Source organism: Megalops cyprinoides, chromosome 19 (assembly GCF_013368585.1).
Source record: "Megalops cyprinoides isolate fMegCyp1 chromosome 19, fMegCyp1.pri, whole genome shotgun sequence".
Classification (NCBI taxonomy): domain Eukaryota; kingdom Metazoa; phylum Chordata; class Actinopteri; order Elopiformes; family Megalopidae; genus Megalops; species Megalops cyprinoides.
In genome coordinates, this window is record NC_050601.1 from 17279931 (window position 1) to 17422301 (window position 142371).

The following is a 142371-nucleotide window of genomic DNA, read 5'->3' on the forward strand; positions in this document are numbered from 1 at the left end:
ACCTCGTCACCTCTAGACCCAACACCAGCCTGCATTGATGGAACTCGTGACAGAACTGTTTTTTAACTGCCGCCTCAGGTCGGCATAATTCATGCAAACCGCTCTGAAAAACACTCTGTGGAAACTAAATTAGCGGTCACGGTGGCCAAATACCCAGAGCAGAGTGCGCCTGAGAAAGGACCCGTCTAATATGCAGTGTTCTTGAAATACTGCGGTAATGTCAGGGCAGATGGTTTGTGCAGAACATCGCCACTTTCACCGAACAGCTCTGAAAAGCTGGGCCAGCCTCCAGCCTCCACACACACTCCCAGCTGTCACTTTTCACAATGAATCATGCAGTATCGCTATCTTAAAAAAAAACACTGGTTTAAATAGCCTGACTTTAAAAAGAGAATCGTAAACTTGTGGAATGACTCGCAACGCTGATTATGAACGTGTTCCTTCCCTTTCTCTGATTGTGCCTCCTTTCCTTCAAGCGGCAGTGACCATTGGTTGAAGCGTCTGCTTGTTTCTTTCCCTGCCGTTGACATTGGTTACTTGGTAGCCTGGTCATGTTTTTGAATGGTAGCTCTCGCTCAAGTGGCTCCCAGAGCCCAAACCGCCTTGGTTCCGTGGTCTCACGGCCTGACACTCGCCATCTCCCTGGAGATTCAGTCACCGATGTCAGTCAGCCAGCCCTGGATGTCTACGCTGTCCACCAAGGACAGGAGAGGAACAAGTGTGAAAGAAAGCTGTAAGAGACACTAAGGTTACAATTACACCAGCCCTGTAGGTAAAGTCAGGGTGTCTGAGCAGTGTGCTTTGAAGAGTACAGTAAGGTAGAACTCAGAGTCTTGTCTTTAGTGATGTCATAGCTGGTACATAAGCTGTATTTGCTGTGTGCTCTGTTTAACTCAGGACTTTAACCGTGCTTTACTGTGGTAGTTATACTGTGCCATTTAAATGTTTTTGTTTCACTTGCCTGTCACTATTGTTCTGCTTTGCTGATGGGGCACACAGGGCACACCATAAGTATCCTGCGTTTCAGGGATTCTCTGGCAAAGTTTGTGGGTATACATGCCTGTATACTTGTGTGTGGTTGTGGCGGGGTCAGGGGATGTGGGGAGCTGTTAGGCTTCTCTGTCTTTGCGTTGAGTGTGAACAGCGATGCCATGCTGGACTTGGAACCCCCTCCTCCCTCATGCAACGCCCTTCCTACTGCCATCACCTCGTTTAAACGTCACATGTCCGTTTTCCCTGCAGACATAAGAAACGGAGTGGCTGTTGTCAGTTTGAGGTACTCAGGAGCAGCTGACAGTAACAAAGCCCTCTTCCCAAACAGCTACTACTGCTAAATGTATATAGAGTGTTGGCAGTTACAGGGCAGTAGTTTGCCCAGGAGGAATCAATAACAAGAGGAGGGAAGCCACTGATAGTGGGGCATGTGTGAAGATGACAGATTGTGTATCTTTCAAAGTGAGTGAAATACTATCCCCTGACCCCTGCTCCCATCACAACCCCTCACTACAGACAGTGCATGGGACGGCGGGGTCAAAGGGTGATGACCCCAGCCCTGCGTCCAACCCCAGCCTCACGCCCCTGGCCCGGCAATAGGGAACAGGGTAACTCAGCCCCCCAAGCCCTCCCCACCACACTTCCAGTAAGCATTCCCATCTGTGCTCTGTTCCTGCCCTCACTCATGACCCCTCTCCCTCTCTCTCCCTCTCTCTCCCTCTCTCTCTCTCTCCCTCTCTCTCTCTCTCCCTCTCTCTCCCTCTCTCCCCCTCTCTCCTTTTCTGTCCCTGTCTCCCGTGCTGTCTCTCTCCTGTTCTGTCTGTCTTTCTCTCTCTCTCTCTCTCGTTTGTCTCTGTCTGTGTATATGTGCGTTCTCTGCTCCCAGCCCCCCTGCGGAAAGCAAAGTTTGTGGAGGGCCCTCGCATTCCAGACTCGGAGCTTGGCTCCCCCACACACACCTCTTCCCCTGCCAAGAACCCCAACCTGGATACGTTCTGTCCTGGTAAGCTTTCCCTCTTCATGTGTTAGGATTTGTAGCCCCCCAAATTTGTATTTGAGCATTGTTTGTCTGGCGTCCGGGTGCATGTTGTGTGTGTGTGTGTGTTTGTGTGTGTGTTTGTGTGTGTGTGTGTGTGTGTGTGTGTGTGTGTGTGTGTGTGTGTGTGTAGTGTTCTGCTTTCTGCAGCATCATTTTCAAAGCCATGAGTAGTGCTGAAGTCACTACACCCCCCCCCTTTTTTCCCCCCTGTCCTGCTCCCTCCCACTGTGGTACTTGGACTCAAACTCTCCTCGACTTCTTTTGGTTTTCTGCTGCGATCGCAGCCAGCGGTGCATCTGAAATCCTGCGGAACAACCAACCCCCTCTCCCTCCGCTCCGCTTCCCCCCCCCCCTCCGTGACCACAGAGGGACGGCGATTCTGGATAGAACAGCAAGCCCAGTTTCGGGGGGGGGGGGCTGCGGCTGATCGCCGGCACTGGCTGGTCACGTTTCTCCTTTTTTCTCTGGGACGTCCTTTTTTCTCGCGGCCGCCCCCTTTGCTAGCTCTCCCCGATCCCGTCACGGGGGGAGGGCGCCTCGAAAAGCGGAGCCGTGTTTTCCGTGGGCAGACCGCGGCGATCGTGGATGTGAGGAAGGTCTCCGCAACGACTTGAGGAAGGGCTAGGAGGAGGAAGAGAAGGAGGAGGAGGAGGAGGAGGAGGAGGAAAGCCGCGTGGTCCGGAGGGCAGCGGCGGGGGGAAAGGCGCTATGACAGCCAGCGTCCCTCGCCCGCGTTCCTTCCTCAAACGGCTGGCGGGTCTGTGCTGCTCCGCGTGCGTCCCGGGCGCGTCGCCGAGCGCATCGCCGAGGGCGACCGGCTGCGCGAACGAGGTAGGGGAGAGAGCCGGAGGAGGCGGAGGTGAGCACACGGGGACGCGCGCGCACTCTCTCTATAAACCCCCCGCCTGTCTGTCGGCTGGCGTATTTATAACCTGCGTTCTTAGCACCTCGCTCTCATTATCCCCGTGCGCCTGACTGTGCCTCCCGCGTGTCGAGAGGCCTGTCATTCACAGGGACGGGATTGAGGTTCGCCGAGGTGCGATTTGTCACGATTAAGGGAGACGTGCCGGAGACGAGGGAGGTCAAAACGCAGGAAGCAGGCTGGTCCTGATGCAGGCAGGGGAGACGGTGTTCTCCGGCTGATTAAAAGGAGGCTGTTTAATCAGGGGGCCGCAGTCTGTCCATACGTGCGCACGTCGTCTCTTTGCGTCGCAGATGTTTCTGACGAGCATTCTGTGTGTTGCTCCCCATTGCCTGTTAGCGCGGCCGGGGTTTTACCAGGCCGTGTAAGAGGCCTGGGTCAAGGGAGGCACGGCGCCATCCCTACAGACCCGGGACCCCAACAAGCCGAGGGGGCCCGTAGCGGCCATACCCCCCTCTGCCCTTCAGATGTCTTTGGTCTGCACTCTGCTGTTTAACCGCATCCTTTGCTTAGGGGGATTACTCTTAATCCATGTATCTAAAAATATGTGTACGGATACGTGTGTAGCAGGGCAGGGGAGTGTGTGTTTGTAGGGGTGGATGCCACTGTTAGGACTGTGCAGCAGTGTATATAACTCCTTGGAAGATGTGCTGGACGTGTTTGGGGGGGGTTTGGAAACCTGCTTCTCACAGGGCGTCTGCTCTGTGTTTCATTGTCGCCTTTTACCACGCAGACGCTTTTTCCACACTCGCCTCGGAAACTCGGCTTTTATTGTCAGGCAGGGCAGGACGTTTGTCTGCGCAGTTTTCCAGTTGAGTGACAACTCGCAAGCCTCATAACTCAGCCCGTCTGAAGCTTTTTAGTGTGTCTTCCCAGGGCGAGGAGGCGCACTCTTGGCTATACACAGCACTGTATGCCTGATCTCTAGAGCAGACTGCCATCGAATTTTACAGTACTGTATGGGCTGCTGTTAGCAGGTCTCTATATAAAGTGCATTTTCAGTCCTTGATGTTTAAGTCATTTCATATTAAGTCATTTCTTATATCTTTTGTTGATGAAAGAAAGGGGGAAAAAAAATTGAAATAGCCTTGTGGAGCATTTTGAGTATTAAGGTTCGGGGCCTCTGAATTCAATAAGAATTCTGCTCACAAGCCACTGGAAACTCTGTGTTAGTTTCACTGGAATGATGACTGCATTATTAGATTAAGTGGTCTATGCTGTTTTTCTTGAGCTTGCTGGTGTTATATTTAATATTCCGGGCTGGTTTCTGTTATTTCGCGTTTGGTTTCAGAGGGCGGTCGTCACTTGCCGTCAAGAAGCAGAGCGTTTGGCTGTAGGAGGTTGCACAAAGGTACTGTATCGGCACAGCCAGCAGGTGAATTGGAGCGGCTGGCGGGTTGACTTGCTGCCAGTCAGACTTGGCCAACTGGCATCGTGCTCGCTAGCGTCTTGGACCTTCAGCGAAGGACAGGGCATGCAGAAGGCACAATTGAGAGTTCTCACTTACTCCACTCTTTCACAAAGCCATTACTGAGGTTTGAGAACAACCACACTGCAGTCAGAATCCAGAAAGCAGCCAAATTTCAATGGTTTACTCCACACAGGAGGTTTGGGGAAAACGTTCAAGAATGCATTCTTCTATCCTTCATATATGTTTTTATATTTTTTTTTGTCTGAACAGGTCTGCATTTGTCTGTTACCATGTATTAATGAAGGTTTTCACAGAGCAGAAATAACTGTCGTCGTGTCATGCTCGGTGGTGTGTTTTGGGTAGTCTGTGGCATTCAGTTTGGTATCCCTTGTTTTAAACTTAATTAATTCCAAGTTTTAAGATGTGGTATGTGACAGAACGCAACACTTTTTACAGCTGTGCCCTGCAGAAAAAAAAAAAACCTCAACTGGACTGGGTTGTGACATTCTCAGACACACACACACACACACACACACACACACACACACACAGGAAACACGCTTAATGAGAGTCGGTTTGGGGAGTGTCAGCCCCCCTGCCCATTTCTTTCTGAACCCTGGTTCGTGTGGAATTTTGTGAGGGCCCCCGTGGGGTAAGTATCCACGGGTGGTATGAGTTTAGCATATGATCCGTGGAGAGGCCACAGAGCTCGGGCAGCCCTGGGTTGTTTGGTTTGGGTGGTTTTGCGAGGAAGAGGGTGTCATGACGGGCCATTACAGCATAGCTGAAACACCACCGTGGCCCTTGTCCAAACACCAAGTGACCCGACTCCATCAGACTCATCCTCGCCTGGCTTCTGGCTGTGCGAGTAAGGCTGGTTTATGGAATTAACCATCCCGCCGTCTCTATCCATGCGGCACTGTGGTTACAGAAACGGGTCACGGTTTCAGATTCTGGGTGTTTTTTCCTGTACCCTGAGGAATGTCCGACATGTGATTTGCTTCAATAAATATCGTCTGTGTAAAACGGATAAAATGAAACCTACGAAACCTGCTTGGAATGAAGGCATCCACTAATGACAAAAGTAATGAGAAGGAATTTGGTGCCTCCATTACACTGTCTCAGTGGCCCGCTTGTAGTTGCTTTTACAGCGACATGATCAGCTCGGGGCTTGGTTCCTTGCCGCTGTAGCCTTATGTGTTTTTCAGGGCAGCTCAGTCAGAAAGGGGTCAGTGGGAGAGTTCAAACATTTACACTGACATGGTCAGCTATTAATCAATCAGTTCTCCATGCCACCAACCCCCCCCCCCCCCCCCCCCCCAAAATTCCCTCATCAGCCACTCCCCAAGCCCCGGTCTCCGGCCCCCTGCAGGGAGTCTGACCTGTTTACGGGCCTGTCTCTGGCTCCTGTCTCTTTCCTGAAGGGATTTATAGCCCACTGCAGACAGGCGTGTAGTGTAGTGTGTATGTGGAGTGTGTGTGTGGACAGCACCTGTGTGAGGTGGAATACAGCCCCGCCTGTGTGAGGGAGTGACACTGTTGTGCATACGGTACCTGTTTGTTGTCCTCGAATGTTCAAAGGTGCAGCACACTGTTACCCCCCTGTAATGTTTACCGACCTGCCAAGTTTATGATTTATTGATGTCGACGGAACTGGCAGGAACAAAAGCCGTTTGCAAGCAGTCTGAATTTTCAGAATAGTGAACAAACCCAGACAGAATAATAAACAGAAGAGTGTCCACTCCTAACGCGCCCGTCGCCCCGAGCGCGCCGCGCTTTCCCCTGTTCGCACAGGTGCATCCGCTTAATTAATTAGTTAGGAATGAATTATTAATGACGCTGCCCCTCTCATGTGTATCCATGGCGACCACCATGCCAGAACCCCCCAACTCTCCCGAGCGCAAGGCGGGTTCATGCCAGGTGCAGGTGGGCTGGCCAATCCTCGAGCGGCCAAGGACGGAAAAAAAAACACAACGCACCAAGCAGGAACGCATTCCTTAGCCCACTGATAGTTGCCATGACAACCATCTGTCTCCCTGTTTCGCAGTGCACGAGTCTGTGGAGGGTGGGAGGGGGGAATCAAGAAAGTCCCTCTGTGTGCCCGTCTTTGATATTCATGCTCACATACTCGCCCCACAGGGAAGGCACCGTAGGTTATGTTTCATTGTACCGATTGATTACGGTGGTAACAGTAGCTATTATCCTTTGTATTTTGTTTGCTGCACGGGGAGATTGCCTGATGGGTGATGCGGAGAGAAATGAACTGAGTCACACTTTCCTCTTAATGGTTTATTGATTGAAGTGTGATTCCAAGGCCAGTGGTGAACACATGTACAGTAAAAAGTAAGAAGTTAAGTGTGAGAACTGTGGAGTGATTTCTGTTCGTGCACACAAAGGCACTCGAGCGTGAGACACCACAGACTTTTGTGTCCATAGGCAGCCGTTATACAGCTGACATGGCCACCAGCTCTAATATTGGAGTTCCTTGTGTAGTTACCATGCTGACCACTGCCATACCTGGCCTTAGCTTTGGACAGTTTGGGCAGTACCATTGCATAATCAGAGAGCTGGATGTCAGTACATAGCGGCTCTGTTTGTGTACCAGAAATGTACCATCAGGGTCTTGATGTGGGAGGAAACAAGGTTAGGAAGCCATGCGACCCAGCCATTTACATAGTAAAATTAAAATGTTTAGTTGTTAGTACAGTTGGTAACAAGGTGCAGTCTACACACGGCAACAAAAATTAGTACTAGGAGGTCTATCAAAATATTGTGTTCAGTCAACTTGTGGTAAGTGCTAAAAGTGCTATGGAGGGAAATGTAACAGCAAACATCTCAGCCAAAGCTTTCGTCATTGCCATTTAATCAGCCAAAGCTTTCGTCATGGCAGTTACAAATTAGTTTTGTGCGTGCCATCATTAGCTAAGTTTTTTGGCAAACCTGCTCACACATCAGTCAGTAACTTGTAGCATTAATCTTAAGTAAGCTTTCTTATGTCATTTGACATAGTCTGATTGATCTTCAAATTAACATAACTAGCTGTAATTAGGTAGTTAATGCTGACCAGTTACAAATGATGACATGTTAACCAGTTACGTGTGATTGCTAGTGAGTGTTACTAACCAGTTACTGTTAGCCAGCCTTATTTAATGTTAGTTTTACTACTGTGGTGCTCTTACATAGCATTAGACTACAGTTGCTAAGTATCACTCACATAGAATATTATTTTTATCCTTTTGAATAGCTGACATTGACTGCATGACTAAGTTAGATATATTCTGGACTGCATACCTTAAACAGAAAAAATGAAGTGCGTATATGTTATAGTCAGTTTCAAAAAAACAAAATGTTTTATTCTAGTCCAATATAGCTGTTCTGCCTCGTCTGTTCATAATATGACAGCCATCAGGGAATGCCTGCAATATATGGCAAAGTGCTGCATTTGCATAATCATTCTCCCTGGCATTCTAAGCAGACACCCACACACATTAGACATAGTTTGTCTTGTATGTACACACACATCAGCTTACCATCTCATCTCATCTCACACGCACACACACACACACACACACACACACATACACCCACACACACACACACACACACACACACATACACACGTGTTCACACACCATCTCTCAGACACACCCTTGCCTCCCCCGCTGAGTGACAGTACAAACGGCTGGCAGCTAACAAGAAGCGTGTCCGTTCCAGCGCCGATGCCGTCACCACGTCCCCCAGGAGCTGCTGACTAATCAGTAATAATGTATTCACCACTTTCCACTCAGTCGGCCTGCGGGAGGAAGCCATTACCGTGACAACGATATCCATTTGTCAGTTTGCACTATACAGTAATTTGGCGTGTGCAAAACGAGGAGAATGTAGATAATCAATGCTGTTGCATGTGCTCAGAATCATTAAACAGAGGGGAAAGTCTGACACACGTACCTGTACCGACATTGCTGGTGTTAATGTGGGCACCTTCCCATTACATTATTGTCATTTACATTATAATGTATGTAATGTAATGTCTTCTCAAACCAACTGTGCAATGTTTTGTGTGTGTGTGTGTGTGTGTGTGTGTGTGTGTGTGTGTGTGTGTGTGTGTGTGTGTGTGTGTGTGTGTATGTGTGTATGTTGGCTGCCACGGTTGGGTTCACTGCTCATTGGTCTGGCTGGTTTCGACAAAAGGATGCCAGGCTGCCAAGGGAGTTCTCCCAGTCCCAGCTCACTGGGCCATGTGATGCTTCATCCGGCTTGTTATCTTTATGGGTGCTCAACCACTCCACCTGGTTGGCTGTCATTGGTGGAGCCGCAGGGGCCTGGCACTGCTCTCTGTCTCAGTTCGCTCTCTATGGTCTTTTTTTCATCGGTAAAGAAGGTTCACAGAAGGGACAAAAATAACAAGCTTACATTGGGTAGTGGCTTGCAACTCAAAGGACAATTTTGAAAGTGTACATGTTCAGTAATTCAGTGCAATGAAAATATGTTCATCTGTTGACACCCCAAAGACTAGTCCCTAAGAATACCCCGGCAAGTCCATGTAATCCTTCCCATAAAATCTGCAAAACATCTTCACATATTTAATAAACGCTTCATACTTTTTATAAAATTGGGTCATATATAGGTTATACATTCTATTGTCTGTCCTTTAAGAAAAAGCATAAAGCTTCAATTGGTATGAATTCCATCACACTACTAATCCACTCTGATAGAGCTAGGGGCCTTCTCCATTGCCATAAAATAAATCACCTAGTGGCAATAACAGAAGGCAGTTTTACTTTTTGACCATAGGTGAAGGTGTGTAGATCCAAAGAATGCGTGCCATTGCTCTTGCATGAGACTCACCCCACTACCCTACAGCTGGCCCACTCTGTTGCTTTTCAGCAGCGATAATACTATATGGGTTTTGGAAGACAGTAAATTTTTATAGATCCGGTGCTTTGTTGAGCAGGGGTCAGAGGGTGCTGGGGGTGGGGTCAGAGGGTGTTGGGGTGTGGATGTGAGGTGGCAGATGGTGTTCTGTATTACTGCCTGTTTTTTTTTCCCAGCAATCTGTCCTCAGGGCAGGAAGTAACAAGTCTGATTCTGGTGTCTGGTTTTTGCTCTATTTAGGGACATTTGAGGCCGGTCTTCCAGACGTTTAACATTTATAAAAATAAAATGGCAAAGTACGGGTAGCATTTTACAGCTCTGAAACCACTTTGTCTCAGTTAAACTTACAAATGTAGCTGTTCACATTTAATCTGACCTTCAGATATAGAAATCCTACTCCTCAAGAGAACCTGTGAGTGGAGAACAGTGTGCCCAGATGTTTTTTTTTCAGTTACAGAAAGGGAATGAACATAAAGTAGTTTTGTTCAATGTAGACTGCAGAAAGTTAATGAGAGTGTGAGAAGTACTTTTTTGCAGCTGACATGCCTTAAAGTACTAAGATGTAGCCTAAAGTATGTCAATAATCAATGATAAAATTATGGTAAAGTGCATTGTGTGACTACTGAGAATGTTGGATTTAAGTAATAAATTGCCATTTAACACTGTAGTAGTAATACAGTATGGCAAAAACATGTTCAAAAAACAATTTTATTATTTCTTTATTTACCTGTACAGCAAACGAGTGAGGGTGGTTGAAGTACTGTTTTTTGGTCCATTATGTGATGGCACTGTGTGTTGGTATTGGAACCCTGTGAAAGTCATACCCTATTTAATAATTTGAGGGAATATTATGTATCTTGCAATGTGTGTCACATGAAACTGTGCCATGCCAGACATTGTGAGGGATATTGTTTAAAATGACTAAAAAGCTCCCATAATACTAATACAATACAGCTCTGCTGGATTAAGTGAATAATCATCATTATCTTTACAATGTGGAGTTGTCATCAGTATTACCTCCCGCACAGTTTTCCTGCAGGTTGTTCCTGGGTTGTGTGTTTATCTGGCATGTCTGAGATGTCTTCTGTCCTCTCATTGGCAAATTCAGACAGTAGAAGCATGGCCTCATTCTCACTGGCCACATTCAGGTATAGATTGACCATACCCTGTGGGCGCATACCTTTCAAAACAGTGGTTTAGAATTTAGAATTTCTGCAGGTATACCTGCACTATCTACCCTATTCCAGCAACACTAGCGATCAGTTGCCCCTCAGTCTACCCCTACATTTCAGCTGCTAATACAGTGTCACAAAGTAATGCTACAGGATTGCATAGTGTGTGTGTACTGTTTTATTTTTTGTTGTTCATGTGGAAGCTAGATTGCAAACTAATGAAACATGGGATAAAATAATTGTCTTTTGTCTGGCTTTGTCATTTCTATGTTTACTCCTACCATGCCCAAATTATATTTAACTGCATTTGTTTTTCTGTTAACTTCAGCTAGTGCCATTTGACAATAGGTTCATTTGAAAGGTGTTGAAATCTGCACAGTTGCTGAATGTCGTTTCTCTACCTTTCCCTCCATTTTGTAGCATTTCCTGTGGTAGCAGCATGCAAGAAAAGCCAAGGGCCTTTCCTTGCTGCACTGTTTAAACATGGGAGAAGCCACACCCAGCCTTAGGCGGTGTATATCTGGAGGCAGTTTAAACATGACAGAAACCCAGACCATGCTGAGATGTAGCTGAGTCTGGGATGCAGTAAATGCTCCGTATGAGAGCAGCCCTGAGCACCACCATGTCTCACGGCCCACAGTGAAGGCTGTGGCTTCTCTCAAGGGCCTGTGACAGATTGGGAGCAGTGCGATTAGAATCAGGAGGTACTGTTAATACAGGAGCTGAAGGTTTTTGAGGACTGCGCACCACAGTAATGCATAATCCATTTTGATATTTTACGCCTTGTACATCCACTGAGGTTTCTCACACGAAACTTGTCAGCATACACAAATGCCACTCTAATGCTATCAGACGCTGGTGGGAGAAGGTGTGACCTGCATCACACACCTTGTCTTCAGCTTACTGTGTGGAATGAGTGTTTCCGGAAAGCAGGGCCTCAACACCTCATTTCTCAATTCTGGACAATCTCTGCATCTGTGGCACTTCACAGATCTCTGGATAAACACACAGACACAAACACGCACACACACACACACACACACACACACACACACGTACAGTCATTTTTCTTCTCTTTTCTATTTAACTCTCGGCTCGCACTATGAAAAAGTAAGGTTGAGCTGGCCCAGAATGAGTTTACAGTTGTCAGGGTGATTCATAGGGTAATCAAGCCTACAGAATGGGTAGTTTATTGCATTATATAGTGCGTGTCAGCAGTAATTTTTTCGGCTTGCTCTGTTTGTGACGGACCACACCATCTCTCTTGTCCCAGGGGAGCCCAACCAGGAGCTGGGCCCCCCTCCGTCGGTGGACGAGGCGGCCAACACCCTGATGACGCGGCTGGGCTTCCTGCTGGGCGAGAAAGTGAGCGAGGGGCCGCCTGGAGCACAGTACAGCATGGAGGAGCAGGACGACAGCCAGGTGCGTCCCACAGAAAGGCGTCTCTCTCTCTCTCTCTCTCTCTCTCTAAACATCGGCTCAAGTGCGAACTACCACAGACACATAGCCCTTCATGATTGTATGTGCTTCCTTTTCTCTGATGGTAAGTCATTCTCTGATGGTAAGTCATCCACGTCATGAACAACTCTGTTTACGGGGCTTACCATTGCTGAAGGGTGGAATCGCAGTGCCCCAAAAATGAGATTCAAACCCGCGATCTCCAGTCACGAGGTTAAGGCCTGCAGAAGACCGGTTGTCCGATCGCCGCTTCGTGCTGCTGTCTGTCTCTCCCAGACGTTTGAATGGCACCCTCTAAAAGCATCTCCAGTGGAGTGGTTTATTATTGCAGTGCCAGTCCCAGCGCCCTGTGGGAGTGTGTGATAAAAGGGCTGCAGAGTGGAATTCCCTCTATGGGTTTGACCCATTAGAGCAGAGGCAGGGCTTTGAGCTGAGAGACCGAGAGCCGCCCTGGAGAATGTCAGGGAAAGCTCTCTCTTCCACCCTCAGCGATAAGCAGACACGTGTTTCCCGTTAGCCCAAGTGGGAGCGCGGAGCCCCGCGACCCGCCCTGAGAAATGCAGCGCCAGTCCCCCCCCCCTTCTTTTTGAGGTGAGATCTGAGGCCAGATAAGCCCCACCTGGAACAAATCAGATCAGAACGTCTGTTGAGCATTACAGGGACGTGGAGAGTTGGGGAAACAACTTCACTGTAACTTAGAGGCCTTGACCTACACCACAAGCAGCAGTGTTAGGCTGAGGCTGTTGTGTTTAGGCATGTGTCTCCTTCCTACATTAGACCATGAAACGTCTGCTGACGGATGTCTCCATCTCTTTCACCACGACAACCACTGAGAAACTGGCTTAAGTTCAAGCATTAAGGAAGAAAGGCCCTGCAATTTGAGTGATCTGCTCTGTCCGGGCCTGCTGTGATACTTGCGATGAACTTGAACAGGGCGTAGCAATGCTTTTGTGCTATAAAACAGAAAAACCAAAATGACATATATCACCTACAAGGATGACCAATCTTGGTTCTGGGAGAGATGCTTTCCAAGAGATTTTTAACCAGCTCATTATGCTAATAATGGTCTTGAACTGAACCCGTTGAACTATGCTTCCCATCTGAGTGTTAGCATTTCTTATCAGTGTTAGCAGAACTGAAATGTGTGGTGGATCGTGGCTCTGCTGAACTTGGACCATGCTGACTCGCTGCTGGAGGCCTTAGCATATCACTGAAACCTCGGGCTTGAGTAGGAAAGTCACCTCAAGCTCTAAGGACTGCCGGGGGCTTCAGTTAAGGAAGGGGTCCCTCATCTTCACCTACTGCTTGTGAGGGATATCACTGACTCTCAGTCATCTGGTTCAAGTTTGGAGTCACTAAGCTCCCATCTCCACATACAGCACTGAGTGGAAGCAATTCTCGGTCCAGTAAAGAGTTGCTGCAGGGATGCATGACCCCAGGCACAATCACAAAGCCGTTTAGTTATGCATATATATATGCTTTTTACTGACTATTTGTCTATGCATGCCCCCCCCCCATTGCCAGTGCAGATCTTATCCCTGTGATATGAAGGAGACCACAGGGCACCACAGAACTTCTGGTTTCCATGTAAATGGTTAGTATGGTGTTCTGCAATACTGTACTATCTCACTGTGCTATATAAAGGCCATCTGCTGTACCCAGTTCTGTGGATGGAAGACAGAGGAGACAGCAGCAGTGTAAAGGGAGAAAAACGCTGTTTCTTTTCCTCGCTAAGAGTGGGAAGAGTGGGCTTGGAGTGATTAGGCTTATGCAGCATTGTGTGTGGGTGCTGCGGAGATGGTGACAGGGTGTAAGGTGTGAAAAGAAGGTGTGCTTTTACACGGTGACTCACCCATAACCCCGTGCCGTGTCTGTTGTCCAATGGGAGCAGGCTGTGAAAAGACATGGAAAACTGGGCTTTCTTATGCAGCAGGAGGGAGAGGGGGGTCTAGTGGAGTCTTTTTGTCTTCACAATGGCATTACCGAATTAGCTGGAAGTCATGTACTGGAGTCGTTTGTAATTGAAACTCCGTATTGAGAACTTAGCTGCAGGTTAGAGTGAGCGCTTTCTGAAGCGGGGCTGAATTTCTGCCCTTGTCTGTAGGTGAGCAGAATGAAAGAATGAGGTCGTCACTGACACCCCAGAATCTCCCGTCGCCGCAGAAACGGCGCACTCCCAGCGATGTTCTCCACGAGCCACTGCTGTTTAACGCATCAGCAACAGCGTGCCAATTCCCCCGCTTCGCCAGGAGTCGTGAACCGCGTATGTTCGGGCGGTCACACGGGAGAGGAAGTTAACCAACCGTCACGCCAGCAGATGGATCATGTGACCGCGCGTTTGAAGAAGGTGACCCCTGTCCTCGACCGTGAAGGGCTGCAGCGTAGTGCATTGGCCCGTACGGGGATCGGGGGCGGGGGACAGCAGGGTACGGTGCCTTGTTACATTTGTAGTTCACGTGATCACTCCACGCACCCAGGCCTTTTGCTGCAGCCAGTCAAGAAAGAGGTGTTATACATTTGTTTGTTGTCGGATCAGCTCGAATTGCAAATGGGACGTGTTCCCGAGCAACCCCCAAGCCAGGCTCTCTCACAGTGCGCTACAGCTGGCGGTGGCAAGGGGTTGTGGCCACTTCCTGAAGGGTCTAGTCTCTGCATGGGACCCCTGGAACTGTAAGTGTGTGGCCTGGCAGTCAGAGCATTTGCCAGTCTCTATCACACTTTTCAGAATCAACACTGGCCAAGGCCAGGGGAGCTGAAATGGGGCTGTCAAGGGCACAACTAAATATCTACCCTGTGATTGAGATCATGCATCTCTGACCGATGTCCTTACCAGTGGGCTCAGATGTTCTGCTCCTCAGTGCTGCATTTGGAAATGGGAGTTCGGTCTCTCCCCAGATGGGTTTTGTTCAGAGGAGGCCCTACAGATGCAAGGGCACAGGAGAATGAGCCATGGTCAGTGCATTCCAGGTAGGATTTTGCTTTTGAGCGCCAGGTTTAAACAAAAGAATAAATGACAAAGAATGCTCAAAACCTATTAAATTCAATCACTTGCCTAGAAGTCATCTTCCACTGGTAATGGATATGTAGATGACTGGAGGTTACAGTATGATATATTAGATGGTCATTGAGTATACAGTTTATTCCTCCAGTGGTTGGAGAAGATGAAGAAACAGGCCCTGAAGAAACTTGTTACCAGGTGTTTCAGGGGTAAATCAGTATGTGACTAAACCCGGCAAGGGCTGTAGCCTCCAAAGCCTGCAGCATCATACTCCTGGTCCATGTCCTCTACTAAATGACTGAATATGAGTTTAATAACTAACCCCTGTGTGAGGCAGCAGTAAGAATTCCCACATTTCAGGTTCCCTGTCCCTGCTGCGTCTGGTACAGTGATTCAGAGCGCATACGAATAGCTACACAGCAGAGGGACAGAACCATTCTTCATTCAAATGATCCGAGGCCAACCAGCCCCCCCCCCCCGAGTCACTGCGCGGCGGCTCACTGGGGAGGCGGCGGCATTAGCGGTCCATTGGCCGACAATGAAACGACGCCCCCCCCCCCGGGGTGGGGTCACCATCCTCGCCTTGCCAAGGCTCCCGATGAAGATGGATTCTCCAGCAGCAAGCCAGGACTGTAGTACTGATATTAGTCTGCGCCAGGTCAGCAGCTTTCCACTCTGTTCCCAGGAGCCACACTGAATTACACAGGCCTTCAGGCATCAGTCACTGTGAAAAGACGTGTAGAGGGAGTCATCTATCAGTCATGTTGGTTTGTAAAGTCTGCGCTACAGGCTAACAGAGTAAGGAATAACATGGTATAACCTATACACAATGGATTCAACCAACGGGGAATCGTAGACTGAGATGAATGTAAAGAACATGCTGTGTAATGTGCAGAGATGAAAGTCATGCATTGTGCTACTGTAATGCAGGGTGTAACATGTTATTGGTGTAATAGTTCTATTGCTATAACATTATTTAACAGTGGCCTTGCTGTAGCACATTGTCATGTAATAGTTCTTTAGTATCACTTTATGCTGTGGTGTTCTCGCCGTGGTGCGTGTGTAACTGCAACGTTCTAACCCATTTTAGTGTAACAGCGCTCTTCTGTCAGACGTTACATTCCATTCATACAGTACAGACGATACATTGCCCCTCTTGTGTAACAGTGCTCTTGATAGAAACAATTGTTGAGTGACAGTGTTATTATGCTTGCGGTGCTGTGTTCTCTGTGTGACAGGGTCTGTCGGTGACCCAGAGGATCAGCCCCTGCTCCACTCTGACCAGCAGCACCGCCTCCCCCCCAGCCGGCAGTCCCTGCTCCACCCTGCCCCCCGCCCCCCCAGGGAACTCTGGGAACCGGGACTGCACCTACGGCTCCGTCACCAGCCCCACCTCCACGCTGGAGAGCAGGGACAGCGGCATCATCGGTGAGACCCCGACACGCAGAGCTTCATAGAGGGGGACAGCCAGGCACACTCAGAGATAGCAGCAGCGTGTATAGGAAACCTATACACAAGGCACACAGACACTCCCAACCAGCAGTCGTGCAGGCGTGGGTAGTTCATTCACTACCCACGCCTGTAATGTAGACATTCACATTACATTACATTATTGGCATTTAGTAGACGCGCTTATCCAGAGTGACTTACATAGGTTACAGTTTTTACATGTTATCCATTTATATAGCTGGATATTTACTGAGGCAAATCTGGGTTAAGTACCTTGTCCAAGGGTGCAGCAGCAGTGCCCCAGCAGGGAATTGCACCAGCAACTTGTTCGGTTTCTAGTCCTGTTCCTTACCACTATGCTACACTGCCACCCATTGCTGTTTTCAGACGGACAGAGAATTTTGTAAATGAATACCAAAATGCTTAGTAGCCTAAAAATGTAAAAATACATACTTGCTCCTGAACAAATTAGTGTGTTAGTGATGTACATACTTCTAGAAGACTGGTACATTCATTTGTTTTTTTAAGAGAGTAGCAATAACAACTGTACTAAGTGTACTGTACTACAAGTAACAACTTGAGTATTGTCTGCCTGCGCTAACAATGCTAACAATGCTGCCCTTCTCTCGCAGCCACGCTTACCAGCTACTCGGAGAACGTGGAGCGGGGGGGAAAGTACGGTGAGGGCTCGCGGGGGAACCTGAAGCTCTGGCAGTCCCAGAAGTCGGGCATGGACTCCTACCTGTACCGCGTAGACGAGAACATGACTGCCTCCACCTACAGCCTCAACAAGATCCCCGAGAGGAACCTGGAGACTATCTCCTCCCACTCCGTCCACTCCATCCCCCTCTACCTCATGCCCCGCCCCAACTCTGTGGCAGGTGAGCCCCCCTGTGATGTCTCTGTGCAGTCCTCCAGCTTGACTATGTGACATGAGAGAGGTAGAGACCGTAGTATCCCTACAGGGAAAGGTACCATCACTGCTATACCAACCCCACCCATCCATCTGGCTTTGCGATTCATCCGTCACAATGATTCTTTAAAAATGGAATTCTGTCCCTAATTACAAGGGGCTGCTTCTTTCTCCCATTGTAGTGAACTGTCACTCTGCAGAAAGGACCCTCATCCTGACAGCCCGAATGACATGGGCAGAATAGTCTCCTCTTTAAATCTACATTGTTTAAAAAATGCCATGCGGCATAATCGTTTCTAAGCCAGTGATTAAAAGAGTTGGTGGGTTTTTAATAATACGGGGGAGTAGTAGCAACAATTGCCACCTGTCTCGAAAACTGCCTGTGCATTTTACCACTGATAATAGCTGCGCTGATAAACGCAGATAAATATCAATCATTTAACCCACATTACCTGTCATTGTGCACATGATTGGGCCATTGTTCAGTGAGTCAGAGCCGCTGTGCACTTGACGTGCGCTTGGGTACAGATGAGTTGGGAAAGCGATCGGTAGCTGTCCTCAGGTGAACGCGCCAATCCCCCTTACAATCCCCATACATCCACACGCAGAATTTTTTCAGCAGAATTTCAAGCTTAGTACTCAAGCATCAGCAAACAAACAGTAAAGGTGAAAGGACTCGTGTTTCAGTAATGTCACACACAAGCAGGGATATGTTCAGATGTCTGTTGTAATAGTAAACGTAAACTGAATGTAATACCTGTAAAAAATAGAGGTAGTGTGACTTAATGGGGTCTGGGATTTAGCATCACATTGCTCCATTCCCACCTCTAGTGATTCCCAGGACAGCAGGTGCTAGTACCTCACATTCCCTCTAGGGGGCAGCATAAGTAGTGGCTTCAGTGTATGCATCATCATACTGGGTGAAAAAGTCAGCATCACTGATGTAGCTCTAGATAGTGTAGACTTTGGGTATATATGCATAATTGTACTGAGCCTTAAATATCAAAATTTCCTCCTGTGGTAGGCCTTAAATGCATACAAATGTTGCTCTCTGGAAGCCCCTGATTCCCATTGATCTCACATATGAGGATCAGTCCGTGCCTGAGACAGCCCCCATGTATTGTAACTCATTTTAACTAGCTCTTATGTATAACAGTGTGGTTAGGAGAACAAACATGGTGAAGTTAGAGTTGGTTTGGTGTACAGGAGACTTTCCTACTGTTTTCTGTGTGTACCAGCAGTTTATTTTAACTTGGCCAGAGCTGTAGAGCCGCAGTGCGCAGAACAGTGAGTCTCCATGCCATAGTATTGTGATCAAAGGCATTGCATTTGACTCTGGCTTCACCCTGTATCTGTTAGTATCATTCCGGTGCCATGCATGATAGGTGCCAATGATAGCCTCTGCCACTGATAGGAATAGATGAAATTCCTGGAGCTTGAAGTAAGCAGTTCATTGCCTTTCTGAGTACATACACGTGTTTCTAATATACATCGAGGCAAAAAAATGACATACCGTTGACACACGAATTGATAAATATAACTGATGTTTTAGTTCTCTGCCTAGGACTTCACCCGTTTGACCTCGCTGTCAGTTGCCCTAAAAGGGAACTGTGAAATCAGGGATCAGGGGGCCCTGTTTCTGTAGGATTTGGCCTCCCGTACAAAGCCAGAGCACCTATATATTTCCCTCTCATTTAGACGTGCAGGGCCTCTCCGAAGAAACAGAATCGGTTAAAGAGGGCGATACAGAGAGGACTTTGAGTACCTGATCCCCTCTGGAAGAGCAGGAGGAGAGTGGAGAAAGAGAGAGAGGGAGGCTGATGCACTGGGGAAGGAGGAACGGGAGGGTGAAACCAGGCGCGGAGTCCCTGGGCATGAACAGGGGAGAACATCAAAGCCCAGGGCTTTAACCGTTTCAATCCCCCCGAGTGACAGCAAACTGGCTTTGAAGTGCAGGGCATGAGGCTGAATGAAGAGAGGGATAAAGAGTGAAGGTACGAAAGAGGAGAGGAGGAGGGGGGCCTTCCTAATGAGGGCTGTGTGTCGAGAGAGAGAGAGAGGGAGCAAAAGAAAACCGAGAGAATTCAGAGAAACTGCAGGCTTTGGAAGAGTCTTGTTTATGCGCCAGTGAAATTATACCTATAATTCTTTGCCCGGTGAACTCCTCAGAGCGCCATCACGTTCGAAAGCAGTGCACTTTGTGAGCCAAATGCTCCTTTCCTCTCTCCTTCTTCCTTTTCTACATCTGAACAGAATAAACGCGTGTTTGTTGGGAGGGTTGTATTGTCTGTGAAGAAATGGGAATGGAACATCTTTTTCATCTCAGGTTGGTGTAAATAACCTGGTGAGGCAGCCTGTCAGCACCCTTCCAGCACATCAGGAACTTTCCACAGTGGTGTAGCAGCGGAGGGGGACGAGGTGGCTGCCCCCGGAGGGCAGCACTGTGTCACGTCATCGACACACCACCACGGTCTCTCCCTCTGTCTCACTCCTCACGGCTCTTTCACATCTCTCTCTCAGTATCACTGTCTCTGTGTCTGTTTTTCTCTCTCGTCACCATTTCAGGTTAAATAAGTACCCCGTTTCCAGGTTTGCAGTGCGTTAGAGCACGCACAGCGACAGCACCGCTTCACCCTGTCACTGTGCCAGGCACGTGTAAACCAGTCACGCAGGTACCCACCCACACATGTACTAGTGCGTACATTCGAGCACGCAGCTTAGATGGCTACAGAGGCGGCAGCACAAGTGTGCGGTCTGACAGACGCCGCAGACCCGGCTCGGATGCGGCGTTTTGTGGGATGAAACGTCCTCCTCCTCCTCCTCCTTGAGTCGGCAGCGAAACGCAGGGAGGCTTGGCTCCCTGCAGAGATGCGGCTGGACTCCGGCCATCCCCGCGCTGTAAAAACGCGAGTTCTCTGATTAAGCTCGCCGGCGCTTCTCAGGCAGCGAGGTCTCCGCGCCGCCATTAAATACCGGGAGTCATTTTATGGCACGTTTTCTCGCCACCAAGCGCGCTGGGTTAGCGCTTTGGCGGGGGGTGGGGGGACACGCCGAGTCTCGACACAGCACCCGGAACATGAGACGCAAGGCTTGGTGCAGTGCAGATGGAGCTTGAAGGAGCAGAACTGTGTGGAAGATGGAAGGAGTTCAGGAGAAAGGAGGCTGTTCATATACTGACTGCAGTCAGTAGTCCCTCTTTTGGCTTAGCATGTTCCACAAGTACTAAACGCATAGCAAACTTTGAGAGTCCTCTGTCCTCCAGCGCCCCTGCCCTGGACCCAGGCACAGACAGACGGTGCTGTCCGCTGTCCAGGGGGTAGTGCAGTCCGGATCCACAGTGTGGATGGCCCTCTGCCCACCTAGTACGCGCCCACTCTCTCCTCCCACTCCTCTCCCTTCAGCCTGCTATATGCACTGCTGATCTCCCCAAAGTTTGGAAACCTAATTGATGCTGCTGTAAGACACACACACAAACACACACACACACACACACACACACACACATACTGCTCTCCGTCTCTCTAAGCTCAGCTAAAGCTGGCTTGCCAGTACTTGGATCTGAGTTTGGGCAGATGCAGCTGTAGGAGCAGGATATTTTAAAGTAGTTTTGTAAGTCTTTAAAGTCTTTTTCACATCAGTTATTCAGAAAGCCTGTGTGGTTACCTTCTGGCAAGCTGAAAACAGATAGAGGATAATAGGTAACAGATAGAGGATAATATACTGATTAGCTGTGCTAGGAGTTTTATCTGGTATGTATTCGTAGTCATCTCACAAAGTAGTAACCATTACTGCAATGAAATTCAAGTCTGGAACTGTCCAGTGTCGTACCCATGCTGCTTTTCACTGTTGGTGCTGGTCTACTGGTCTTTGTAACTTTACCTGCCTGCCCACCATCCATCTCACTGTCTGACTTCAACACTCCTTCCCTTTCTTCCCCCCGATTCCACCTTCTCACTCCTCACTGATTCCCCTCGTTTCATTACATTACATTACATCATTGCTATTTAGCAGGCGCTCTTTTTTAGAGTGACTTACATCAGCTACAGTTTCTCCGCAATGTTACCCATTTATACAGCTGGATATTTACTGAGGCAATTGTGGGTTAAGTACCTTGCCCAAGGGTACAGCAGCAGTGCCCCAGCGTGGAATCAAACCGGCAACGTGTTCGGTTGCAAGTTGGGTTCCGTTACGAGTCCTGCTCTTTAACCACTATGCTACACGGTCACCCTGTCTGTTCCTTCCACCCCTCACGCCGCCTTCTCACCGTCTCTCTCCCTCTCTCTCCCCCCGCCTCGCAGCCACCAGCTCGGCTCACCTGGAGGACCTGGCCTACCTGGATGAGCAGAGGCACACCCCGCTGCGCACCTCCCTGCGGATGCCCCGGCAGGCCATGGGGGCCGGGCGCTCCGGGCAGGACCTGAGAGGTGAGGCTCCTCCCTCAGAGACAGAAAGGGACTCCGCCTTTTCAGAATGAGAAAGGCCCCTCCCACGCCTGTTATGTTTGTGTGTTTGTTTTGCTGTGAGGGGCTGTGATTTGTATTTGGTGAGTGTGTGTGGCATGGTACATAGGCAGCCTATTCCCAAACTAGCACTGCTAGAGGCCTGCTGTCCTTGCCGGCAAGGATCTACATGTTCATGCCAGTGGGTCGGAGCATGTTCCTTATCCCAGAATGGTTGTGGTTCTTCTCCTTTCTCTCAGGTGCTCGTGTCGTTATTTGCCTGATTGTCCTGTGCAGGTAACAGGCCTGAAAGGGTGAAAATGGGCTTGTACATTGCACCCCCCACCCTTTCAGAAAGCAGGGCAGTGTGTTTCTGTGTGCATTTCCAAGCTGCATCCCAGGGTTTGGGAAAGGTGTGTCTGCACAGGTATCACTTCAATTTTCTACCAGCCTGCAGCAACACCTGCAGTATATCAGCTCAGGCCAATGCAGACTTCGACCTTTAGCCAGCGCAGCCGAGACTCCCTGCTGCTCTCCTGTTTCTTCCTACACACTCACCATAACCCGCGCTGTGGCAGTGTGTACCTGACGCCCACGGAATGGAGCCGGGGAGGGTGCAGAGGGGCCCCGCTGCCCTGCTGAAAGGGCTTCGTCTGCAGGCTCCGCCAGGCTGCCTCAGCCTGCCGGTCCCCACCGGCTTCAAGGCCACCTGCCAGGAAGTCATTCTCACCTGATAAATAATGAACGCGCCCGACTGTCACAGCGGCTCTGCGGACTGACAGGCGGCAGACGACACCCAGCTTTTCAGCTGTGCCCTTTCCCACAGGGCTCCTCACCCTCTGTACACATTACATTACATTACGTTATTGGCATTTAGCAGACGCTCTTTTCCAGAGCAGCTTACATAGGTTATAATTTTTTACATGTTACCTACCCGTTTATACAGCTGGATATTTACTGAGGCGATTCGGGGTTAAATACCTTGCCCAAGGGTGCAACAGCAGTGCCCCAGCAGGGAATCGAACTGGCAACCTTTTGTTTACGAATCCTTGCCACTGTGCCGCACCGCCGCACCATGCGAGCTGTGTTCTGCAGTTCGCCCGGACGCTGCAAGCGTGACACAGCAAGCAGGGCCTTACCCACAGCGGTTTAAACCCCTCCCCTCGGCCGCCTTTGGGGGTTGAGTTTTTGAGGCTGGGGTACCGGGTGTGTGCGCGCGTGTGCAAGACAATACAGGTCTACAGGAACTGCTCTGTGACCACCTTTATTAAAAAGTGCGGTATGCAGCTCCTCTTACCAAGGTGTTGATCCGTCTCAATCCCGGATCCACCTACCTAATATTACCCGCAGCTCATCGATCACTGTAGTGCACAATCTCCAGCGGAGGCACAGGGGTTTTTATCATGCCCTCAGTAGCAGTTTTATTACCGGATGGGAGGCTTGCTTGCCACAGCACTTTCCCCCACACTGGATATGAAATGCACGCAGCTATGGCGCGTTACCTCTTTTTCCTCCTCAGCAAATCAGAGTTCCCTCTGCAGAAGGCGCCCAGGGAATAACGTGAGTGTGTACATGTATGTAATCCCACGGGCACACGTACATGCGCAGCACTTCATGCATTGTAATGGCTCAAAGTGGATCTGTAAGTGAGTTAGACTGTATACTAAGCCGCAGATGCAGAGAGGTGGTTTGATGAACTACTGTTATGCATTGCGGTTGGTAAGGGAGTTTGCTAAGTTGTTCGAAGTAGGTGTGATTAGATGAGCCAATTGCATTGCAGTTCAGCTCAAATCCACCACTGGACAGGACCACCGAGGGAATAGGGACAAAGTTGCCCTTTAACCTTTAGCTAGAACGAGCTGGGGCGTGCTGGTTTATGCCACGGCTGGTCTTTGACCTACGCCGATCAGTCTTATCCAGCGGAGCAGAGGATGAGGGCCGTGTCTGTCCTGCGGTTAACTGAACCGTAGAAAAGGCGTTTGATTCCGGCGACGAGGATGTGAGGCGGAGGGCGGGTGTGAAAGAACCTTCCTCCATGTCGCTGTGCCTGCCCGCGATGACACGCCACCGCCGCCACGCCGCACTGTCCCGCTCTGCTCTTTCCCTGTTTTCACGCTGTCTCTCTCCCTCTCGCCTGTGTATTCCGTCTGTCTCAGCTTCCGCTAACATCCATGCCTGGCAGTCCCAGTCAAGTAAGTTTCTTTACTTGTATTCCATTCCTAAAAAAATCCCTTCTCCATAATGCTGCTCTCCCTAACCTGGCAATCGTGGCTGTTCACCCAGAATATGACAGTAGATTTTCAGACATTTGAAATATTTTCATTTATATTTAGCACACCAGTAAAGCATTTTCTATATCTTGCGCTTCATCTATAAGCTAATAAAGAGCATGTGCAAATATATGTCATACGTCAATACCACTAGAGGAGTGTCCCATGGTTCACACTGCAGTTCAGTCTTAGAGATGCCAAGTGGTTGTCTGGTTTGTTCTTTTGAAAAACTGCTCCCCCTGCTGGCAAAGGAGAGATTTGAATCTCACCAGCTCAGACAAGTTGAGCTTAAAATACCCGGTGCCACAACAGTTTCCGGAACACCACCATGTAAGAAGATTTACTACATGCTGATACCATTCACGCTGGTGTAGCTCAGAGCAGAGAAAAACAGAATTATTGCAAAGCACTATGTTTACTGGACATGCATGCTAGAGGTTCTCATATCTTAAAACGCAGTACATGTCTCGCTTAGGGAACAGGGCTAGATTTATTTATTCCGCTATGTATCATTCTACTCAGCACAATATTATTGCTTGCTCTGCCACGATAAATATAGATAGCTGCTGTTGTCCCAATGATAATAACAGGAAAAAATTGAAAAATTGAAAATGTTTCTTTAAACAGTAAGGAGTAAAGGTAACGAGGTAATGATTTATGTTACACACGTTTTGAATCAACAGCACACGTTTCACATCATTGCTGATATGTGGTCAGCGATGGGGGGGGGTGGTGATTTGGTTGGACAGGGACAGCATTTTCTGATGGTTCTGCTTTTAACCCTCGATGTAAAATTGGAAGGATCTTGCTGCAGATGATCATGTAAGAGCACTGGATTGTAGTTTGTGATGAGTAGATTGTAATGGGGTTGCTGATACTGGTCCGCCCTCCACAGTGTTAAAAAGCAGTGAGAAAGTGTATCCATTCAGCTTGAGTGGATGCACTTATGTTCTGTTGTGCTGGAACTTGCTCTGGATAAAAGAGCGTCTGCTAAATGAATGTGATGTAACGCATGGTTTGGTGACCCTCTTCCCCGTCTGCGTGTCCCAGTGCGCTTCGCCCCTTACCGGCCCCCGGACATCTCCCTCAAGCCCCTGCTCTTCGAGGTGCCCAGCATCACCATGGACTCGGTCTTCACCGGCCGCGACTGGCTCTTCCAGGAGATCGACGCCCAGCTGCACAGCTCCAACCCCAGCACCAACCGGGGCGTGGTGGTGGTGGGCAACATCGGCTACGGCAAGACGGCCATCGTCTCACGCCTGGTGGCGCTCAGCTGCCACGGCACCCGCATGCGGCAGATCGCCTCCGACAGCCCCCACGCCTCGCCCAAACGTAAATATGACCCCTCCACAGGTCAAAACATCAAAACTACTAAATAACACAAATGGAATCATGCAGTGACCAAAAAAGTGTTACAAGTAAATCAGAACTGTCTTCTATTTTAGATTCTTCAAAATAGCCAAAAATATTTTTTTAAATTAACATTTTTTTTTTGGAAAGAAATTCATACATATACGTCACCTTCACGATTTGTATTTGTCTGAGGAACAAATTTCAAGCAGTCTTGAGATCAAAATGCCTACCGCGAATGCATGTTTCCCATCATCTTAGGTGTGTCCAAACTTTTGACTGGTCCTGTAGAGTACAGCACAGAATGAATTATTGTGCTTCAGTAATGTTGTCCACTGAATCAGATACCATAGGTGTACATTGAAAAGTGATCAAAGCCTGTTGCAGCCTGTGTTCAGTTTGTGCATATCTCGCTTGTCCGCGTTGTGTATATGTGTGATGCCGGGCCTGTCTGTCCTTCTCTCAGACGCGGAGGGCTTGCCCCTCAGCCAGCCCCAGCCCTCCCACGGCACCCTGGGCGGGGGCAGCTGTCCCGGGACGCCCGAGATGCGGCGGCGGCAGGAGGAAGCCATGAGAAGGCTGGCGTCTCAGGTACAGCTCTCCCCCGCCTCTCCGCCTACGCACCCAGAGAGCTATCTATACTACTCTGTCTGAAATACAGTTCCTCTTACACACCCAGTGTGTTATCTGTACTAATGAGCCTCAGATACAGCTCCCCTCCCCTAAGTGTGCTATCTGTACTAATGAGTCTCAGATACAGCTCCACTTACACCCCCAGTGTGTTATCTTTCAAAACTGCATCTCTCATACAGTTACTCTTACGCCCCCAGTGTGTTATCTGTACTACTGCATCTCAGATAAAGATCCCCTTACACCCCCAGTGTGCTATCCTTCAAAACTGCATCTCTCACACAGTTCCTCTTACGCCCCTAGTGTGTTATCTGTACTACTGCATCTCAGATAAAGATCCCCTTACACCCCCAGTGTGCTATCCTTCAAAACTGCATCTCTCATACAGTTCCTCTTACTCCCCAAGTGTGTTATCTTTACTACTGCATCTCAGATAAAGATCCCCTTACACCCCCAGTGTGCTATCCTTCAAAACTGCATCTCTCACACAGTTCCTCTTACTCCCCAAGTGTGTTATCTTTACTACTGCGTCTCAGATACAGCTCCACTTACACCCCCAGTGTGTTATCTGTACTACTGCATCTCAGATACAGCTCCACTTACACCCCCAATGTGCTATCTTTCAAAACTGCATCTCTCATACAGTTCCTCTTACGCCCTCAGTGTGTTATCTTTACTACTGCGTCTCTGATAGTCCACCCTGTGCAGTCTTTCCCTCACTCTGTAGCCTGTTCACATACATCCCTGCTCCTCCCTCACTGCCTCATTATGCAGATGCATCAGCGAGAGAGAGAGAAAAAGAAAAACAACTTTGCTGGGAAGCCTCAATGAAATATTTATAACTGCAGATAGCAATTTTCAGCCAGGCTATTAGATCTTGTTAACACAATGCATAAATAATGTTTTTTTTTTTCCCCTCTCCCTTTGTTTAAGCTCTCTGCCCAGTGGCACTGGAAATGAAGATGCTATTCCGATTTGGTTTTTGTCCTCTGAAATCGACCTTTTTCTGCACTCTCTGTCTGGCATTTAAATATTGTCACCCGTAGTGACCCCGCTCACACTTACTCCTCTGTTTGCTCTGATACATCGGCTCAGTATTCTCTCATTATCCGTGTCGCTAATTCCGCTCCCAGCAGTCGTCCCCACAACAGTTCATTCAGAGTACCTGATTATTCTGTTACTCCACATCTAGCACGACAGGGTTCCATCCTTGGAGCTTGTGATCTTGTTTATATACAGCATTGCGGGTCTAAATTACAACTCAGTTTAGCAATTATCGTCTCTATTAAGATGAATTACAAATGTCAATATTCCTTTTTCACTTCAGGTGAAAAACGTTTTAGCTGTGCATGAGGGATGATGTCATATATGAGACTCTGTATTTATACCCTTAAACCCTTCCCCTTTGTTTTTTTTTAATTTATTTATTCTCTTTTCCCCCACAAACGTCCTCCCTCCTCCGGGCCCGTCTCTCGCCGCCTCTCTGCCGCCCCCAGGTGGTGGCCTACCACTACTGCCAGGCGGACAACGCCTACACCTGCCTGGTGCCGGAGTTTGTGCACAACGTGGCGGCGCTGCTGTGCCGCTCGCCGCAGCTCGTGGCGTACCGCGAGCAGCTGCTGCGGGAGCCGCACCTGCAGAGCGTGCTCAGCCTGCGCTCCTGCGTGCAGGACCCCCTGGCCTCCTTCCGGAGGGGCGTGCTGGAGCCCCTGGACACGCTCTACAAAGGTCAGAGCTCCCCTCCCCTTCCCACCTGTCCCTCCCTCCGCTTAGCCCCTCACAGCTGCTGTTTTAAAGGAATGAAAAATAGCGGCCCACTCACTTATCACGTTGCTGACACCTTGCTAGGCCTTTTAAAGTAGTGGCAGCAGTCAATAATGCAAGGTGCCTTAATATGAGTTTTAGAATTAGGAATGATGTCTGTTTTGATTATAGTCTTATTTTAGAGACGTGCTTATTTCCTGTTGGTAATTATGAATACTGTCCCCATGCTATATTGTCTGTCAGGGGTTGCTCACTCTCTCTGCGCATATGACTGAACTCTCTGTGTGTTGCAGAGAGGAAGATCACCACCGACGAGGACCTCATCATCCTCATCGACGGGCTGAACGAGGCGGAGTTCCACAAGCCCGACTACGGAGACACCATCGTCTCCTTCCTGAACAAAACCGTCGGCAGGTTCCCGGCCTGGCTGAAGCTGGTGGTGACAGTGAGGAGCTCTCTGCAGGTGGGTCGGAGGAAAGACCTCGTAGCCGTGAGCGTGCGCAGGCGCCTCCACCCCCCACTAAGCCAGTAATGAACACTCATCTTCCACTTGTGTCATCCACAATAGTGGGCTGACAGCTAACTCCTGTGTAACCATTCCTGTGTGCTTTCTTGATTACCTATATCTGCTGGAGTCAATGTGGTATCTGTGATATCAGAAGTGTCCTGGCTGTCTGTCTGTATTTGGCAGTCATTTAGCATAGCAGTAATGATATCTTTATCTTACTGTCTCCTTCTATCTACTCTGTCATGCCTCCATCTTCTCCCTCTATGCTCCCATCCTTCCTCCCTCTTCTCTCTCCTGTCTCCTCCCCCTATACTCCTCTCTCTCCTTCCCTACTTTCTCCTGTCTCCTCCCCCTACCCTCCTCTCTCTCCTTCCCTACTTTCTCCTGTCTCCTCCTCCTACCCTCCTCTCTCTCCTTCCCTACTTTCTCTTGTCTCCTCCCACTACCCTCCCTTGTCTTGTCCCTCTGCTCTCCCCTCCTCTTCTCCCTCTGCCCTTTTGCCCCCCCTTGCATTTTGTCCTGTGTAGGAGATCACCAAGCTCCTCCCGTTCCACCACATCTCCCTGGACCGGCTGGAGGAGAACGAGTCCATCGACCAGGATCTGCAGGGCTACATCCTGCACCGTATCCACAGCAGCCCCGAGATCCAGAACAACATCTCGCTCAACGGCAAGATGGACAACACGTCCTTCGGCAAGCTGAGCACCCACCTGAAGGCCCTCAGCCAGGGCTCCTACCTGTACCTCAAGCTGACCTTCGACCTCATCGAGAAGGGCTACCTGGTGCTGAAGAGCTCCAGCTACAAGGTGGTGCCGGTCAACCTGGCGGAGGTCTACCTGCTGCAGTGCAACATGCGCTTCCCGACGCAGTCGTCCTTCGAGCGGGCCCTGCCGCTGCTCAACGTGGCCGTGGCCTCGCTGCACCCGCTGACGGACGAGCAGATCTACCAGGCCATCAACGCCGGCTCCGTGCAGGGCACGCTGGAGTGGGACGACTTCCAGCAGCGCGTGGAGAACCTGTCCATGTTCCTGGTGAAGCGGCGCGACGGCACACGCATGTTCGTGCACCCCTCCTTCCGGGAGTGGCTCATCTGGAGAGAGGAGGGCGAGAAGACCAAGTTCCTCTGTGACCCCAGGTGAGGCGAAGTGGGGAGGGGCGTGGTTTCAGGGCCAAGGGGGAGTGGCCCTTTAGGAGTGGGTGGGGCAAAGGCAGGCAGTTCATAGACACTGTCTTCTTGTTACGCAGAGGTCTGATTGACTTGTGTACCGATATAGCCTCTGGATCTGATTCCTGTTTGCCTGGCATTTTGAAGCTCATGGCGCTCTTGTCTTCCCCCTCTCTCTCTCGACTCTTCTCTCCTGCCACAGGAGTGGCCACACGCTCCTGGCCTTCTGGTTCTCCCGGCAGGACGGCAAGCTGAACCGGCAGCAGACCATCGAGCTGGGCCACCACATCCTCAAAGCACACATCTTCAAGGTAGAGCAGACCCCGCCCTCTCAGTCACACCCGCTATGGCTGGATTACATCACGGTTTATAGAAAGATGAATCCAGAGTGGTGTCACTTGAGGGTCTTCCATATGTTTATGTTCTGTATGTTTTAACTAATGAGACTGTTAATGCTGTATCTGGCACTCAGTCCTTTCCGCCTTCCCCGTTTCAGGGCCTGAGCAAGAAGGTTGGGGTTTCCTCGTCCGTCCTGCAGGGGCTGTGGGTGTCATACAGCACAGAGGGACTCTCCACCGCGCTGGCGTCCCTGAGGAACCTCTACACACCCAACATCAAGGTACCGCCCTGCTAGTTGGGAACCCCACCAGAAACTATTGAAAGCACGACTGTTAGTGGATCATGGTCTTCTATTAATATAATTTAGCATGTTAAGTCAAAGTGAAACGTAACTTTATCTGTGGGTTTTCTTGCACCCGAGATCATCAACCCTCAAAGAGGCAGTTAAAACGTCGCTGATACCCAGCTCAGGCCTTTATTTGCTGGTATTTGCTCTACCCGGGACAGGGCCTGACTGTTTCTCTGCATTTGCAGGTGAGCAGGCTGCTGATCCTGGGCGGGGCCAACGTGAACTACCGCACGGAGGTGCTGAACAATGCTCCCATCCTGTGCGTCCACGCCCACCTGGGCTACATGGAGACGGTGGCCCTCCTGCTGGAGTTCGGGGCCTCCGTGGACACGGCCTCTGAGACCGGCCTCACCCCGCTGGGCTACGCGGCCGCCTCGGGCCATCTGTCCATCGTCACCACGCTGTGCCATAAGAGGGCAAAGGTGATCCGTCTGTCACATCGCCCAGTAGGGACAGGATATGTTTTACCACACATGCAATGTCTGAATTTACCCAGAACTAATGAACTGTGCATGTGTGTTTGCTTTGTGTGTGTGTGTGTGTGTGTGTGTGTGTGGCTGTGGCTGTGGCTGTGTTTCTGTCTTTCTCTCTGTGTGCACGTGTGTGTTTGTATGGCTGTGTCTGTGTGTCTGTCTTTCTCTGTGTGTGTGTGTGGCTGTGTCTGTCTTTCTCTCTGTGTGCATGTGTGTGTGTGTGTGGCTGTGTCTGTCTTTCTCTCTGTGTGCATGTGTGTGTATGGGTGTGTCTATCTTTCTCTCTGTTTGCATGTGTGTGTGTGTCTGTGTGTGCACACCCGCGTGTACCTGTACCTGATCAGGTGGATCATCTGGATAAGAACGGCCAGTGCGCCCTGGTGCACGCGGCCCTGCGGGGCCACCTGGAGGTGGTGAAGTTCCTCATCCAGTGTGACTGGACCATGGGCGGCCAGCAGCAGGGCGTCTTCAGCAAGAGCCACGCTGTCCAGCAGGCCCTCATCGCCGCCGCCAGCATGGGCTACACTGAGGTAGGGCCTCTCACTCACTTCTCTCATTGGACTGGAGGTGGCTCTTCTCTGGTCTGTACTGATTTAGTAGCATCCATGCCAGCAGTGTAAAGAATTGTCACCCTGCTTGGCCTGCTCACTGCTGTCTTAAGGGCACAGCAGTATGGTGTCTCTGCCCCAGATGCTTTACGTAATATGTTTTCCCTACCCACTGCGGGTGTGTGTGCTCCCTCGGTGGCATTCTGCTTCCCATTTTGTGAAGCCCAGAGCTGTGATCTTTGCGTGTGCGCGTGTGTGGTCGTCTCCCCCTGCAGATTGTCTCGTACCTGCTGGACCTCCCCGAGAAGGACGAGGAGGAGGTGGAGCGCGCCCAGATCAACAGCTTCGACACGCTGTGGGGGGAGACAGGTAAGAGACACGGGGGTCCCGGTGACAGTCTTAACCCGGCACAGGCCTTCACAGTCGGTAACCCAGCCGTCTGCTTCAGCTAGACGCGCGTCTCCTCGGTGTCAGATGAAGATGCCTTTTGCCGCGCGCTCGGTGATGCTTCTTTTCTCCGCCGACGGCGTCTTGCGGATTTAATGATGGAGTGGGCGAAGCAGTGGGCTTGCTTCCCTCATTACCGTGCCTCTCTCTTTGCCACAAGACAAATGGTCCCGCTTTCGAATTTAATTGCTCAGTATTTAATGGCCGGAACCTCTGAATCTGTCATTTAGCGAGGTGTGAAGAAAAGAGAAGGTAGACCATCAGTGCCAGCTGTTCATCATCCACATTTGTGTCGTTCCATCATGTTCCCTAGTAGATTTTCCTCACAGCAGTAATCTTTCAGCAGTTATGGCGTCCCCTTAGGATATTCTGAACAGTATTTTTCATGTGTATTCAAACTCACACCATTTCTAAGTTAATAGAAGGAGAATCCAGTTATCCTAAATTCATATGTATCATTGACTGACCGCCACATTCTTAAGATACAGTAGAGACTGGACACAAAGTGATTTGCTGTAATTTCTGTGCTCGAGAGCAGCTCTGTCACAGTGTCTGTGGAAAGACAGAGGGAGGTATTTCTCATCTGACATCCAGCAGAGCGGGAGAACGGGAGAGCGGCGATGTAACTAGAGCAGATTGAGGTTTTAAATTTTTCCATTCACACATGCAGAATGGCAAATTAAACATTGTTAAAGCACAAACTACTGTTTAGTTGGCAAAAAAATCTGGGTCTAATACCAGATAAAATCGGGTTTAATACCATGTGTTTTTTTTTTTAGTCTTGTGGTCTCACAAACCCCTTTGCACTGACAAGCATTATTCAGAATAATGGCATTTGGTACCAAGACCTTTTGTCAGTCAATAGGTGGCCTGTAGGCTCTGGAATGGTTGAAAGTGTGTTTCTGTAAGCCTGAGCTAGTGACAGTTAATCCAGTTTTAAAAATATTGTCACCACATACCCCCTTTCTGGCAATATGAACACAGGGGTGATTCTAATTAGTTTGAGCCTCAAAAGCTGGCCCCAGTGTTTTCTGTGGCAATGTATGTTCACATCTGCTGTAGTTTGAAAACACAGAAGACTCATTTGGCCCAGTGACACAAGTACCACAGGTCTTGTGATTCTGAAAAGCAGTCTTTCATACAGCAAAATTCAGTACCCATTGTGGCTGAGTTTCCCCATTTCAGAGTGTTACAGTGGTTAAATTGGATTCTGTTAGAATGAGTTTAATTCAGAAAGATACATCTGGTGCACAACTTTACCTTGCCTGCTGTAAACCAAGGACCAAGGACGTAATCTCTTTGTCGCTGTAATCTCAATCTCATCAGTGTCTGATCTGATTTCTGCTTTGTCCTAGATGACTAGAATCACTTAGAAAGTGCCAGGAACATGGCCAACCCTGTCACTGTCAGTTAGGGGCTCGTGATCAGTCCTCCTACATCTGACCCGCGTGGAAGTCCCTGTGTAATAGGGCCTGGTGTCTGTTAGCCTGTGGAGCGGGACTGTCACCCCTTGCTCACACCAGCGTCACCTTGTCCCCTCCCTCCTCAGCACTGACGGCGGCGGCAGGGCGGGGGAAGCTGGACGTGTGCAGGCTGCTGCTGGAGCAGGGGGCGGCCGTGGCCCAGCCCAACCGGCGCGGCATCGTGCCCCTCTTCAGTGCCGTGCGGCAGGGGCACTGGCAGGTGGGCGGCCCCGCCGCGGTCCTCACAGAGCAGCCTTCATATTCCACATTTATCATTTCAAACAAACGCTTCTTATTGAGCATAATGACGTGTCATTTGGATGGAAGAATCGCTACAGCTGTAGCACTCGCTCTCTCTCTCTCTCTCCTTCTTTTTCTCTCTTACGCCCCCTCCTTTCCCTCCCTCCCTCTCTCTCTTTCTCACCTCTTTCTCCGTCCCTTTCAAATTCAAATGCAAGCAAGCTTTATTGGCATTACCTCGGAGATTGCCAGAGTAATTTTCACATGGATATAAAAAAAATCATACAAAAAAAGGAAGGAAAGGATTGATTACTGAAACAGGAAAAAGGGTGGATAAAAATAAGTCAAATAAAGTGTTGGAAATATAAAAATATAAACATAGAAAAATATAAATTATATACATATATGTGTATATGTCTGTCTCCCTGTCTCCACCTGCAGATTGTGGACCTGCTACTGACTCACGGGGCAGACGTCAACATGGCAGACAAGCAGGGCCGCACCCCACTGATGATGGCAGCGTCTGAGGGGCACCTTGGCACAGTGGAGTTCCTGCTGGCACAAGGTGAGAGCCACGCCCCAGCACTGAGGACGAGCATGCTGCACCACTATGGGTCTGGAGTCAGAATGAGCCAGTGAATGGCAGAAAAGAAAGGTTGGAGCGGAGGTTTCAGTTCATTTGATAGACTCCCATCAGAAAGTCGCCCCAGAGTTTTTAACGCATATGCACCAGGCTTGATCATCAGACATCTGTACGTAGGTTAGTAATATTATGACTATGCATCAGGAGTGGTTTTATAGTTGAAAAGAGATTAATTACAGTATTTATAGCCATTTTTTTTCTGTTATTGTAAGAGGCACCAGAATTTCCCCCTGAGAGATTGGAAATAGAGCAACAATATGGGTAAACACTGCTTCAGCTTCACATGTCTGCAACATTGAACCTGTGACCTCTGACCCTCGGTGCCGTGCCACCCCTTTCCTAGGTGCATCTCTGGCTCTGATGGACAAGGAGGGGTTGACGGCGCTCAGCTGGGCGTGTCTGAAAGGCCACCTGCCGGTGGTGCGGTCCCTGGTGGAGAGGGGCGCGGCCACCGACCATGCCGACAAGAACGGCCGCACGCCTCTGGACCTGGCCGCTTTCTACGGGGACGCAGAGGTGGTGAGTGGCCAAACAAGCAGATCATGCTTTGTAGATAAATCCTCACTCAGATCCACACAGATGCCTGGATATTTCTTGCTTTGCTCTCTCCACGCTCTCTCCCACAATTCCTCATTTTGTTTACTTTGTTTACTTTCACGTATTTTACATTACATTATATTACAGGCATTTAGCAGACGCTCTTATCCAGAGCGACTTACGTCAGTTACAGTTTTTTTTTTACAATGTACAGCTGGATATTTACTGAAGCAATTGTGGGTTAAGTACCTTGCCCAAGGGTACAACAGCAGTGCCCCAGCGTGGAATCAAACCGGCAACCTCTTCGGTTATAAGTCCTACTCCTTAACCACTATACTACACTGCCACCCTACACTTCTTCTTTTCTTACTGCATTTTCCTCTCTCCCCTTCGTACACTAGGTCCAGTTCCTGGTGGACCACGGGGCGATGATCGAGCATGTGGACTACAGTGGCATGCGGCCACTGGACCGGGCGGTGGGCTGCCGCAACACCTCGGTGGTGGTGGCCCTGCTGAAGAAAGGAGCCAAGATAGGTAGGAAACCGGAGAGACTGCCACACCTGAGACCTAAGCACTCTCTGTGTAGTCAAAACCGTTACGCACTCGGTGTCGAAACACACACTCTCCGCCATCTCCAGCCAACCCATTCCTGAGTCACGAGCAAGGGAGCAAAGCCAAGATCTACAGCCCCGGGATTCATAGTGCACACCAGGAGAGAAGAAGAGGCCTTTGGCTATCTTAGCGAAATAAAACAACGTGGCCCCTGTAGGGCGTGGCCAGTGAAGGAAATTGAATTGATTTAATTGCCCTTGTGTTATTCTTCGTATCTGTTAGGAAGCAACCCGTGTTGAACTTGGTGTACAAACAATAGCGCTTAGGCTATTGTCTAATAATAACACTATAGGCCCAGGAAGTAAAATGCAGCCATCATTACAGATACTGAATACTGCTCTGGAATCCTGTATTTCACACATAACATAGATTGTATCCTAGCTATGAGCCAAGTGGCTGACAGACCTGTACACAAGAATCTTACATTATTTATAAATAATGGCTTCTGTAATTATTGGCACAGTAGAAAATATGGGGAAAAAATGCTTTAACTTTATTATGTCAAGTTCCAGCATTGGATTCCGAGAGGCACTGAGGGAAGGGGTTTGTGCAGATAAAAGGTTACAGAGATGGGTTTTCCTCTGTGGAGTGCTCTGCAGCTCCGGGACTTCAATGGCCTGCTCATGGCCTGGGGGAACCTAGATGCATTCCAACTACTGTCAGCCACTGAACAGGAGGCACAATTGACAATCCCTGCGCATGACACAGGTGTAGCAAAGCCCATGCCAAAATGAGCGCGATGCCCATCCTCCACTCTCTGGGCCCCAGGCAGTACCCGCTACCCACCATGCACTGTCCTCCTGCTGTGTGCTTTTTCTCTCAGCTTCTTGCGCCTGTTGTGTCCTGTCTTACTGCTGTTACTACTACGCTAATCTCCGACGGTGGTCTTTGGAAACAGGTGGTTGTCAGTTCTGTCTTTTTTTTTTATTATTATTGTTTGCTTTGCTGAGGTGCTTTGCCCCGCTTCTCACGGCTGCTTTTTTGTTCTTTTTTTTTCATTCCACTTCTTTCTCCCTCTAACTCACGCTCTCCTTCTCACACATATCTATTCTGTTTAACCTGGCTGTTCTTGCCATGTTGCTCCAATGCAACCCCCCCCCCTCCCACTCACCCCTCCCACTCACACTCCCTGGCCCCGCCCGCCTCTCTGGTACCAGGATGTCAGACCCTGCCCAGTCGGCCCCGAGGTAAAACCAAGGCTGTCAGTGTCTCTCCCCGCGTGGCATTTTGACATCTCTCTCTGTCCTTCTGTGCGTTGTGTGGATTCATGAAGGCAGGCAGGTCAGCAAGGCCTAGCCTAGCCAGGCTGTCACTCCCAGTATACAAGCATGGGGAGTCTCTGACTGAGTCAGTGATTCCAGCCCACCGTCTTCATCAGCCCACAGCCCAGCCCTGCATGTCCCTGGATGAATGCGTTATGTATGCATGCTGAATGTGATTCACCCAGGCCCTTGCCAATACCTGTGGGTAATAGCAGGGTTTTCTTGCATACGTGCAAAGCCTAGACACACCAGGATGCTGCCTCACCTTCATCATCCCCTGTACCCTGCCTGCCACCCCTCTACACCCTTCCTACAGCAAGAACCACTCCCATCCTCTCTCCACTCTCAGGCCTTGTTCACACAGTGACACAGTATGGGTGTTGCTTCTCCTTAATATGGTCAGGTTTATCAAAGCGCGATTACAAGAAGGAGTGACTACTGCAGTTGTTGGTTCACTTGCAAGTAGCTCTCAAAGCCTTTTAATAGTGCGAATTAGCATGCTAATGAGTATTAACTTGCATCTGTGGCAAGGAAGAATTGTTGACTTCTGGTCTTTGCTGGTATTTCTTACTTCTTTGTGAGGTGAACAAGCATCACAATTCCTGTCTTTGAGAAGTACATCCACTGTCAGTGTGAGCAAAAAAAGCAAGCTTGTAGGCAACATCTCTATTGCCAGTATTGTTTACGCTCCACTTGAGCATTAGCACAGCTGTAGCTTTGCATTCATGTAACTCACAGCTGTCTGGAACGAGAGTCAGTTCTGTTCTTTGCACAGGCAGGGATTACAGGCACTCAAGTAATGCACAAGCTTGGGAACAAATATACAACAGCACTGAGTGCAGCTTGTTCCTATGGCTGTCAGTCGAAAAGCAGCCTGTGAACGAGGTGCGAGTCTGATGTGGGCGGTGTGCAGAACGGTCCGGTCCGTGGCATATGCACTACTGTCCCACACCACCTGGGGCTTCATTCCATGCTAGCTGGTAGTGGCATGTGGTCCGGAGATCCAATAACCAACAGCTGCCCTTTTCGAGAACAGCATTGTATACCTCTCTCCAAAATACAAAAGGCTCAGTTCAGCTGTTTAAGGAGCAAAATCCAAAGTAAGTTTACTGCTTTGCCTCAGGAGAGTTCTAATTGATTAGAGCTGGATTTCTGCTGACATTACCTAAATAGGCCAAATTACATCACATGAGTTTTTTCCCTCCTCTCTGCAATTTTTGTAATGAGGTTACGTGATTTGTCACAGAGAATCCAGACAGAGCCCCAAATTATGTACAGTGTGTGCTCCAGGAATTGATTTTTTTTTAATGCTGCGTGAGCCCCCACCTTCCCCCAGACCTCATTACTTAATTATTGCCCTGTGAAATTGAATGTGTGGATAACATACTCATTGGTGCAGGGCCTTTTTGTGGCATCAAGTTACGTGAATGATTTTCACATTAGCATGCGTGGACTTTAATGACTGTGGCTGGGGTTGCAGCTGTTTTTCCATCGCCTAACTTGGCCGCAGACTGTAAATGCGTTGAACACCCCTCCATTCTGTCTCCTCTGCTGACTTGAACCGTTCCAGACTCAGAGTCTTGATTTCCTATGACCTGCACTGTTTGAATTGGAAGTCATGAATCGAATCATCTGTTCTGCATGCAGGTCGCTCTCGACGTTAAGTCGTTGCGAAAGGCATTAAAATATTGGCCTTCGCTTCGCGATCATTTGCTACGGACGTGCGCATCATACTGAAGCGATTTACCATTGCCGCTCAGAGAAAGGTCTCAAATTATGTGCAAATTGTCTGTGCAATTTAGTCAAAAGGGCACATTTCCATGTGGATCAAAGGCGTTAGTCATCCGCTTGGAGTGCTGGAGTGCAACCAGCATTTAAACCCGGGCAGGGGAGAGCAATATGCATCAGCTGAGTTGCACTGATGCTGCAGCACATTCAGTTCTTAGGTGTTGCAAGGGTTTAAAGAAAAGTGCACTCTTCTGCTACTGTATCAAGATAAGCTGTGCAAACACTCTTAAATATGTGCTAAAATCTCCTTAGCATAAAACTGAATATTAAACTTGGAAGTCATTACAGTACAGAATAGCTTTTTTTAGTGCCCCCTTAGCTTGTTATAGAATATGATGCACTTAAATGCAACTTTTAGCGCATAGGCTGTTTATCCATAACTCTTGGAAGTCTGGGGATGTGGTTGCATGTAGATCTTTTGGACTGATTTCACAGGGTCTGGCAGAGAGCAGAGAGCCGTCTCCATGAGATGAGAGGAAGTAGGAGAGCACTGTTCTCTGCGGCAGACGCCCGCCACACTGCCGTCCCACTTTCCTTTGACGTCGTTGTCCTTTTGGAACTACTTTTTGGTGCTTTTTTTTTTTTTTTTTTTTTTTACATTTCTTCAGTTTCCTTCCTCATTCTTGGACAACTGCCACTCTCTTCTCTCTTTCTCATGCGCTGTTTTTTCACCCGTCATGCATTTGTACGCTGCAGGTCCGGCAACGTGGGCGATGGCCACCTCCAAACCAGACATCATGATTATCCTCCTGAGCAAGCTGATCGAGGAAGGGGACAGCTTCTATAAGGTTGGCTCCGCCCCCTGAGTGCTCAGGGCCCCCACGCACTCCCAGCAGAGGGCTATATCACATCCCAGTGGGCGGAGTGAAGTGCAAGTGCATAGTCATGTCACAATGGGTCGATTCTCATACACTCAATGTTCTTCATTACAGTCTAATTCACATGTGGTTAAGTTCTTTCATTCAACAGTGAGAGGATATTCAATCAAATGTAATTACAAAATAACCTATAGCTGTTGTAGTGGATGACTAATCTTGCTCTGCCACAACATTCTGTCCCACAAGAGTGCCTTGTAACACATTTCCTGTTGTGCTCTCGCCCTCTTGCTGGCTGGTGTAGGTAAATGCCATGCAAAGTGGCCTCTTGATCAATCATTAAGATGGCAAGCACAAAGGCTGGCATGCAGCCAATGACTGACTGATGTTACCATATGCAGCAGTACGCTTTTGTACTACACCCTCCAGTCTTTACTGATTTCCACTAACAAAAACTGCGCTTTATTTTATTTAATCCATGACATTACTGATTTTCACCAACTTTCTCACTCTCTCTGCAGAAAAGCAATTACGATTTCAATAAGAGTTTCACCTTAGTTGTACCTCTAGAGGTTAAAGAATGTCACTAGCTAGCTGCTGCGCTGTAAATTATAGCATAATGTAAAATTCAGAATTTGATTGGTTTACATTCCTTAAGGGTATGGTCCCCTTGATCTGTTGGCTTAGATTTGCGCCATTGATTCTCAGCTCTGGGGGTTAAATTGAGTTTAATAAAGAAAAAACAAAAGAGGAATTTGAATCAGGCAAAATTGGATGAAAGCGCAAATCATGCCTGGAGACATTCAAGACAAATGGCAGGAGAGATAGCAACACAGATGTATTGGCATGCAAGTTCTGCAGAAGTTTGTGGTGACAATGGTGGAGTTCATGCAGTAAGAGCAAAAACCACTAGAAAATAAGAGGAATTTGAGCTTTAACACAACTGAACCTTAGCTATGGCTTTTACCAGAGCATTGCAGGAGGCAGGAATATGGAGAAGATGGTATTGCTTTGCTGAACAACCACTATACGTCACGAGGGGCCAACTGGGAATTTTGTGAGGCACCACTTCCCTGCAGCTTGAAAGCTCAGTACCGCTCAGTAACACCAGTACTGTGGAAGGAAAAGGGAGCTGGCTAAATTCTATGTTTTGGACTACAAAGTGCATTTTCTGAGAGGAAGCGCACTTTCTGTGCGCAAATGGGAAAGAAATAAGAGGCGAGCTGTTGCTTTTGTTAGTGTATGACTTGTGCTAGATCTGTGATGGTTAACAGAATGAACTGCTACAATTCCAAGACATTGAATTTAGAAAAGCTTTTAACCAAAGTTACACGGTGTATGTAAAAGTGTCTCTCGCTGCGGAATGTATAAACTAGTTAGGTTTTCTTTGTTTCTTTTATTTACCTGATTATTGTCCGGATTAAATGTGTGAAGCATAAACCCTGATTTATAAAAAGGATGAAGTAAAAACCAGAAACAGAGAATGCAGAACACTGAAAATACTGCCGGTGTTTGTATAATAACTGTGATCCAGAGCTTGCGTATGCTCTCTTCCATACTCTGTCAGACCCTTAGACATTCTACCGAATATCCTGATGTGACTCTACAAATGGAAAATGAACCTTTTAAAAAATTTGTACAGAACTAAATTACGTTTTAAGCATTTCCCATCAAAACAAAAGAACTGCCCAAAACACTACTGTTCAAAGTACAAACCACTGCACCCAAACCTTTGTTAAGTGTAGCTGAATGGCCCATTACTGCACAGCGTATGTAGTAGTAGAAAAATGTATTTGGGAAATTGGTTTGATATAGAACTGAAAATGTCGACAATACGTATTTTAACAACTGACTAATGGATAATTAATAATGAATAATGATGGTATTTTGACAGTCAAAACAGGTCACCAGTTAGAATGATGATGAGGCTACAATAGAAGTCAAACCTCCAAATGACAGAATCCACAAGTTAGTAGAACATTAGTAGCCTCGTATTTCATGATTAAAAATTAGTGGCTATCATTCAGAAAAGGAATGACAATGGGAACAGACTTGCACTTGTTACTTTTGCTTATGGGAGACTGATGCCCTCTCCAGGCAGAATGGCTAAACTGAGCATCTGCTGAGTGTGAAAGGCTGTGAGGCTTGGCAGCGCTAACCCCGTGCTGTGTGTGTCTGGCAGAAGGGGAAGGTGAAGGAAGCCGCCCAGCGCTACCAGTACGCCCTAAAGAAGTTCCCGCGGGAGGGCTTCAGCGAGGACCTCAAGACCTTCCGTGAGCTCAAGGTCTCCCTGCTGCTCAACCTGTCCCGCTGCCGGAGGAAAATGAACGTGAGTGAGACTCGAGCACAGCGACACCCCCCCCCCCCCCACCAAAACCCTGCTCCACTAACCAGCTCACAGAGGGAGGGCCTTGCACATGAGGTCACTCCATAGCGACTAATGTCACGCACCAGACTGGTCCTGGAGAGTCTGTAGTCTCATCCCTCTCAAAGCACCTAATGACAGTGTCATTAGCAGAATGGACCATTTAGAGTAGTCTTGATCCTAGAGGGCCAGAGTCTAGTCCTTAATTCAACCATCATTGCTTTTATCCAGTTTTACCAATCCTTGTACTTTTCAACTTACTAGCTGTTTAAAGAGAGCAGGAAACCTGCAGGACTGTGGCTCTCTTGGACCGACATTGAGCACCTTTGTTTTTTGTGCATTTCAGACTCCGCATGCAGTTATAGACAGGCCCTTACTGAGGAGCCGTTGCTGGCCTCCTATAGCCAGTAGAGAAATCCACAGTCACAGGCCGTCGGGTTGTGACATCAGTCGCTGTGTGATTACCTCCGTGGAGTTCAGGACTCCCCCTTTTTTAGATGATTAGAGATGATTAAGAGGTAGAAGTGGCCTAGGAGCAGGAGTGGGATGGAGTCAGACATTTGTGCATGCAAGAAGACTCCATAGCCAAGATTAAAGTTACCAAAACAGTCCGTGTTGGATTCAGGAATTAGGACTACACATGTTAGAGTCACACAGCTCTTGATAGAAAGTTGAAACAGATCAGGATGACATAGGCTTTCCAACCAGCCTTTTCCTAGCCAGAGCAGTAAATGCGGTGTTTTTTGTAGCTCTAAAAACTCCTCTGATTTGTGTCTTAACACATTGAAAGTGTTAGTACCTTAATTTCCTATGATCTCATACCCTTCGTAATACACTGCACACTTGTCTTAAAAAGACGAGGACCTTGGCTGTGGAAAATTTGACAGTGTATTAGTACACGTAACTTTAAGGAGGAAATTTGTTTGACTTAAATTACAGTCTTTTTGTGTTTACATTCGGAAAATGAGAACATTCTGGATAGCCCCAGATGAACCATACATATCGAACTCTGGGTTAACTCATCTGTAGGTAATGAGCAAGCAAAGCATTCTGAAGTGTGTCTCTGCGTTTTCCATGACTGTGTGTATCCATGCAGTTTTGCCTGTTGTACTGTTGTCGCTTGTGCCTTGACGAGAAGGAACGCTCAGTAATACAGACTGCAGCAGAGGCTTGAACAGTGCACCCCCCCCCCCCCCCCCCCCCACCCCTGCATCTCATCCCTGTCCCTGTTTGGTTCGGTTCTTTCCTTTGTGTTCATGATTCCTGTGTGTGATGGCAAGAGGAGGGGGGTCAGCGTAGGAGATGTGAGGGTCACAGGTCGGGGGTCAGGGGTCACACAAGCATCCAGGCAGGGGCAGGCAGTGTTCAGACAGACACGGGCTGCGGCGGGTCCCCCAGACGACTGAAGAGCAACATTATTACTCAGAGCTACAGGGAATGCTAAACACTTTAAATATTCATGTGTACATACAAATTAGCACTAGGGTACTCACTATCTACAGACACCATTGACTTGACAGTAATGTAGAGAGCCAAGGGATAGATGGCATACAGTCGTGAGCGTGTTTGTCTGTATGTGAGTGTGTTTGTGTGTTCAGTATGTATGTGTGTGTGTGTGTATGTGTGCGTTTGTCTGTCTGTATGTATGTACCTGGCGCATGGGGGAGCTGACGTGTTTGGGGAGTGTGCTGGACCTCTTGTTGCCTCAGTGAATGACCGTCGGCCCTGTTGTTGCTTGCAGGACTTTGGAATGGCTGAGGAGTTTGCCACCAAGGCTCTAGAGTTGAAACCAAAATCATACGAGGCCTATTACGCCAGAGCCCGCGCCAAGCGCAGCAGCAGGTAACCTCAGAGGGAGGGACAGAGAGACAGGCAGCGGGGACCTAGCGCAGGCACGCCCCCTGGCCCCGCCCCCTGGCCCCGCCCCCGTAGCGACAGCACATTTACACAGCACCGCCACCCTCAGGCTCCGGGAAGCACATGCCGTTGCTGAAAACGGCGCTCCCGCACCACCTTTTCAAAGCATTCGGCACTCCCACCTCGCAGTCCCAGAAGCCTCCGTGGCCATGTTAAACACTCAGAAAACACCAACATTGGGGGCAGTGTTCACCGGGCCCCACAGCCCCCAAAAATTTCGCCATTTCCGTGGCGCTGTTTCAGCTGCAGTGAGGAATGTGCTTATCTGTCACATTTTCATTTTCAGCTTTCCTTATATTCTTCTGTTAATTCATACATTGTGTATTTTTATTTGACATTTTTTAAGTTCCCTGCCTCTCATTCTCAGTATTAAGGCAGTAGAATCTCACTCTCATTTTGGTGATTTTCTCTTTTAAGACTCTTTTAATGCCCTATAAATTGATGTGTGAACATATTAGATGGAGTATTTATAGTGCTCCCTGGGAAGCACGTTATCTTTCTGTGTAATGTCAAGGAAATTGAAATTACCACAAAATTACATTACACTGTATCTCTTATAATCTGTTCTACAGTGCATCTCCCAGCTCTAGCTGTCATGGCTGCTAACTGCTTGTTGTATGTGTTAAGGTCCAATCTCTCCCTTCTTCTCTCACTTCTGTTTTTCTGTCTCTTCTCTGTCTCTCTTTCTGTGTTTCTCCTCACCGTTGTGTCTTTCTTTTCATATGTTCTTTTACATCATGTGATTGCCCATGACTGTGTCTCTCTTCACCCTCTGTCCCCTGTCACCCGTATCCTCTGTGAACCCCTCTACCCTTATCCTCTGTCTGTGCTTCATATCCCTCTCCTCCACTCTCACTGTGGTTCCTACCTCCCTCATTGGCTCCCCCTGTGGTCCATTCCGCTCTCCTAAACTCTGTGGTCCCTACCTCCCTCACTGGCTCCCTCTGTGGTCCATTCCACTCTCCTAAACTCTGTGGTCCCTACCTCCCTCACTGGCTCCCTCTGTGGTCCCTCCTCGCTCCTTGTTCCGTGTTCCCCGTCCCTGCAGGCAGTTCCCCGCAGCCCTGGAGGACCTGAATGAAGCCATCAAGCAGTGCCCCAACAATCGGGAGATCCAGCGCCTGCTGCTGAGGGTGGAGGAGGAGTGTCGGCAGGTCAGCCAGCAGCAGCAGGAGCTGGAGCCTCCCCCTCCTCCCCCCGAGGAGGAGGAGCTGCCCCCTCCCGAGCCCCGCCTGGACGACATGGAGCCCGTGCAGGACCTGTTCGAGGACGAGGACTACCTGGAGCAGGACATGGAGGGCATGTCCATCGGCCTCCCTCCCGAGGCCCTCCCCAACCCTGCCAGCCTGCCCATCATCCAGAGCCCGCCCCCCTCTCCGGGCCACCACGACCCGGCGTACCTCTCCGGAGGCTCGCCGCTGGGCCAGGCCTTCGACTTCCGCCCCAGCCCGCCCTCCATGTCTTCGCCCACCAGGCAGAGCTACCAGTCCACCTCGCCCTCGCTCTCCCCCACACACCAGAACTCCCACTTCCGGCCCAGCCCGCCACACACCTCCCCCGCCCACCAGGTGTCCTCCTACCGCTTCAGCCCGCCGCCTCTGGGCACGGATTACCAGAGCCCCCCGCCCTCCCCGCTGCGCAGGGCGCCTCAGTACAGGGCCAGCCCCCCCACCGAGAGCGTGGGCCTGTACCGGTCCCAGTCGGGCTCCCCGGGCCGCTACCAGCAGGAGCCGCTCCCGGCCCGGCCCAAGTCCCCCCTGTCCAAAATGAGCAGCCAGCGCTCCTTCCAACTGACCTCCCAGCCCTCCCAGTCCTCCCAGCTGGTGCCCCAGCAGGGCCTCCGGCTGCAACCCTCCAAGGCCCACATCGTCCGCACCAACCAGCCCGGCGCCGTCCTGGGCAGCAGCGCCTACGGCCAGATCTCCCAGTCCATGAGCGGCCGCTACCCGGGCGCGGCGGTGGAGATGGAGGGCAGCCGGCTGGTGTACCAGCCCTCCCTGGACGGCCGGCCCATGGCGCAGGTGCAGGCCAGCCTGAGCTCGGGGGCGCTGTACCAGCACGGGGGCCGGGGCGGGTGCGTGGAGCCGGGCCTGGTGAAGGACGAGCTCCCGCAGCGGCCGTCCTCGGCGTACCGGCCCGGCGGCGGGGCGGGCCGCTACGGCCAGACGCCCCAGATCAGCCGCAGCCAGTCGGCCGCCTACTACCCCGTCTCCAAGCACGAGCTGGAGCACGCCGCCGCCGGCCTGCCCCAGTGCCACATGGGCTCCCCGGAGAACCCGCACATGGCGCGCCGGCCCATCAGCGCCAACACGCCCGAGATCAAGCAGCACCCGCCCACCCCGCGGCCCCTCATCCACTCCCAGAGCGTGGGCCTGCGCTTCTCCCCATCCAGCAACAGCCTGTCGGTGGGCTCCGCCTGCAACCTGGCCCCGGGCTTCCGGCCCTCCGCCTCCGTCCAGCAGATGGAGATCCCCCTGAAGCCGTCCTACGAGAGCTACTGCGACGACCTCTCGCCCGTGTCCCCGTCTCAGGGGGCCGGCGGTGGCGGGGCGTACCCGGGCGAGGCCACCCGCTCCCGGACCACGCCCTTCATGGGCATCATCGACAAGACGGCGCGGACTCAGCAGTACCTACAGCAGCCGGTGCGGCCCTGGGCCGTGTCCTCCCTGGACATGGTGGTGACCAGCCCCACCTCCCCGGGGAACCTGGCTCAGCAGGGCGGCAGCGCCTCCTATAGCCCGCCCGCCTCCATGACCAACATCGCCTACTACAACAAGACCAACAACGCCCAGAACGGGCACCTGCTGGAGGACGACTACTACCTGCAGGCAGGTGACATCCTGGAGCGGGTGAGCCAGGCGCCCACATACCCCGACGTCAAGGTGGCGCGGACGCTGCCGGTGGCGCAGGTCTACCAGGACAGCGTGTACCGGCAGCTGTCCCGCGACTCCCGCCAGGGGCCCACCTCGCCCATCAAACCAAAGAGACCCTTCGTGGAGTCGAATGTGTGAGAGGACTCAGGGCAGAGGGGTGAGATGGGGGGAGAGGGGGGGGAAGAGAGGGAGGCTCCCGATCAAAGAGGGGGAAACTGAGTGTACCCAGAGGAGGCCAGCTGATCACTATCGAGTACTGCTGCAGTGGTAGTTTCCTCACCGATAGGCATACACACATGCAAAATACTCACACAGGCAGAGCCCTCGCATACAGCACAGTCTTGCTTTGCCCAAATCCTCTCTGTTTCTGGTTAACATCCCCATTCATTAAGGGATTCTGTGGAAATGTACAGTATACGAACACCCCCTGAATGAGGAATGAGCTAGACTTTAAAGTGTACTTCTTAGAGATTGGGGGCCGGGGGGGGGGTTTATTTTAGTGTTCAGGACAAAAGCATTTTTTTTAACATTGCTCTGTGCTGCTGTTAACGACAGGAAGCACTGCGTTACACATCATTCAATCTCTGCACACAAAATAGCTGGCGATGCCCGGGGGGTTTCTATAGCAACCGCAAGAGCAACAATAAGCGTGGTGCCGAGAGCCTGCGCTGATGCCGCTGATCCGGTGTTCCAGAAGCCTCCGTACCCCCCCTGGGGGCTGCGAGCCCTCATCCGCTCCCCTCCCCTCCCCCCGCGAGCCTGTGCTGGGGGTCTCCAGAGTGCGGCCAGAGCCCCTGCACTTACCTGTGTACGGAAGACGAACTCAACCTGCTTTTCGGTCCTTAAAAAAAAAAAACAGAATCATGTGTTCTAAACTGAGATTGCTATGTTCTGTACTGTAAGAGATTGCTATGTTCTATACTGTAAATGTAACAATAAAGATTACTCGACAAGCCTGTATTTAGAAAAGAAAAAATAATTATCATTTAAGTTATGTATAAATATATATATAAATATATATACATATTTGTTTGACTGTATTTTGAGTTTTTGATTGTTTTGTTTTGGTTTTTCTTTAGTTATTTTGTCAGAAAACACTTGCAGTTGGTTTTGAAAAGTTTCAGTTGGGGGGGCATTTACAGATTTCAAATTACTTGAATGCTTTCATATTTTATGGTTCAGCATAGTATGTTATTCTTTTAAGTTGCTTTTTTAAAAAAAAAATATTACCTAGGGTTTTTAAAACTGAATGCCTGGAGTGTTCCAAAAGAATACTGTATAACAAATAGCCATAGTTCTGTTAGGGTCTGGTAGCATCTTTTACTCAAAATTGATTAAATTATCAAAATTGCAAATGCTCCCCATACAGTTTCAAATGCCACTGAAGGTCATGGAACATGAAAATTCCTTTCTGTGCCCTCATTCTGCCAATCAAACTGTGAAAGAGGGAATGAGAGACCTTACGTCGCTAAGGTGTGCAGTCCTGTCATTTATACCTGCAGAGTGGTCCTGTTGTTTTCCAGGAGCATACTGTGGATCCCTGTGGAACTAAACTCCATTAAGGCTCAAAGATGGAAGATTTTATGTTCATGATGTGCACCCGTGCAGTGGAAAGTGTGAAGACCCTTTCCGTCTCTCAGACTCTGCCAGTGTGACCAAATGCCATGACGATGTGGTAACCCCACAGTTCCTTGAGCCTATTCGGGCCCACTCAATTGAAACATGACCGCAGTGGCATTTCGCTAACTTCAGATTCCCGTGCTTCGTGTTTAGCGCCGTGCTTCAGTTCTGGTGACTGCCAATGCTCAAGATGTCTCAAGTACCAAAGTTGGAGATGTCCCCCCTCTAAGCACTTAAAGGAAGTGAAGAAGATAAGAGAAATGTGAAGACAGTTCCTAAAAGCCGTCTCTAACAGGAACACCTTTACAGAGGAAAGACCTTATTTTTGTTCTTATAGTCATTCTCTTATTTTAATACTCATGGTTGCTGCACTAAAAGCCAGTGAAGTTCTTATTATAAGGGTGTGTGTTATGGTCCTCCCTTTTTTTTTTTTTAAACATGAGTATTGTTATTGTTTTTGGGGGGTCTTCTGTGACTAACAATGATACTGGATAAATTGTGAGTAGTTTTCCTTGTGAATAGAAAAGAGCAGTTCATGTCTTTGGTGAAGCTTTTATATTCCAAGTAAATACATCAATAATTTAAACAAGCAAAATGTTTTAAAAATATGAAGGTATGTCGCCTTTCAAGCACAAACTATCTGCTGTACATACTGATCAACGGTAACCCCCAGCTCCTAGCTCCTCCCCCAGTTTCCCACTGTGCCACTTCCCTCACCGAAAAGTCACCCAAATCTCTATATCCAAGCCAGCATAGATTCAGATTGGGGATTTTAGTTCTGCATACGCTGTTCTTTTTGAACTGCAGCTCCCAGTGTCCTTCACTCATCGACTGGCCAATAAAATGTGCCCTTTAACCGTTCAGGTGTTCAAGCCTTCCAGGTAATTGGATATAAACATAAATGAGCTGAGGAGTTTGGTGGCCACTTGTTGATAAACAGGAGGATCCCCCCCACCCTACACCCCACCCCTTTGTATGTTACCATCCTTTTCAGCTGCGAGTTAGGGCTGTATTTACCATTGACATTATTTTTTCATTGGTTAGCAGTTGCACAAAAGCACATGATGCTTTTCAGAGAATGTGTATGACTCCGGTAGGACTGAATGTGCGTGCCTGGTCTAGGCATCTCACAGCCCTCACAGGCTGGTGGAGCTTCTTCTGTTTGACCGAAACCCAAATTGTCCCCCGTGGTGACGATCCTGCCGAGCCCCCGGCTGCTGTAGGTGTGGTGCGGCTCGTCAGCCGAATGAGGAAGAGGCTGCTGACCTTTTGACCCCATCGTAGGGTTAGAAGAGTCTGGGGCTCCACTATTTATATATTCCTCTCTGTCAGGTGGCTGAGCTCCCTTAAAACAGCTTCTCAGATCTGTGCTTGTGACACAGAGGCGCTCCCTGTGACAGAACCTCTTAGGTGGACCCAGGTACAAGCCCAGCTGAACATAGACTCTCTGGAGCTCGGGGCAGATGTGTCCCTCAAAGGGATACGCTGACTATGTGGGACAGTGATAAGGCTGCTGTTTCCTCCCTCCCACACATCTGTGGGCTGTTACCCTGTAGCTGGCGGTGGGTCTGATTTGGTTCTTGCAGGTGCCTAGAGGTAACATCGGGGACCAGTGCAAACTTACAGCGGTTTCTGTCCTCACGTCAGCTGCTTGGTAGCTAACAGTTACGTACAGCATAGCTCTGTGGGGAGTGGCTATGAGCAGTGAAGGACAATTTAGGCTTCGCGTGTTAATCAATGGGTGAAGCTATCGTGTAATTATTGACTCACTTTTGCTATGGAGAGCAGTGTTTTTTGATGCTTTGACAGCATATGGCATCCACACCCATTTGAGAGTTCTTGAAGCTTTGCTTGCTCATTAGTTTTTGGGGTCCTGGCATTGCTGCCGCATTGGTGGGTTATAAAATGTTATTTCAGACGGTTGCCGAGCAGGGAAGTGCAATACACAGTGTGGTAGTGTCAGGCCCTCTGCCACTAGAGGTCGCCCTGGACACCCGTAACCATAACGAATACTGGAAGGAGGTTTGCTCAATGGGTACATCTTTGTAACGGAGGCTTCGGACCCCAGTTAAACCCGCCTGGAGGGAGTGGTGCCTATACCTGTCCTCTTCAGAATTGTAATACTGTATAGTCAAATATGAATAATGATAATAGTAATAACATAATGATAGTATTTTCAACGAGATTTTTTAAAAAAATAATTTCAAATGTAAATGACTTGGCTGTACATAATCTGATGCATGCTTCGTTTCTTCTTTAGTTTCTCCTGCCACGCGCACAGACAGATACACACACACGCACACCCACACACACGCACCTCCATCCACTTGATGCTGGTTTATCAATGCTAATGTTGTACTGGAGCGGGGCAGCCCGGAGGGTCGCTGGTGCAGGCCGCAACCCCTGTCCCTCCCTCTCCAGCCCCTTCACCACACAAACCGAGAGCGCCGAGGCTTTCCTTTTATGTTATCTCATTTTATTTCCAGCGTGTTTGCTTGCTGAGCAGAAGTTCTCTTGTCTGTACATGTGAGCTGTTGGATTGCTGTGATAAAAAGTTTAACGAAAATGACAAGAAAATGAGAATGGGTTTTTAATGCTATGGAAGGATTGTAACCTGGTACAATCAACTGTATGTATGAAAGAACAATGTACTTATTTATAAATGGTTGCCACTTCAAACAAAACGATCGAGCACCACGCGCGTCTTTGCTGTTTTGACTCTTTCTTGAGCATGCTGCATGGGTTGCAGGCCTGTCTAACCAGACGTTGCCAGGATTGCCCAACAGAACGGAGAAGAGATGAGAGATACTCTTATGTCAGTCATGAACACACACAACAACAGAATTACACTGAATTATTCATCAAAAGTAACCAGTTTCAACTTATTAAGAAAGTCTTCTGTACGACCTGTAAAAATAATCTGTCTGCAGTGCCGAGGGGGTGACACTATAGTCTGAAATAGGTTGAAGGTACAATGTCTTATCACAAAAGGAAGTTTAGTTTTCCTTCTCCCACACTGCATTGCACATTGGTGAGAGTACTCATGTATCTCATGTCTTACATTTGAAAGACAATACGGCAGTTATTGTTTGGCCACAAAATGGCACCATTTCTTTTTTTTATTATTTTACTCACAGAATTGATCTCTCTTTAACATGTGTGCAGTTCTGGTACTGTTAACCCATCTCCACTCGTTTAACTTTAATTGATGGCACTGTGATTAATGATGTACAGTAACGATCAAGCGAAATGTTAATTACTCAAAAGAATATGAATTAAGAAGAATTCATTAAACGTTAAATAAGTACATTCTTGAATTTCAAAAATATATAATACCTGTTGCACAGAGTCATATTAATCTCAGGAAAAGGTTTCTGCAAGTACTAAACACAATATAATGCTCTGAATGTTATTCTGACAATAAACATGCAAATATAGTAATGTACAAATGATACAGGCATGATGGGATACAACTGCACATAGCTATAACTTGGTGAATGGCACATTCCATTGCCATCCCAGTGTAACCGTTCTACTCATATACAGTACATCTTTCAGATTGTGTGCCTTTAGTGGAGCAAAGTGGCCATTATATACATCTCCTGTCCCAGCATCTAATACCGGAACAAAGAGACCAGGAAACCTGTGAAGAGCGGATCTGGAGAAGGTGATTTAAAGAGCAACATCCTTGTATGATTAAGACTTTCATTTAGAAAAGCCCAATTGTCGTAAATCCTACTTTTCAGTGGGAATTTGTACAGCAGCAGTGAGTCCCCATGGTGCATACACCGTATTGGATTATATCAGGTACTGGGAACCCACAGTGGCAGAACAAATTGCCTTTTTTCTGCCAGGGTATGGGGTAGGCATGCCAGTGTATATCAGAGGATTGCATTCGCTCTGCCCGGCAGGAGTGCAGAGGTTTCCACGCTGAGACAAGCCTAGTGTGCAGCTGGTGATTATAAAATTTTGGGTGGAAAATAAGGGAAGAAAAATACACAAAAAAAATGCTAATATAGAAATCAGAATGCCATGATGGTAAGACAGTAGTCTAGGATGTGTCAACAATGCCAATTCTCCTGTCTCTAGTCTGAGGCTATGCCCCAGGGGACCGTATGATTACCATATCATGCATTGTGGTAGATGTACTTCTGTTTGGAACAGAGGATGATGGGAAGGGACGCCCTGAAGTACTGAAGCCAACAGCTTCTGTCAGCATGTGGAAGCGCAGGGGTCTGAAGATCTCCTGTGTCACCATATATGTCTCCAACACCCCAAAACTCACAGGGATCCCAGCACATCGCTCTCGACCTCTGCAGGGGAAAACTTGATACGCGTACCTAAAAACCAACAGGGGCACCTTCCACCTGCATTTTCAGTTTTCATCAGTGACAGCTCCCTGGCACCTGTTCCTTCATTCCAGCTGTATTTTTCTTTTTCTTGGCGTGTGCCCTTGGGCAGCAGTCTCCCCTCACACTTATGGCTGCCAAGGCGTATCTCTAAAACACAAAAAAGGCAGCTGAGGCATGGAGTTGAATAATGCCTGAATAATGCAACAGTTGGCAATCCCGAGCTAGTGTGCGGAGAGTGAGCCAGACGTACTTAATGAGCAGGCCAGTGCAGAGTCCAGGCTGAAATCACTACACTGGAGCAGCAGTGGGGCATAGTGGCCCCTGACCACCGTTTTCTGGAGGACTCGGGTATGGTCCCTCGGTGCGCACCCGAGTCCGAAAACAGCTTTTACACCAACAAAATGAACCAAACTAACGGCTCAAGCGGACTCGGGTCCGCACCAAAAGCTCTAGTGTGAAAGCACTATGAGTCACCACGGCATGGACCCCTGTCTCCTGCATGTCTGTCTGCTGCAGTGCTGGCCCACCAGAGGAGCTCCATTAGTACGCTCAGCCACTCTGTGAGAAGTTCATCCCATTCTGAATCATGTTCCAGTGCACCGTAGGTGTGTTCGTATATTCCTGCTTCAAACACATTCACACTGGATCCACCAGGGGTATAAACTGCAGGTCCGTTCTGTCAGGTCTGTGTGATGAGAAAAGCAGACATGCACACTACAACATCACAGAACCTATGTCAACGATCTAGTAAAGAGACATTCGAGTCTGGTCAAACTATTCTCTTTCACATAGATTCATTTCAAAAGCAATGGGAGCAGTAAGTTCTGCACTTTGACTGTCTGCCGGTAATACAGTACAACTGTCAGGAAATTCAGTTATACAGAACCCCATGCTATAAGAGGTCCATCCATTAATCCCCTTTAAATGCATTGATATCAGCAAATTCAGCACTTCCCACTCCCAATCATGTGCTGGTTTGCCTGCATTGACCGGAATATTTGTCCATGGAATAGACTTTATGTCAATCTTTACATTTGGAGATGGGACTCGGTTAAGAGTCTTAATGAAAGTATGATGGTGTTTAGGTGCTGTAGGAATATGAGAATGGGTGCTGGTGAGCACTGCGACGGGGGATGAAGTACAAGGTGTAGACATTGACGCTTTGATGTTTCTGGCAGACTGCCTTCATACAGGAAGCCTGGGTACAGGACCATATAGACTATAGAGGCACATTGTGTTCATGGAGGCGGCTGTTCTAGGGTGAAGCCACCCTTGCAGTGTTCCACCCACGTCCTGGTGATGACAATGTAAGCCATGTCCAGGCCCTGAGGATACCCCCCCCCCCCCCCCCCCCCACATACTGAAGGAGCACACCAAGACCCTGTGACCCCAGCTTCCTGTCTGCCATGGAGCCAGCGTAGCACTGCTGTGAGTATAGACAGGGAGTGGAGGTTTTTGGACCCTGTGGTGCCAAAAGAAATTGAACCAAAGAGAAGTGAGTTTGGGGGCGGTTGGGGCATTGAACACGTCTGAAGAGGTAGCACTCCCAAGAGAGGGGGGTGCCTCCCAAACCTCACTGCGTATGACCACGAATCACTTCCATGCTCTCCACAAAATGTTTGGAAGTAGGCTCATTGGATGGTAGAAGAAAGAGGCCCCACCCAGGTTTTGGAGGCAGGCACGGTTGTGAATAATGTTATCACTGGCACGCTTCCATTCTGCTAAGCAGAGAACGACTTTGATTAATTCACAAGTTAGTAGTTATGGCTGCAGGGATTTAAGAATATTATTTCCTTACTTACTATGAAAACAGTTAGTTCTATGCAGCCTGCCATTAGCTTAGTTTACCTATTGCTTTGCCAGTGGCTAGTCTAACAAGCCTTTGGAGATGGTTCCATTATCTCCTAATAAAGACTAACAACATCTCAATGAAATGAATTATTATTAAGTTCTAATTAACAGACTGCATTCATTTCCTCCACAGTATGCATTTGAGCAATAATGATAAATTAAATTGCTTTCTTATGTATTGATTATATAATGGTATTTTACACTACAGTAAGTGATATTACACAAACCGTATTGATGTAAAGGTGGTTAGAGTGGATTTAAAATGAATTTTTAATTTTAAATGTGTTTAATTTTAAATTAAACACATCTTTTAAATGAATGGATATATTGCACGGGGTTAAAGCCTCAGATGCTATGCACACAAGCAACAGCCCAGCACCGTCTCCCCAGCTACATCCTTTAAGATTTCCAAAAGCGAGTGTGTACCTTTACCCAGACGTCACTGCAGCACCGTAAATACAGCACTCATCAAACCGCAACACATCAATTTATTTTTGTAAATATGTTTTACAATGAGCTCATTGCGTATCAACTCACCTATGTTGATGAACATACAGAAATCCAGTTTCACTCGATGTGTTTTATACAATGGCCACTAGAGGGAGCCAAAGCACAAAACTTTTAACATCGAGCATATAATGGCTAAGATCATTCAGTGTGTGGACGGAATGGTAGGGTCCAACACGCAATGTTGTTCCCCTGGTTTAAGCACTCACTGAGGCTTTTAGATGCAGATGTAGAGGAATAGGTGCATTGAGCTGTCTTTCCTCTCATTGCCTCTCAACTATCCATGTGGATGAGAGATGGGAGACAAAAATGTCATGAGAGTCAAGTTTGATTGAATTTTTATTACCATTTGCCCATCATTAACCTTTGAAGTTCCCATGGACATGTTACCATGGTTAGTAGCAAAATGTAACAAAAAAATGAAACACAAGTATGTGGATTCAGTTAAAATGTTGTAGTTCTATTTACCTTCAAATTCCAAAAAGAATGCAACACACAAAATATAGGAATAAATGTTTTTAGAAACAGAGTAATACAAATTGAACATTTCATTCCAGATTGTTCCAATGAGTCTACATGCAAACATACCTCTTCAATAAATTGTAGAATTTTAACCTTTATTTTTTCAGCAGTAACCTCATTTCTTTCCCAGCTTATAACATATCACTTAAGTAATACACGTAGAAGACCAACCCTTTTTGCTGTAACAGATTGATGATGTTTGTTTTACTCCTGTTAAAGGCTGCATGAGTCACTGTTGGCTTGACTGCAAAGCCTTCAACAAACAGGCTTTATGTCAAAAACAGTGTGTGAGAAGGAATTTAAACATATTTACACAACAGGGCATATTTAGATCAGAGAACATTGAAATATCATATCATATCACAGAGCACCATTGTATCGTGGGAACCAGTTGGAGGATAGATAGATGCCTCTCCGCTAACATCATCTTAGCAGCTCACATGTGCCTGGTGAATTGCTGACAAGTGCCTGAGAGTGGTGAGACAAGGAAACCCTAACTGACTTTGCCAAATTTGTTCCGCTGTTGTCGGCTTCGCAGTCATTGTTCGGCAGATAACACAGCCGGTTTTGACCCCGTGCCACAGGGCTCAGCCTGTGCACAAGACTAGTGCTCCCCTACTGAGCCACCCAGGGGCCCTCCTCCAAAGCACCTTATATTTTCTCAGACTACAGTCTGAACACCACTGTAGTCACCAGTCTGATTCTGAGCAGGTCTGCCATTCTCAGTAACAGAGTCTTCCTTAATGGGACCCTGAGTTCTGTCATTCTAAAAAAATGATAATGCAGAATCTCCTTTTACAGTCACCAAATTGTTCTCTACGTGTGGTCAGAAAACCGCTGCAATCACAGCTCAAAAGTGAGACTTGAGACAGTGCTTTTACAGCACCGAAACTACAGCCTAGACACCAGAAGGGACACTGGGATGATTTTCTGAGCAGGCCTGATGTGCATTAAAATCACCACAGCCATAATCTAAAAGTCACCCTCCACTACCCTTAGTTTGGCCATAGCCTAATATTAGTCTAATTATTATTCTAAATCTAAATTTTTCATCCAAGGCACTGAAGTAATAGGTGAAGGTCATCATGGAAGTCATCACCAGCAAAAGACTTTGAGGAGGGGGTATACAGTTAAACCACCATACCTCTAGAATATTCTACCCCCTGGTTTAACCTTAGAAGCTTAGCTATTGGTCGCCCTCTGTGGCTCCATGTGTATGCTGGGACGATTTGATTGGTTTTTGTCTGCAGAGACTCTGCAGAGGTGACAGCACAGCTTTGTCAGAAGAGAACAGATCTCGCACTGTGCTGCCTTGCCATGAGGACATGTCAGTTTCTTTAGACAGTTTCTTTAGAGACACCGTAACCGGCTGTGATCAGTTTTACACAACATCTTCAGAATAATATTTCAAAAAGAATCTCTCATGCTGACAGAAACAGTAGAGAATTTGACTGCCAGAGTCTGGCTTTTTAATTGTGCGTGCTTTCCCTGGAATTTTAATGCATGTTGAAAAACATTGTGGGACTGAGGATGATGCAGTACTGGAGAATATTTACAGGGGGCTATCTCACTGAGACTTTGGAACATTGTATGGTGGCAGTGAGTCATAGTGGTTAGAGATCCAGACTTGTAAAGTGGGATTCAGGATTGACACTGGTGTGACACTGCTATCTTTAGCTGGTTCAGTAATTGTCCAGTTGTACATATTGATTAATATGAGTAATAGTTAAATTGTCTTTAAAAGAATAATTGTCTGAAGTATGTGCTCATGAATAACTATCTGGTTCCAATTCCGACAAAGGTGACTTTAATCTTTACTTAAGAGGGACTCAGTAGTACTACTTACTGGTTTGACCTTCCCAACAAGATTAAATTCAATCAACTCAGACAGCACAGCAATGACACCGATGCCTTGGAACTGAAGACAAATAAAAACCTACACATTAGCTGGTTATAGCAAATTCAGATCTGTATGAGCCCGGCCCATTGAGTTTTACCCAGCAGAAGCCAGCTCCCTCCACATGCTGGCTGTGTGAAACAAGTAAACGCCACCAGCTGCTCACAAATGGCCCCGTCCGCAGACTGGTGGACATCCTGTCACACAAACGTGTTTTTAATTGCGTCTAGGTCTCATGAAGAGGGAAGCTAAACATTACAGCGAAACATTAGAGCCACCCCTTTTCATCAAAAATGTATTCATCTGCTATTAGCTGCTATGATTTTGGGGCATGTGTTCATGTGGTATTGTGCTCAAGACAAATGCTGAGCCAGAATCCCTGCTTTATGTGGAACAGACTTCACACTGAGCCACTGCAAACTTTATAAGCAAAACAAAATGAAACAACCCCTGATCCAAACAAAAGTATTAAATGTTTTAAGACAAAGTCAGCCTGAATGAAAATTATCACAAGGATATTCCTTGTTGTTAGATTTTCACACACTCCACACTAACACTAAATATTGCACATAGTATTCAGTGCCACTCAACCTCAGTTGACCTTGCTTCTTGCCTTCTAGAATGAGTGGTGTCATGCGTTAGACAGCAGACCAGAGGAAAGGCAACAGAGAGTCATATGCATTTTCAAATCTGTGTTTCTTCCCTAGTGGTCTCCTACTCCTTAGTGCCATTTGAAGTTGTCAATTCCCCATTTTCCCTAGGAAAGTATTTTGTCTGCAGTACATGTGAGGCAAGATGACAGCTTTAGGCAACATGACAGCATTATCTGTTCCCAGCGCTAACCCTGGCATAAAAAGTGCTGTGTTGCCATGGAAACATGCTTTTTCATCTCATAGCCGCACTAAAGCGACTGCACACCAGCTAACACTAAGGGAGTTAGTCATAGAAAAACAGCATCTGTAGGTTTAAATAAGGGAACACTAGGAGTGGCAATCTCTGCCTCTGTCGATGTTTGGAATAGGCAGACCGAAATATTGAGTTCCTTTGGTATAGAGCCGTGTATCATGACAGGATATTATTGATGTATTTCAGAAACTGAAGCCGAAAATTATAGCTATTTTCTTACTGCAATAACAGTCCGCCATACGCCGATCTCTAGCTTGATCTGCAACCTTGGGAGTGCATTTCAACTGCACTTTGCGTCAAAAACATTGTTGACGTTGTTTGAAACATTTTATGGGATCTTCACTAGGGTGTGTACCAGCTTCATTGCAGTTAAACCAAAAGAAAAGACTGCATCTAGCCGAATATCTGCTGGTTTCATTCTGCACCTGTTTCGGGCAGACACTCTTCATTTAGGTATCGGTGAACACCACAAATCCTCTGCTCTATAAGAGCAAGACCCTGGACTGTCCATTTCAGTAAAGATTTTTACTTGAACGTTTAAGTAACTTGTATATAACTTGTAATTTGCTACTTCACATTATTACAGACTTCAGTTCTTTGAAATCATTAGTATAAAATAGGCTAAATGTAGGCTACTAAAATATTGAGACAACGTGTAGGCCTATTGCCTACAGTTTGGAAAGTGGTGCCTATTCCGATGCTTTTTTTTTCGGGGTAGCCAACAGAGATTAGTGAACATGGAGTGTATTTAAATAGTAAACCATCACAAAGTAGGATAACATAAAAAGCAACAACCTAAATATCCTATGCCGCACAGCGCAGTGCACTGCTTCAGACGTTAATTAATATAACGAATATGCACTCCTGTGTACAATGTGATTGGATTGATTCTTCATGTAAAATAAATTAAGCTTTTCCATAGTAAACGTCGGTTCAACATCAGTGTATTTCTAGCCGACGTGGACTGGTGTGTAGCAACTGTAGTACTGAAAGGTGAAGTCAGGCCAATTTCCTGATGAATATGTCGCTTACGTAGTTAGCCAAATTAGCTACCCGCCCGGTCATTATTTTGCTTAAAATCTAATGAAGGGACCCCAACCTCAACACTCAAAGCGCTTGCTTTTAACAGCCATCCCATGCAGCTGGCGTTGGTATATGTGGCTTAGGTATCTGGCGAGCTCTGACAAAGCTTCTCGGCGGAACGGGAAACGAGCCGACCACGCGTAGAATGCTAGGTCTACCACCACAGCAAGGGGTGTATATCTGTCCCGCTGTATATTACTTAGCGGTTGTATGGGTGTATTTTTAGCACACAGACAGGAACACGTGACGAAGAAGTGACGTCTTTAATGTTGTTGTTGGTGGAGGAGCTGCAAATATGGAGGAGAAAGAGTTGTGACGGGAAACTGACACATTTCGTGAAATAATAATTAGCGATCCGGCTTAGTTGAGAGACATCTGTGGCAGACCCGAGACCCGCGCCTCAAGAAGCGAAGGAGATAGCCTTGGTTACCAGGTAAGCGAGCATATGGTGTTTGGTAGCTAGTCAGCTGCAGTTGCTATTTAGCGAGGACGTTAGCTAGCTAGCTAGCTAATGCTTTGTTTTTCCATCCTGATTTTTTCAATCGCTGTCACAGTAGCTCTGATTATGTGTGGAAAAGATAGGCGTTACTGTAAAATGAATGTAGCTACTGACATAACATACTGCATGCAGTTGGGTTAGTAGGTAGCTAGTTAAGTTAACTGTTTCCAGTCTCTCTGCGTGTCTGCACGAAAAGCAAAGTAAATATAAGGATATCTGCATCGGTAGCTAGCTTGTTAGATCAAACTATTTATCTCTCAGCTATCTAGAGAAGAGAGCGCAAATATTTCCTAAAACATTTGAACAGAATGTTCTCTATGTCAGTTTATGCGGTCACCTTCTCATTTCTTTGAATTCGGTAAAGCAGTGAAATGGATCTCTCTCAATAACTGCTGAAGAGAATGTTATTTGGAAAAGATGCTGAAATTTCCAAGAGCTTCTCGCATATCACACCGCGCTGAGAGGCAGGTAACGTTACGCTAAGTATATTTTGCTGGCTCGTTAGCGAGCTAACGTCAGCTATATTTTCTGCGGTTTGTGCTGTAATCATTGTGAGTTAGGTAGGTGGTTAGTAAACATGTTACAACTCAGCGAAAAGTTGTTACGATTTGCTGGTGAATGTTTTTTGTAACAATTTGTATTATCTGTAACAAGATGCGTTCTCTGCGACGAATCTACGGAGCGCTTTGCAGCGGATGTTCCTTCTGTGCATGTGAAGGTTAACCGTAAAAACGTGGCTCAGTTCACATCCTAATTTGGGGTCTGTAACCAGGTTAGTCACGGACTAATAAATTAGTCCTGCTAGCATGTCAATCCGTGTATTCATGTATTGTAAAATGTTCAATATATGTGACATTGACTACAAATATGAGAAGACTGCAGGCCAAAAATGGAAAATGCTATATATCTAATAATGTGTGTGCTTTGTTGTTGATGTTTAACATGTCTTAAACGCGGAAATGCTTGCAATAATTTAACTTGCTCACCTAAGTGAGCACAAACATTTTTGCTGCTATTTATGATTGTATATGTATTGGAACTAAGTAATCTATGTAAGCTAACTAACTAATTTAACTTACTGAGTGTTAATATTTGGGCTTATCAAGAGCCTCGTGTGTTTTCTGGTACTATCATGTCCACCCACCCGCGGTATGTATCATGCATTTGAATGTTTGCATGTTGTTACCACATCAGGACACGCGTGCATGCGTGAACAGCTCTGAGATTGCTTGACAGTCAGCGCCATACTCTCTTTCTCCTTGAAGATGATTCTGTTTTCCTTACTTTGTCTTTTGTAACTTGCAATCCCTGACCCCATGTTTGGGATGTGGGCTTCAGTCATAAATTGTTCTTGTGACTGAGATGACGACCATAAACATTTTCTGCTTCTTGAGCTGTGAATTCAGTGGTAAAGGCAATAGAATTTTTCAGATCTTTATCTGAAAGAGGCCCCGTGCCCTCCAGAGTAGACTTCTCAAAAACATGATTTAAACCTTGGAGACTAATTATTGCTTGGCAGCCTTCCCTCTGGTGACTATGGCTATCTCCTTGATTCAGCGAGGAATTTAAAAGCACAAATATAGCACTATTTGCTCTAAAAGCTGAAGTCTGAGTAGTCTAATCTGACTGTTTTATTGTTGTGTCATTTTGAGTCACAACAGAGCTGGAATAAGACTTGAAGGCCAGTTGGAGCCATTTTTCCTCAGTGATTCTTTCTGCAAGTCTCTTCATAAAACTGAAATAGACGCTGAAGGACTGAAGGATCCATGCTTCTACTTTTTGTGACTTTATCTGCTAGAAAATGGTTTAGAACAACTAGTAGATGCCTTCGAAATGTGGGCTTCACTTCCCTCAGAAATAACAGTACTGTGCGCATCCAGAACGGTATTCCTGTCACTGGAGGTTGCATCAACAGGTCATACTGTAATTTTTGTATTTACAGTGCTGTCCCTTTTCCAGGCTCAGTCTTATCCGGAAAAAAAAACAGTGGCTTGGAGATTTCCTCGCTTTCTGCAAATGACACTGGTATGAACGCAGCTTCTTGAATGTGCGAAGACAGGAGATCTCTATCTCGCCGTATCTATGGCAGAACATTGCTCCCAGGCTGACGGAAACTCTCAGCAGTGCCAGGAAAGAAACGCACGCGTCTCTGGGCTCTCTGACTTTCCAGCAGTCAGCGAGGAGATGGCAGAGTACACCGGGGTGTGTTCAAGTGCCACCCTGGATGTTATAGGCTTCTTATTCTACCCCCTGCATGAAAGGCTTAATTGTAATGCTTGCCTAATATCTTTGAAAGGAAATGCAGCGTAATCCCCAGTTGTGTTGCAGAAACTCATTAGCCCGTGGTTTTATGATGGTTGTATGCGATAACAGGGTTTATTGCGCCTCTCATATTGTTTGTTTCTTGAAGGACTGTTTCTTTTTTTCCCTTTGGCCGTTTTCTGGTAGGGCCGGCACACACCTTAGCGACCTTTGCATTACTCTTTCAAGGAAGAAGCAAATCAGCAGTGAACGTGAGATAAAGCATTACACAGCTTGTCAACACCTCTGGCAGGGTGTCATTTCTGCTCAAAGAGTTGCAAATAAGCGTTACTCGTGTAAGCCGGGGTGCAATAACGTGCCCGACAGCATTCGGTGTTGAAATAAAGAACTTAAATGCCTTCGATGGCTAACATTAAAGGGTTTATTGGCAAATTCAAATATAGGCCCACAGGTGTGTTTTCAGAACTTCTGGGTACGTTGTCACGTTTCCAAAAACAAGTCTGGTGCCTTTTGCCGACTCGAGGCAGCACACCTGCCTGTTGCACATCCTTTTTAGGGCCAGAGTTGAAATCTGACAGCCAGTGCCTTCCCTTTCAGAGACAGGAAGGAATGTTGAAGTGCAACCCAGAATGACACATGTAACAACCGAGCGCTTCTGTGCTAACCGCCGCCCTAAACATACAGAGTCAGGCTCTGCATTGGACAGCGATTTCCTCCCTTTTTCCTTTGACGTGCTTGTTCCAGTGCATAACTGCACATTGTACCATCCGTCTGGAACAATGAGCCGGGGAGAGTTGCTCATTGAAGGAGCGTGTAGACACTCTGTCTCGTATGCTCTGGCACCGTGGGAGTGAACTGCTTCGGGCCAGTCCACGCAGACAGGAGCATTTCAGGCTTCATTAGCTCCCTGCACTTTTGCTGAGTGCTCATGTTTTACATGCATTTACAAATGTTAATGTAAATAAAAAATTCTTTCTTGAGAGGTTGCCATAACAGAAGTCCTCAGAAGGGATGAATGAGCATAATATCTTTTTTGCTCCTTGCAGTGTCTCAGGAGTACCTGGAGAGTCTGGCTGGGATTGGTAATGCAGTGTCGGTTGTTAATTTGCGAGCCAGGTTAAAAATCCAAAAAAAAAAAAAAATACATTGCCTCTTTAAGGAAGTGATGCGGGAGGGTGCATGGGGGAGTGTGTCTGTGTGTGTGTGTGTGTGTGTGTGTGTGTGTGTGTGTGTGTGTGTGTGTGTGTGTGAGGGGGGGGGGGCGTGACTGGGCTGCCGGGGAGACGGTGTCCTCTCTCCTTGAGAGCTGTGGTGACTGCACACAGGACCAGCGGTGCAGCACACGGCAGAGGACTCGTCCCGGTGCTGTGACTTTGCAGGCGTGGTGACGACCTGCGGTTTCCGACCGAGCCCCCCCTCCGCCCTCCTCCTCGTCCTCATCCTCAACGAAACGCCCGGTGGTGGCTCCCGTTTGCACCGAGAGCGCCTTCAAAAGCTGCAGGAGAGGTGTCCTCCAGTGTTGCGGGACAGGCGGCCGGCCGATTCGGTGGTGCAGAGAGGCTGCCGCAGCTGGAGGCTGTAACGGCACCGACGCTCCACGCTCCGCTCTCCTCCCAACCGGCCGTAGTGGGAAGCGGAGAAACGTCGTTAATGTCAGTCCGTGCGGAGCAGTCGTCAGGACCGTTTAACTAATGGGGGACGTCTCTAGGACAGTTGGACGTGAACATTTTTAAGGAGGACTCTGAAATAACACCTGCGGGCGAGCCAGAGGACACCTCAGTTCGCCACTATTTTCAGCGTCTCCAACACCAACCCAGGATTTCCCAAGTTTAAAGGTTAGTTGTTCTTAAGGCGTCAGGCCCACATTTACTGAAGGTCAGTCTGGCTGTGTTTTTTAAAAAAAACAAAAACAAAAGGGTTTTACTATTTTAATTCCCGTACGTCATGAAACTGATGCGTCCAGTACACCAGCTTGTAAATAGCGTGTGGATTTTAGGCAGTTGGATGTTTAAAATACCCTGCTTCACAATATCCCATTATCCCAGCCCTCTGCAGTGACACGGCTATCCCAGCATCCCCCTCGTCTGCAGGGACGCAGCCTGGGTCGTTTGGCCAGGGGCCACAGTCTTGCCCCGGCTGACCGTCCCTCGGCGTGCGTCTCGGAGAAAGGCGCTTCCGGGAAAGTGGAGTCCAAGAAGTGGAGCTCCCCACCGTCCTGATCCTGTAATGTGAACTATCCCGCTGCACGACGGGTAAAACTAAAGGAGACTAGGCCTCTCCTGCCGTTGGTCGCACCTGCTGTTCATTTTTCCTCTCACCTGCATCAGCGGCCCTCCCTGATAGACCCATAAACTAAAAGGAAACCCACGGCCAGGAAGGCCGTCGTATTTGTTGGTTTGTTTGTTTTTTTTTGTTTTTTTTTTATGTAAAGCAGGCCATCGCTGAACAGCTCCTCCGAATACCCCCCACTTGGTCTAAGAGCATTAAATCCTCATCCGAGATTTGGGTACAAAGCCGCCGCGTTTGATTTAATGCCGGTGGTGCGGGACGTCCGTCCGAGTACAGGGCGTCCTATGCGGTCGGTCCTGGAATATTACAAGACGGCTTAGAGAAGAGGGCCCCTCGGATGGGGAGCTAATACATTTAGGCTGCACACATACACACTGTGGCCGCCCAGGGGTCTCCAGGTGCCGCACACACCTCACTGCATGAAGGAAACATCGGCTTCCTGCGACGACACTGGTCTGGTGGGTGAGCGATACCTTTTCGTGTCTGCCAGTGGCTTCTCAATGTCTAAATTCTGGAGCGTTTTTTTATGTTTTTATGTATGTCTTGTAGGATTCTGGAAGCAGCCATGGTGGTTAGCTGTCCCCTATACGGGAGGTGCAAGTTAAGCAGTTGCATTGAGGTGCTTCAGGCACACATTTTGCAGCCAGGGTTAGGTCGCTTGCAGTTGTTCCCTCTCTCCAGCAGGTGGCGACATAAAGCTAGCGTGCCTTCAGACGGAGGCGATGTCTGAAATGCAGGGAGCCAATTTTAGCATTCCTGCTGTGGGTCTCAGAGCTGTCCAAGAACCCCTGTGGGAACAGTGCCTGTCTAACTGTGCCCGAAAGGGACAGTACACACGAGGAGACTGTGCCGGGACAGTGACTCCCTGGGCCACATCTCTCTCAGACATTTCCTGCACACTCTGCTCTGTCCTTTTACCCCTCGTCAATCTGGCTGACTTGGTCTGGGCCTCTCATTGTTCAGAGCATTTGGTTTTTTTGCAGTGCAAGCAGCGATAAACCCACTGTCAGTGTCATATGGTGACAAGTCATGGTTGCTCTCTGATGGTCAATGTGATACAGCAACCAGTCATGGTTGGTTACTCACAGTTGGTGTGTTAGAGCAACAAGTCATGGTTGGTCTCTGATGGTCACTATGATATGGCAACCAGTCACGGTTGGTCACTCACAGTCAGTGTGTTACAGTGACAAGTCATGGACAGTCACTGATGGTCAGTGTCATATAGTGACCACTCATGGTTGTTCACTGACGGTCAGTGTGATATAGCGACCAGTTATTGATGGTCCTTGTGTTAAAATGACCAGTCAAGGGTTTGATGCCGATGGGCCATGTGAAACTGCGACCAGCTGGGCGTGGTAAAGCTCCTGTTGTGCACGGATGTGAGAGCTGAGACATATTAGTGGAACTGTGGGGCTCTGCTCATCTGTCCCACACCGTGGTCACCCTGCCCCTTCTAAGTGAGTGTGTTTAAATGGAGTATCTGAATGACGTCGGTCTGTTCGCGTGGAATTCCCCCCCTGCATATGGACCGTTTGGTCTTAGGATAAGGGACTGCAGTGTTGGCTCCTGTCCCCACCTTTCCCTGCTTTCCCTGAACTTCCCCTCTGTTCTGTGCCTCACCTGTTGAGTCATTGTGCCAGAGTGTCAAGGGGAGGCAAAGTTAGTGTGGGGATCTAGCCTTGCTGAGCCCTTCCGCAGAACCAATCGTGGCCCCCATAAAAGAATTACATACGTACAAATACTGTAAGGTATAAGTCTCTCTGGATGAGAGTGTCTGCTAAACAAATTTAAAGTAAGGTAAGGTAATGTAACGTAATGACTGAAACCTGCAGTGTAGGATGTCTAATGGACCAGGTTGACTTACACAGCTGGTACAGCTGGTGGAGCCCTGATCTTTAAGACAGTACCAAACTTTATATTCACGCAAATATAGCTCAGTGCCCAGCCCAGTGCACTGAGTGCAGAGCACGGTGTTGTTAAGGTCTCATTAAGGGTATTGATAGGTGCACACCGGTTGCCATGACTGCAGTTTCAGCACCATCCCGGGCGGCCGGAGGCTGCGGGGCGGCGTACGCACTGTGCCGTTCCGGGAGTGTTTACTTCCTGTGTTTGCACAGCTTTGCGGTCTCTGACTCCGGGCTTCTCCTGCTGGACTTCTCCCAGCTCATGTGTTGAGTGCTACATTTGATACCACGGGTAGTTCGCTCATGCAACAAAGAACCAGCTGCCAGTCCCTTATATAATAGGAATGAAACTAACACTAAGAAGGCGTCTGTCTGCTGGGAGCAGTAAGGTTTACACAAACACCGCTCTGGCTCGGGGAGCCGAACGGAAAGTTTGGGATTTCAAAGTAAGTGACATCCAAGTTAGTGTAGTCAGGGAAGTGTGTGAAAACCTCTGCTATACCATGATTCCATAGGTAAATGTGCACGTTTCGTTGATAATTACATAACGTATCATTATTGTAATGCAAAAGAGGAAGCTTCAGGCAGACAGAACAGAGGCGAAGAGGAGGAGGTGCGTAATTGCTTTAAAACAGTTCCGTGATTTAATTTACTCTGAGCTGAAAATATTTGCAACAGAAAATCACACATTTGAATTGGTGCTGGATTGGTCATAATATAAATGGAATTCAGCTGAAGTGATTTGTCTTCAAAAGGAAATGCTCCCACATGCACACACACACACCTCACATACACACACACACACACACACACACACACACACACACACACACGGTGACCAGGCCAGCAAGAGACTGGAGTCACAAAGGATTCACAGTAGACAAAGGGCATGAAATGCATGTTCCCTAAAAAACCCATGTTGAACGGGAGCAAATGACCATCAAAAAGAGGCAAGATGCCCCTTTCTGCACTGAATGCATTGTTTATCCTTGTCTCTGGTTTTCTAACCATGTATGCGTAATAGCATAAGGCAGCGAAGAGCTCTTTTTAATGGTGTGGTTGGTGTCTGAGCCATAGGCTACCCTTAAAGGGGCTGAGATTCTAGCAGCAGTTTGGCGTAGGTGGAAGAAGCCCAAACCCAGAGCTCCTCTCAAGCCCAGAGCATACCGTACAATCGACTGTAAGCGAGTGTACTATGAATGCACCTGCCACACTGTACGAGTTGACTGCTGTGGAACTGACGTACGGCATTCTGGAGTGTTGTAGTACGTACAGAACATAACTCCGCCATATACAAATCACCTGTTGGTACCAAGATGCCAATCTGTTTCTTTCCACTTATGGCACCTCTGTTGGTTCGTATGGTATCTATTCCAGCATGGACAAGGCATATGAATACACATACCTTCATCACACCTCAGTGAGCTCCTCCTTGTCCATGTCCAGAAGATTACGTTGTTGAATTGTCCTATTTCATTGGTTGTTGGCAGCGGGACACGAGACACTCAATGCTAAGTCACCCTCTGTGTTCAGCACAACGTGAGACACTCAACACTAAATCGCCCTGTGTGTTCAGCACAATGTGACATTCCCAACACAAATTCTCCCTCTCTGTTCAGCAGGACATGAGACTCCTAACACTATTTCGCCCTGTGTGTTCAGCACAGTACACTCCAGATACGCTCCAGCATCCAGTGACTGTTCTAGGCTTCAGTCACTGAACGCCGTTCTGTTAGCAGAAAGGCTCCCTGTTCTTTGTACACAGTCAGGCTGTTAACTCCTCTCTCCATCTGTTTCTGCCTGCAGCAGCGTGATTGCGCCTACAGCACCCGCCTCCCCACCCCTCCCAGCTTCCTGAAGACATGGCCGAGACGGACGACCCGCTTTAGAGCCTGCGGCCCGGCAACCAACCTCCCCTCTCACATGTCTGTATAAACCCGCCTCCTCCTCCACGGTCTTCTGGGCTCTCCCGCGCTGCAGCCAGCAGGGCCACCGGACGACTGCCCACTCGTGACTCTAAGTCAATGAACTCTCCTCACACCCCAGGTAAGGCAGCATGGGGGTTTCTTCTCTATTTCCGGTGAGCTGAGAACAGTAAATGCTAGTTTAAAAAGCCACGCATCAAGCAAAGTCCCTCTTGTGATGTCTTACAGGGCCAGCAAACCAAGGTTCACCTTCAGCGCCTCAAATGTGAAAGGTGGGATTGGTGCTTTTTGTGTCTGATACTGAGTATGTCATTTTGGGGCAGGTCTATGGATTGACTGTTGAGGATGTTGTGGGGTTTGTACCCTGGAAGGGTAGAAATTGGAAAGCAGCAACTGAAATCACACCAAGCTTGGTGATTACACAGAAAAAAAGTCACTGCAAGCTGGGCTATGTAATCGAAACTACTGCCTATAATGGAATGTTGCACTTTAAAATGCAGCCAAATTCACCTGTTGCGGAATGCATTTATTTTGTATCGGAACCTTGTAAGGTAGCCGTCCCGTGTCCTAGTATAATGCCTAGCTTAGGAATGTACTTGCTAAAATATTTGCATGCCATAAAGTACTTTGTCATGTCATGTTCCTAGGGCTCTGCGATATTTTTTTGCTTTTCTTTTTAAAGTCAGTTTCCATACTTGGAGCAGCTCTGGCTATGTGGAGTCACTGACGTCACGCATAATTACAATGCAGCCTGACTGAACCACAGAGTGAGTCGCGGTCTGGAGGAATAACTGAATCGCCTCTGTTGCGTTTTCCCGCCGTACCTCATTAACCGTGGGTACATCCATTCAAAACAAATTGAAGCAACGTTTCTGTGCTTCTGTGCTGTCCACTAGTATAAACAGCTCATTACAGGGCAAGCTTGAAGAAATGATTTTTCAGAGCCCTCTGTACTTGTTAAGGAGCCATATCTCAATTGGTTGCTTGATTGCATTTTTTTACATTATTGTTTCTGTGACACCCTGTGGAGAAGACAGCGGTTTACAGGAGGGCTATTACCTACCGTTCATCTTGTTTAATGCCAAGCACCAACTGGAGAGCTGTTGATATCCACGTTTTAAGTTGTTTTTTTTTTGAGTCTAGTCTTCCAGTACACACTCGCATTCAACATGCAGACACTGTGTTTGACGCTATGAGTTCCGCAGTGCACCACAGTGAAGCAGCACGATCAGAGGATAGCAGCGTCTCCACACGTCATATGCGAGAGTAGCTAGACAAGGAAACCTGGCAGACAGACTTACCTGAACAGAACAGATCTGCCTCCTTCGTAGGCTCACAGTTATTGTCAGCTGACGACACAGCAGGGTTAGAATCCAGGATGCAGAGCTCACCTTGTGCTCACAGTGAGCAGGTTGAGGCCTGAGTTGACTGGGCCACTCTGGAGCCCCTCTTAGCCAGTACGAACCTAGCCAAGAGATTGGACCCCTAATTTTCCAAAGTGTGGGCTGATGCTATAACCAAAAGGTCATCATGGGTACTCTTCATGGAAATGGTCAAACTGCCGAAATGACATCAGAGATAATCCAGGCGCTGTCGTTGTTATTGCTTGTCCTCATGACCATTATTTGTTTGGCAGACATCCATATCCAAGGCTATTTATTTTACACATTTTTACACATTACCTTGCTCTGTTTGATGCTCTCTTCTTGTGTGAAATGATACCTGTTCACTGGTGACAAGGTATGTGTTGGGTCTGGGGCTTTTGACCAATATTTTCAGCATTGCAGCGGGACTCCGTTTTAATATCTGTTGTGTAAGGTGGCATGCGTATTGGATTTCCATGACCCGTTGTCTGTTGCGCGGCAGACAGGGTTCCTTGACAGCTGTGACAGCCTGTTTTAGCTGTTTGGTTCAGGCCCCTACCCTTCACTCTAAGCTGATTCCCTCTCTGTGTTTCTTTTCGACAAAGCCCATTCCTTTGAAGTGAGAGGGGCTACTCAGCTCCCTTCACAGATTGACGCAATCCAGCAGGTTCTTTCGGCTCTTCTTTAACCACTAACACCATCAGAGCTGTGGAAGGAAGCCAAACTGGTTCACTCACGTCAGGAAGCGTTTGAATGGAATGGTTCAGTTCCTGGCTGGCATGAAAGCCTGTGACGCTGCTGCCAAGGCTGACCTGGCCTGCTCTAAAGCTTGCCATGCAAAAATATCGGACTTCAATGGTAGTTTCTGTGTGACCGTTGCCAGAAGCGCTCTTTTGTTTAGAGTTCATCAAGAGTGCCATTTCGTTATTATGTCTGTGTTCCTGTGTAGACAGCTTGAAATTATTTGCCAGTGATTTAGGAAACTTCTGTGGGTAACTTCTTACTTCACCAGGAAGAATTTCCGTGTTGTCTGGTGTTCGATAGTACAGCAAAATATTCTTCTGCTACTTTGTGAAAATTTCATTCTCCTATCTGTATTTCAGGTTTGTTTTTTATGTTCTTTTAGCTCATAGGCAAACGCAAAGATGTAATGTTGTGCGGACCAAAAATTGCTTCCGCAACCACAGCTGTCTGGGTTTGTGGTGAAGGCACCATGTTTGCAGAGCAGCATCCAAATTCTCCTGATGTATGCTTGAAATAAACCTTTGGTTTAGTTAGCTAAGAGTGTTAGCTAGTTAATACTAGCTTAAGAGGTAGATAGGCATGATAATAGATGGCAAGTAAAAAAGAAAGACGACTCAGAAAAAAAATCCAAATTAAAACTGCTGTCTGCTGCTTATAGCTATGGAGGTACCTGTATAGCTGAGTAATTCAGATGCATATGATTGCTATCAAACTAGCTAGGTCTATTGCTAATAATAGACCCAGCACCATACTCCTTGCTAAATTGCTACCTTCTTGTACCCAGTGAGTTTTCACAGATAAACTGTAGTACTAATGGTATACCTAACGTGGGAGGGTATGAACATTCTTAGTAAATTGTTCAATTTTGTATAACCTTTGGTTGAATTTTGCTCTCAATTATTATCGCAGCTAAATGGCATGATTTGCATCTGTGGCTCCCTGGTCATAGAAAACAAGCAAAATGAATTCATTTATGTGATATTTACTTATGCTGGAGATGTATTTGGTGGTGCTGGAAGGATCTTGTGAGTCTGGTTGGTTGAAATTGTCTTGTTTTTTTGTGATTAGGTCCTGTTGATGTTGGCCGTAACCAAACTCATTTATACAGCGAACCTTTCCATGGTTAGCCACCCACAGCATACATTATTAGAAGCAGGTACTCTAATGCATAGCCTCTGATATCATCACCGTTTTCAACTTGTGTTTGTTTAATAGCTGTGTGGAAATCAGCTAAAACAGAAGGGCGCTTCTCCTGATTTACTTAATGCAGAAAACATTGGCAGCTGGCATTATTCTCTTCTGCAAAGTGCTACATCTAACATTTCCGCTTTCCCTCTGTCACCCTCTCCCTCTCTTTTACACCACTCTCCCCTCTCTTGGGTTTATAATTAGACCTGGTGACGACCACCCAGACCTTTATTAACCTATCCCAATGACGTCTTTGAATGTCATTGGGTGCCGTGGCAACCTATGCGCTGTTTCAAATTCCCGATCCGAAGCCCGAGGGGCTGTCGGCGCTCGTCACGGCTCATTCTGCGGCGGGTTGCTCCTTTCGAGCGCCCCTGTTTTTTTTGTTTGCTTTTATTTGTTCAGCCTCTGTGTTTCGAAGGCTACGTCGGGAGCCGCGGCAGCGAGCACTTTGCCACTTTATAGTGCACTTAACAGCAGAGGCCCACTGTGCCGGCAGTGCACCAAGACCCAGACCAGAACTGTGTCTGTGTCTGCGGCGTTACCCTGTTATGTGGGAACCTGTTGGGTCTGTCATCTCCAGCCCCGAGCCTCCTGACACACTGTCTCTTGGGGTCGCTTTGCGGAAAAGAGCCTGCTCCATTTGGTGCCAAGCGAATGCCGTTAACGTCCCCCCTGAGAGTGGCGCTGCCGAGGCTTCAGACCTCCCTAAAGTGCGTTGAGCAGAGAGAGTCTTTGCTCTGGCCTTTGGTTACAGACCAGTTTTGGTTCAGAGACTGAACGGGTGGCTCACGGATCATGTAGCTCTGTGGGCTGAAAGGGGGTTTGCCTCTGTGGGCTCACAACGGGTGGTTTCAGAATCACACCTAATTCCATTTTTGCTTGGCGCTCAAGGGGATGGCCTGCACTCATGGATGCAGGGTTACATTACATTACATTATTGGCATTTAGCAGACACTCTTATCCAGAGCGACTTATGTAGGTTACAGTTTCTTTTACGTTATCCATTTATACAGCTGGATATTTACTGACACAATTGTGGGTTAAGTACCTTGCCCAAGGGTACAACAGCAGTGCACCAGCGGGGAATCGAACCGGCAACCTTGCGGTTACTAGTCCTGCTCCTTACTGCTGTGCTACACTACCGGTTGAATGGCTGCAGGGACACAGACTATACTTTAGAGGTCTGGTTGATCTTCTTGAGGAGTGGGCAAATTGGCAATGTGTCAAACTTATCAATTAACATAAGGGAGCTTAGAGCTCAAGGCAGAATGAATAAGGCCCATCCTGTCCTGACTGCTGCTTGACCAACCTCCTCAGAGCGGTTATGTTTTGTGCAAATGTATAAGTGTGTGAATATCTAATAAAAAGAGAGGAGGTGATACATGATGCTGTCACTGAATGTTCAACGCAGTGTGATGCTTTTGTTAGTGCTTTTCTTCTTTAAAGAGAAGCACAATTTGCATGTATAACGCAAACATGCCTGTGGGTGTATTGTTTTGCTCTTTTTCACTGATCAGGACGGTCCAAATTTTCAGCTGGCTGATTTGCTAGAGCTAAGATAAAGAGGGCTTAGACTAAATCTTTCAGTTTTCCTGTTCCCCTGTACACTTGGGCGGGTCGGATTTGCTTCCATTGAGAATCGGGCTCAGCCTTTGAAGCCATGGAGAGGGCTTAGTGTCTGGCTGCCTACCCACAAGGCTCTCTGTCATTGCTTAGTGATAGAGGCAAATCCGTTTGCCAGTGGATGGGAGGATGGGGTATGGAACCCCCCTCGCTGCCGCCCCTCTGGAGCAACAGCTATCCAAAAAGACTAACGGCTTCCGCTTCCTTTTCCAGGTGATTGACGTGATCCTCGAATATTTATTTCTGAAATGAAAGAAAAAAAAAACACTTCTCTGCCAGGGCAGAAAATTACAAGTGGGGTTGAGCAGAGAATGAGTCATCGCCATGTTCTATTTGTGGAAAGCCAATTTTCTGTGTGTGTGTGTGTGTGTGTGTGTGTGTGTGTGTGTATGCGTGTGTGTGTATGTGTGCGTGTGTGCGTGGGTGCGTGCGTGTGTGTGTGTGTGTGTGCGCACCCATACGTGTGCATCTGTGTGTGTTTGCATATATGTGTGATTGTGTGTGTGCATGTGTGTCTGTGTGTACGTGTGTGTGTGTGTGTGTGTGTGTGCGTGTGTGTGCGTGTGTGTGTGTGTGTGTGCGTGTGTGTGTGTGTGTGTGTGTGTGTGTGTGTGTGTGTGTGTGTGTGTGTGTGTGTGTGCGTGTGTGTGCGTGTGTGTGCGTGCGTGTGTGTGTCAGCTGATGATGTGTGCCCCATGCTACCACTAATACACATTTGTACTTCAGTGTTTGTATACACAATATGTCCCCTTGTTCTAGTTTTCCTCATGCATTCTGCACATCTTCTGAATGTGTAAGATTTCCATGCTGTGAAGGAACAACATGTACAATAACATGTCTGTGTCTGTATCCCAATGATCACAAACTGTTGCTGCAAGGATTTACATAATTCCGCTTCCTCTGTGGGTATAATTTCATTAACAGGCTGCGCTCGATACTGATCCTGAATCAGTGTGGCGATGCTCGGGGCGCGCTGGAGAATGACGCGTTTGTTTGTCAGTGTGGGTCAGGGCGTAATTCTCAGGAGGGGAAGTGGAGATGCGCCACTTCGCTGTCTGAGTCAGAGTAATCTGTCACCTTTTGAAAAAGCACCAACACTGAAGATTCATTCCAGGTACCTTTTTCTTGCTCTTTCTGAAGCATTAAAAAGGCTTCTCGTTTGTGGCTTACAGTCTTTAGTCCTTACGGACTTGTCCTTCCCTTTGTCTTCCCTCCCTCTCACCCTCCACAGCTGCCCTCATCTGGAGCTGGGGTTATTATTTTTAGAGCTTAGTGTTTTTCTGTGGGCCCCCAGCAAGCAGCAAACCAAGAGAGCATCTCCATGGCTGAAGGGAAGCAAACCCACGGAGGCTCCCCTGGTGTTACTGAGGCAGCTCCCTGAGGACAGCCTCGCGCGCTCCAGCGGCGTTCTGGCGGTCCCGGTTGGACCGCCGTTCAGGTGTCCTCGCTCGCGCGACGGCCCCGCCTCTCTCTCGGTGACTCACCCCGTCCGCTCGAAATGCGTCACCATGGAGACAGCGGCTGGAGAGTTGGTTCGGCCCCCGGGCAAGATAAGGTTTATTCCTGTCATAGGAGGAGGGCTGTGTCCGACGGTGGAGTCCAGCATGCTGGCGCAGACACATCACAGAGACCTGGGTCTGGGAGAAAAATGTGCACTACTGTTTTAGTGGCCTGGCATTAGGTTTCACTACACCCGGCGGTTTTGAATTTCCTCCCCAGTAGGGCCACTAATATTCCTTCTCTTAGAAAGGGCAAATGGCCGATTCTCTTTGTATTTCATGTAACTCGATGCGTTTGTTCACTTTCCATTCTTCTCTGTATGTTTTTTACACTTTCTCCCGTCAGCGAACATAAGAATTCGTTTGCATAAAATAACAAAGCAGTTGGTTTAAACCTCCACCCGGGACACTTCCTGTCATTAATGCGCAATTAAGCAGGTAAAACGAAACGACAATTTTAGCCGCAGCTTTCTGCATAATATTGAATAGTGGTTAATGAACTATTTATGAACTTCTAATCACCCTATCCTGGGCGCCAAGTTTGGAAGGGGGCTTTAGTAGGAGATGGCATCTCTGAACAGTGTGATAATTGCATCGGCTCTCAGCGAGTCGAGGAGGGGTGACACGCACCCAGCATAGACACACGCTGTGCGCAGACCATGCCAGATAAAGCTAATTAATTCCCGCTTCCTGCATAGTGTAGATAACTGTCAATCAATACGTACAGCCTCCCCCTTATTTTATTGGTGAAAACAATTGAACAGTGCTTTCTTTCGAGCTCATGTTGCGGCAGGTCCTGTCTATTAAATGGCACTGCTAAGCGAATTGCGTGATGGAGTTTTTTTTTTTTTTTTTTAATTGCCCGAACACTCTGTCTTTTTGCCAGTGGAAGTTCCACGGTTCTGATGTGATCCTGTGATCCTGTGATCCTGTGATCCTGCAATCCTGCGTGAGGATTCCTTGATTTCTGCTGCACAGTCGTACCGGCGCCAGATGGGGGTTGGCGGGCGCAAACCAGATCTGTCTGCCGTGTCTACCAGTCAAGCCGTATTGACCCGGCAGCTGGGTGATGTGTTTATCGGGTTGTGAGAGACGCTGCCGTAAGAGGGAGGCGGGTCCGGTTGACTGGCCCCTGGAGGCAGGAAGCTGATTCAGTCTCCCGTGCTCGGTCCGTGTTCCCCCTGGTGTCACCTGTCAGCAGGTCCCCCTGTCCTCTGCAGATGTCCAGGCATGCAAAGTTGTAGTCTTTGTGGAAGGCAAGAAGGAGCTGGGTGTCTCACACACAATGGCCCAGTTGTCTTTTTTCCATCTCAGCATTTGTTAGTGCTTTGAAGTGACAAATCACACCTTTGGGTCCTCTCTTTTGTGAATAAGAAACAACAGGAGCCAGCGGCAGCTGTGTGGGGTACTGAACATTGAGCCGAACCTTTCTTCAGTAAATATCCCAGCTGCATACATGGTTTAAGATCGAACTATGTACACTGCAATGGACAAGGGCTCTAACAAAGCAAACAGATGGTGGTGGTGTGATTTGGAACAGAAAGCCAAGGAGTACAGGAGTAAACCGTTTGGGCTAAGTGCTGCTTTTTGATTGGGCTGGGCTGTGTTGGGTTAGCGTGAAGAGGGGAGTCATTGTACAAAAAAAAAAAAAGAAAACCTCATCCCTTTTCCCCACTTTTTTTTGTCGTCTGGCAAGCATAAGTCCTTGACATTAACTAGATGAGTTCATGCCGTAAAAAACAAGCCTGCTCTCCAAGGGCTAAATATACACTCGGTCCACGTCAGACAGAAAGAAAAGTACATCCATCTATAAATAAGTGGGGCTGTTGTGGAGTAACGCTGGGGGGGAGGAGGAGGAGGCAAGGAGGAGGGCTGGCAGAGGCTTGCTCCTCACTGCTGCGGGAGCAGGGCACCTGCATCCCCGCTCCTCCATGGGAAAGGCCACCGAGGGCTCTGCCTTCAGGCCCCAGGGGGCCCGTTTCTCAACCGCGCGTACGAGCAAATTTCATCCCGAACCGCGCCGAGGATCCTTTTTTTTAACGTAGCATGTAATTATTCCAAAAAAAAAAAAAGAAGAAAAAAAAAAGAGTTTGTGAGAGTGCTGCAGTATAAACACGGTTTGCAGGCCGTGTATCAGAATATTTCCTTGTGGCCGGATGGCGGTACTGCAGGGGATGAGCGCGCCCTCTGATCCGTTTGGAAACAGGCATGTTGCAAGAACACCAGAGATCTGCGCTTGCATCAGCAACGTAAAGAGAGGTGGAATTACTGAAGGAAGGTCTGCATTTATAGCTCTGCACTGCACACTGGATCAGGGATTCTTACCTTATCTCTAAAGGGATGTGCTTTAGAGATGCTTGTGCATGTATGAGGGACTCTCTACACGCACAACTGTTTCATTTGCATGACTGGTAAACGTGGTATAGGCGCGTTCTGCGTTTTGCGTAGCCATTCTCTTTTTAGGTGCTGGAAAGCGGAAAAACACGAGAAGCAGAGATGGAAAAAGAACAGATTGACGATTTTTTAAAGTGGGTAGAATTGTTGTTTTAGTCCTCTGTGTTTCATTTTCTTTTTTTTAGTCCGCGTTCAGCGTGTTCTCTTCATATGTCACAGAGTCGCAGGTGAGACCCCACCGGCAGGGCCAGGTGAGACGAGGAATGGGGCGGCGACACATTTAACAGCAGTTTGTTGGCAGTCACAGCCCATTGTACACGTCCGTGTCAAGCAGTTTGTCTCCACAGACGGCCGCACCCTCTGTCTTAGAATGCGCCACACCACCGTCTCCGGTTGCGGAGTACTATGGGAGGTAGGCTCTAATGGCGGGACGAAATCCAAATTTCGCCTTTTCCCCACTGCTGCCACTGTGCTCCAGTCAGTTTGTCTTCAGCCCTGTCTGGGTTTATCTTGGGCTGGGGTAAATGCATCAACCCTGTGATGCATGAAATTTTAGTTGGAAGATGGAAGATGGAAGATGGAAACATTTTATATTTGACCCAGAATTTGTCCGTAGAAAGCCAGCTGACTCCATGAAGAGATGAATCTATACCTGTAAAGAGGCATACACAAATCTTACCTTTAATTTTATATGTAGTGTTTTGCTGAACTCTCTATTAAGAGAACTTGGAGCTTGAAATAAGCACCCTGAATAGACTCTTTGGAGAGACAACATTATGCATTCAAAATGTGTTCTTTGGAGTAAAAGCGGCTGAGCTGAACACAAAGAAAGTATTTTAAGTTCCTCGACCCTCTCTGTTTAGAAGTTTGTGTTATACTTTTAACTGGCCAGCTAGATACCTGTAGCCATTTAATGCAATTAGCCAGTTATCTTGAGTCAGTTAGCAAGTTAGCAAGTAGATTAACAGTAGGCCGCACTGTCTGTGTCTCAGATATTAATAGGCACTTGTTTAATGTCTTTTATTTTATATTCTTTGCTAGAATGGCATATAGTAACAACTGAATGTATCACTTCCATTTTGCTAAGTTAAATAAATGCGTTTTAGATAGAAGATAGAAGGCTTGAAAACAGCCAAAGTCACAGCCCTAGAAACATCACACAGGGAGATTCCCACAGAATAGCCTGTTCTGCAGGGAGCACCCCCCCCCCCCCCCATCTCATACGTGGAGAGAGCGGAGTCCTCTCGATATGATGCAAAGCTCAACAGCGGTTTCCTCTCGTTTCATCCCACTAATTGATCCCTTTGAGCTTCGCTCTCCTCCCTCAGTTCCTTGGCCCACCATGCTGGCTGGAATGAGCGCAGCTCGAGCAAAATCGCTCCGCTTACCTGAGTGCAGCGTTCAGAAATAGCCCGCCGGCTTCTTCCGGGAGCCAAGGGCCGAAGTGGCAGAGGACCACGTTGGATTACAGCCGTTCCTTATTGTTTCGGAAGGGCGTGTGACCAGTCAGGATTTAACAAAGCCCTTTTGTGGTTCCTGTCAAGTCCTGCTTGCGTGACCTTGGAGCATGTCTAAAACTGGGCTGGAGCTATGGAGAGGGGCCGGTCTGAGAAGCCTTGGGAGGGGGACTCTTTTTTTTTTTTTTTGTTTGTTTGTGATTGTCTTAGCATAGGAGTGCATTCTGTATGTTGTGCACTCCTATTGTTATTGTATAGCGTCTTTATCCAGCATTATAACACAAAGGGAATTGTGGTATAAGAGACCACAAGGAATGAGCGTTTGTGTTAAAAAGGCCTTTGGTATATCTCTGTTCACCTGACTGTGTCCTTGCCCTTTCTGTAAAGGGACTGTAGCGGTAGCCCGAACGGCCACTTCTCGGCCTGACCGGTGTCACCGTGCGATTGCGTTAGCGCGGCGCGGCGCGCTGACAGGTGCGCTTGTGTAACGGAGGCACGCGTGGAGTGCGTGGCTGTGTGGCGGTGCGTGGAGCGTTGGGCGCGCGGCGGTCCGCCAAACCCCGCGCGTGTGTCTGCATGGATATGTGTGTCAGCAAGCACTGCCTGGCTCCGGCTCCCGCGCAAGTAGCCTACCACCCCCCCCTCCCCGCCTAACCCCCCCCTTACTGTGTGAGCGGCGCGTCTGATTGGCCCGCGCTGTTTGCATGAACGAGCCTCCCCTCCCCTGCGCCCAGGCTCTATTTATAGCCAGGCCCCTCCCCTCCCCTGCCGCTCCACTTCTATTTCCAGCCTCCCCGGCTCGCCGAGCAGCCCAGTCTGTTTGTAAACTCCGGCTCTCTCTTGCGCCTCTGCGCTCCCTCAAAGACCGGGAGGGGTGGGGGGCCTTACGCGAAAAAAAAAAGCCGCAAAAGTAACAAAGCTACATCTCAGGAAACACCTCGGCAGCTCGGTCGCTACCAGCGAGCGCTTTTGTCGTGGAGATAGCCGTGCCTTGCGCGCTGAAGCGGCTTCCCCCCCGCGACGGGATCGCGACTGAAGCGGGTTTTGCGTTTGTGAAGGGAGGGAGGAGGCTGGGGAGGTAGGTGCGTGGTGCTGTTGTCGCACAGCCTGCCGGGGAAGGCTGTCCACCCAGCCCTCTGTTTCTCTCGCTCGCTCTCTCTCTCTTTCTTTCTCTCGCCTGCCCTCCTTGCCTCCGCCTCACTTGTGCTTCCCTCATGCAGGGACGGCTGACGGCTCGCCCGCAGCCTGCGATCCCAGAGTAGCGTTTTACCCGTTCGCTCACGTCTCAGCCGCGTCCTCTCGGAAGCAGGCGAGGCTGCGCTTTGTTTTGTTTTGATCTTTTTTTCCTTTAAACCAGCCTGCCTGCGCCTTTTCTGAAGCCGCCCGGGGGGGTGCCGGGCTCGGCGATGACGAGCAGCGCCGGGAAAGCGAGGAGAGGGTGACGGAGCGCGGAGCTCCTGCGTTCGGACCCTGTCGCGCGAGATTCCGACGCGCCCGGCCGGCGCTTCCCACGCTTCCTCCGCTTCCTCGTGGCAGCGGATTCTCAACGAGGAGCTCGGACTGAAAGAGAGGAGCGCGCGTTCGAACCTCTCCGCGGAGCTGCTTTGATCTTCGCATAGTTCTCAGCCTCTCTCGCTTCCTGCTGTCCTCTCTGCCTCCACCACATCCATGATAGTGGTGTTCAAAGGACTTCTGCTCACCTCACAGTTCCTGCCAGTTTCCTCTTTTTGCAGCTCGTGGAACCTCCTAGTTTACTTTCTCAGCCACCCATTTATCAGCAGAGGTAAACAAATGGCGGCCGGCGATCCAGAGTTTTCGCTGAATTTCTGAAGAGTGCGCTCCTGCATTTTTTTTTCATTCAGGCGTGTTTGTGTTGTTCAGTCTGAGGCGGGTTTTACCGGCGGTCCCTTTTTTGTTTTTTTTTCCCTCTCTGATCGGTGGACCCCCGGTTTCTTTTTGCCCGCATCCTGGAACACAATCGGACTGGCATGCTTTTGAGGCCCACCGTGCCGGGCCTGTGCGCGATGTTGCAGACGATTTACGAGACGGAATCCTGCTTCTCCGCGGACGCGGTGTCCAGCCGGGAGCAGCCCCTGGAGCTGCTGTCCAGGACCCGGATACCTGCAGCCCCCAACACCGGTGAGTAGGCGGATGGGGTGGGGGGATGGGGGGGGGCAGAGTTCAGACCATCAGGAAAGGTAGAGACAGGGGAGTGCTTCCCGGGAACAGGTGCTGTTTGTGGCTTGAAGCGAGTCGTGTTTGCACCCTATGCATGTTTGTTGACCAAACAACCAACAAGCTGCAGTACCTCACCGTTGCTGTCTGAGCGCTACATGTTTGCCTCGGTGCAGACTGGAGACGAGAGCTGGGGATTTATCCACATCAGAGTTAGTGACGTAGCTTACGTTTTGCATATCCGCTTCCGCTGCTGGGGTTTTGACTGAAGCGTTTCAGGTGAAGTGCCTTGTCTGAGTCTACAGCAGTGTGCCCACCCCAGCTGGGGAGCAGAACCTGCAGCCTTCAGGTCACAAGCTGGGCTCCTTAAACCACTGTGCCTCCCTCCTGCCACAGTAAGCAGGCATGCGTTGTGGGGTTAACCTGGTAAATTTGTGCTTCCCCTGCTATGTAAACACCTGTCAGGTGAGCTAAGGCTGGTTTGAAATTCAAGGCAGTCTATGATCGGCCACTGTCGGTCTTGTTCAGTCACGCAGCACCACGGTCCTGTGCTGCTTCACTGATCACATTTAGTTGGGGGAAGACTGCTTGTGCATCTCGTTGTGTCTGCTAGCGTCCCTGTGCTGCTGGCACACTCAGGAGCCCTGTTAGGGGCCTTGTGCTTGGATTTTGAAACATGAGCAAGTTACAAAAGGCAGCATCCACGAAAGGGGCCCTTTGTTGCCTGTCAAAGCTTTGAGGGAGGCGACCTCCCAATCGGGACGTATAAATAGTTTATTGAAGATGGCCCATCGGAAAAGGAAGGAATGTGAGCCCTTATAAGCTAGTAAGCCTCGTAAGGGCAGCTTCTCGCAGACCCAAGTCAGCAAAGAACAGTTTCATTCACAGTGAAGGTCTTCTTCCACCTGTACAGACAGAGGCACTACTGGATACTGACAGAGGTCTTCGGTATTCGTCACTTCATCGTCCTGCTGTCCTGTGTTTTCCTTAATGGCTTTAAACGCTCTTCATCTTTTGGAAGAGAATAACCCATCCCGCCTCATGCACTGCAACCATTCAGGAGGTTCCACTGTGAATTGAAGTTGCTGTATGTGACAGGGGTGTTGATAGACCGCCTTGCATGTCAGGGCAGATGTTGTACAGCAGATCGACCGTCTGTTACAGATGACGTCTACAGGTTTGCCGGGTTCTGTGCATTTCTCTTTTGTCGGTCATTATGAGGGACGCCGTAAGCCTCGTAGGGTAACCGGAGATGGCGGATCACCGGCGCTGCCTCACAGCGAAGGCTCAGAGGGGGTATGAGTGTCGGATCACCGCCGTCGGAATCCTTTGATTTACTCAAGGAGGCAGTTCACCGGGGAAAAAACGGACACTGATCCGATGCGACCACTTCGATTAATTGGACCTCGCTTATGTAACAGGAAAAGGGTTGCGACAGATCAGTCGAACCGTTTCGGATTAGTGGGATTACGGATTTGCAAGTGAGTGGATGACCGCCTGCCCTCGCTCTGTTCGTTCCTCATAACCTGGACTTCGGTTGCATTCGCTACTTTGTGGGTAAGCATGAGAAATTAGGTATAACAGTGACAAAAAACATCACATTTCTGCATAATACAAAGCATGTGTTAAGAATTCTGGTCTAAGCCATAAAACTGCAGCTTGGGTTGTCATGTGAAGGCTCATGTGCTAGTTTAGAGGACCTTTTCTCATCCTCAGTCACCCCCCCCCCCCAGTGCAAGAGACAAAACTGAAATGGGGGAAACATGTAAGAGAAATTTCTAAATGCATAAATATGTGCATGCAAAGAAGAGATATCATACACCGCAGCCGTGCTCTCTGCACATCTGCAGTGGGAAGACATCCGTGCCGTACCGAAAGCGGATCTAATCGTCATTATAGCATCGAAAGTGCAAAGTTGCCTTCGTGTTTAACAAGATCATTTTTCCTGCCTCTGCTCCCCCACACCGACCGAAAGGCAGCGCGCAAACAAGCCGAGGGGCCTCTCGGTGAGGATAGCGTATGAATTATTCAGGGATCTCTGTGTTTACCGCACAGTGGAGTGCTGTTTCAGACAGGCGGACGACAGAGAGAGAGAGAGAGAGAGAGAGAGAGAGAGAGAGAGAGACAGAGAGAGAGACAGAGAGACAGAGAGAGAGACAGAGAGACAGAGAGACAGCGAGAGCGACAGAGCGACAGAGAGACAGAGAGACAGAGAGACAGAGCGACAGAGCGACAGAGCGACAGAGAGAGAGAGACAGAGCGACAGAGAGATATTTTTCTGACTCGCAACAGGGTGTCCAACAGAAGGGGAACAGAAGTGGGTGGGGCCGTCGCTGGTTCCTCCCCGCTGCTGTAGCTGACCCCCCACCAAAAGGCTGTGAAAAACAGGCCAGTCCATGTCTGCGAGGCAGAGACTGCCACAAGCGTAGAGGAGATTCAAAGCCTCACCCGAGAAAGCAGTTTGGTGGAAACGAAATGAAACAAATGGCTTTGCGTTTACTAGGCCACGAATGCCTCCACCATACTTCAGTCTAAATATGCTTTGCGCTCAAAGGTAGTGAGAAAAACACCAAGTGTTGTACAATGTCGGCATTTACGGAGTGCGTCTGTCGGAACTTTTATCGGACGGCATCCTCTGTCGGCGGGGGAGCTGCGGAGGTGACGCTCGGAGCCGTCCCATTGGTGTGACATCTTGGTTCGCGTGTCCAAGGTGCGAGACTCCAGACGTGCCAGTTCACCAGCCCGTTTCTCGCGGAACGCCCCCACACCAAACCGCATATTAATCTCGCTCTCTGATTTTCCGGCACGTTGACTCTGAGCCGCTCGGTTCTGCCAGGTTACTGGGGCACAGTGGGAAGGGGACGTGCGCCGGATAGCCTGTGGGCGCTGGCGCGGCTCCAGCCCGCCGCCATCACTCGCGGCGTCCTGGGCGCGTCTACGAAAAACAATCAGATACTCTGCGCTTTGAACGCCCGGCCGCGGACATCGATTTGTCAACACCCCGCCAAATTACCCAAGGTGACGTCAAAGAGAACCGGTCCTGGTCGGGACAAGGTCGTCGGCGGCGCCCTGTGTCCCCGTCACCGGAGAGGCCGCGTGCTTTCACCGACGCCTTTGTCACATGCTGTTTTGTGTGGGCGTCGCTCCCTTTGTTTGAGTCTGCATCTGCCCCTTTCGCTGTTGATGTGGCTTTCTCTCCCATGGTGCCTCAGTGCAGCCAAGAGGTGCCCGCAGAAAATGGTGTCAGCTGATTACACGCGTGGACCTGCAGTGTGGGATGCTGATCCGACCACTGAATGCAGCGAGCTTGTGAAGGGCGTTTGGTTGATGATGTAAGAGCCGAACGTGACCGTGCACGCGGTCCCTCCTGATGGGGGGGCGGTTAAGATCGCTGGACGCACAAATAACCATACAAATCATGGTGTGTGATTGTGTTTGACCTACACACTGATGCTGACTAATTATCTCTCCTGCATACACCAAAATCTGTAGAAAAGGAGTGTTCAACATGAATGCTTAGTACTAGTGGTTTTTTAAGGGGCCTGAAAACAGTAGGGCTCTCCCAGGGTTGCTGGCTGAGCTGTGGCACTGGTGTAGATCTTCCTTTCTCTGCGGTTTTGGGGTTTTTTTTATCAATTGCTTGTATTCATTGTATACTCAATGCTGTGATTCCCTTACTGTTTTTAATATGTGGAAAGCATGCTGTAAAGACAGTGTAATGCTGTTATTATAGGCGTAAGGTAGAGTGACAAGCCAAGACGGGCTGGATGGCCTGTGATGGTGACTGTGATGTTCTCATGCTCTTATGTTATGGATGGCCTTCCGGAGGGGAGCAGCTCCAGCTGCCCGGCCCGCTCCCTGCCCTCTAATTATCTGCACGGTTGAGCGCAGACGCGCATGGGAGCGAGGGCCTGCCCTCTAATCTGGGGCAGCTGCTGCGTGCAAAGGGTGGCACCCCGCTGCACCCTCAGGACGTCCCGCATTGTAGTTATTGTAGTGTACAAATTCAGGCTCCGAGCACGTCCAGCTCCGGGTGCGCGAAGGTGTGTCACTCGCCCCCTGCGCTGTCCGTCCCCGTGAGCTGGACTGGCTGCCGCGCGGCTGAACTGCAGTCGTTGTGGGTGGTGCACTGTGGGTAAGGCGGTAATAATGGCGGTAAAAGGTGAGGCCGTGCGTGAAGCAGGCGGTCGGAGCGCACGCCGGTGGCGAGGGCATAGGCAGCTGGCGGAGGAATCCTGGGAGGGGGGGCCCTTACTCCCAGGAACCGGGACCCCAGGCAGCGAGAACATTCATGGTTTTATTTATCTGCTTTTTTTAAAGGCTGCTAAAACAAGGCGCTCTTATTTTAGCCCCGCAGCCCCCCCCCCCCCACCCCACCACCACCCCCCTTTGGTCGAGCAGCGCTATTTTAGTGTCGGCACAATAACAAGTATGGCGTGCCCCTCCTGTTTACCAGCCTGCCCTGCGTCCCGTCTCAGGAGGGGCGAAGCGGTGTGCTATTCCTAAACCGCGCTCCGCCTCCTGTCCCATGATGGGGGGTCGTGAGTGGGGGACAGAGGGACAGGATATTTTTAGTGTTTTTCAAAACTCTAAACCTCTACCTCTCACCCAGACAGTCCTGCGGGAATGAATGTGTGCCCTTTCCCTTCCACAGTCCCACCTGTCTAGAAATGGCCTTCATTGGGGCATGCAAGTCCCTTTGTACCTGTGTCCCTGAATGTCCCAGCAAGCCTTGCAAAAACCTCACCTTGAGTGGAATTCTCCTTGCCAGATTTTCTTTTAACTGGGAAAAAAACTCATACACAGCCCCCAGCAGAGATGGCAGTGGTTGAATATCAGTGAGAGGATTCAGAAAAACTGAAGGAAGGCCTTTCATATTGGAAGGATAATGACCCTCATTAGAGCAAATTTGCCGCTCTGCGGTTGTGTAACATGAATTGGCGTGAGCCAATATTTGCGTCTTCTCAAAGGTCCTGTGTGCTTTGAATCAGACATCATGGCTATCATTATTTGGGCTGTAGTTCATGTGGACACCACTGGTTGCCTTCAGGTCAGTCTTGCATTCAGTGACCTTGAATCTCAGCTGTAGAACACGCACACATTGTTTTGCGGGTTCATGTCTGTATCGGTTGAAATTGAGTTTTAAGGGAGGCTTATGAAAAGTCAGTGAACAGCCTTAAGCAAAGACTGCATGATCCTTCTGTAAGCCGTCTACTGCAAGACGCGTGAGTGCAGTTTTTTGGGGGGCTCAGAGACCATCTTCAGAAACGATGGAAGATGTGCTTGCTAAATGCCAGCCTGAATGCCCAGTCTGTGCCCTTGTCTCATGCTTATGGAGAGGAGTCAGAGCAGAATGTGCTGGTCTAACCACAGGAAGAGGTGGGCGAACACCATTTGTCACTGAGTATGTAGGGTGGAAGCTGCACAGGTCACATGGTTCCGTGCAGCATCCGTGCCCAGTGATCAGTCAGACTCCTACCAGTGAATGGAACTGGCCGCTACTCCAGAACTGCCCTCTGGCTCTAGATCTTTTCCCATCTCTTTTCAGCAGACTTCAGAGAGAGAGAGAGAGAAAAAAAAAACCAGCTCACGAGATGCGTACGGGATCATGTGGGAAAGGTGACACTCTAAATGTCAACACCTATAAAAAGTGACATGCGCCGGGAGTGGCGGCCTGTATGTTCTGTGAACATACCGCGCTGCTGCTAATAACACCGCGTGTGGAGTCGATGCATTTTTGTTATTATTAGCCCGGTGCAATCGCGGCCAGGCGGGTTATATTCAGAGACCGGGGGTGTTATTTCATAGAAACCGCTCGATCACGTGTCGGGTGAATGGGTTGGGTCTGTGCGCACGGATGAGTGGAGTGTACGGGCATCAGGTGGACACGTGAACAGAATAGCAACTTAACGAGCCCTTGGCTTGTGTGTGTGTGTCTGTGTGTGCGCTTCTCGGGGGCATGTTTGAGCATGTCTGAACGTGTGCGGGAGACGCCCGCCCGGTCACGGCAGACACGTCCCCCGCTAATGGGGAAATCCGCTAATACCGTGCTGTATTGATAATCCAGTCTTATGTGCACAGGGGATTTGTACGTGACACAAAGCAACCACCAATTAAGTGTAAAGACAATGTAAACACGCAACAGACAACTGATTAATGTGTATGTATGCGATATGGTGCTGTAAATGTGTGCGATATGTGACACAAACACGCCGTGCTTGGTTGGCATGGTGCTCTGCAGGCCAAGAACAGAGCTGTGAGCAGGGAGCGCTGCCTGGTGGGAGCTCGTACAGCTACGGTTACCGAATCTGCGAATGGTGTTGGGCCCCTGTTTATGTATGTTTTATTGCTTGAGTGCATATTGGTGCATAGGCAGCAGCAGTATAGCATAGTGGTTAAGGAGCTCATAACCAAAAGGTTGCCAGTTCGATTTGCTGGGGCACTGCTGTTGTACCCCTGGGCAAGGCACTTAACCCACAACTGCCTCTGTAAATATCCAGCTGTATAAATGGATATTATTGTAAAAAAACTGTAACCGACGTAAGTAACTCTGGATAAGAGCGTCTACTAAATGCCAGTAATGTAATGTAATGTAATGTAAAGTGGTGTGTGTGGGGTGGGGGGGTTTAGTGGTGGAAAGGGGAGATGGGGAGCAGGAATCCCTTTCCGAAGGCATCCCAGGAGGAGAAGCAAAGCTCCGGCACATTCATCCAGGCTGACACCACGGGAGCCGGGCCCTGGCGTCCGTCCCCAGGCTCTCGTTAGCCGTGCGCCGTCCTCTGCGGCGGGCCGAATGGAAAGGTGGGGGGGTGAGGGGGGGGTGCAGGCGCGCCCCGGCTGCTGCGCTTTGACTATTGATTAATCGGCCTGTGCTGAAACTGTCACCGGCGGGGACGCCTCGCACGGGGCGGGGGCTGCCCGGTGCTACTCCTTCCCTTAGGACAGGCGGCGGGGTAGGCCTCAGCCTCAGACCTGGCCTTGGCTTCCTTTGTTTAAAGTGCAACCTTTAAGTGGAGCCAGACCGATAAGGGCACGCCTTTATGGCCGCGTGCATGTAGAAGCACGCCCACGCGTGTGCGCCTGACATTTTGACAAATGGAACGTTGCAGAGAATGACGTCGGCTTTAATGCCAGCCTGCAGCTGTGAAACCCGAAAGGCGTTCTCTTTTTCGCCTGCCCGTACCAAAGCTGCCCCCCCCTCCCCCCCGTTCCCCCAGGTAACCTAAATGGTGATCTGTGCACACGTCAGCTGCCCGCCAGCGCCCTGATGTGGTCCTCCTCAGCCCTGTAGTCTCCAGCCCTGGACCCGGGCGAAAGCCCCGAAAAGGTCCAATCGTCAGCTCGAAATCCCACGGCTGTCCGTGCTTCTGTGGCGAGGAAGAGACCACAGGCTTCTATTTTGGCTTGGGAGAATGTCCGACTTCATTAAAGGCTGCCGTTATTTTTGTCTCTGACAAATAAAGTTATGTGAATCCTGAAGGGGCCCTTGGGATGAGGCAGAGGGCTTAGGCAGGGGCTCCTACAGGGGGGCTTCTGTTGTGCTCGATGTCCTCCAAATACCCTTCTGCAGGGTCATCCACTTGACACCCATACAGACAAGTTCCACTAAGCATCTCGCAGTGATATTAGGACCCACAGCGTTGACTGCAAATGAGTATGCTTGAGTGTGGGCTTGTTTTGAAATGGTACTAGACCTGGCATTCGGTGGCGTTGAAAGTGAAGTGCGTGATTCATGAACTCATTGAGTCAAAAATTTTCAGCTTGTTTTTCTGCAGTTTCTTTTTTTATGTCTGAAACTGGCTTTGCTTGTGTGAGGAGAAGAATACACTGTTTTACTGGCTGTACAGTGTAAAATGACAAGATCACCAATGGGATTATTTATTTGATATCACAAATTCATTGCATCTCTCCACGGATTTAAGATTTGTAAGGATTTTAATAATTTCTCCACATTAACATAAGAAATAAAAGATTTATCGGGGCACTTGGTACACGGCAGCTCAAAAATCAGAACCCCAAAACAGCAGAAGCTTTATTAAAGTTTAAAAAAAAAAAAACCGCCAGGCCCAGCGTAGTTTAATCTTCTTTGAGATTAATGTATTCACTTTAGAGATTAAAGGTTTTATTTTTGACATTAATAAATATAATTCCAAATAAGGTGTGTATAACGTTATTTATAGAATACATCTCTGAGCCCGGATTGGGAGTTTTGCCAGCAGCGTTTTTCTGTTTGATCTGGGATATATTCTGGCAACCCCCTTTCCTAAAAAAACGCAGCGAAATGAATTCCGCACCACGCAGAGAAGTTTACCCAGTCTCAGAGAGAAAACAACATTCCCCTCATGCGAGCCCCTGACGTCAATGACGGAACATTTATAGAACACATAAACAGCGGCAGGCACTCAGGCCAGTATTAGTGTTAATATTTTATCGTCAGATTGTTTACGCTGTGCATTTTTTGGAATCTCACCTCCCGCGGACGCAGCAGAACGCAGGTTGATGAATGCCGGCCAGGGGCAGGGCAACTCAACCCCACCCCCGGGCGGTTGGGGAGGAACTGTCACCGTTTTGTCCGTCCAGGGTGGCGTCGGGGAGGGGGTGAGCCGAGTACGGAGCGTTCGAGCGGAGCGGGTCGGGGGCAGCCTGTGTTTACTGCCAGCAGAGGGCCATTGGGGAGCTGAGCGAGGCCCCGTTTGACGACTGGCTGGCACATTCTCAGTCAGTGCTAATGATGAAGCTTCCACTAGGCTTGGCAGGACAGCCCGCGAACGGTGTAATGAAGGCCAGAATTGGGGAGCGAGTGATTGTTCTCAGGGAATTTCTCCACTTTGTTCATCGCAACTGTGCACCAACACCAATATTTTTGCATTTTGTAGAGTTTGCTATCACAAGAATCTGCTGTCCTATGAATGATACACATAGAGAGGGACAATGCTGAGACACATGAGGCCCTAAGAAGTAGCTGCCTCAGAGCAGTCTGGTGTCCCAAGTCTCCCCTCTAAGGACACCCCCCCCCCCCCCCCCCCCTCCAACACACACACACACACACACACAAATATACGGGCTCTTGCACCAAAGGCCTGCTGGTTTTTGTTTTCCCGGCATAAGGATCTACCACTAAACAGGAGGCAGGCTGACGCAGTTGGGTGCGGGTCGTAAATCACGGGGCTGTCCATGGTCTTTCCTCGGCCTCAGGCTGCTGAAAATACCGCCCGGCGCTCAGTACCTGAGCACCTCTGCATCCCGGGCGACGGAAGCGTTCCCCCTCGCACCGCTCTCCCTCGCCCCGCGCGCCGCTAACGAGCAGAGAGCTCGGAGCATGTCGCTGTGTGCTATTTCTGGAAAGCAATATTCATGCTTTTCTTCCACCCCCCCTCCCCTTCTCTTCTCTCTGAAGCGTAGCTGGTGTAGCACTGCTGAAGAAAATAACCATGACGTCAGCCGAGCTTTCTGCAAAACGGACAAAAAAAGAAGGGTAGGAAAAAAAAGAAAACACTGGAACTGGGGAAAATCGAGAACTTCTGTTCAGAGGAGAGACATTGACATTTTCACAATTTTTTTCTGTCTGATTGGTTCTTATCTGTATGAAATGGGAAATTAAGTAATATCTAGGCGTGTGTTGAAAGGGAACTGTGGTTGCCACTGTTGACTGCAGATGTTGGGATTTTGGAATTCTTGGATTTTGGAATTCTTCCCCTGGGTGATGGCGCTCTGCAGGCCTCCTGGTGGCTGGACCCTATGGGTCATGTCATCGTTTGATACGCGCTCGCCTGGAAACATGGCCATTCCTCTGCTCCCGCTGTAGTGGCATAGTGGGGAGCTTTGTCTTCGTTTTGCTGAGCAGCCGTGTCCACTGTCAGAAGGGGATTGATTATTAACAGGTGTCCAACCTGTCCCACACAGTGTGGGGGAGGCACGTCCCACACTGTCCCATCTCCCCTGGAGATCAGTGTTGCCCTTGCCGAACTTGTGAATGGGCACACGTGGCGCTGTGCCTTAAGTGATAAGTCCATTCATGTTTGGGGACGGCACCATCTTCCCAATCCTCTTGTCTTCGTGCAGGTTGGGGAATAAGGCAGGTGGAGATCCCAGGGAGGAAAACCAGGGGAGGGTGCTGCAGGTTTCTGCTGTACCCTTCCCACACCTCAGACCTTTAATGTCCTTTTTTTATGGACTGCTGTATTGTAACCTTGAGCTGAGATGCTGTCCCACTTCCCCCTGCCTCATTTCTCCCTTCAGCTCCTGTCATTTCACCGCTTGTCTCTGTCCTGCACTGTCCATCAGTGCGACAAGGGCCAGGCCTGTGGGGCCTCTGGGAAATGTAGTCTTTGTGATTGGGCTCTGTGAGGCTGTGATCAGAAGTGACAGGGGGGTGTTGTGCCCCACTCCCCACAGCAGTGAGTGGCCGGCTACAACTGGCTGCAGCAGGGCTGGTTTCAGGAGAGCTCCTGGGGTCATATGCACAAGCTTCTTAGCCTGCTCTCTCCCTGTCCACTCCATTCAGTGATTAAACTGAACTCCAGGCTTCTAATTCCCTTGTTTTTAATCACCATCAAGCATTACACCCCCCCCCCCACCACCACCACCACTCCCCCGCTTACCCATAGTCCCTAGATACATGCAGCTGGCTCATCACTTCCTGATGTGTGTTTGCGCCGTTGTGTTGGGGTGGGTGTGTGTTTTTCTGACCGCCCTTGTGTGTGTGTATGTGTGTGAGGGGCGTGTCACTGTATATCTTTCCATCTGCACACAAACAGGCAGTGGCAGGTAAAGGTCTCTCTGACAAGCACAGTTCCCGTTAGTTAACACATTCAGCAATGATATGCTAATATGCTAATAATGAAACATGTCTGACCTTTGAGTCCAGTTTCCGGGAGGTCATGCAAGAGTACATATATGTATGTGTACGTGGGCGCGCACGCATTGTATTAAGCCTAAAATAAGACGCAGAGGTACGGTATTTTCATTTTAGATGGTCTTAACCAGGGCATCCAGGGACGTGCGGATCTTACGTTATGACACACAATCTGTTTATGCTTACTGGGAGGTTTTTCATACAGTCAGTTCAGGTGAACTGCCTTACTATGCAACAGCGTTCTGCGTTACTGTCCTGCGGTCTGCAGCTCTCCGGTTACAAGCTCAGGTCTATCACTGCTACTCCACAGTGATTTCTCTGCTGTTGCAGCTCTGACTGTACTACAGCTTGAATAGCGGGACAGTATTAATCGCCAGCCACTTTACTGCATTTTAAGAATGATCTTGATACTGCAGTCATGTATGGTCAGGGACTGAGTCTGCTCCAGCGTTATCACATGTAGTGCAGGGACTGAGTCTGCTCCAGCGTTATCGCATGTAGTGCAGGGACTGAGTCTGCTCCAGCGTTATCACATGTAGTGCAGGGACTGAGTCTGCTCCAGCGTTATCACATGTAGTGCGGGGACTGAGTCTGCTCCAGCGTTATCACATGCAGTGCAGGGACTGAGTCTGCTCCAGCGTTATCACATGCAGTGCAGGGACTGAGTCTGCTCCAGCGTTATCACATGCAGTGCAGGGACTGAGTCTGCTCCAGCGTTATCACATGCAGTGCAGGGACTGAGTCTGCTCCAGCGTTATCACATGTAGTGCAGGGACTGAGTCTGCTCCAGCGTTATCACATGCAGTGCAGGGACTGAGTCTGCTCCAGCGTTATCACATGCAGTGCGGGGACTGAGTCTGCTCCAGCGTTATCACATGCAGTGCAGGGACTGAGTCTGCTCCAGCTCCGTCGCATGTAGCGTATTCCATGCAGCTTCTGTGCATCCACAGCCAAGGCATGGACAGGGTTACAGTGGAAGCTGCGGAAGGCCCTGTCTGAAGACGTCTGCAGCAGGCAGGGAGATGCACGGCTGAGCGGCGCAGTGTGTGTGTGGCCCTGTGTGGCTCCAGGGCCTGCGTTACTCCTAACCCAGTTTCCCGCACACAGACACACTGACACCGCCCACCGCTGATCCGAGGCTGGGTACGGCAGCGGCGCGGCCGAAGGTTCGGGGAGCGGCTGGGCAGACACGTCTGGGGTGCTTCCATGAGGGTGCGCAGCAGAAATGACAACACTGTGACTGCGTCCACACGCATGGGCGGTCAAGGAGGAAAAAGGGGCTGGCCAATCTCACGGCTGCTGCCGTGCAGAGTGAACACTGGCATCCTAACTCACACACACACACGCTCTTCTGCGTTCCTATACGTCTGCTCTTCATCCGGTCTCTCATTTTTCGCCTTTCTTCACCTTTATTCTGTGGTCAGTTGTCTTCCATCTCGTAATTTCCTGATGTCAATAGCATCCTTTTTTAATGCAAGATAAGTGTACCTGATGTATTCGGTGGAGGTGTGCATACTGACGAGCAAGCACACGCACACAGTCAGGACACACTGGCACGCATAAAGACACTCAGATACACACACACACACACACGCGCGCACACACACACACACGCACATGCCCTGACTTTAATGCCGACAGCTGCCATGGAGTGACGGGGGGAGAGAGAGAGAGAGAGAGAGAGAGAGACAGAGAGAGAGAGAGCTATTTTTAGTCCCACTTTTCCAGCCGATTACAGTAATCTGTGGAGTAAGATATAATCTGATGAGTGAATTTGAGCGTGCCAACCTCTCCCCAGACCTCCTCCATGGTGTCTTCTCTCCTGGTGATCAAGCCGAGGCCTGTCCTAGTTGGGCAGCAGATCCTCTCTCTCTCTCTCTCTCTCTCTCTCTCTCTCTCTCTCTCTCTCTCTCTCTCTCTCTCTCTCTCTCTCTCTCTCTGTCTTTCACTCTTGCTCTCCGTCCTCCCTCCATCTCCCTCTGCCTGGAGCCCCCATGCGAGTAAGGCTTATGTAATGCCTGTATGTATGTTTGATGAGCAGGTACCTCTCTCCTCTCTCAGTCTCTGTGTTTACTGGGTCAGTGTTGGGCGGGGAACGCTGCTTGCTTGAGCTGGTGCATTCGCACACAGGAACGCCGCTGCCGCCAAGGAACGATGTCGCCATGTTACCCATGGCCATCTCCGCTCCGCAGAGCCCGTTTCGGTGGGTTGGGATGTTGCGATTTCTTGCAGCGTGCGTGAATCGGAGGAGCCATGCCCGAAGCAAGCTGCAGTGCCCGACGGAGCTAGTTTTAGCTTTTAGCGATCGTCTCTTATCCCCTTTCCTCTGCGCAGAATGGCGGCTTGAACTTTCCGTGAAAGGGTGATGTCACAGAAGCTGCAGAAGCCCTCCGTCCCCTGCACAGTGAAACCGTGCCTCGTTTAGTTTGGCTTGTCACAATATCCTAATTGGATTTCCTCGCTGCGTTTAGTTCCTGCGGGGCCCGGAAATACCCTTGACCTCGTCTCCAAGAGGCCGCGGCCCAATCCTGGACCACGTCTCCGCTAATCACATACCGAGAGCTTTACTTCAAACACAGAACCGGCTCTCCCTTCCCCCGCTTTATTGAATGGAACTGATTAGTCATTTATAGCTTTTGCCATTTTGCGTGTAAATTAGGAAACATGTATATCGCTATATGTTTTACTTCTGAACATTTTTTTTTTCTAATAAAAAATAATTTTGGCCTCAGGGGCAAAGTGGGCTCCTGTTTGTTCTTCCTTTTCTTCCCTAATTTTTCCCCTCATCCCCATATGTGTAGTGATCCAACACCTCCCCATGTTACCTAAGAGAGTGCTTTTGTTTGATTCATTTGCAGGTTTTTTTCCAGCATAGGCGTTACGCCCACACAGAAATACACAATGATTCCTGCGCTTTATGTATGCATTGTTTTCAAGCTGCATCCAGTGTTTTGCTTTTAGTCAGTCAATATTTAGTGGGAGCTTTCCGAGTGCCACCACAGGTCCAAAGTGTCATGGTGTTCTCGTCACGTAGGGACAGCAAGGAATGGGTCCTTTAAAAGTACACAGGCACCCAGCTCCCTTTTCATTGAGAACGTTGTTTACGGAGTATCCCTTAAAACCGCTTCATCTGCCGCTGCTGAAAAGAATAGCCTAGCAACCCGAGATAATGTTGTTTACATGCCATCGTGTAACAGATCGGAGGCCGGTGAAGGGATATGAATACAAATGGTGGCTTTGTCTTGTTTGAGGTGTCTTGAGGAATCGGTGTTAAGCTAATTTGGCGGCCGAGCTCCATAAACACCGCACTGACCGGTGAGCGAGGGCTTTCTGACGTCAGCGCTTGACACGCGAAATGACCCTCGCAGTCACCTGGGGGGGGGAGGGGTGGTGTTATAGTTAGACGCCGATAAAAGAGAACAATCTCATTAGCAGTAAGCCAAAGGCTTCCGCCGCCTGCAATAAAACGATAGGATTATTACCTTGTCAGTAAACTCTACTCACCACAACAGAAACTTCAGACAGAGAAGGCCTCGGAGCCTCCGGACCTGAGGTGGCGTGTCAGCATGTACGTAGTCTCTCTTGTTTGGGACTTGTTTCAGACTGTGAGCACGAGGTGCTCAAGGAGAGCGCTCAGTGTCTCTTCCATTGTAGTGGGGCTTATTTTTGAGTTCGTTTTTCTTTCCTCCTTTGATGTTTGGTGAGTTAAGGACACACTTTCCAGATAGTGCTGATGCCTGGAGACCGGGAAAAAAAAAAGTCGCGAAACAAAAGTACCGATGCAAGTGTTTATTTTGCTCCCCAACCATCCATTTTGACGAAGGCCCCCTCGTGACATTTCGCTCGGTAAGCACACAGCGGTCGTTAATCATGTGCGGTGGCATTCCCTGCCTCCCTGCCTCCGCCGTGCTCACCTGGAGCGCGTGATCACCCCCCCCCCCATCCTTTTGATGGAGAAGATACGGCGAGGAAACAGAGAGAAGAGGGGTGCAGGGGCTGGGGTGGTCTGTGGTCAGTGTGAATACTCCATTTTCCACTTCCAGGCTCTAAAGTGGAGGCTACACTGATCTGAGTACAGTAGACCTTGGACCATGTCTCCTTCAGTCCAATAGGGGCCTGTGGAGGAATGGAGGAGGGTGACTGTTAAGAAGGTCTGTGCTCCTTTAGCGCATACACACACACACGCATACACAAACACACACACACACACATACACACACACACAGCAAACAGGCGGCCTTTACGTGCTCTCTCTTACCTCATCAAAGCCCCGCAATAGCTGCTGCATCAGACCGAATTCCAGAGAAAAGCCTGTGCTTGGCTGGCCTTTTGCATTCCGCCCTCCCTGGCAGGGGCGCGTTGCCACTGGGTTATGTAAGCGCCTGCCCTCTGTATCCATAGCCCCTCGTCGCTGTTACAGGGGCCCAGTGACTGGCACTCTGGCTCAGTAATGGCTGAGGCCCCAGGGAGCCGATGGATTCACAGGACCTGACCGTGAGTAAACATGCACTTGCGGACATATTGTATAACAGGTACAGATGAGCACTTGCTCACTATTGCACTATTAACAAGCGTTTACATACGCTTATCCATTTTTGTGTAATACGCAAACACACACTTATGTTCTCCTCAGCTATGTACATATACATAGCTTGAGAGTATATATAAACACAAGAATGCATTCATGTCACGCATTGGAAATTGCACACTAGTACGGCCCAATACTGTATATTTAACTGGATTACACGCATAGACATGCATTCACACACTATTGCTTTACATTGACACACAGGCGTACAGACAGACACACACACACACACACACCACACACACACACACACACACACACACACACACACACACACACACACACACACACACACACGTGCTGGTGTGGCATAATGGTGAGGAACAGGGCTTGTCTGCTTAGCAAAATGTAGTGTAATCTAATAAACATCCCTGTTCTCTCACTACTGTTATACTGCACGTATACTGCAGCCATCCTCTCTGTCATCCCTATAGACTAACACACACACCCTCAAACTCCATCACCTACATGCTTGTTTGGTAATGATGACACATGTCTTACACAACTTAGTGGGACAAAGGAAGTGAACACCATTGGAGTAGGTGTCCACAAATATGAAAACCAGTCTGATTCTGAAAATACAATGTGCAATAGAGAGGGATTTTGTGCAGCACACATAAAATTCCACCAGTGTTATCACAGAGCAATTAACATAATTTCAGCATAATTCTAGGCATATGATTTGATTTGAGAAGGCACTTTTTGTGAGATCTGTTGCTCCTAGTCATGCGCAGACAGTGTGGCCCTGCGTATTTTATGATTATTACTTTGTTACACGCCTCTGGGAACTGTTGTTTTAGTCATGCTTTAAATGTCATATTTTTGTCAAAGGAAGTTACTCAGCAAAAAAAAAAAAAACTTTGACCTTTTCCTTTTTTCAATGAGTCTTTGTAAAGTTGTGTGAAGGTCAGCTGGCATTACAAAACAAGCCAGGCCGTCTGTAGTGGCAGGGCTGCTGTTTTTGTTTTGCTCTCCCTCTTCGCTGTGGCTCTCGCAGCTCCATGTGGGCTAACGATCAGCTGCCCGGAGTGGGCAGCCGCTGGTAGGTGTCCACCCTACGCAGCGCTTCACAGAGGGGAAAGGTGCTGAGACGAGGCAGCAGATTTGCATACCTTCATCGATGGGTTGAGTTCAGGTTATGGAGGGCGGAGGTTAGCTGATGCTGAATGTTCATTGACTCTTTCTCTCTCTCCCTCTCCCTCTCTATCTCTCTCCCTCTCCCTCTCTCTCTCTCTCTCTCTCTCTCCCTCCCTCCCTTTCTTTCTCTTTCTCCCCCCCCCTCCCCCGCTCTCTCTCTTTCTCTCCCTCTCTCGCTCTCTCTCCCCTCTCCCCCCTTCCTCTCTCTCTCTCTCTCTCTCTCTCTCTCTCTCTCTCTCTCTCTCCCCCTCTCTCTCTGCAGTGGAGGTGAAGACGTCTCTCCCGGTGGGCATGCAGAGCCCGGGCGGCGGGGGCGAGCAGGGGGGCGGGAGCGGGGGCGGGGGCGGGCCCGTGGACCTGCGGGCCGACCCCCGGCTCATCGACACGGCCCTGCGTGAGCAGCAGCTGCAGCAGGAGCTGCTGCTCCTCAAGCAGCAGCAGGAGCTGCAGAAGCAGCTGCTCTTCGCCGAGTTCCAGAAGCAGCACGAGGTCCTCACGCGCCAGCACGAGGTGCAGCTGCAGGAGCACCTCAAGGTGGGCGCCGTGCTCATGGGGCGGGGAGGGGAGGGGGCGGGGGGGCGGCAGGGACAACCCTGCCGCTTCCGGGGGCCCCTTTAAACAGAGGGTTTCTCCACACGCACCCCAAGCTGGCACGGAGGTGTTGGCGCCAGAGGCGAGAAATGGCTTCCTGCCAAAGCAGAGAGTAGCTGGGGCTCTCTTTTTATTCAGCCACGCAGGTGCAAGTTCTAAATCTGAAGGATTAATGGGAGGGCCGTAGCTAGAGCACCAGATTCTGCATTCCAGGGTAGTGTGTTTGGGTACCATGTAGGGGACTGCTGCTAACTATGAGCAGGAGCCTTCCACCTCAGTGTCCCCTGGGAAATACGCATGTAATGATAGATTGCAAGACGTGTGAGAAATGAGACCACGTGGAAAGCGCGGTAAGCCTCCCTCAACGCGGCCACCTGGTAGGCGGGGTGAGTCTTGTAGGCGGGTGAGCCCGGTGGAGAGGGGCGTACCATTTGAGAGCCCCCCCCCCATGTGATCTGTGCCCCGCAGCAGCAGCAGGAGATCCTGGCGGCCAAGCGGCAGCAGGAGCTGGAGCAGAAGAGGAAGCTGGAACAGCAGAGACACGAGGAGCTGGAGAAGCAGCGGCTGGAGCAGCAGCTCATCATGCTGAGGAACAAGGAGAAAGGCAAAGAGAGTGAGAGCCTCACGCCACACGCTGTCTCATAGAACACACACATCACATAGGATAGGCATAGGCATAGGCATAGGCACTGTCATTTTCAGTATTGTCATATAGCCAAGACCACACCCTTACACTGCAAAAAAAAAAAAGAATAAAATGTTATAAAACGTTAGTTTTTTTCACTAGGATATTTCATTTCAATTTCTGAAAAAGTATGAAAAAATATCAGAAAATACTTTTTAATACTAAGTTAAAATTATTTTTATTTTTCATTTACTTCAAATGAAAAGGGTTTTGATTTTGCTCTGTACCCCTTGACCTTGAATAGTATGAAAGGAGAACATTCTCATAAATTCAGCATCGCTTGAGTGAAATTTGGCTGTTTCTCTCACACACTGTATGCCGGTCTTTCTGTCTGTCTGTCTGTCTGTCTGTGTATCCTGGCAGGTGCGATAGCTAGCACAGAAGTGAAGTTAAAGCTCCAGGAGTTTCTCCGCAGCAAAAAAGAGCCGTCCTCCGGCGGACTGAACCATTCCTTCCCTCAGAAATGCTGGTTTGTGGGGGTTTTTAAGCGGCAGTGAAAGGGTGTGGGGATGATAATGCATTCAGCCACTGTTCTGCTGTGAATTACTGCGAGCTTTACCAGTCTACTGAGTTTCTTTCAGCTTCTCTACAGTAAAACTTCCCGTTCATTGACTCAGGGGCATTGATTTAGACTGGCCATCTGCCATGTTTTAGATCCATTCAAAGAAAGTAAAGGCCCCAGTCCTGAACTCCGGCAAGCGCTACATTGTTAATGTGATGAATGGACCTGCATGCTGGATAATGCAGTGTGTTGCACGGCTCTGTATTTCATGAATGGAGTTTTGGATCATTCTTACGACAGTGCAGGTAATAGTAGTCCGTTTTGGCTCTCCAGGGGCGCTCACCACACCTCTCTGGACCAGAGCTCTCCTCCACAAAGCAACACTCCCGGGACACCCCCCTCCTACAAACTGCCCCCCCTGCTGGGCGCTTACGACGGCAAGGATGACTTCCCCCTCCGCAAGACAGGTGAGCCCACAGGCCCGGCCACTTTCTGCCCTCTACACAACCTTCACTGCAAGGGTGTGACTTGCATGTCGGGCTGCATTGTGGGTAGGAGACGTTGCTGAGATGAGAGGAATGCAATGGGCAAATCCAAACCCAGAAGGAGTGCAGGGCTCTCAGACTTTTTTCTCCTTCGGTCTGAGTGAAGCATAGTCAGACGCTGCAAGGCATTATGGGAAAGGAGTGGTCAGAAAGGCAAGCTGCTTGTGTGGACTGCCGTGTTTAACAGGCAGCAGATACTTGTGAGTTCTGTGTGTTTTCCAGAGCAGCATAATGCACTCTATTTGTAATGTAGTCAGTGTCTGTGCAGTTAGTGGATGACTGTACTGCATGTATATGTTTGTCAGTATATGTGTGTATAGTGTATATGTGTGTTAGTGTGTGTTAGTGTTCTATCTCTTCCTCTCTCATGCTCAGCTCAGCCCTTTTTACTGTAGTATTGATGATGCAGTAGTACACAGGATTGCCCACCCTACCTATCAGCAGTAGGCCACTGCACAACAACGCTTTCACTGAATGTGTACTCAGTAGTATCACTCTCTACCTGTGGGTGTCTGTATGCCGTGTGCATGTGAGCGCACACACCTCAGAAGCCAGAGCTCCCGCGGAGGGAGACGGAGCGGTGAGGGACGGAGGGATGCAGGGGGAGATGTGAGGGAGATGGAAGGATGTGTGGGAGGATATGAAAGGGACGGAGGGAGATGGGGCCGCTGATCCGGCTGTCGTGGCGCAGGTTTGACTCAGCGTGAGTCACCGCGCCGCGCAGGAGCACAGGAGTGGGTAGCCGCGCTCCTTCCAGCCTCCCCTCGGCTGTGACGTCACCTGCAGTCTCTCCTCCCTCTCCTTCCTCTCCTGTGTCTCCCTATCCCCACCTCTCCTCTCCTTTCATGCCATACGCTCTCTTACACACTGCGCTCTCCTTTTTTTATTTTAACACCAATTGCTTATTAGACATACAGCACCAACCTCTGCAGTCACGCAGGAGCACTGAATTGAGACAAATGCGCACCGCTGATACATTTGTACGCAGCCAGCAGCTATTTTCGCACCGCAAGTCACACGGTGCACCACAGCATTGTGGGCACCAGTTGGAGGATAGATGCCGTTCCGCTAACGTCATCCGAGCCACTCACAGGTGCCTGGCGAATCACTGACCGGTACCTGAGAGCAGTGAGACGAGGAAGCTCTAGGCAACCTGAGCAGTGACCATTATCATTTTTAATTCACAGCTTTAGAGATTCTTCTGTGCGCTTGCATTTTGGTCTCAGGCTCGAGATATGCCTCACAGGTCTAAGCTGCATCATAAATCCATTTTGTGTTGTATTTTATTATACTGAGTAAACATGTAGGACAGATTTACTTTAAAGCCCTGTCCTTCCAATGTATATATACTTGCATAATTTAAAGAGGGCCTTTTGCACAGCACTCTCCAATTTGGTTGGTGCTCCCCAAGAGTGCTATTCCCTGAACTGTCACTAATCACTCAAGGATAAGAAGAAGGATGCATTACAAGACTGTCAATGAATCCTTATACTTTATTTGCACATTGCAGGTATTAAAACCAGCGCTACTTTAGTTGTCTACCGCAGCTTGGTACTCTTACTTGAACTCTGTGAGTAAGGAAGGTCCGACAACAAAAATGCTGCTGCTTGTGTCATTGTTGAATAAGGTAAAAGGATTCATTGAAAGCAGTATTGTATCTGCTCAAATTAGACATACTTGCATTTCTGAACAGAATCGCCAAGTGCTCACTGGGTGATCCAGTTTTGAGTGTGTGTGTGTGTGTGTGTGTGTGCGCATCTGTGTGTGCGTGCGTGTGTGTGTGTGCGTGTGTAAATGCGCGTGCTTGTGCGTGTGCATGTCTCTCTGCAGACATAGCTGAGTTTATTCTATGTTGTGACTGGCTCTTGGATTAGGTGGTCCGACCCACTCCCACACACACTGTTCAGCCTGGTTTTCTTAATAAAATTAAACTTATATAAGAGAAATTAATTGCATTAATATAAAGTCTTCTCCATTCCACATTGGCTAGCTAATATGCAAACTGCCGCTAATCATCTCATATTAAGCCAAAGCTTTTGTGTAATTGGCTAATTGTTTGGAAGTGTTTTTATGCTAATTTAATCTTTTGTTCATTTTAATTCACTTTGCCGTTTGGACTGTCAACACAGAAAATAGAGAGTTTCTGTACAAATAAGGGAGATGTTTCATTGTAATAAACAGCCTACTCATTTAGCAGCCTCGGGGCTGCTGAACACGCATCTGTTTGGTGGGTGTTGAGTTGTGCGTCTCTGTGTGACTCTTCGTACGGGACACGGGGCCAGTCGGCGCTATCCACGGTGCTGACGCCGACCCGTTGGCCATCAGCTCAATAACGTCTCCATTAAATGGCGGCTCTCGGATGCTCGCGCGACGGCCGTGGCCTTTTCCGTGAAGCGCGGATCGATGCCAGTGGTGATCTGTTCGGGGCTTGTGCCGGGCCGTTCGGCGGTCGGCGCTTACGCCGCCCCCTTCTCTCCTCGGCGTCCCCGGGGTTGTCTCCCGCCAATTGTAGTTTCGCATTTCAACAACACTGCCTGTCGATCACATCTGTTAGTTGGAGGTTTAAAACTGGCCCCGCGAGAGGTCTTAACGCAGAACTGGCTGGGTGGTAATTTTCAAAGTTTCAAGTCAAAGCCTGTTTATTTCCTCATCCACTGCCTGTATCATAAAACCGATCACCTGAGTACAGCATTCCCCCATGGGCAGAGAATGTACCACCTCCTCCTTAGAATTGGAGGCTGTTTATCCAAATGGAGGAAAATTGAAGAGAGACGAAGGCCTCCTTTTGCCTGGTTTGATTCTTGACTCTTGGCTATGTGCTGAAATTGGGTAGCCTCAAATCATCTCTCATTAAAGATGCTGCTGATGTCTGATGGCAGTTGGATCAGGTCATATCCCGTTGAATACGCCTCTAATTTCCAATGACAGTGTGTCCTCCTATTGGTTTCTGTCAGCGATTCTGTCCAGACAGAATCATCTGGACAGGGATCAGCGGTGCTGAGGTCTGAAAGGCCGGTGACACCCCATAGAGTGGGAAGCAGCTCCTTACCCTCCCTCTCTCCGTCTCCGTCCTCCCAGCCTCTGAGCCCAACCTGAAGGTGCGCTCCCGCTTAAAACAGAAGGTGGCAGAGAGGCGGAGCAGCCCGCTGCTGAGGCGGAAGGACGGCACGGTGATCAGCACCTTCAAGAAGAGAGCCATCGAGATCACAGGTGAGCTGGGGGTCCAGAGCGCACCCTCCATGGGTGCCTCTGCCTTCTCTGGAGCACTTTCCCGGTGATGGGCTAGAGTCCTGGCCAGGCCAAGTACCAGTATGCCATGCATCCTCACACCATGGAAACTCTGGGGATAAACTCTTATCCAGGCTCAGTCAAAAACTCTTCTTCTCTTCCCCGGAACATTCCAGAAAAAGATTCAGCTTCCAGGTTAGACAAATGTAGTTTCTGTATGTGCTGACCAAACCATTGCGTGAGACAGGGAGTAAATAGATTGCACTAAATAACACAGGCATGCATCGCAGCACTCTTGCTACTATACTAGCTTGTAGCCATTCAGAGCTGTGCTTACATATAATAAAGCAGTTTGACATGTGGTGTAGTTTATCAACAGCGTAGCTATGTCAGTGTCCCCCATAATGCCCTGATGCATAGACATGTCCATGCGCAGGTGTAGAGTACACACTTTAAATCTGTCTGCATGGAGCTGCATGGATCTGTGTGTTAGCCCATATCAGGCCAGGTGCCGCGAGGCTACAGAGACTCAGACGCATCAAAGCCCCAGTGTGGAATGATGTCATTGTTTCTCTCTTTCATTTCCTAATGAAAGCAGAGGGGTTTTGTCTAAAAATAGACCTATCAGTGACCTGCTAGAATGGCTCATCCTCGGGGGGTGGGGGTTGACTGCGTTTCCCCAGGGCCGAAGCTAATAGGCATGTGGTTTACACTCGGGCCTGTGTGGATTAGCCTAGTAAGCTCCATAGGAGGTGGGGGGTGGGGGGTTGGGGGCTTTTAGAAAAGCGGGTCTGTAAGCTGGAAGGCACAGTCACCCTGTTCCCTCCTTGTGGACGGAAATGCTGTTTCCCATAGAAACGTGGAGTCCATCTCACACGTGTAGCCCTTCCCGCTTTCCCCAGACCTTGCCGTCCCAGTAGGCTCGCAGATAAGCATCCTCCGCCCTGAGGGTTTGCAGAGAGCATGTTCTCGGGTCAGAGCAAGCTGCACAAAAGCGCGTTCAGTAGACCTGCAGAGGCGAGCTGCACGTTTGAAGTCAGCGTCCGTCCTGAAAGAACTGAGCTTCCCTGATTATTAGCCTGCCACCGCGTGCCAAGCGGACTGGGCTCAACGCCTGTGTCCCGGTGTCATTGCAGTGTCCTCCATGTGTAGCAGTGCCCCAGGCTCGGGGCCCAGCTCCCCCAACAGCTCCAACAGTGCCATCGCCGAGAACGGCTCCAGCGGCTCCGTCCCCAACATCCCTGCAGAGGTAAGAGCGAAAGCCAGACCACACCCGACCCTTTCACTACCAACATACCCCCGGAGGTGCTGTAAGAATGAGACCCAGCCCACCCCTCTCCCTGCCAGCCCACACTCAAACGCTACGTTAACCGTATTGCTTTATTCCACCCATTTCCAAAGAGGTGACATTTATATTTGCGGGGAGCATGGTTCTATATGGACAAGTTAGTCTACCACAGAGCTTACAGCCATACTTAGGCTGTACATAAGTTTCAGAAAGCACTGCTGTTGTTAACACAGCCTTTGTAAAAAAAAAAAAAACATTACAGAATTTTCATTGATTTCATTCAATATTGCTAAAAGCATCATGATGGCTGAATCAGTCTTTGAGTGTGTGCTGCACCCCATCCTTTTAGATCATAATAAACATAACATATTTTCCCCGTGTTCTTACATGCTAATGGCCGCTGTTCATATTCTCGGTGCTGAAAATCTGTCGATGTTTTGCTGCCAGTCAGGCTCAGAGGCTATTTGTTTGCCGTTTGCGGCGTTATGAGAAAAAGAAAAACAAACAAGAAGGGACGCGGCTGATCCGATTGCTTGTTCTCTTTTGACCCTGCCGCCGCCGAGCGCCACATCAGTCAACATCCGGCACATCCCGGGAACATCTTAACCTTGAGTGAGGGAGGGAGGGAGAAGCGGGGGGAGAGAGGGGCCTAGTGCGTTGTGATTGACTGCATTCCGTGACCAGCATAAAAAAGCAAAACATGCCTGCATCTGGGAGCAAGCTGACTCACATAACCCCCCCCTCCACCACCCTCCCCGTGGCAAACGTTTCAGGTCGACCTCCTCCGCTTCTTTTTTCCTCCCCTTCCTCCCCTTCTCTCCCTGGGTTTGCTCACTCTTCTTTCAGGAGAGGAGACGGCCTTTACAACCACCACGCAATATGATTGGCCTCCGTAGATTAAGGGCATTTTATCACAGGATTCTCAGCTTTGCTGGGGATCACTTCCTTAAGGATGCAGCTCCACTAGCCCAGGGTCGCCATGGTGCTTCAGTCCTGCACTCATCTGCGCTGACCCTCCCATTCAGACAGGAAGTGAAGGAGCATAATGCTCTAGCCGGGATGTGGTTAGCTCCATGTCTTTGGCATCTCTCTTTCTGTGCGGTGTGAGAGTGTGGAATAGGCCAGCGCTGTTGAATGAAGCATGTCCACTCCTCTAGCTAGAGAATAGGAGTGGAGCCGGGGGCTGCGGACAGATCAGTATCCTGCTGGTGCTTACTGAATCAGTTAAATGAAGTAAGAGGCCGACAGGTGCGGAGTATGTGTACTTAGAGCAACTGTGCAACTTTTTGTCTTTGATGGACAGTTAGCCTACGTAGGATTAAAAATAGTCTAACCTTTTCTTGCTTTGGGCTGAAGTATTTCATTCAGGAGCAGTCACGCAACACCTCTGCAGATCAGAGTATTTGCCGCCTATAAATACTTCTAAACCAGTTCTTCATGTTTGGCTACAACTAAAGGCAACAGCTCCATGAACGACCACACCGACCGGCTGAATGACTGACAGCGTGAGGGGGGCCGCAGCAGTTAGCCAGCATTTTCACAGTTAAGATCAGGAGTTAACACTCAAGTTCACAGCCACGTGTGTTCAGCACTTTATTTTTATTTTAGTTCCCCACAGTCTAGCCTTGCAGCTCGCTTGATTTATAATTCCATCCTGTTGTCGAATTATTTTCAATTCACTCCGTCTGTTTACCATACCTTATTCAAATCCCCATTTATAACCAAGGCTAAATAAAAACCCATTTAGGGGAAGAAAAAAAGATCTTCGCCCCCCCCCAACCACTTACAGACAGTCACTGATTTGCACCAACAAAGCAATAACAGTGTTGCCATACCTAAAGCATGCCTCATCAGGTTAGCTGCGTGCTGCTGTCAAAAATAGCCCGCTGATTCCTAGCTGCGGCGTTGTTATTGAGTGCTGGGCTGAGGGCTGTGCCGTCAGCGGGGCTGTAATTGACGGGTGTGAAAACGGGGAGCGTGACATCACCGCCGCGGTGTAGCGGGGAGGGGAGCGGGGCCGCTGGTTTTTCGGGCCGGCGTGGGCTTTATTCTCGCGGAGATGTGTTGAGTCAGTCGCCGCCGTTCGTGATTGCGCTCGCCGTCACTCCATCCCGGGCTGCGGTTAGGGGGGGAAGAAAAGGGGGAGGGAAAAAAAAAAAAGGCAAGGAGAAATTGACCGCGTATCGACTGCGCTCTTTGCACATTACCGTTACCCGGCCAAATGAATGCGCAACCAACGGCGATCCATTCGCGGAGCTGTTAATTTCACACTGGCTGCTGTGTCCCCTCAGCAGCTAGAGGGATTGTGTTGGTACAGACACTGATAAGAAAAATTCTAGGCTTATAGTAGTTGTACCTGAACCTAAAACTGTTTTCCTGCCGGGGTTATGTGGTGGGCAATGCCTGCACGGCCCTATCCTAATGTACCTGAGTATGTATTGGTAATGATTATGAATTGCATCTCTCATGGATCACAAAATACTTCACAGCAGAGGTGAGTTTCAGCTTACCCCCACCAGTGTGTAGCTGGTAATGCATATGGTATGCTACCATATGCTACTGTAATGCTATAGTAACACATAGTGTCCCAAATGCTCAGCACTGGGGAAGGGGGGTGTTCAGCCAGTTAAACTGGGGGTCATTAAATGTCCCGACTTACAAACACAGATAAGGAGTTTCACATAGAATCACTACTCTGCAAGGATCTGTAAGGACCACAGTACGTCGCAATATCGCAATATCACCATGCCTGAAAAATCATGTCTCCTACAAAATCACTGCTCTGGGGAAATGTGTTCTCTCCTTTGCTTAGAGGGTAACCTGACCCCTGCTGGCCCAACAGCACCACTTCCAACAGGAAGGTTCCTCCAGCATCCTGAAACTAACCAAGCCCAGCACTACTTAGCTTTAGTCATCATGCAGGAGAAAGCTACAGGGTGGTATGAATGCTGGTATTTATGTAAATTATATGTAATTATAAGTAAATGTGATAATACAGTTTGGGGAGGGGCTGCTGTAAATCGAATGAGCTGTAACCACCATGTCCCCCCTATGATCTTCTCTTCCTGCAGCAACTACGCTCCCATCACCAGACTCTGAACGCAGACAGGACGACCAGCCAGCTCAGCCTTTACACCTCCCCGTCGCTCCCCAACATCTCCCTGGGCCTCCCCGCCAACTCACACATTGCCGTGAGTAGCGCCCCCTGGGGGTCGACCACTGCACAACAGCTCTCTTTGCACACACAGGCCTTCAGGAGCAGAGTCTCCCTCTGTGTGGAGTCTCCCAGAAGGCTGGGTCTGCAGGTTTGGTCCGCCAGGCCAGAGCTGTTAAAGTTTTTGGTTAACACTTTTTTGGTCACTGCATAATTCCTTTTGTGTTATTTCATAGTTTTGATGCTTTACTATTATTCTAAAATGTATAAAATAATAAAAATAACAAAAGAAAGGTATCTCCAAGTTTTGACTGGTATTGTATGTGTGCCTGTGTGTGGGCTGTGTTCCCTTGATGATAGTACCCTTGATGACGGTTTGCAGTCTGTGACCTGCAGCGCTTATGGGTGAGCAGGTGGAGGGCGGAGTCCTGTGTGAGTGATTGTGGGTGTTGGCCTGTTGATGCGCGGAGCTGTAATGCTCCCCTGATTGGCCCTCTCTCTGTCCAGGCCCCGCAGAAGCTGTCAGCCCAGCAGGAGGCGGAGCGGCAGGCTATCCAGACCATGCGGCAGGGCGGCGCCCTGACGGGGAAGTTTGTCAGCGCCTCGTCCCTGCCGGCCTGCCTGCCCCCGGGGGTGGCGCACGACGCCGAGCCCCCCGCCACCAACAGCCACAGCCACTCCTCCCTGCTGCAGCACGTCTTGCTGCTGGAACAGGCCCGCCAGCAGAGTGCACTGCTCGCAGGTACCCCAAACCACTTTCACAGGATTACAGGTGCCCACTCTCACACAGGGTACCACTCACCTATAGGCACTCACACAGGAGTCCACCAATAATCACTCACACAGGAGTCCACCCATAATCACTCAACACAGGACTCCACCCATAATCACTAACGCAGAACTCCACTTCCTCCCTGCCCACCCATAAGCACTCACACAGGACACTGCCCACCCACCCATAGAAACTCACACCAGACTCCACCCCTGACGCTCTCACCCATAGTCACTCACACAGGACTCCACACCCACCCTACACCCCCCCCCCCCCCCCCCCAAAAAAATTATTGACTGGCTCCATACTTTCACTCATGCACCCTCACCGTTGCACTGCTTCACCTCCAGTTCTTACCAAATTGCAGCTGATACAAGGATAATTTCCTATCAGTAAGAATGAGCATCAGGCAAATCAGCAGCAAGCCCGCTGCATGTTGTGGGAGCTCCTAAAAGAAGCTGTCGCTCTCTGCCTCCGCCCACAGTCCCTATCTACGGGCAGTCTCCGCTGGTGACGGGCGAGCGGGTTTCCCCCAACATGCGCACGGTCAACAAGCTGCCCCGCCACCGGCCGCTGAGCCGCACCCAGTCGGCGCCCCTGCCCCAGAGCCCCCAGGCCCTGCAGCAGCTGGTCATGCAGCAGCAGCACCAGCACTTCCTGGAGAAGCAGAAGCAGTACCAGCAGCAGATCCAGCTCAACAAGGTAGGGGGCGCCAGAGACACACGCGCAGGTCACCTGTACAGCCTTTGTTTATTGGTCCCCTACTTCCAGGGAGACTTGCACACCTTAGATCTTTACAAATTACAAATTTATGGAGCTAGGTATTCAGTTGAAGTAAAGATGACATATTGTGCTGCTCAAGAGTACAGCAGCTACCCATCCAGGATGTTAGCCCCAGTCTGTAGTCTTACAAAGGTTTCTTTAAATGGGTTGCTCTCCTATTCTTGGAGATTAATATTCCTAAGGGATCCAGAGATACCTTCCTGACAGCAACTGATTGACACCTCCAACAGCAAGTGGTTCAAGCTTCCACCCAGTCAGTGGGTCCAATTAAGTCATTACTGTCTGAGCTCGAACTCAAACTAGAAACCTATGCATCTCCCAATGGAACCCACTAGTTCATTTGATTAGTACACATGAGTCCATGTATCATAAGCATGAACCGCATCTCCAGTGTGTACGTCACACAAATGACTGTGGGAAGGGGACATCACGCGTTCTCCTGCTCGTGCCCACCCCCTCCTCTCCCGCCTCGCAGATGCTCTCCAAAGGCGGCGAGCTGCCCCGCCAGCCCCCCACCCACCCGGAGGAGACGGAGGAGGAGCTGACGGAGACGGCGGAGATGCAGGAGGAGAGGGGCGAGGGGCCGGAGCCTCCGGGCGGGGCGCCCCCCGCGCCTGAGCACCAGCACCGGCAGGACGTCTCGGGGGACGTGACGCCCCCTCTGGAGCACCCGCTGGCGCTGAAGGGCGGCAGTACGGAGAGCGAGGTGGAGGAGGACGACGAGGACGACGAGGCCATCGAGCTGAAGGAGTGCGACGAGGAGGGCGACCCCTACGGCCAGGTGAGTCCGCGGCCCCGCTAATCACAGATACGCAGCGCTAGATGGAATCAGTCCCGCTGACCAGTATTATGAAATGTCAGGATGCTTGTTACAAAGCAGACACTGCTGCGTTCCTACCCTGTCAAAGAGACCGCCTCTGTAGCGCCTGGTAGGAACGAACACGAGCCAGACTGCGTGGAAGTGGTCACGGAGAACAGCAAGGGAGCTGTGGATATGTCACTCAACACCGGCAAGGCTGGGGGAGGGAGAGCGACGGACAGTCCTAAAGCGGGCGGCCGCCTAAGCTCTGATTGGCTGATTAATATGCGGTGACTCACCGCGCTACTCAGTAAACGCTGGTGGCGAAACGGAGAAATGTGCAGCTCTCTTCCGATGTTATCTCCTGTTCCCCTGGCTGTTTTTTTGTTCCGCTAATTGCGGTTACGCGAGAGCTCTGAGAAAAGCTCTAGGATTTCTAGATGTGTATAAGACCGCGTGTTCAGCTGTAAGTCACGGGTCGTGTGTCAGTCTCTTGGCTGTGCTGGTCATATTCGTACACACGCTCGCCTGACACTTCCCACAGCGAGGGAAACAGTCACAGGAAGCTTGCCCAGAGACGGATGTCTTTATTCTCCAGGACAATTAGGTAATGATATCATACTGACGTCTGTAGTTTCTCAAAAAGGTTCATTCTTACATGTTTCATTGTCACGAACAATTGGTCACTACAAACGAGGGGTGTGTGCCAGCTGAGCTTGAATGCAAGGATTTGACAGATCGTTATTTCTGAGAGGTTAAAAGAAATGTGACGTCTCTGACAGGGCATCACATGAAGGGTTTTGAATGGCATGGACAAACTCTAGTCTTCGAAGTCCTGATCTGTTTTTCCATTAGCGATAATTCGGTTGCTTCTGCGTGAATGTCACAAAGACAGCAGGGCTCGTCCTACGGAGCCGTGCTCATTTTCAGCAATGCGTACGCCGCACTGATTTCATCAATGGGAGCTTGGAGCTCGGGGGAAAGCAGGCAGATACTGAGAGCGGGGCAGAGATGCCCCTCCCGCTCAGAGAAGCCATTGAGAAAAAAAAGTCGGAAGATGATTTCAGAAGGAATTCAGACCACGTCTCTCCCCCCTCTATCTCTCCCTCTCCCTCTCTGCGTCTCTCTCTCTCACACACACACACACACACACCCTCCCGCCTCACCACTTTTTCACATTTGAGTGAGTAGCTGTGAATGGACTCAGCTCTGACTCATCTCTGCATGGTGATTCATTCTCGCCCACTCCCTCCATCAGCCCCCCCACCTCCCTCCCCGCGCGCCATGCTCGATGCCAGTCCGCCAGGGAGCGAGGCCTGTGATATTTTTGATAACGGGGGGAGGACCAGTGGGGTGGGGGGCGCAGTTTGCTCCCCCAAAAACATCGCTCAACATTCAAGTCAGATGCGGAAGTGAACCCCCCCCCCCCCCCCCCCCCCCCCACCCCCCTCGCTCTCGCTCTCGCTCTCGCTCTCGCTCTCGCTTTGCTCTTGGCTCTGGCGTCTGGCGCACGCCTAGAATACAAATAGGTCCGCAGGCGCTCGTGGAAGACGGAGGCGTGAATCCTGATTGGCAGAGCAAGCGCACCCCCTCCCCACACACACACATTCACTTCCCATTCAGACCGCAGGAGAGAGCGCTCAGCGAGCAGTCCGAGGTTGCTGAATAAACCGCTTGCAGCAGAAGGCGCAGGGAGTCATGAGCCGCTCTGTTGCCCCGCCGGCTGACGTTGGCTTCGTCGCATGTGCTCGGAGCCGCACGTTTCTGAGACTGCGCTACCACACCCACCCGCTCCCCCACCCCACCCTGACATTCACTGTTCAGTGTCTTTGCAAAAGGCACATCCCACCTCCTTGTGTTTGCGGGGGGTGGGGCAGTGAAGACGCTGTTGACTGCTGGAAGGTCAGCTCTTGGCCCGCCATGTCTCTTGAGAAAGGTCCACGTCCAGGCCTTAGTGGCTCCTGCTGGGTTTTTTTATTTATTTATTCTTTTAAGGCTGTCTGCATTTATTGCATGTGATCTATGTCATAATTAGCCTGGATGTTCTTGGAGAATTGCGGTCACTTGATGTGAAGCTCTTGATATATGGGCAAAATCAGCTGTCAACATGTCAGCTGTTGAACAGTTTATGTCAATTATTAGTTGCTTTAGTCTGAAAGACTGCCCTGATCCATAGGAAGCTATAGAACTGCCCCACACCAAACCATCTAATGACTCATCAGTTACATCTGTAGCGTATCAGAGATTTTAACTTGTATTTTCAGCGTTCCTGTCACTGATCTCTCCCACACAGTTCCCAGACCAGCAGCACCTGCAGCAGCTCAACGTGTTCCAGGCATCCCTGTCCATTACTGGCATGCCCCACAGGCCTCTTGGAAGGGCACAGTCCTCGCCGGCCACAGCCAGCCTCAAGGGCGCCCCCACTGGTGAGCTGTGTGTCAAGCACCTCTTCACAACAGGTAAGGCATTGTCTTTAGGTCACCGCAATTTTGGAACCATTATGTAACAAATAATTAACTGAAAGGTAGAGATTTCCTTTCAGTGGTTTTGGCACTGTTGGAAGACTGAAGCTTAGCCAGGCCCTTTTCATGGTTATTGATTAGGTATTTCCACAAAGACCTGGCAACCATGTTCAGTATATTCAGAAATCATGAAAAAAGCATGGCTTGACATAATCTGTTCTGAAGAAAAATGATTGTATGTAGGTAATGGTTGTTGGAAAAAAAGGTCTTTTAGCCATAAATCTGTCTATTTGTTTTTTTTTCTGCTCAAAGAAAATGTGGACGACAACTTGTGTTGATTAGAGATTACAGCTATTGCCCCCAACCTTGGCAAAGAGGGTTAGCACACAGAAGGGGCACAGTGTATGTCTTTCTGGAAGCTTCTTTGGGCTTTGGTTTTGCAGTCTCTGAGTCCAGGAGTAGAAATGACTAAAAATGCTAAAAGACCACAAATGCTAACATGCACTGTGTTTCATTCTGTCTTTACCAATCTTTACTAATGGGAATATGGCAGGTTAAATTGTGGGGACTCAGCAAAGAAAGTGGAAATTACATCAGAACAGGTGTTCGCTGTTATGTGGCTAATAACGACATCTTCATTTTCACAATCACCTGCTGCAACACATTCATTTGGGCTGAGAAAGCAAATCATGCCGGGAAGAAAAATATGCTAATCAGAAGCTTGTTCAGAGCAAGCAAATCACAAGGAAAAATTACATCAAGACAGTCTATGAAATCTTTAAAATATAAATAGGATACAGAACGATAGTGCGTTTTTAAGTTATAGACAGGGGTTATTCAGAAACACCTAGAACAGTTCTCTGAAATGTGTTGTACCTTACAGTTATCATTTAAACTGGGTACTGCATCTTATTCACTCTTCACCCGAAGGTTAAGTCTCCAAGGTTATAAACATTTTCCAGTTAACCCTGCAGTTTTGGAAACGTCAGGTGTATGGCCCCTTAATGACTGATTTTAAAATGCTCTTCAGGGTCTGACAAACCCTGTGTCTTTTTCCTGTATCCTGTTACATTTTGATATAGAGGCACCCTGGTATCATTTAATACCTTGTACTTTACTGGAGACGAAGTGAGCTTCATATAAACAGCAGAGAGAAGATGGCCATTCCCCATTTGTCCAATCCAGCCAGGCGCTAAAGGTCCTCTCTAAATTTCGCAGGGCTGGTATATGACACCTTCATGCTCAAACACCAGTGCATGTGTGGGAACACTCATATTCACCCAGAGCACGCCGGAAGGATCCAGAGCATCTGGTCCCGCCTGCAGGAGACAGGACTGCTTAACCGATGCGAGGTAGGTCGCCACCTGCTGGCCAGGAGGACCGCTGCCGTGACAGAGTCTCTAAGGGCCTAGACCGAAGGAGCTGACCTTTATTTTGTTGTCGCTGAGCAGAGGATTCGAGGCAGAAAGGCCACGCTGGATGAGATCCAGACAGTCCACTCGGAGCACCATACTCTCCTCTACGGCACCAGCCCGCTCAACAGGCAGAAGCTGGACAGCAAAAAGCTCTTAGGTACAGAGCCTCCCACTTTGTCCGTGTGTGTGTGTGTGTGTGTGTGCATGTGTGCGTGTTTCGTTCAGGTCGCGAAAAGGGAATTGCCCCAGTGGAAGTTGGGAAGCACTCCTTTTAAAAACATTTTCCATATATGGGCAGATGCACTTCTGAAGGGTTACCTGCTCTGACGGCAAGGAGTATTTTTAGTGCTGGAAGAGGCGAGGCCCCTGATGCGATCCTCCTCCGCTTATGAATCATCACGGGGTTCCTCTCGCTGTCAAGGGGGGGGGACAGCTGCCGCAGCTGCAGACGGTGGCCTTGCCGCCAGAGTTTCTCCTTCTTTAGAGTCTGTTAACTTAAAGCGCAGGAGCCCCAGTAGATGATTATTACCAGACTGAGCCCTTCAGTAAAGTTGACACGGGGATAAACTTGCTGGTCCTACTTCTTTCGAGTACTTAAGGTAGATGCTGGACGTAGATCAGCGACTCACATTTTAGCAGCGCTGAAGATGTTTGATTGAAAACAACATGCAAATTGATGCTGATTAGAGGTGTGTTTGTTGCACTTCTCCGCATCCTTAACGTTCATCATATGCTTCCTCATCGCGATGAGAGCCAACATTTTCCTTTAACAAAACACGGTCTTTACGTGGTGCAGAAAAACCAGCAAAAGCCTTTATAGTATATTCCATTACTGGAATTGAAAACTGGATACAATACTGGATTGAAGATGCTACAGACCTCCCTTGTCTCAGCATCTCTCTCCTTCAAAATTTACAATGATAAAGCTGTACTCCTTGGGTGATATGGAGTCACTGTTGAGAGCAGGAGAGATGCATGCGGAGACGAGTATCTGGGGAAAGGTAGAGTGTGGCGCCCCCCCCCTGACCCTTCCACTCTGCTGTGATTGGGCTCTTTCAGGTCCAATCAGCCAGAAGATGTGCGCCCTCCTGCCCTGTGGAGGCATTGGGGTGAGTGACTCATCGATGCAGAGTTCTTCACCGCTGTCCCAGCAGAGAGTGTTTCTCTCTGTGGCCCAGTAGGTCCTGCTCCCCGGGCAACAGTGATCTGGGAAGCACAGTCTTGTCATGTGCTCAGAGCAGAACTACACACTTTGAAGTCATCGTTGTTATAGTTATTGTTTTTCTTGTCAATGCTGGCATTATTGACCATTATTTTTGTGGCTCGAATTCTATTTTTTTATTTCTCAGCTTTTTTTGGTGTTCTTGACCAGGAATAGGGAACGCAAGATCGGTTTAAAGTTTAAAGCAGAAACAGTTGTGCAGAGTCTTGGTCGCGAAATGCGCCGGCCCTGAAATCGTTCCCTCTGCCACCCCCTGCAGGTGGACAGCGACACGGTGTGGAACGAGATGCACTCCTCCGGCGCGGTGCGGATGGCCGTGGGCTGCGTCATCGAGCTGGCCTTCAAGGTGGCCGCCGGAGAGCTGAAGGTGAGCAGCGAAGGAGCCGGAGGGAGAGAGCGTAGAGAGCGGAACAGCACTCGGCGAACTCCACGGAGACTGCGCGGGGGGAGGGGCGAGCGGCCGGGGAGCTGAGACGTATCATTATTTCTGCGTATTTGCGCACTTCTGATGTGCAGTCAGTGAGATGGAAACGTAGCCACTGGGGAAAAGTCCAGACTGATCAGGCAGCCGCGGAGGAGGCGTTAGGCAGGTTTTGGTGCAGTGATGAAGCTCTGTCTCCTCTCTTCCTGGGCAGAACGGTTTCGCGGTGGTGCGACCCCCAGGACATCACGCAGAGGAGTCCACTGCCATGTACGTACAGCTGGGAAACTTTGGTGGGGGGGGGGGGGGTTTGGGGATTCACAAGGTGATGGAGAAAGGAGGGGCTGTTGAATTGCATAAACCCAGTTTATTGAGTCTGTAACTTTAAGTTTGTACGCTCTGCCAGGGTTTGCCTGGTTAGTGTGGGGGTCTCATTGATGACAAGCGTCTGCTGCCTGCACCCACAGGGGCTTCTGTTTCTTTAACTCGGTGGCCATCACAGCCAAGCTGCTGCAGCAGAAGCTCAGCGTGGAAAAGATCCTCATCGTGGACTGGGTGAGTCCCACTGTGATCGCAAACGCTCCTCTGCGGTCGGACCGGCTTCAGCAGCTCGTTCATTCATTCCCTTGGTGTTCTGCCCTCCAGGACATCCATCACGGCAACGGCACGCAGCAGGCCTTCTACAGCGACCCCAACGTGCTGTACATCTCCCTTCATCGCTACGACGACGGGAACTTCTTCCCCGGCAGCGGGGCCCCAGAAGAGGTGGGCTCGCCCTGTCTGTCCGCATGTCTGCCTGCTCTGTCCATGCCTTGTATCTATACTGGGCGTAGCAGCTGTCTGTCTGTCTGTCAGTCTGCCTGTCTATGCCTTGTGTCTGTACTGGGCTTAGCAGCCATCTCTCTGTCCTGTCTGTCTGTCAATTTCTTGTGTCTGTACTGTGCTTCCACTGAGTTAGCAGCCATCTGTCTGACGGTCTCTGCCTATCTGTATTTATCTATTGGGTCCCAGAGCTGCACAGCTCAATAGCCATTAAATGATGCACTGATGTATTTGGTGCAAAATGGGGGGAAAAAAATCAGTGGGAAAAATCAGATATCCATGGACAGGAGTGACAGTCAAGTAAGAGCCAGGCACAATCACTGCAAGAATATCTGCGAATCTGCGGAAGGGTGTCAGGGGTATAATGAGCCTGTTATATGAGGACAGGTGCTCTGTGTATGGGGTTTGGAGGTACAGTAAAGCTGAGCTTTGTATGTGCTACAGAAAGTCTTCTGTATATCACCGGGTGTTTAGTGAGTCATCAATGCTAATTCATAAGGGCTTTGGATAAATATCATTCTTGTTTTCACCATTCATGGCTGACTGTACTTTTGCGTCACTGGAAACAATCAGAGCTGTAGATAGCAATGCGGCTCTGGATACAGTGTGTCTGCACACTGACCCCTTGTGGTCACATAGCAGCAGTGACCAATTCAGCCCGTCTGCCAGGTGGGCATCAGTTTTCTCAGTCTTTCCAGATATATACACTGAAAAATCTAATTTACACATTGACAGTCAAGTATTCCCTTTAGACAGGACAGCAGCCTATGGCGGGGTCTTTACCCCATGTTAATCTGCACTAAGCAGAGAAGCTGTATACACAGTTGTATAAAATGGTATGCATAAGAATCGAACATGTCACCTTCAAGTGTCAAGGGGGGAAACCTATGATCACTCTGATAATTATATATATATTTTTTTACTTTTTCACAATATGAAGAATTTATGAGTTGTGTCATCCTTTGGAGCTGTGTCAATCACAGCTGACACTGGTGCCTGTTAATCAAGTAAATAATTGTAAAATGTATTACTCAGGTTACTACGGAGGCTCTGGTCACACTTAATATGACTCCTAAAGACTAAGTCTTTCTCCATATGGTCATATCTCTAGCCAGCACCAAAGAAGACCAGAAAAAGCCTCTCTACAGTATCTATATGATTGATAATGATATGGTAGCTATGCACTCAAATCTGGAAAAGCATTCCGATCACAGTCAGTGGATACTCTTTGTGTCTGCAGGTGGGGGCCGGTCCGGGAGTGGGGTTCAATGTGAACATTGCGTGGACAGGGGGTGTGGAGCCCCCCATGGGAGACGTGGAGTATCTGACTGCCTTCAGGTACCTTGCTATCCCATCATGCCCCTCACCACTTTTCAGGGTCCACAACAGAGCTCGCGTTTAGTGTTAATGTTTCTGATCAGACACTGCATGAACTCTGGGACCAAGTCACACATCCCTGTTTTTACAAAGGGAGTTCAGATAGCCAAAGGAAAGAGCAGTCCAGATAGATCTACAAATTATGACCATCCAGTGTAGTGTTTTGAACAATTCGGCAGGCTGCTGCCTTTGTGTTTCTTAATGGTAGACGCTTTGGAGACGCTGTCTGTCTTGCTGTCTGTGTAGGACGGTGGTGATGCCCATTGCAAATGAGTTCTCTCCCGACGTGGTTCTGGTGTCGGCTGGGTTTGACGCTGTGGAGGGTCACCAGTCCCCATTGGGTGGATACTCCGTCACGGCCAAGTGTAAGTCACCACTACCTGCCCTGAGTCTCCACTACCTGCCGTAAATTATTACTGATTGTCCTAGGACACTTCTACCTGCCCTACATCCCAATTACTAGCTCTAGGTCACCAGTACCAGCTGTTATCCTCAGTACCTGTTCTGTGAAATCTTGGTCACTCTTTATTCTACCAAGACAGCTTACTTATGTACTTAGACTCTACCTATGTAAGCACAGCATAAATGCTGTGTAATTTCTATGCAAGTGCTTATCTTTACATCTTGTATAATTACGTAAAGGTTAGCTGTGGGGGTTTGGTATAATGTTGTAGGGTAGAGTGGAGGTGAGGTTAAAATGTGCTGGAGGGCAAAGAACAGGTATTCCATACAATTGTTAAAACTGCAAACTTGTGTTCAACATGAGTTATGCTTTAAAAGTTTGCTACATAGTAGTTACACGTTAGTCACACAGTAATTACTATGTAATTATACAACTATGCAAACAGTGGCAAAACATGCTTATTTACAGGCCTGATTGATAATGATTGAATAATAGGTGTTTGTGGAGTGAACACGGCTGTGAATAAAAGACAAACTCTCCATACTCACTACTGCGGTTTAGACTAAGCCATTTCATCATAGGTCTCGCAGGTATTGCTTTCACGTTTATTCAACACTGCTCCCCCCTTCTGGCACTTAGCAGAACTGCAAGCAGGATGAGTTGTATGTGTAACTGAAGTTAGCATTGTGGCTCTTATTGAATCTCTTGCATTGTCCTTTTCGGTGCATAAATATCAGTTTGTATCTTACGTATTTTTTTCAAGCTATTGTTCCATTGATATGTAGATACTTGATTCCAAGTCACCACCACAATCATGCATCAAAATCTGAATCCAACATTATGTAATGCACTGTGTAAAATGTACGTCACATAATGTTTTACTTACAAACCATATTTAATGTAGATAGTTTGTATAATTGTACTGACTTCAAGCTGGATGTATGAGACTGTTGTTGGCTCATGGTGGCATTTTATTTTTTCTTTAAAGTAAAACACAAGTCCCACTTTAATTCAGGTCTCTTCACTTATTATGAACTGAGTGAAATGACCATACTTAGAGTTTAAAATGATAAGCTTTGGTTCTGTTGGTCCAGTTCTGATTACGCCTAGCTGCTTCACATGAATGCTTTTCCAGTGATTTGGTGATGAAGTTATTTCAAACGGATTGCTGCCCGTTTTCCCCCTCGGCAGGTTTCGGCCACCTCACCCAGCAGCTGATGACTTTAGCGGGCGGCCGCGTGGTCTTGGCGCTGGAAGGAGGGCACGACCTCACCGCCATCTGCGACGCCTCCGAGTCCTGCGTGTCTGCGCTCCTGGGAGACGAGGTACACCGCCGCACACCCCCCACTCCACACACACACACATACACACACACACACACTTCTTAAGTGTTTGCCATCGATGGTCCGCTTTCCGCTTTCCCTCACTAAGGTTCGGGGTGGGGTTTTTGTTTTTCAGCTGGACCCGCTGCCCGAAGACGTCCTGCAGCAGAAGCCGTGCCCCAAAGCGACGGCGTCGCTGGAGAGAGTCATCAAGATCCAGAGTGAGTTTCACTCTTCTTCTGTGGTGTCTCCAGCACAGGGCTCTGTGCTGAAATAATGGCTGGCTTCACAAAAGGTGAAAAAGAGTCTTAGAAAAGGAGATTAAATTGAGGTTTGCCTTTTCTGTTTGAAGAATGGACTTCCTCACTTTTCCTTGCCAACTTCAGGGTTCATTTGAAACATACTTTTAAGGTATTAGACGACACAAACATGACCATACACACCATGACCATTCAAATGAATTCCAAATTATTTAAAACGGTTACACTTACTGTGTACTGCGTGAAAACCTGGCTCAATAACCGGTTGGTGTACATCCATCTGAAACTTACTACACAGTGTGGGCCTGCTAGCTTACATTGAGGTATTGAAGAATAATTACAATCCAGTCTGTAGTTCACACTGAGTGCAAATCAGGTAAATTGAAATGGGTTATTATGAACGTGCACGCAATTGCCTGTTTATTTGTTAAAGTATACTGACAGCTTATTGAACTGATACTGAACAGCTGTTGTTGTAAAAATGTATCAAATAGGCAGAGGTGTGCGTGTATGTGTGTGTGTGTATGCGTATGCGTACTTGTGTGTGTGTGTGTGTGTGTGTGTGTGTGTCTGTGTCCCTGTGTCTGTGCGTGCATGTGTGTGTGCGCGCACGTGCGTGCGTGTGTGCTTGTGTGTGTGTGTGCATGCTGGTTAACAGCGCGTGGGCTGCATTGTGCTGCAGGTAAGCACTGGAGCTGTCTGCAGCGCCTCGCCCCCACGGTGGGCCAGTCCATGCTGGAGGCCCAGCACAGAGAGGAGGACGAGGCCGACACCGTGACCGCCATGGCCTCGCTGACCGTGGACAATGAGCTGGGCATCGCCCGGGAGCCCAGCAGGTAAGCCCACCGCCGCATGCGTCTGCAGCCGCGGCAGAGCATCACGCACACCTTCCGCAGGGCGCAGCACATTTCAGCATCTCAGCAGAGCCGGGTACCAGGGAACAACACGCGTCGCCTCTGTGAGAGCACCCAGAGCACTTCTGTGAGAAATATCTCATGTTAAAAACCAATCTCATCTTGTGTATCTAATAGGATTATAATGTTAACTTGATCTTTTCTGGGAAGGCCAGTAATTATTTGAGGGTTGACAATGGAAAAAGCTTGCTCTTAGATGTGAGTGTACACCAAAACAATCATCCTCATGGCTGGTTGAATAAATGTTTGCATGTTGGCCAACTATAGTTCAACCCTTGGTCAGCATTATGATTTTTATGGCACATGTAAATCATATAGTTTTTTGTTTTCTATTCACGTGTTATTTTCTTGTTCAGGCACATGGCCATTTGCAGATGAGGGCTCTGAGCAGCAGTTTAATTTTATTGAACAGTTCATTAGAAGTCCTTCAATCTTGTGTTTTTGCAGGCCTACAGAGGAACCGATGGAGGAGGAGCCAGTGTTGTAGGGAGGGCCACTGTTTATGGCGAACCTTTGCTTCCACATCCTTGGTGAGCCTCCCCCTCACCCCTCACTGCCTCCCCCACCAAACCCTGCTCGTTTTGTCTGCGATTGACCGACACGAGCCAGACCCGCCCGACCCTCGCCCTGAGCAGAGGGAGGGGTAGCCCGGGCGGAGAGACTGACAAGGCAGGCGCGCTTAGCCAAGGGGCGGACGGGCGGGAAGAAGCAGGAACTTCTGTTCCGTTCGTTTTTGGCAGGGGAAAGAAGTCGCAGCCGCGGTGACCGTGCTCTTTAAGCAGGAAAGGTCTTTCCTCTGACGCCATTTTTCTGTACATTTGAAACAAAATGCCAACAGACACTTCAGCACACACAGACACCTATACAAACACAGAAAGTGTCCCTATACAGGGAGAAGTGGAAAACAGTTTTTTTTGTTTTAATTTGTTGAATCGACAAATTGCTTTATCTTGTGAGTGTGTCAAACCTTCTCTTATTTCTGTGTTTGGTGGTATAATCGTTGAGTAATCTGGAAAGAAGCACACAAACATGTTTGAATAGAATATATGTATCTGTATTGGCTCATGTATGTGGTTGTGTGTGTACAGTATACACAGTTTTGCATATACAGGAGACCCTTGGTATTTGAAGGGCGATGCATTTGACAGATTGCAAATGCAAAAACTCACAACCGCTTCACTGTCACAAAAAGGATTTTCTCAATTCAAAATTATACATTTTCATTTTAAAGAATGGCAATAAAGAGGTGGTTAATACCAATATTTAAGCAATGATACGTTGATAAGTATATTTATGTAATAATGGGCAGGGAGCAGAGAGTTCTGCCTGATACAAATACTGCAAATGGTGAGTGTCTCCTGTAAATGTGTGTGATATACATACGGCATATTTGTTACTGTCTGTCTGACAGCTGTTGTTTTTTGAATGTGGGATCAGGTGAGGTTGAGCGGGGGGTAAACCAGTGACTCAGCAACCAGCCACATAGGGGGGTGCACCCCATTTCCAAGGTTTGCTTTTTTTGGACACCCCCCCCCCCCCCCCCCCCCAGCTCCCTCCCTTCTAGTTGTCAGGTTGGGACAGGATTCTTTGGGCCGCTTTTTCGTCTCCACCGCTGCCCACCCCCCCCTCCACCCCTCTCACGCACGTACACTTGCACCCAACACTAAGGCAGCCGCCATACCCAGAAGAGGTGGAAGAAGACAGCCAGGCACGTTTCAAAATGAACAAGTGGATTCATTTTCCTTCTGGCTTTTTTTTAGTTTTTTTTTTTGGTCGATGTTGAAAGTGAGCAATTTAAAGAGACACTAATGCGGATGAGACACAGGAGGAACATGGTGCCTTTTCTTAAAAAAAGAAAAAAAGGAATAAAAAGTAAATCCACACACATTACTCTCATGCTTATCAACAAATGCCTTAATTTCCTGAAGAAAACCCTACCTGAGAACAAATGGGATTTCTTTCCCTCTGTCTCTTATTTCTCTCCCTCTTTTTCCTGTCACAAGTGGAAGAGTCCTGGAAGCCCAAGGCACAAGGCCAGAGCTCACCTTGGGGGTCTTTACCTCTGGCCTCAACGCTTTCTGCTTCTTTTTTATTTATTTGTTAAGTAACTGACATTTGTGACATAGTGACCAACTCTTTTCATTTCTTTTCTCTCATTTGTAAATAATTTGTTCACCTTTCTTTAAACCTGAAACCATACATTTTGTTTGTTTGTTTTTTGGGGGGTTATAAAGAAGACTACACTCTAATACATTTAAAAAACAACCTTTTTGTCATAGACAGTGTTAACCCTATGTATATTTAATATAAAAGTATTATTTAAAGATGAGAACACACACGTAGTGTATTTTATCTTTTAATTGACAACTGTATTAGTTTGCACGAGAAGGTGGGATCTCTTTTTCAAGAGAGGAAAATGGATTTTTATGACATTCACAGCAAAATGGACTTGGTAACAATTATACATTTTTACAAGATCATACTGTTCATGACAACTTTTAAGCAGGAGAAGGTTTACACTACATCATTCTATCCTAACAAAATTGTACACCAGATCTTTTTGATTGAATCATTTCCTGAAATTTGTTTTTGTGTCCATGGGACATTTTTTTAATTTATCATTGCAACTTTCATTTCAATATTGCTCATGTGCAGTTCAAAATGTATAGCTCAACAACAACAAAGTAAACCTGAGATGTGCGTCTTGCTCGTCTGCCACCCCGGCAACATTAACTGCATACCTCTGGTTCCACACAGTTACTTTGAACCTTACATCCTGTGCTGTAATTCACACATTCAGCAAGTAGCAGTGGGCTTTTGATATTGAGTCTCCCCTTACCTTTCTGCAGATTTTGTAGCAGTTAAAATGATTGAAAATGAACAGTGCTGGGGTGCCCATTTTGCTCTCATGTTGCAATTCTGTGTGTGTGGCTAGCCAACATTGTACCGTTCCCCACAGTATACCTCCCTGCCACACCCTGCTCCATAGAGTAATAGATCTATTATATATATAAATCTGTAATTGGTCATCTTTAACGTCAAACATAAAGTGAAAGTGGTGCCTAAATGCTGCCTAAAGCCACGCTTTATTTCCATGTGGCTGAAATTTGACTCTGACTGCACTGTGTACAGTTGCGGTTTCCCCACAAATGGCCCCCTTCATTCATCTCAGGAGGACTTGGTTTCAGAGCGTACGTGCCTGGTGTCACTGATGCCATCGAGCAGAACCCAAAAGAAGCTTTTCACTTTTCAGGCAGAACTTAAACCCTTTCACCAAGACTGACTATAGCCACTGTTTTTGTATACATAGGTTTCTATTGGGTATGGATACGGTATGGTGTACTTACAGGAGCTACCTTTGTGTTGGTATAATATTGACCATTGAGATTTATGCATAGCGTTTTTTTTTTTTTACATACAAGTTTTTTTTTCTTTTAATGCAGGTGTTTTCTGCTGTATTGTGTTGAAGAGAGGATTTTTGGTGGAAAGCTATTTTTTGATTGGCTTCTCAATGTTCATTATGACATTTTGGTTTGAAACTAGAGGTCTGCAAATGGTAAACTGGCGTTTTTTTGTTGGAGTTATAACCTAGAAAACGAGAGGAACAACAGTTATGTGACTTTTTTTCCTTGGCACACATTTTGAAACTGTCATATTACATGATAATTACTATATTAAAACAGCTACAGTAGATGGGGCATTGCAGTTTTTACCAAATACTGGAAGATGTCCATGTATGTGTATAATATCAATGATTCACCTCTGAAAATAGCTTTATTGTTGTGTCCACCCTATTTTGCTATTCAGTAAATATGTATATTTATTGATATTTCATATATTGTGTATACTGGTATTAGTGATCTACGATGGCTAAGATTTAAAAAAAAATAATAATTGTATATTTTTGACTTTGGAAAGAGAGGTCTGTTTCATACATTGTCCTACCACTGTTCTGGTGTTTGAATCTCCGTACACTGTGGCTGGATTTTGAATATGTGGCCATCTTACACCATATATTTTGAATATACACATTTTTGGTCATATTAAAATGCAAATGTTTGGAATTATCAAAGCACATTCCTCAAAGTCTTGTGTTCTTTCAAATGCTTTCCTGTTTCAAGTACAAATGTGCACGCTACAATACACGTGTATATAAATGCATATAAATGTACAAATGTGCAATACACACTATTTTAGCAATCTATGACTGTGAATATTATTGATGAAAATAACTGTCCTTTTTATTTCTCCCTTTTTTGTTATTTTCACATTTGCATTGTGTACCATGCCACTCTGTGTGCAGTGGGCCAATTGCAGCAAGGATCTTAAAGGGAATGTCTCGTTATTGTACTTTACTTCAGGGTGTGTGTCTACTTTAAAGCCCTTTTTTTATTCTTCTCATTGTAATGTTGTGACATAATACTTTTTTTAAAGTGGCCCTGTAGTTTCATTTGTCTGAAACTCAATAAAGTGATTCACTGCTACAATACAGAGAGAGATAATAGCATTATGCACTTCCAGACATGATTGCATGGAGGCTACCAGATGTATACTGGCAAAGGAGATGCTGGATTATTCAGGGTTGGAAAGGTTTAATTCCCCCAGATTGTGCTTCAAGGATCTTCCTGTGTTTTATTGTCTTCGGAATGTGTGTGTGTGTGTGTGTGTGTGTGTGTATGTGTGTATGTGTGTGTGTGTGTGTTATATTTTTGTCTAAAGGAATAATTCAAATGTCAGTAGACAACTTTACATGTCAACAATATAATTGTCAGTTACATGGGTTTCTTTCCTTGATGAATGTTAATTTTTTAGTTATTTTTTGCTGCAGAGCAGATTTTTGTATGAGAATTAGTTAAAAAGGTGTCAAGTACTCATGGTTTGGGGAATTTTTGGTTGTGGCTGGGTGTCAGTGACATGCTGATTTTGTGTTTGAGGCTGTAGAATCGCAAGAACATTACCAGCATTCAAGGCTACAACTGGGTTTGATCTATATAAGAGTGAAATTTGTCAGGTTTTTCTATCATCTGTCTAGAGCATTTAAGTGCTGTAAAAAAACATGTATGACCACTGTGCTATTTTAATCCAAAACAGCCATAATAAAAATCGTAATGGTGTTGTATCCATAGTAACTACCCTATTCCTTTTTTTCTGGTAAGCTCTACCATATGTTGAGAGATGGAGCTGGATTTCATCCTGAGTGGGTCAGATATTAAAATCTACATATACACCACAATCCTCCCCCAGTGGGATGTGTAATGAAAATGAATTTAACATTCTGCATGGAACTCCTTGCTGTGTCTTTACAATCTACAATTATTTGCCCTGGCTGCTAAGACTGTAATGATGGATGTTTAAATGTTAAGTGCTTCATTCCCTCGTGAAGTGCATGGGTGCTTCATTCCCTGCTGCATTCAATTGGTCTGGTTTCACCAGCCTTTCTGCTGCCAGCAGTTTACTGGTCCAGCCCAGCAAAGGGCTCGGCATTACCCCTAGCTACCACAGGGTAGATATGCTGCTCAGATATACTGTATGTTGGGCTGGTCTGTTTCTGAGTATTTGACCAGTTAATATCTTGGCACAGGATGGATTCTAACCCCTGCCAGGGCAAGGGATAGGTGTGGTGGAGCTGAAATGACCTTTTGTCACTGTGTGACCACCGACCACATGAAAGGTAGGTTTGGACTCTCTCCATGCAATGCAAAGGAATTGGTATACAGACCTGAGTATTTGAGTATTAGGCTCAAGCATCTCCTTATTATAGCTGGAAACTAAAATGAAATGTGGAATTTTTTTTCTGTCTGACTTTTTTTTTTTTTTTCCCAATGGAAAAAATGAGACACATTGAAAAAATGACACCATTTATCTCTTGCTGGTCATTATTCTGCCTCATCATTTTCTCAAATTCAAATATTTTGCACTGTTATTGTGTGGATTCTGCTAAGGCTTTAGCCCATCAGTGATTATTAATTAAACTGTGAACTCAGAGTTGACTGGCTGAGTTGTGGCCACCACATGAGAAGTTCATGCCAATGCAGATCAGAACATGACTCACATTTGCAAAAAAAGATTAACTGTGTATATGGCTTCAACGAACAAACATCAAGAGAAAAAACCTGTTGTACGAGAAAACACTAACAATAGATTCTTCAAAGTTACTGCCAATGCTATTGGTGTGACAAATGACACTTGTGTTCCTAGTGAGACAGACATCCAAAATTATAGGGCATACAAATCCAGTGACCAAATGTTCCTGCAACCCATATTCTCAAGGTCTGCATTTCTTTCAGATGAATGGTAAAAGGTGTTGACTTATTTTTCACTTTATATCAGTCTTTCAAAACCTTTCTTTCTTCTTTAGATAGAAACCAAACAAACATGGCCATTCTTACTTCTGCAATGTAACTTGTGCCTCTTCCCCTTTGTCACGAGGAGAGGATACAGGCCCAACTTGAAGGTCATGGCCTCCCAGACCCTCCATCAAGAAGAAACTGATGAGGAAGAAGGACACAAGGACAGGTAGTTTACTTTAGACCCTAGCATGTGTGGTAGAGATCCAGAGAGGACATGGCAGAATGCCTAGTATATTCAGGGGCGTGTTAGTGCCCAGTTCAGAGATCGATAGCGCCACCTCTTTTTTGCATGTCTTTGTGACACTGACTACGTTTACATGACAGCACGAAAGAAAGAGGTGGCCTATTGGCTTGCCACTGCTTTTCCCAGTTTAGGAGATAAATAATAGCGCCGTGCGTGGCTGGTATTCCCACATTGAAAATCAGTGACAGACTGATGCGATCCGGTAGGTGGCCAAGATGCTGTAACTGATCTTGGTCATGTGAAAAACTTAGCCTGGGTTAAATTTAAAAAAAAAAAAGGAATCATTGAATCATACACTGTGTCTCATCGCATTTAGATTGTGTAATATGTGAAACTACTTTCTTTAAAAGAAAATGAAACAGTCACGTGTTTGTCACATCGCAAAATGTCGTGACGTGATTAACGACCAAATGTGTACGCAAGGGTGTCAAATCACACTCAAAAGAGACCGAGCCTTTTGACACGCCCCACTCTCGTCCCTGTGACGTTACCGCGTATGTTTACGTAAAGGCTGGCGCTCCGGTTTCCTGGCGGAGAAGATGGCGGCTCCTGGACCGGGGGAGTATTTTAGCGTTGGGAGCCATGTCTCCTGCCTCACCTGCTTGGGGCAGCGCCTGCAAGGGGAGGTCGTGGCTTTTGACTACCAGTCCAAGATGCTGACACTGAGTATCCTTTTTTTCCCATTGTTATTTTCTCAGTGTTATTGAATGAGCGATCTCTTTGCCTGCGAGGGGCCTGGGGGGGTAACTGGCCACTTATGCCAAATAGTGATCCGCGTAACGGGAGACTGGCTGTCCGTGTCCCCATCCTACATGGCTGGCTAGCTTGCTACACAGGGTTTGTCCGATCCCTTTGGACCCAGTCTTACTGTGGATGAACAGTGTCCTTGAGTTGCAGTTTCTGTTCAGAATGACCAAAAGCCAGGTAATGTTGTTGGGGCTTGGGCCTATATAGCTGTACGTTTCACTAGATAAGTTAGCTGTGGCTCATGTGATTTGTAGTAGCTAATTAGCTAGCTAGCTTTCTAGTTGGCTAGCTAGAAGGGGTAGCCAGCTATTGTGATCAATTGCTTTTAGCTAGAGGGATCACTATCTTGCAGCTCCGATTGGAGCATCGTGCCTCCATTTGTTATGTCTATTTTATGTAGAACAGAGAAGAGCAACATTCAGCGGGAACCATATCTTCTGTATGGCTACAGATTCTCCATTTAGTTTGTAAGTTGGCTGACTAGCTATCTATCTACATACTGACTACGGTAAAGGATGGGTAGGCAAATCGTCCTCTGGTCATATTTCTGGCTAGCCAGCTACCTAGCTAGGACCCACTCCTCCACGGAGTTTCTGCCCGCTCGCTGGCTAACCTGTTAGCTGACTAGCATGGTGTGTGTATGAATGGAGAACAGTGGGCAGGGTTCACTTTGTCACTCTTGATTGCTGTCCAGCGAGGTACAGACTGCGGTTACGTGGGAGCAAGTTAGCTCTCAAGTGGTAATGCAATGTCTGCGTTGCCAATGTCGTTAACCAGGTTAGCTAACACAGCGTTATGGGCAGTGTTTGTAGGAACGTTAAGATAACCAGGTCTTTAGTGTAAGGTTATCTGTCGTTCCATTCATGTAGTAGTTGGCATTAGCTAGAGATTGGATGGCTCGTTAGCGTCTAACTAGCTGACTTGTGTTAGGCGTGGGGCTGTAGCCGCACACCCGTGTGGTGTCGGACGAAGTGGGGAAATATTTTAGGCCTGCTCGTATCTGGCTGGACAGCTAACTGGCTAGCGTTAGCTACATGCTAGAGCGATGCCGTTTGTGTGCTCTGTTATGGTTTCTTTTGGGTATGGGCCTGTTAGTTAGCCGGTGTGTTTGTGAATTAGTTTGCTAGCGAACAAAGGCGCACAGCGGGTTAGCATGCTGGCGAACGTTAGCGATAGCAGAATTCTCCTCTCGCAAATGTAACTAAGTTGCTTGTTATCTTGTTTTGAGTCCGTGGGTGTCGTGTTTTAAATGGCATACGCTAGCTACGTTAGTGTATAGCAGGTCCAGCTCGGTCTTCAGTGGGGTTGTGTTAGGTAATAAGGTGACGAGGTAAAGTTGAGCTGTGCTACCTATCTGTGTCTAACCAGTACTTTGATTGTGTTGCTGATGTGAGATGATTCGACTGTTACTTCGCAATGCGAAGTTGGGCAGCTGACTACAGTGACGGTACAGTGCCGTTTAAAAGGTCGCATTGTACATGCATAGCTCACGCTACTGGCTGTTCTAACGCAAACTAACGAATTCGGTACTTTTCGGAATGACCAGCGTGAAGTAAGCAGACTGCCAGCATCTTTTAGCCAGTTATCGTAGAGAAGAGTAGCTAAATGACATGTGGTTTTTCAAAAACGCAAGTGAAGCCCCGCCATGTACTGAACAGCTAGTGTCCAAGCAGTTTCAGTTTGACTGGGCGATAAGAGGTTGCAAGGGATGATGGGTAACTACCACGGTAGAGGAAGTGTTAGTGAAGGAATGAACTTGTTAGATGCAGATACGTCGCGGCTTGCTTACCTGACACTGGCAGGTTCTGGGAAGTGTAAGTCAGCATTGTAAAATTTTGTCCGATGTTACACAAGGCGATGTGCTCCCAGTTTGTGTCACTCACCCGTTCCATAAATGGTCTGTCAGAGGGTGGCTTCCTAGAGTGGATTTCATCATGTTCATTGCTCTTATTGCTCTTATTGGGTCTCTTATTGCACTTTGCATTGCTATATCATAATCCTAATTAAATGTACCAGTGAACGTCTGAATGATCTACAGTGAAGCCTTCAAACTTAAGTTGAGCTTGGATATTTCACATTCTTGCGTACAGAATAGTTCACTGGTCGTAAGAGTGCAGGCAAAGTTAATCTTTACCAAACAGCATTTATTGTCTGTACAATATTTTTATTACTGGGTGATCCTAGGACAGCTGGGTATAGCCAAGTTTGTGAGGAGTTTGAAGCAATTCCCTGACCTGTACATCATTGCTTGTTTTGTGTCATTCCAACACTGCCTCTCCCATGAAAGCATGCCTTGCTTGGCCGTAGGAGCGATAGTGGGACTGTTGGACAATGGCATGAGCATTGCGGGTGTCCGTCCCGTGTGGCTCATTAACTACCAGAGCAGTCTGTCTCTGTGTCACGTTGTTGCTCCTATATGCAGAGCATTTCTCAGTGCTTTGTGCTTGCTAGCGTTAGCGTGCGGCCTCATAGCTCGCGGCGAGGCGAACAAAGAAACACGGCAGACGCAGTATATGCTGATGTGACGTGTTGGAAGTGTCCTCGCGTTCTGCTTGCAGTGAAGCACAGGCTGTCGAAGCACCAGGTGCCAGTCCAACACAAGGGTGCCCATCTTTAAGGTGGCTTCGGACACTTTTGACATGAAATTAATTTGTTTTTTTGTGAAGGTGACAGTTTGGGCAGTTTGAACTCACTGAAGACCACATTTACACATTATCACCCGGGAACTTGACCTGCATTGTCTGTGTAAGTTTGTCAGTGCTTACTAGGTGATGGACTGTTGTCCCTGGTTCATTCCTGTGTTACTGGAATAAATGCAAGGCTTAGGGGTTATTTGTCCATGTGCTTAAGGTTATCTTCGACAATGCCTTAGTTGACTGGACTTCATAGGGGCTGGGGTCTTTGGTGGGACGCGATTATCCATACATGTCGGCACAGTAGAGAACTAGCTTTCAGTGGTCATTAACCAAGATGTTTTGTGAGTTTGTGGCCATGGAAGCCATCTTTTCTTTTGTTTTGCCATGTGCTGTTCATTTTGACTCCTTGATAAGAAGGAATTGTGTGTAATGGAAACACACACATGGAAAAGAGATTTGTCAGTGGTGCATTAGATGCAATCTGAGGGGCAGTTGACTGCAGTGAGTGGTCATGGCTGGCGACCATACCAGTGAGCTTGTCAAGCTGGTCATGCACACCGCACAGGCCAACACTGTCCATTTCTTAACAGCGCCAGAGTGCTTTGTACTTCATTCAGCAATCCCTTTATTTCATGTAAAGCCATTCAAGAAATGGACATTTATGATGGGATGGTTTATACCAGGGATGGGAACTGGAAATCACATGGCCTTGGTAAAGAATTGAAATATAACCATTTTTTACATGTTTATACTATAAAAAAGTGCATTGGTCAGTGTTGTGGATAAAGTGGCATTAAATTCTGCATTAAATACTTAATAAATTGATGAACACTTATGCTGAAATGTCAGTCAAGTGGCTGATGTGCTGTACATCATGTACATATACTGTAGACACATAGACATATACTATACAACGTTTGATTGAACTAACAAATCTCAACACTGAAGTTTTTTTTTTTTTTCTTTCTTTCTTTAACTGACAAAAGAACAACCTAAAAGTGGATTCCTGTGTCGGCTGTATGAAACTGTCACATGAAGGAAACTCTCCTGACTGTTTCAGTGAACTTTACTTAAAAAAATATTGATTAGTAAAACAGCCATTTTATATTGTGTTCAGATCTCAGATACTGAAAAATGCCAAAATACTACACTTAAGACACACAAAGTCAAAACACAAGGTCAGTTAAAGATGTCAGGTATATGTACAGTCATGTTAAAGGTTTTCGCTAGATGTGGGAGATTTTTCATGAGAAGAATAAGAATGCACTTTGTGTTTAAAATCAAAGGTTGTATGTGTATGGCTGTTTCCTGAACATCACACTAATATAACCGCTGCCTTTTTGTGGTGAATCCACGTCACCTGGTTTGAAGTTGAAGTTTTGTTTTCACTCTCCATCCCATTGGAAAGCTCTTGCTGTGAGCCATTTTATTGTTCTTTCAAGGGGAAGCTGTACTATAATACTTTTTATGGATTGCCATGAACAAGCCCGTGAATGGTTTCCTAGGCTACAGACAAGCATGTTCCCAAAGCTTAGAGGTCAGTCGATGCTGAACTTGACAGAGAGCTGTAAGTAACACAATAGCAAGCCTCTTAGCTCATAGAAAGGAAGTCCACAAGACTGTTGATTATACTGTCTGAACTCTTTGTGTCTGAACCCTATTCTCAGTCCCGTACCAAGAGCTCCCATTTCTGGGAACACGAATGCAGATTTACAGAGTAATGGCAGTGTAGCATAGTGGTAAGGAGCAGGACACATTGCTGAAAGGTTTCCCATTTGATTCCCTACTGGGGCGCTGCTGTACAGCCCTTGGGCAGGGGACCTAACCCAGAAATTCCTCAGCAAATATCAAGCTGTATAAATGGGTAACATGTTAAAAAGTGTAACCTTCATAAGTCTCTGGATAAGGGTGTTTATTATTATAATAATAACAGTAGCTCAACATACTTGTATACATGATTTCCATAGATGGTGCTTTTAGATGCGGTTTTGTGCATTCCATAATCCTTTCCTGCGTTTCCCCCATAAAACCAAATGGCAATCGAGCAATGCTTTCTGTCTGTGACACACAGGCAGCAGGCGTTGTGCTAGACAGGTTTGGATGCAGCTGGTTTGTCTTCTGGTGCCCTTGCCGTTTGAAGCAGGTCTGACTGCATATTTCGCGTTCCTTTGCCTTGACTCCACCGCTTCCCAGAATGCGCCCCCTCCAGTGGAAAGCCCAACCTGAACGACGTCGTCCTGATTAATTTAGCCTACGTTTCAGAAGTGGATATAATCAATGACCGCACTGAAACTCCTCCTCCTCTAGCATCACTGAATGTTAATAAGGTAAGACACCCACCTACAGCACCTGTGACTAACCCCAGAGAGGAAGTGAGGGAGCAGAGCTGCGATTATTTAGTCTTTGTTTTGGCCTTATTGACGGATTTGAAGTTTATGCCTTTATTTGAAAGTACACAAAAATGGTGATGAGTCATTAATGAGTCAATACTAGAACTTGAACACATCCATCTAGTTTTAAAAATGAAACCATTGAACCTCTTGCCCTACAAAGGTGGTTGGTTAATGTGCGGTATGACCAACCAAGTGCTTTCCCTGTGTATTTTTTGCAGAACCATTGTAGGTGCCCTTTCAGTCATTGAAGCAACTGTCTGAGTCTTTTTTTTTTGTGTTCAGAGCAAAAAATCCATTTTGTATTCCTGAAGTGATGATGCATGGTTTTTGTTGAAACAGGAGCTAACCTGGGAAACAAATCTTTTCACAGCTTGCCAATCGAGCACGGACAGAAAAGGAAGACAAATTGTCCCAAGCATATGCAATTAGCGCTGGAGTGTCAGTGGAGGGCCAGCAGCTTTTCCAGACTATACATAAAACGTAAGTTTTCCCCCACCTTCGACCTGATCATCATGATGAGTGGCCAGTAGAAGGGGTGGTCATATTGTTCAGAGGCATTCAGTTTGACGCATGCATGGTTACAGTTTCGAGGGGTGATGTTTGCTTGTCACAGCGTTGCTAGCTGAAGCACGCTGTTCCTCCACGTTTAGTGGAGGATGCATTGGCCTCTGTTATTGTACCCGCCCAGGCGTAACCCCACTACTGTCGTGCTTTGCAGCATCAAAGACTGTAAATGGCAGGAGAAGAACATAATCGTGATGGACGACGTCGTGATCACGCCGCCTTACCAAGTGGAGAACTGCAAAGGCAAAGAGGGAAGCGCTTTGAGTCACGTACGCAAAATAGTGAGTGTCCTGCCCCTTCTGCAAATAAACACTGTCGTTATGATGAACACGGCCCTCTCACTGATGCAGCAGGCAGCTGTTTGCGTTGGGCTTCAGCCCTTTTACAGAGGACTCTGGGGTAGCTCTGGGAGCCGAAAAATACTTTCAAGTGTAGCTTTAGTGCCTACCTAACATCTCACAATCTGAGAAAAACGCAAAGGTGATGTATGGCACGTATCAATTGACTTGGTGTGTTTTAGTATAGTTGAATTTGGTGTGGATGACTAGATACTCATTCATAATTTACATTCAATTTACACCCTCAAAATGTACATTTGATGAATGCCTAAGATTGTGGTCATTCTTTTAGGTCAGTGTAGGCTGCTTATATTAGATTGAGTTGTATCTTTGACACAAGTCATTTGTAATATGCTTGTTCTCAACAACATTGCTGTCATATCATTATGCTGTACTTGTGCGGCTTTTCTGAATGGGTTCCTGTGGGGAGGTAGACGCAATGCTGGGATATAGCCCAGTCGACTGGTTTATAGAATGTAAGAAGCATTTCCACAGCTGTGCTGGACAAGCATGTGTAGCATGTGTACACTCACCATCAGCCCATTTTCACGCGTCTCTGATAGCGAGTGGAAATCTGTAGGGATCCAAGCCTTTAATTTGGAATCAAGGCAATAAAATGATATGAAAAACAGGGCAAGCAATGTGTTAAGCTCTGGTGTTTCTGACTGATGTTGGCATACCTTTCTCTCTTCCTGCTGCTAATCAGGGAAACCCACTCACAACTCCTAGCCTAATGTGGGTGCATTAATTTGGCTGAAATAAACTAGTATGGTTTCTTCTCACACTTAAAACCAGAAGTTATGTGTTACTGATGTATGTTCTGATGGGGTTTTTAAATTTAAGTGGAGAAGCAATGTCCACATGCAGTTGTGTATTCATTGCAATCCTACACTGATGATAAAAATATTTTCTGATGATACCGGTTTCACTTAGCTTGCCATTAAATATGAGAGGCCATGGATGTGCATAAGAATTGACCTTTGCTCCAGAGTTTTAAAAATATTTATTTCTATTTTGCTGGCTGCATTTTGTAATCTACCTTCAGCAGTGTAAGAAAATAATGTTGCCTTTGTCAGATCATAAGCAGCTATTGAGTCTACTAACTTCAAATGTGCTGGGAGTTTTTAAATTCATTTTTTGTATACTTTATACACTGTCAGTTTTGACAGGGAAGTTGGTAATTATAACATTGTTGGCAAATTTGGATTATTTCAGCCCTCTAGAAGTATAGGCAAACATCTATTTTACGTTCTCAGGAAAAGTGGTACTTCTGTAAACATTTGTCTACATGAGAAACCTTTCAGCAAGGACGTCTGAGTGTGTCTTCTCCTTGTAAGTGCTTGCATTAATGTGTACCTTTGTGCCCCTGTTGTGTTTCGCCACCTCTGTGCAGGTTGAGAAACATTTTAGAGATATGGAAAGCCAGAAGTCAGTGCAGCGTTCACAAGCACAGCAAACACAGAAGGACTCCACTTTATCATCTTGAGCCGGCGGTTGGGTCCGGCTCGGGGAAGACGCAAGAGGCAGTATGTTTCCATTGCCAGACATGGCCGCCGTTTCCTCACCCTCGGTGTCTGAGGTCGTGAGGAGGGCCAAGGGCCTCAAAGGTCCCGGGGACCGCTACCATTTATGAAAATAAGAGGGAAAAGGTAAATGCTCCAAATTAGATTTTTAAAAAAAAAAAAAAAAAAAACACCTTAAGGAAAAGGTTTCCTCACCCAACTCCCCACCCCCCAATCCTCCACCCCTCCAAACACCACACCGATCCGCTCGGGCTCTCAGCCCCCTGTTTTCTCTCTTTGATTTCTCCATGACGAAAGAGAGTAGTCAGAAAACTTTGTTAGCTTTATTTTAGATACTGTTTCCTTTCTGCTGTATCCATGTTCTACATTTTTTTTTTGTTTTCATCAAAATGTGACTGGAAACACCACACATATACAAAAGGACATTTTCTAAAATAAAAGTAACAAAACATTCTGACTGTAATACTGTAATTTTAATAGCTTTTTTGGAAAGCGAAAGGTTATTTTTTATAACATTCAATGGAAAGGATGCCAACGTTATCGTGTGCAAGTGGGACAGAGAGAGATTACACAGAGAAATTGCACTTACTAAGGAAAATGAGAAGGGTTCTTGTTGATGGCCTGGACGTTTTTCTAGGAGGGTGTCGATAATGAAGGGGAGTTGCACCCTCTTTGAGAAAAGTCCTGATGAGCATCTCTTTGGATTGTTTAACTTTAATGTCTGCTCCCCCCCACCCCCCTCCTCATTTCTTTTGAAATGCGTTTGTCCCCTTTGAACTGAACTGAAATGGCATTGATTTATTGTAACCTCTGCCAAAACGTCTTGCGTTATTGACTGAGAAGCGGGGAGTAATTTGCTTACCATTCTTAATGTGACTGTGGTTTACTTTACATGATGATGTGAAGCCCCAGCATAGGCAAGGTCTACAGTAAAAGCTACTTCTGTGACTCCCAAAGGTAAAGTAACAAACCAAGGCAGGTGAAACGGTGGCAGAGCAGGTTTGGAACAATGAATACAAAACTTGATCAAGTGGTACTTTTTTTTAATATATAGAGAGAAACTCTACCTTAAACGGTCCTTAATTCTACATTAAAGATACCTCTTATATGATGGGACCACTTTTCTGAAGTATTATTAAATACTCTTATTTTTTTTCTGCTCTTAAATACATTCTTCCCATATGGTTATGCCTGGCAGATGAATTACCTCCCCCCCCCCCCCCCCCCCCCCCATTGCATTCCTGTTCTAAGGCAAACTTCTGTTCAGGATTGTACTTGGTAAGCATCCCCACTCTGTGTGTATGTCTACAGGACACTCTTGTGTCCCTCTCTGGAAAGAAAATTGTACTTGACATAAAAAAAGTATTTATGTTTGAGCCTTTGTTGCCTGATCCAGAATTGGTTAGTGGGGATAAATAACATGAAGGCCAGCCGCATTCTTTTCCGGGCAGCCGAGGAATGAGAGCGAGGCTACTGTCGGTTTCTTTCCCAATATTTTATTTTTATTTTTTAAATAGCAACATGAAAATAAAAATGAAAAACAAACCTCTACTCTCCATAGATTTTATTTTTTAATGTCCTTGAGGAGATTGGATGCCAACAGTGAGGTGGATTCACGAGACTGAAATAAATGTCAAAAACCTATGTCTGTGTGTAGTAACTTTCTCTCTCTCCCTCTCACACAAACACACACACACATATATATATGTAATGGCTCACTCCCTGTGATAGCTTTTACCAGTGGACCAAAGTAAACCCTCATCCATCTCACAATCTAGCCATGCTTCACAGAAAAAGGACTACATTTGCCAGTCTGCATTTGTAAGGTAACTGGTTAGCCATCATGCCTTAAGTATGAAATATCAGTGTGCCACATATTTTTCTATGGCAAGTCTGTGGGTTATTGCAGTTTTTGACTTTAGGGTGGAATTAGACATATTCTGGAGGTTTGTTCACGTGTAACATTGTTCACTTCGTCAGCAAAGATTAAGTCAGAGATGGCCACTAACTATATGCCACAAACTACATGGTTGAAAAACCACAAGAACAAGGACATAGGTGCAGAATAGTGAAACATTACTAGCTGAGGTGTCAAGACAATGCTGAACATGAACTGTTTAACTTAAAACTGATCATTAGGGGAACATTACCAGGGTCATTATATGGAAACTGTGACACCTGAAAGCAAGATCAATATTACCAAGTAACAGGCTAATAATGCTTAATCGTGATCTATAAAACATTGCATTCCAATACATCAACTTGAATTTCAGTTGCCTGTTATTGTAGAAGTATGACTATTCTGTAAAGTGCGCTTCCTGCTGCTAAAGGAAAAATGTTAAATGCTGTAAATGCGTTTGAATAGGCCCTTTCTCCCTTTTCTTCTTTTTAAAATTTTGTCCGAAGCGATTGCTGCTTCACAGTGATACGACGCTAAATTAGTAAAATACTGAGGCGCAAAATATGTTCAAAACCCGACTAATTCGTTGTTTTTGGTTTGTTTTTGTTTTGACTGATAGACAAGTCAGTGGTAAATCATCAATTCATTCATCATCGGTACTAATGTCCAATTCTGTATAGATTAATTGGGAGTTTTTTTTTTCATATGGTGACGTTTGACTAAGCCTTAAAATAAGCTGCAGTTTATTCTGCTGTTGCTGCTGAGCCGACAGAGTTCCTCATAAAATGCGTGCGTCTTTCATGAAGAAACTTCGATGTGCACTAACTTGGTTTTACCAGCAGAGGGAATAATAGTTTTAGTAACGGCTGCAACCGAGTGTGAATAAATAACGTGCCAGGCGACGGTGCAGCCCTGGCAGGTGTACAGAAACCCTTCACACTCCCTGGTTTGAGTGAGTCGATTTAAAACAAATTGGATATTAAACTGCATTATTTATTCACTTGGCAGAGGCCCCTGTCCAATGCAGCTAGATAGTTTACAATATTAGCCTATGAGCAGTTGGATATCTGTTGATTCATTTGGCATTGCCCCATGTTAATCGAAACTGCACCTTTTTGGTTAAACCCACGTCTTTGACGTGCATTTATTTTGAACGATGTATCACAGAAATATCTGACATAAATGAATCGAGTCCACGTAAAATTTCATCTCTGATCTGCTCATTTCTTCAGGCACACTTATTTGTACCGTGTGCATTGATCGTTTTCCTTTCTAACAAGACATAACACGATTAACATCTATTATTTGAGTACCAGAGATGCAGGACAACGCATTGCGTCGGCCTGTTCAATAATTGATGTTACTTGGGGGATATTTTCCATTGTCCCAGTGTAGCGGCTTAAAGAAGTGCACGGAGTGCGCAGAAACTGTACCCCTTCCATCTCTTGGTCAACATGACATTTTATGTATTATTTAGACCGCCGGGGATTCCTGTTTCACCGTCACCCCTCGTCAAAGCGTTTCACTTTAGTTTCCTCGAGTTCTTTCAGCAAAATTCCACCAGTGATGTCCTTTGTAATTCGTGGCCACTGGGACGAAGTATTCAGACTGGATCCACATATTTCTGGTTTTTGAGGAAAAAGGTATGTTCTGTAAGCACATGGCTATATATTATAAGATGAGTATGCGAAAAGACCAAGAAACCATCCAGTATTATATTTTCAAGAAACAGACAGTAGATCTGCTTGTATTATGTAACGTAAATTAGAGAGATTGTGTGACAGCTGGTTACCAGGGCAATAACAGTTAATACTCTCTTCTGAGTTAAAATCCATTTGATGGTTTTGTCAACTGTGACAGACGAGGGACCAAAACAGATACGACGGTTGTGATATCTGGGGGAATGCATGTTTTATTGATATGCGCATGAGTAGCAATCCCAGCTTTGAATGACAGAAGACACTACGATGGAGATTGTGAGGTAACAGCTTTATATTACTTTGATCATATAACCAGAGGTACAGGCACAATATTACGCATTGATGCATGTACTCAGTACCAAAAGTTGTAAGGTCCAGTAATTCAAAATGAGACAAATAGACGTGCGTGTATCTTATAAGAAGAAAAAATGACTCGTGCTAGAACAGGCTATACTGGCTTTTTCGTAACGAGCCCATAGAGTTTCATTTGACCTTTACAGGGAGGTAAATCTTAAATTTTAGTCTATGGAAATAAAATCCAAAGACGTTAAACTAATTACTCTAAACTTGAATCACTTTGAATTTCAAAACTGGGGTTCCCGTTGGCATCCAGGTGCAGGTAGGTCGGGCAGGATAAAAAGATTTACACCTGTGATATGTGAAAACAGGAGCTCATCTGAATTGAGATGCAATGCAGTTCTCAGAATCGAAACGTTTTCCATTCGTTAGCTGACATTTATGACCTTACAGATTCGAAAAGGATTCCCGCTGGTTTCCGAGTGAGCTGTGAAATGAAACTATTTTATTAATTATTACTTGTCGGCAATCCTTGCATTTTGTAGGTATAGGACACACATCCTGTTTCATAGAAATTTCAATCTGACTTTCATTCAGCATATGACGTTTTCCATTTTTAAAATAATGAGATTGAAATTCATGGTCATTGAAAGACAATACCACCATTTGTTTGTACAGCGCACAATGTGGTTAAGCTTTAATGTTGGAATAAGATGTAGGCGCGTCGCTCTGAGTTGCAGTTGCTTTTCGATGTCGTTACAAAACGTATGTGAGACAGACGTATATTATATGACAAAAAGTATATGTATTTATATACTAAAAGTATATTAGGTCAGCAGAATAATATTAATACAACGATAGAGAAATATTACTTAACAAAATGATGTTTAGGCTACGGTTTAATATAAAATTAAAATTAAAATAATAAGAATATGCATAGCCTTTTAACCAAACCCTTTTCTCACTAGGCATCAAATGGATTACACTGGACATGAAAATTAATATATTTAAATTACTTAAGTTATATTATGCTATCCTCTGATGGGACATCAAATAACGTTAACACCCAACTGGGTAGAGTCAGAAGTGACAGTTAAATGCTGACCACACATTTTCCAGAGCCACTGTGAGATACATTTCAAATGTCGAATTTGTCTGTTATTAAAAACGCATTATTGGACGGACACAAGGATGTATTGCCCACATATGTTTGACAGAGTACAGTGCAGTCACGCTGGTTGGTTCTCGCAATTTTAGAAAAAAAAAAAAAAATTAAATCGAAATCAGCTGTAATTGCAATTCGCAGAAAACAGGGGTGGCGTCATAGCAGTTAGCTAGTGCGTGTGTGTCTGGGGGAAGGGGGTGGAAAGCTTTAACGTCAAAGCCATGCTACACCCACCCATGAGACCACTGCTGCTCCCATTGCTCTAATCTCTCGTTTTATATAATACGTTTTCATCACAGGAATTATGTCACTGTTCAGTCAGTCAAATCCTGCGCTGTTGCGCTGGAACGCATCCAGTTTAAAATTTTAATGTGACGGTTTTAATCTTCACCCCAGTTTGTCACAGCATGTGTCCCTCCAGTGGTTTGCGTTACATCTTTAAGGTGTTTACTTCATCACCACATGTCAGGTCTTCATTTTTTTCAGACTTTCACTTTGGAGGACAAGTCTTCTCCCTGTAAAGGTTGGCTCCGCTTGAAGCTATAGCTAAGGTTGTGGTGAAGAGAGGCAGAGATATCCCTCGATCCTTTCCCAAGATGCTCAGCATCCTTGCTCTCCTGCTCGTCACTGTCTCTCCGGTGGGGGCCTCCAAGCGGTGTCCCCACCTCTGCCTCTGCTATGAGTCCTCAGACCTGGTGGACTGCCACGCCCGTGGCTTCGTCCAGGTGCCCCACGGTCTGCCCCACGGCACCTGGCTCCTAGACCTAGGTGGTAATAATCTGGTGGAACTGCGGAGCCGCGCCTTTGCCGGACTGTGGTCCCTTAGGATCCTGGTTCTGTCCAGCAGCGGACTCCAGCTTCTGCAACCACAGGTAATGAGAGGCCTGACGTAGAAGAAGTCTTTATCAGTGAGGGGATTGTGTACTTTTTTCACCATGATCACAGTTTGATGAAACTATGATTTGCTGAGATATAGACGCAACATCAACATTGACATTTTTATTTTGTTGATTTTCGTATGACTTTCATAGCATGATTTTGTAACGGTGTTAAGACAGTTGTGAGAAGTGTTCCTTTCATGTTAGGCCACTACTTGAAAATACAAAATGTTTTTGGAGAGGGACTTAATTAGGATATTTTTACCAGTTTTATAACCAGATCCCTCTGCTATCTAAACAGTGATCAGTTAATAATGATCAATGTTCAATCTGTTCACATCATGTTGCCTCATTTGAGTATATTTTATATTGGGAGTCTCACACATTGAATGTTATTAAGCAAAACCCCATGTTTATAAAATGAAGTAGTCCTCTTGGACTGTTGTAGCTATTAACTAAAAAATGTAAATTTCTTGATGTAATTAAGATGCAGTCCAGGTATACTTGGTGCATGATCCAGGGGCTGGTGTAGTTCTAGATGTCTTCCTTTTTAAAATGCAAACCTTGTCCCTTTGCCTTTCCAGGCACTCTCCTCCCTGTCCTTCCTAGAGAAGCTCGACATGAGCTACAACGAGCTTCGGAGGCTGCCCCCAGATTTCTCCCAGAGCCTGTCCTCCTTGCGGGAGCTGCGGCTGGACCACAACCACCTGGAGAGCCTTGACCTCCAGAGCCTGGAGCGCCTGGAGAGCCTGGAGAAGCTGGACCTCAGCCACAACCACATCCAGATGGTGGAGCTGGGCGCGCTGCGGGGCCTCTCTCGCCTGCGCCACCTCTACCTGCAGGCCAATCAGCTGACGGCGCTGCAGGAGGGCACGCTTACCATGCTGCTGGGGCTGGAGGTGCTGCTGCTGGGCCAGAACAACATCTCCCGAATTGAGACGGAGGCCCTAGCCTCCCTGCACAGCCTTTCCCTGCTGGGCCTGGAGGACAACCAGCTCAAGCACCTCCGGTTCAAGACCTTCCTCAACCTGCACACCCCCGGCACCCACCTGCAGCTGGCGGGCAACCCGTGGAGCTGCGACTGCGACCTGCACCGCGTCTTCAGCAAGCTTCTGAGCGTGCGCCACCTGCACGTGGACGACTACCGCAACATCACCTGCCACGAGCCAGTGCAGCTGGCCGGCGCCTCCCTGGCCTGGGTGGACAGCCAGCTGTGCTTCGCCGAGACCGCCACCGTGCTGGTCATCACCGTCACCGTGCTCGTCACCGTCGTCGCGGCCATCGTCATGGCCGAGCGCAACCGCAAGAAGAACCAGGGCAAGGGCGGGGGGGACTCGGAGTCGGACATGCAGGAGAAGTAGTCCTGAGGTTCGTGGGGCGGGGTGTCACGAGATTGACAGATTGGCCAACCAAACCCTCTTGCTTCAATGCAGGTTTTTCCACTCCACTAATGATGGACTGAAGAGGTCTGAACTGACTTACCAATAAAAATGCACTGTGTGAGTCCTGAACCATGTTGATATCCTAACAGAAACTCTATGCACTCTTATGCCCCTCAGTGTTGCTTAGATACCATAAAGAATGGGGCTGGCTCATCGGTATGGCAGCCCAAGCAAGTGCAAGAATGGACTTGTTTTCTGGAACCAATCTGACCTGGACTTGCAAACTTTTAATAAGGTGCTGTCTCAGTAAGCCAGAATTCGCTGGTAAAACCACAACCCCTCAGGCCTTCAGTGCATGCTCTTGTGACATTGCTAATATACTTTGTATGATGCACAGTACTATATCTTAACTTAACCTGAAGTGTCTGCAGTTCATCCCGTCAGATGTAGTTAGGTTGTTCACCATCTGATATCCCTCTTTCAGATTAACTTCAAAGCTAGGTTTGCCCAATGAATTTTTTATTCCCTAAGGTCAGTCAGTGTCAGTGCAGTCTGGTTGTGTCTTGTACAGTCAGTGACTTTTCGTGTGAGACAGAGAGGTGCCTCTAGATTGGATTG

At 47.9% G+C, this 142371-nt stretch overlaps 4 protein-coding genes across 11 annotated transcripts in view; all 4 read left to right on the forward strand.

The window, feature by feature from the left end:
* LOC118794865 (protein TANC2-like) overlaps positions 1-46977 on the forward strand; it is a 134567-nt gene extending 87590 nt beyond the window's left edge. For 4 of the 7 annotated variants that reach the window (XM_036553148.1, XM_036553153.1, XM_036553152.1 and 1 more), the window contains 24 exons: positions 1880-1996; positions 11686-11834; positions 16107-16296; positions 16950-17198; positions 21529-21654; positions 23826-23861; positions 24990-25271; positions 25756-25880; positions 27416-27647; positions 27977-28146; positions 28719-29326; positions 29559-29667; positions 29853-29975; positions 30230-30466; positions 30862-31047; positions 31341-31434; positions 33062-33195; positions 33657-33780; positions 34202-34377; positions 34797-34929; positions 38754-38845; positions 41055-41201; positions 42979-43079; positions 44203-46977. In XM_036553148.1, the coding sequence (XP_036409041.1) occupies positions 1880-1996; positions 11686-11834; positions 16107-16296; positions 16950-17198; positions 21529-21654; positions 23826-23861; positions 24990-25271; positions 25756-25880; positions 27416-27647; positions 27977-28146; positions 28719-29326; positions 29559-29667; positions 29853-29975; positions 30230-30466; positions 30862-31047; positions 31341-31434; positions 33062-33195; positions 33657-33780; positions 34202-34377; positions 34797-34929; positions 38754-38845; positions 41055-41201; positions 42979-43079; positions 44203-46165 (5903 nt within the window). In that variant the 3' untranslated portion in view covers positions 46166-46977. The remainder of the gene's footprint in view (positions 1-1879; positions 1997-11685; positions 11835-16106; positions 16297-16949; positions 17199-21528; positions 21655-23825; positions 23862-24989; positions 25272-25755; positions 25881-27415; positions 27648-27976; positions 28147-28718; positions 29327-29558; positions 29668-29852; positions 29976-30229; positions 30467-30861; positions 31048-31340; positions 31435-33061; positions 33196-33656; positions 33781-34201; positions 34378-34796; positions 34930-38753; positions 38846-41054; positions 41202-42978; positions 43080-44202) is intronic. The other 3 variants (XM_036553150.1, XM_036553154.1, XM_036553149.1) reach the window with 2 other exon arrangements.
* Positions 46978-59032: 12055 nt separating this feature from the next.
* hdac5 (histone deacetylase 5) lies at positions 59033-121168 on the forward strand. Of its 2 annotated transcripts, XM_036552263.1 has the most exons (26): positions 59033-59198; positions 67526-67765; positions 96934-97205; positions 97731-97875; positions 98311-98416; positions 98783-98916; positions 102073-102204; positions 103359-103471; positions 106582-106701; positions 107172-107406; positions 107921-108138; positions 108695-109000; positions 111312-111477; positions 112699-112832; positions 112932-113052; positions 113955-114004; positions 114377-114484; positions 114753-114808; positions 115006-115093; positions 115184-115303; positions 116601-116698; positions 116984-117102; positions 118332-118465; positions 118599-118683; positions 119405-119558; positions 120084-121168. In XM_036552263.1, the coding sequence occupies exons 2-26, from the start codon at positions 67744-67746 to the stop codon at positions 120121-120123; spliced, it is 3276 nt and encodes a 1091-aa protein (XP_036408156.1). In that variant the 5' UTR covers positions 59033-59198; positions 67526-67743; the 3' UTR covers positions 120124-121168. The 2 variants fall into 2 exon arrangements, with proteins under 2 accessions (XP_036408156.1, XP_036408155.1); XM_036552262.1 differs by lacking the exons at positions 59033-59198; positions 67526-67765 and adding an exon at positions 79382-80055.
* A 4966-nt stretch (positions 121169-126134) lies between these two features.
* On the forward strand, positions 126135-135644 carry LOC118794592 (protein LSM12 homolog A-like). The gene is made up of 6 exons (XM_036552850.1): positions 126135-126152; positions 126741-126896; positions 131807-131940; positions 132377-132486; positions 132725-132851; positions 134302-135644. Exons 2-6 carry the CDS (start codon positions 126770-126772, stop codon positions 134392-134394), a joined length of 591 nt encoding a protein of 196 aa, XP_036408743.1. The 5' UTR covers positions 126135-126152; positions 126741-126769; the 3' UTR covers positions 134395-135644.
* A 4445-nt stretch (positions 135645-140089) lies between these two features.
* LOC118794643 (slit homolog 1 protein-like) lies at positions 140090-141732 on the forward strand. Its single transcript, XM_036552895.1, has 2 exons — positions 140090-140365; positions 140956-141732. Exons 1-2 carry the CDS (start codon positions 140090-140092, stop codon positions 141730-141732), a joined length of 1053 nt encoding a protein of 350 aa, XP_036408788.1.
* The last annotated feature ends 639 nt before the right edge of the window (positions 141733-142371 follow it).

Excerpts from the sequence above, each read along its gene's own strand:
- LOC118794592 (XM_036552850.1), top strand. The coding sequence starts at position 126,770 with ATGGCGGCTCCTGGACCGGGGGAGTATTTTAGCGTTGGGAGCCATGTC. Across the intron at positions 126,897-131,806 it reads GTCCAAGATGCTGACACTGA|AATGCGCCCCCTCCAGTGGA; the intron begins GTATCCTTTTTT and ends ACCGCTTCCCAG. Across the intron at positions 131,941-132,376 it reads CATCACTGAATGTTAATAAG|CTTGCCAATCGAGCACGGAC; the intron begins GTAAGACACCCA and ends ATCTTTTCACAG.
- hdac5 (XM_036552262.1), top strand. The coding sequence starts at position 79,905 with ATGCTTTTGAGGCCCACCGTGCCGGGCCTGTGCGCGATGTTGCAGACG. Across the intron at positions 97,876-98,310 it reads CAAGGAGAAAGGCAAAGAGA|GTGCGATAGCTAGCACAGAA; the intron begins GTGAGAGCCTCA and ends GTATCCTGGCAG. Across the intron at positions 115,094-115,183 it reads AGATCCTCATCGTGGACTGG|GACATCCATCACGGCAACGG; the intron begins GTGAGTCCCACT and ends TCTGCCCTCCAG.
- LOC118794643 (XM_036552895.1), top strand. The coding sequence starts at position 140,090 with ATGCTCAGCATCCTTGCTCTCCTGCTCGTCACTGTCTCTCCGGTGGGG. Across the intron at positions 140,366-140,955 it reads TCCAGCTTCTGCAACCACAG|GCACTCTCCTCCCTGTCCTT; the intron begins GTAATGAGAGGC and ends TTGCCTTTCCAG.